At 45.8% G+C, this 140918-nt stretch overlaps 11 protein-coding genes, 1 long non-coding RNA gene and 1 other non-coding gene across 22 annotated transcripts in view; 7 read left to right on the forward strand and 6 right to left on the reverse strand.

Annotated features, from left to right (window-relative positions):
- The first annotated feature begins 6076 nt into the window (after positions 1-6076).
- Positions 6077-15687, forward strand: LOC112887916. Of its 5 annotated transcripts, none has more exons than XR_003227643.1 (3): positions 6077-6168; positions 7690-7749; positions 13205-15687. It is a non-coding gene; the product is annotated as an uncharacterized LOC112887916 (long non-coding RNA). The 5 variants fall into 5 exon arrangements; XR_003227646.1 differs by lacking the exons at positions 6077-6168; positions 7690-7749 and adding exons at positions 11038-11065; positions 11309-11447; XR_003227647.1 differs by lacking the exon at positions 7690-7749 and having other exon boundaries at positions 6102-6168.
- A 5384-nt stretch (positions 15688-21071) lies between these two features.
- On the forward strand, positions 21072-23762 carry LOC112886723 (ABC transporter G family member 23). The gene has a single exon (XM_025952699.1). It carries the CDS (start codon positions 21440-21442, stop codon positions 23519-23521), a length of 2082 nt encoding a protein of 693 aa, XP_025808484.1. The 5' UTR covers positions 21072-21439; the 3' UTR covers positions 23522-23762.
- A 2848-nt stretch (positions 23763-26610) lies between these two features.
- On the forward strand, positions 26611-28911 carry LOC112887543 (loricrin-like). The gene has a single exon (XM_025953734.1). The coding sequence runs from the start codon at positions 26883-26885 to the stop codon at positions 27480-27482; it is 600 nt and encodes a 199-aa protein (XP_025809519.1). The 5' UTR covers positions 26611-26882; the 3' UTR covers positions 27483-28911.
- Positions 28912-30628: 1717 nt separating this feature from the next.
- LOC112887541 (AP-3 complex subunit mu) lies at positions 30629-36766 on the forward strand. 5 transcript variants are annotated; one of them, XR_003227581.1, is made up of 9 exons: positions 30631-31264; positions 31361-31466; positions 31897-32007; positions 32818-32907; positions 33440-33687; positions 34300-34509; positions 34577-34784; positions 35030-35938; positions 36029-36766. XR_003227581.1 is itself a non-coding variant. In XM_025953731.1 (8 exons), exons 1-8 carry the CDS (start codon positions 31230-31232, stop codon positions 35273-35275), a joined length of 1245 nt encoding a protein of 414 aa, XP_025809516.1. In that variant the 5' UTR covers positions 30629-31229; the 3' UTR covers positions 35276-36766. The 5 variants fall into 5 exon arrangements, 3 of the variants coding, with proteins under 3 accessions (XP_025809516.1, XP_025809515.1, XP_025809517.1); XR_003227582.1 differs by having other exon boundaries at positions 35030-35845; XM_025953731.1 differs by having other exon boundaries at positions 30629-31264; positions 31906-32007; positions 35030-36766.
- A 324-nt stretch (positions 36767-37090) lies between these two features.
- On the forward strand, positions 37091-39959 carry LOC112887544 (mitochondrial fission 1 protein A-like). Its single transcript, XM_025953735.1, has 5 exons — positions 37091-37424; positions 38202-38331; positions 38463-38584; positions 39455-39518; positions 39698-39959. The coding sequence occupies exons 1-5, from the start codon at positions 37332-37334 to the stop codon at positions 39781-39783; spliced, it is 495 nt and encodes a 164-aa protein (XP_025809520.1). The 5' UTR covers positions 37091-37331; the 3' UTR covers positions 39784-39959.
- Positions 39960-39986: 27 nt separating this feature from the next.
- On the reverse strand, positions 39987-41920 carry LOC112887542 (annexin D3). The gene is made up of 5 exons (XM_025953733.1): positions 41586-41920; positions 41206-41351; positions 40861-41088; positions 40445-40750; positions 39987-40342 (listed from the first exon to the last, which is right to left on the reverse strand). The coding sequence occupies exons 1-5, from the start codon at positions 41776-41778 to the stop codon at positions 40142-40144; spliced, it is 1074 nt and encodes a 357-aa protein (XP_025809518.1). The 5' UTR covers positions 41779-41920; the 3' UTR covers positions 39987-40141.
- A 266-nt stretch (positions 41921-42186) lies between these two features.
- On the reverse strand, positions 42187-42259 carry TRNAR-CCU. The gene has a single exon. It is a non-coding gene; the product is annotated as a tRNA-Arg (tRNA).
- A 4550-nt stretch (positions 42260-46809) lies between these two features.
- LOC112883858 (annexin D4) lies at positions 46810-48507 on the forward strand. Its single transcript, XM_025949113.1, has 4 exons — positions 46810-47046; positions 47153-47556; positions 47669-47968; positions 48075-48507. The coding sequence occupies exons 1-4, from the start codon at positions 47007-47009 to the stop codon at positions 48288-48290; spliced, it is 960 nt and encodes a 319-aa protein (XP_025804898.1). The 5' UTR covers positions 46810-47006; the 3' UTR covers positions 48291-48507.
- A 10014-nt stretch (positions 48508-58521) lies between these two features.
- LOC112886369 (cytochrome P450 94B3-like) lies at positions 58522-61250 on the reverse strand. Its single transcript, XM_025952261.1, has one exon. It carries the CDS (start codon positions 60337-60339, stop codon positions 58768-58770), a length of 1572 nt encoding a protein of 523 aa, XP_025808046.1. The 5' UTR covers positions 60340-61250; the 3' UTR covers positions 58522-58767.
- A 2644-nt stretch (positions 61251-63894) lies between these two features.
- Positions 63895-68227, forward strand: LOC112884129 (cation/H(+) antiporter 20-like). Its single transcript, XM_025949469.1, has 3 exons — positions 63895-64234; positions 66392-67411; positions 67505-68227. Exons 1-3 carry the CDS (start codon positions 64043-64045, stop codon positions 67664-67666), a joined length of 1374 nt encoding a protein of 457 aa, XP_025805254.1. The 5' UTR covers positions 63895-64042; the 3' UTR covers positions 67667-68227.
- Positions 68228-68651: 424 nt separating this feature from the next.
- On the reverse strand, positions 68652-72529 carry LOC112884024 (probable ADP-ribosylation factor GTPase-activating protein AGD11). Its single transcript, XM_025949321.1, has 9 exons — positions 71749-72529; positions 71555-71613; positions 70966-71059; positions 70586-70661; positions 70080-70240; positions 69812-69992; positions 69598-69720; positions 69396-69491; positions 68652-69222 (listed from the first exon to the last, which is right to left on the reverse strand). The coding sequence occupies exons 1-9, from the start codon at positions 71817-71819 to the stop codon at positions 68935-68937; spliced, it is 1149 nt and encodes a 382-aa protein (XP_025805106.1). The 5' UTR covers positions 71820-72529; the 3' UTR covers positions 68652-68934.
- A 32776-nt stretch (positions 72530-105305) lies between these two features.
- Positions 105306-111915, reverse strand: LOC112887992 (formamidopyrimidine-DNA glycosylase-like). 2 transcript variants are annotated; one of them, XM_025954303.1, is made up of 10 exons: positions 111615-111915; positions 110653-110704; positions 109447-109504; positions 108887-108955; positions 108666-108791; positions 108283-108333; positions 106790-106867; positions 106315-106417; positions 106210-106232; positions 105306-106120 (listed from the first exon to the last, which is right to left on the reverse strand). In XM_025954303.1, exons 1-10 carry the CDS (start codon positions 111841-111843, stop codon positions 105572-105574), a joined length of 1338 nt encoding a protein of 445 aa, XP_025810088.1. In that variant the 5' UTR covers positions 111844-111915; the 3' UTR covers positions 105306-105571. The 2 variants fall into 2 exon arrangements, with proteins under 2 accessions (XP_025810088.1, XP_025810087.1); XM_025954302.1 differs by having other exon boundaries at positions 106198-106232.
- Positions 111916-140707: 28792 nt separating this feature from the next.
- Positions 140708-140918, reverse strand: part of LOC112884853 (calmodulin binding protein PICBP-like) — a 4816-nt gene continuing 4605 nt past the window's right edge. Inside the window, exon 3 of the mRNA XM_025950459.1 lies at positions 140708-140918. This exon is cut by the window's right edge and continues 206 nt beyond it. The gene's annotated coding sequence lies outside the window, so the exon portion shown is untranslated.

The raw sequence follows: 140918 nt of genomic DNA on the forward strand, positions 1-140918 counted from the left end.
AAAAGGCCGGGCCGTGCCGAGAAGACAGCCCGATGGGCGGCACGGCACGGCCCGGTTAATTGCGGCCCGTCACAGCCCGATAGGCGGCACGGCCCATTAAAAAGCACGGCCCATAAGGCACGGCCCAACCCAATAAACCCGTGTCGTATATAAACCCCGACCGGCGCCCCCCCACTCCCCCAAAACCCTAATCCTAACCTAATCCCGCCCCCCCTCACGGCCTCACCCCTGCCCCCCAGCCTGCAGCGGCGCACCGCGCACCCGCACGCCCGGCCACCTGCGCCCCCCCCCCCGGCCCCCAGCGGCCCCCCGCGCCCCCCTGGCGGCCCCCCGCGCCCCCCGGTGGCCCCCCGCGTCCCCCGAGTAATGGGCTAATGGGTCTAACGGGCTGTCGTGCTAAATGGGCTGGCACGGCCCGTTTAAGAGTGTACGGGCCGTGCCATGGGCCGAGAGGCCAGCCCGATGGGCAGCACGGCACGGCCCGTTAGTGTAAGCGTGCTGGACCGGGCTGTCATTTTATACATTGGCACAGCCCATGTAGGAGTCGGGCCAGGCCAGCCCGGCCCGATGTACAACTATACTAGTCCCTACCATGCCTTACTGGTTGGTATGTTTTAAGTTAGAAAATAAGTATTATTAGATTAATTATGTAATATATTTTTATATTAAATCTATTTAAAGATATAAATATTTTTAGTTTTTTATATAAATTTGATCAAATTTGAAATTGTTTGACCTCTCGAAAAGCAAAAAGTTAGTTCTTTCCGGGACGGAGGGAATATTACGCTTAAACAACGCATAGTGTTCGTAGAGACTGCAGTAGCAGTACTGGGTAACAGGCCTAGAGAATAGCGCAATGAAACTTAATGGGATAGTGACCAGAGAGTACAGCCTTAATAATACCATATAGTCTACGGTAGCAGTCCTAGAGACTAGCCAATAAAACTTAGGTGCTGTTTGGATCCAAGGGCAAATGGCAAAAGGGCAAATGGTAAAATTTTTGCTCCTGTCACATCAGATGTTTGGACGCTAATTAGAAGTATTAAATATAGTTTAATTAAAAAACTAATTATATAGATGAGGACTAAATGACGAGACGAATCTATTAAGCCTAATTAATCCATAATTAGCAAAATTACGGTAGCATTTGCCCTTTTGCACTTTGGGGTGTTTGGATCTAAAAGTGCAAAAAAAGTGCAAAAGAGCAAAAGTTTTGCACTTTCTCTTTCTCTTTCCATTGGATCCGAACAGGCCCTTAACGAGATAGATAGTGACTAGAGAGTAGAGTCCTAATAATACCATATAATTTTAAAAGCCACAGAAAACTTGTTGTATCCAAACAACGCCTTAAGCATTCCAAAAGCAAAGTTATTTGCAAAACTGTAGTATTTTCCAAAGAACTTAAACAAGGACTAAATGGGAAAGCGTTCCAAACATGATGCGAGGTGGAAAGATATTTTGTTACACATGCCATTAGTACAAAACAGACCTTTTATCCACCCCTTTAGTTCCGGCTGGGGTTGGACCCGGGACTATAGTTTTCCATCCGCCCCGAGGCCTGTGGGCCGGCCCATGGCCCGATTTTTTGGCCCGGCACGGAATTAATCGGGCCTGGGCCGGCCCGGCATGCGCCTCGTGCCGTGCCTAGGCTGACGCCTCGGCACGTGGGCCGGCCTGGCACGGCACGATTAGGCGTCGGCCCAACAAAGCACGTGGGCCGCCCCAGGCACGGAGGCCTACTAAAGCCCGAGAGCCCGACGCCTCCACATATATAACGCGAGGTGCCCGTCCCCCAAACCCTAGCCTCGCCTCTCCTCTCCAGCCCTCCCACTCGCCTCGCCAGCCGCCTCCTCGCCCCTCACGCTCCCCACGTGCGCCTCCCCCAAACCCTAGCATCTCCGCCATCGCCGGCGTAGATCCACCGCTCCCCTCGCCTCATCCGCCTCTCCTCGCTAGATCCGGTGTTCCCCCTCCCTTCTCCTCCCCTCTGCTCGCCGGATCTAGCTATTATGCGGTCCTCCTTGTCTCCCTAGAGCCTCTAGAGCAGTGGCTTGGCCAAATCCGACGCCTGCAACCGCTCACCTCCCTCCCCTTTCGCCGGTGATGGGGATTGAAGAATGGGAAGGCAGGGCCGTGGGGAAGGCCGAGCGGTGGCGGCGTGAGCCAGCGCCCAGCGGTGGCAGGGCTGGTTGCTTCTTCTACTCGCCGGCCTCCTCGGCTCCTTTGCTCGCTGGATTTAAATCCTCGGTGGTCCTCCTCGCCTCACGTGCTGCCAAATCCGATGCCGGCAGCCCTTCTCCTTCATCTCCTGTGGCCGGTGTCGAGGATTGAAGAAGGGGAAGGCGGGGAAGGCCGAGCGGCGGTGACGTGAGCCAGCAGTGCCATGTCTGGTTGCCTTCTCTGCTAGCTGGCCTCCGGTGCTCCTCTGCTCGCCATTAGATCTGCTCCTCCTCCCTTGTTTTGTTGCTTCTCAACCTTCTTCGCCTTCCTCTTCTCCAATCCCCCTCTCCCTTCCTAGTCTCCGGTGAGGTCATTGACGACAACTCCGATGCTCCGGCCAAAGGTAATTCCGGTGTCCTCCTCTGCTCGCCTTCCTCTTTTCTTTCCCTTTTTGTTACTAACTTGTTTCTTTCTCTGCTTCACTGGTTTCTTGCGCAGGCTGTGGAGGGACGGAGGCTGGCGATGGCCGATGGCGACGACCCTACGTCTCACAACTATAAGTTGCGGGTGATGGGTCTTCGCGGAGATGATGAGGATGACCTGGCTGTGGATGCAGAGTTGTTTGGCAGCAATGTGGCCATCGACCTCGACGCAGACGTCCAGTGACTTCCTCAGGGGCACGACGGGTCTTAGAGTGTGAGCACTGGCGCTGCTAGTGGCAGTGGCGCTTCCAGGAAGAGCAGCGCGTCCACCTCTAAGGTTTGGAAAGACTTCGAGGAGATCTATGAGGTAATCGACGGTAAGGAATGTCGAACTGGTGCTAAATGTAGGCACTGTAAGAAGGCTTTCATTGGTAAATTCACCCATAGTACTGGCCACTTGATTAGGCACATTTCTATACGCCATATTTTGAAACATCATTCTGCCATGGCTCAATCTCAGCTTAAGTTTAATCCTGATTGCTCTATTCACACTTGGGATTATAGCCCTGATGTTGCTCGTACTCAATTGTGTAGGTTCATTGCACGCCTTGACCTGCCTTTATATATTGGTGAAACTGATGCTTTTGAAGAGTGCAGTACTACTGCTCATAATCCTAGATTTTGTCATGTCTGCTTCTGAACTTTCTACATACCTAGATAGTGATACTGTTAACTAGTACGACGATGAATTCAACATTTTGAACTGGTGGCATGAGCATAAACTATCATATCTTGTTCTTTCAATTCTAGCTAGAGATTTTATGACTGTGCCTGTTTCTACAATATCACCAGAATATGCTTTTAGTACGACTCGCAAAATCATCGAGGAACGGCGACGGCGTTTGGGCTCTGAGATGGTGGAGATGCTGGCTCTGGTGAAGGATTGGGAGCTAGGAGATGCAAGACTTCAGCGTGTCGTGGAGGATTAAGAACTTGAAGACTCTTTTCAGAACCTGTTTCTTAATGAACAATCTGTGTAGTGTGGTGTGCTGGCATCATGTGGTCCAGAACTTGAACTTGAACTTGAACTTATGTAACTGAATAATTTAGAACTGGTTGTACTTTTTTTTCTTTGTAGGGTTTTGTCCTCACAAGGTGTGAGGTTTCACCTATAAAAGTTTTTAGTGAGGCAGCAAATAAAACAGCTCAAGTTAATATATGTTGTTCTTGTTAATGTGTATGTGTCAATGTTTGGATGTATATGTTTGAATGTTTGAATGTGTATGTTTCTATCTATGTGTATGTCAGCATGTGTATGTTTGAATGTGTTAATGTTTCAAATTTTTACTTGTGAAATTGGAAAAGTTGGTTAAATTCCGTGAAGATGAAGTGGTGGATAGGATGCCTGGCCCTAGGCCGGTACGCCCGACATGGATAACAGCTCTTCGTGCCATGCCTGGGCCGACGCCTTAGCACGTGGGCCGGCCCGGCCCGGTACGAATAAGTAATCGGGCCAATCGGGCCGGGCTGAGTCGGTCTTGTGCTGTGCCGTGCCGGGGTGGCCCGAACGGCCAACTATACCCAAGACTAATGAAAGCGTTAGTCCCGAATCCAACAATTAGGGAAGCGGAGGGACCTTCAGTCCCGGTTGGAGCCACCAACCGAGACTAAAAGTCCAACTTTAGTCTCAGATGGTGACACTAACTCTTTAGTCCCGGTTGGAGGGTCCGACCGGGACTAATGGATTATTTAGTCCCGGTTGGTAACCCCAACTGGGACTAAAGTGTTCTTCACGATTCAGTTTAAAAGCAAAGTCATATGCTGTGTAGATGAGGTGGTAAGGAAACTATACGCGAGCCATGATGTTTTGAGTCCCATTCCTGCGGACAGCAAGGATTGGTTGTACTTGCCAATTATTTCGGGTTTCCCAAACGAAACTAATATTGTGTTATGTAGTATTAGTGTGCGTCCGATCCAGTGGTCAGTGGTCACCCACAAACACAAGCGTAGTCCATCTTTCACTCTCTTTCTCTCTATTTTTTTGTTGATGATGGCCGGTTTTTGTTTGGCTTTGCCCCGGGTTCTCTATGGATGTGTTCGTTTCCTCCCCTCTAAAGTTTAGACCCGTCACATTAAAGAGAATCTTGCTATTTAGAAGTATTAAATAAAATCTGTTTATAAAACTTTTTGCACATATAGGTGCTAATTCGCGAGACAAATTTAATGAGCCTAATTAATCCATAATTTGCTACAGTGATGCTATAGTAATCATCCGCTAATCATGGACTAATATATCTCATTAGATTCGTCTCGCGAATTAGCCCTGAAGTTCTGCAATTAGTTTTGTAATAGACTTTATTTAATACTTCTAAATGATAAGATTCTCTTTGATGTGACACCTCTAAACTTTAGACCAGGAAACGAACACACCCTGTACCTATACAGTACACCCTATAGCTGCTTTTGGCTGTAGAAGCGGATTACAAGCGAACGCAGAGTTTGGCCCTGTTTAGTTTCCACCCCGTAAACGCAAAAAATCCGTAAACGCAAAATTTTCAAAGGAATCTTGCTAATTTGAAGTACTAAATAAAGTCTATTTATAAAACTTTTTTGCATGGATGAGCTGTAAATCGCGAGACGAATCTAATGAGCATACTTAATCTACGATTTGCAACAGTGATGCTACAGTAACCATCCGCTAATTATTGCTTAATTATGGATTAATTAGCATCATTAGATTCGTCTCGCGATTTACCACCCATCCATGCAAAAAGTTTTATAAATAGACTTTATTTAGTACTTCAAATTGGTAAGATTTCTTTGCAAAAAATATTTTTGCCTTTACACGTCCGGAACTAAACACGGCCTTTGTTAAAAATGCGTCTCATCGTCGTTCACCGCCGCCTGCTGCTGTCTCCTGTCGGTGCCAACTGACAAGCACAAGCAGTACTGGCAAGCACAAGCCCGTCAGCCTCGCCATCACGGAAGAGGCTTTGCCTCTGCACTCCACGGTGTCACGCGCCGCGCGTAGGCGGAAACAAACTGCCGCAACGGGCCAAAAAAGGCCACGAGATTGAAAGCCCCTCGCCTCCCCGCCCTCGCGGTCTCGCGGCTCCTCCCCCCTCCCTCCCTCCCCCCACCCCCTGCTCCTCCTCGTGTTCCTCTCGCTCGCTCGTTCGCCGCTCCGTCTCCAAATCCCTCTCCTCTTCCCTCTCCGCGCTAGGATCCCGCAACCCCGATCCACGCCACGCCGAAACCCCAGCCGCTCTCGGGCGGTGCGTGCCTCAGCCGCGGGACTCCGCGCCTCCTCCCCCCGCGTCGCCTGGCGACCCGGAGCCGCGCGCGCCCGGTGGGCAGTGTGGGTCGGAAGGCCTCCGTTGCGCGGTGGGATGACGGGGGCGGAAGGGCTCCGTCATCGCGCGGTGGGACGACGGGGACGGGGTTTGAATCGAGGCGACGGGGGGGGGGGGGTACCCCGCTTCCCCTGGCGCCATTGGTGCGTTGGGGGGGGGGGGGGGGGCGACGGCGATGCGGGGCGCGTGCCTCCGGATGGCCTTTCCTGCCCGTGGGGCGCGACGTCGAGCAGGTTTGCGTCCCCGATCCCATCCAACAAACCCCCCACCCCCCCGCGTCCAAATGCTGTGGAAATCTTCCTGGCGCGGCCTATACGCTCGTGCTTTGTTCTGTTCCGTGCTTGGGGTCTGGGGGAATCCAAAATCGATGGATGCTCGGGAATGTGTTTCTCCCCCCTGGCGCTGAATTCTGCTCTAGCGCTCTCTCGCGAGTAGGATACAGTTCAACTGTAATCTGTTGGGCTTTGGTCTCTGTTATGTTTCTCGCATGTCTTCCACGGGGAAAGCCGTAGGCTCGAATTGTTTACTGAACCGACGCTTCGCTCTGGTCTGGTCCGCATCATCGACCTGGTCTGGGGTTGTCATACATGATACATTGCGTAGGGTGAACGTTGTTTTTTTTTTGATACTTGGTGAACGTTGCTTTGAGAGGATCATCCAACAGGGTGCTGTTATTTCTCCATTTTATAGTTTTTTATATGCTTTACCGACGCAGTCACATTCAGTAATGGTTTTGTCGACAACCTATATGCTTTCTCGCTAGGGAACAACAGCCTATGTGCTATATTGCCAGAAAACACCCAGCTGCATATTTCTACCTGGATCTTGTTTTTTTTCCTTGTGGGCTATGCGACCTAAATTTCCATATTTTAAAAATTTTGAAAGTAATCTTGTCCAAAGTATTACCATGGTAGATGTTTTTCTAAAATTTAAACAAATAAAATGAGATAGCAAACCCTTCTAAGTCCAAAGAAGGCATCTCCCTTGTGATAAACTGGTAGATCTTTGTGTTCATGGTTCTAGGATTGAATCACATGTTTTTGTTTCTTGGCTATTTTGTTTATTTTTCCATATTTCTTCAATTTTCGAATGGGGACTGTTGTTGTAATAAGAAGCATATGGATACGGAGGTGACACTGAGGAGTGGAACCAGGGACCTCCCAAATATGATCTAGGTCGAGCTCTGCTTTGATAGTTGCTCAGTTGTGAGTTATAAGCAAATACCTAGTATCTACACTAAATCATAACTCTAAAATTCAGAATGTTCATTTAGCGAAATTTAAATTTCTCGATTTGGCAATAGGACGATTTAACTGAACTTCTAATTTGATAATGTTATGTGAACCTTGAAACTAATCTCTTTGTGGTGTTATAGAGAACATGCGATCTTTTTTCCACTTTTAACATTGCCTAGGAAATATGCTCATGCGTTGTTGCGGGTGAAACACACGTCTTTGTTCCATGGCATTTGCACCTTCGCATTTGATATCTGGAATATTGTTTTTATTTTCTTTAGAGTTTTAGTTGGACAGTATTGTGGTATTGTGGGACTAGCTACTGTGTTGTTGCTTGGTGAGGCCTATACACCATTGCTTGTGTGTTGAGGATGGCCACAATTTATTCATTTAGATAACTTTTTTGCATTTCTCCATCACATATTTGTGAAGCCTTACATATTCTCTCATCTTACGCATGAATCCCTTTGGTGTCATTCTTTTTCTTACTTCGGGTCTATCTATATTGATGGTTCTCAGGGAAAGAGGAGAAGCATAATATTATTCCATTTGTCCAGAGTAATTATTGGATAACACAATGTGAGTCAAGATCCTTCTTTTTGATAAAACTTATTTTTATTATTAATGTACCCAATCACATGATGCTAAAATGTTATTTACCATAAAATGATCAGTTAAATCATCTGCAAAATTCTCTTTGCTTGTTTGTATACACTCAAGGAATTTCCTTTAGCTTTCTTGTAGATATTATTTAGTTAAAAGAGATTGCTTTGTCCTTAGTGCTTCTAAGTTGATAATTTTCATTATGCTTGGTTCAACAACTTTACCATGATTCTCATTCTAGTTCTAGGTGTCACTACTGGTACTAGTACAATTAGAAAAACTTGGAAAAACTAACTTGTATTTTCATTGTAGTTGCTTACTTTTGATATTATAGCTACTTCAAATAATCTTTTTTGAAGCCAAAGTGAAAAAACAGTTACTAAAAGTTGGTCAATTGGATAAATACTCAGTTTTGTCATAACCATCTAAATCAGACACAATAAAGTGCGAAGAACCACGTTAAGGAACTGGCATTAGCATAGGTTGCAAGACTAGAGGACTACAATCAAATGAGCTAGGATTTTGGCTTTGAGTTATCTATGAGTTGCATTTGGTCTGAGAGTCAATTATTTAGTAGATTTTGGCTGAAGTTAGATAATTCTGCAGAGTTTTGAGTCAAACTCATAATAGAATTGGCTGGTGCTAGCATATCTTATTTATGTACTAGATCAATACGATCAAGAACAAGAAATAATAGTATATTTCTACATTCCTATTTTCGTTGCATCTGTCCCTCTAGTTAACTACTCTTGCCCCTGCTTCATGTATGTGCTGCTATCGCAAACTGTAGCATCGTTGAGCTATCCAAGTGAAGCTGGCACAGACTGCCCGTTCTTATGCAGGTGACCCCCAATAATGTTGTCGCTAAAAGTCTGCTCCCTCTGCCGTGAATGGAGCTCCTAGGCCTCATATTTCGAGCGGATAATACAGAATGATGTGTTGCTCCGCGAAAAGAAATCCAAACGGATCTCTCCAAAGTGGTGGTCACACAGAGGACCTTCTAGACGAGATTGAGCTTGGAAATCTCTCCGCAACGTCGTCACCATCGCACTTTGCCTTTGGGAACACAATAACCCCGTGACTTCCCTATGGGGGCACATGGTCGTACTTCATAGCACGGTGCATGTGGTTGCAAAGGTAGTAGGCAGGAGGATGATTGAATGTGGGAGTGGTAAGTAGCCAGCCATGACATTGGTGGAGCACTGACATCAACCATGGAGGAGCTCTCAAAGTGACTTGAAAGGAGGAAGGATAAGAAAGGGAAGAATGAGAGGGTAGGGGCATAAAAAGGGACATTTTTCCTTTAGCACAACGTCCGAAGTGGGCCTAAACAGTGTGCATGGCATGCTAGCTCAACAAAATGTCAATTTTTCAATAAATTATGGGCCCTGAATACCAGTTTTGTCCAAGGTTTTCGGAATGACAACATTTGAGAATGCACCCTCAGTAATAATGGAAAAAGGTTAATTGCCCCGGACCAAGCGTCAATGTCAATCTATCACAACCTTCGTTGATCCACTTGAAGGACCAATATTTCAGTTGGTAGAGTGTTGGACTCTTCAGTTCCGATGTTGACACCTATGTTCATATTTGTAAAGGAATAGGCATTTTGAAATAATCCATCTCATGATATTATTGCTACTGAAAGTCTATATTACACGCAAGTGGTACTTGCTAACTAGAACCATCGCTTTTCATGTCAATTTACACTTGCTATCAGTTTAAAGTTATGCAGTGTAAATATGCATGATCCATCATCAATTTGGCTCAGTCACAACATGGTTCAAATAGGTACAAAGTCGGATATAGCCAAGCTATCCTAGCTTCATATTGATCTTATCTGTGTATACAAAGACTTCCATTGATTAAATGGAAGGATTTTATTTTAGAGTAAAATATAGTGATGATCCCTAAACTCGCCTGACTATTTCACCTAGGTCCCTAAGACCAAAAGTTTAGTTTCTAGACCTCAAAAGTTTTTAAATGGTTCACATGAAGTCCAAGTCCAAATCTCCCGAATTAACTTCTAGTTACCTTTGGGACTAACTACTACACAATGTTGGCATTGCCACCCATCCAATTTGCGCCTCTATGTGAAACCTTGACAACCATATTGAACTTGTCTCATAGATCAAGCCATCCTTTTTCTCACCTAGGAGTTGAGCCCTGCCATGCTACTGCAATCAAACAAACTTGAGTAGTGTCATCTAGTCGGTGCCCCGGTGTCTGGACTCAATTTAACGATTTGAAAACATTGAACTTGACCACCGCTTCATGTCTCACCATGTCACTTGAAACCGCAACACTATCACTATGGAGCTTTATACGTTCGATGCTTTGGTCCTAGAGAACTAGGAAGAGGGGGCCAACATATTTAGGGAAAGAGTTGATGAATTTAGGAATAAGACAAACCGATTTGGTGAAGGCTTGATTTGGAAAATGAGTTGACTGATTCGGTGGAAGAAGCATGATTTCTGGTATGGATAGGGATGGTAATAGATCATGACCCTTATGCCCCCTTCACAATCCAACTCAACCTTTAATCATTCTTAGCTCAAAAACATATAGAATATGAGCCGAACCCTTTTTAATCCCGATCCTTAAAATTACAAGGTTAAATTTGTAGGCCCTTTACCACCGCTAGGTATGGAGTCTAATAGGTTTGGTGAAGTCGATTGGTTAGTTGGGGGATTTTTGTAGGTAGATGCCGAGTAGTACATACAATTGGATATTGAGCTGCAGAGCTAGCTGCCAAATGGGTTGAGGCAATTCTATGATATGTTAACACAACAGGTTACGTTGTTTGAAAATTTGCAAGCGGCCTCGATAAGCTCACTTCATGTAGGCCATTGTCATCATTCTTGGTATGAGCACACATGTGATCAGTTGGGCATGCTTGGTCCTAACTCCAACTCCCGTTAGCACATCCTGCGTGCTATTGTCAATCACATACAACTTGTTGGAGCTTGAATATGCACTTTTTGCATGTGGGTTTCAGTCCTTGGCATGGTTCTTCCAACTTTTAAGGATGCTCAAACATAGGTGCACTAGCAAGAGCATCTTTGGTAGCATGGCTCATGCTTTCAAACTATTACTGCCATTGTTGTACGCCATCAGTGCCCAGTCCAGTGCGAGCACCATGGTTTCTCCCTGAGGGCTTGTGAATTGAGTATTGAATTATGCATTTTTGTTATCTCCCTAATTTCTTCTTTTTGTAATATCCCTACTTTAAATGTGAAGAGATAACACACTCACTCACATACAGGAAATGTTGGAAAGGGAGGAGAATGAGGTAGGCAATTCGTTTATGACTTTTAAAGCATGCATGTTGGTTATCTCCCTAACCTTGGTCCTAGAATTTACAAGATAGATGCATTTTACTTAATTAAAAAAACTCATTTCATAGCCTCTCCCTCTCGCTCGTCAGTCTTCTACACTTTTCCATTTGCACATCTGATGTTTGACGTTGAAAGTGGATGCTCCAAATGGAGCACTTTGCAAATGTTGTTGCTCCTTATATTATTCCTATATTTAGGGATAAAAGATGAATATGCACGTGGACAGATCAGAAGAGGAGTTGGGGTTTCTATAAATAAGACAAGTATTGCTTCCTATAAGAGACAAACATAATCTCACACAAACATGGAAAGATTAGAAAACAGAAAATGAGGAAGGTAACTACTTTCTGACTTTTGAAGCAAGCAATTTTGGAATGCATATTTACTTCATTCCAAAATGGTCTCATTTTTCTAACTCATCTCTTTCCCGCACTGCCTACTGCTCTTTTTTGTGTGCAAGTGTGCTACTCTGTTTGACGCTAAAGGTGAATGCTCCAAATGAAACACTTTCCATGTATTGTTGCTTGCTTTTGTAGTATTCTGACCTCGAGCGTCAAGAGACGAACACACTCGCACACAGAAAAGCATGGGTGGGATTGTGGTTTAGGGAAGGGGATGGGGATTGTTAGGTGGTTTCAATGGATCGAACACATCATACTTTTGTAGTATTCCTGCCTGAAGCATTAAGAGACAGACACAATCACCCATAGATAGGGGAAGAGAAAGAAGGAAAGAGAAAATGAGCTAGGTAACCGCTTTCCGACTTTTGAAGCATGCATTTTTTATCTTCATGCTCGTTTGAAATGCAGAATATATAGGAAACATATTTTACCTCATTCTAAAAATTTCCCATTGTTTTAACTCCCGTCTTTGCTTGCTCTCCCCTACTCTCTTTCAGCACACAAGTGTTCCTCTATTGACACTAAAGGTGGATGCTCTCAATAAAAAACTCCTAATTGTTGTTGTTTCCTTTTGTAATATTTCTATCTTTAGCTTCAAGTGATGAACACACTCGCACGCAGACAATGAAGTAGGATGTCCAAAGAGCAAATGAGTTAGGAAACCACATACTGAGTATTGAAGCATGCATTTTGGATATCCTTCTACAGTTAATTAAATTGCAATTTTCATAGCACATATTATGGTTAAACTAAAAAACATTTTCTTTACACCAATCCCTTTCCCACTTACCATTTTCTATGTGAAAGTGTGTTCCTCTTTTTTATGCTTGTGGCGGCTGCTTTAGATTGAACACATCTGAAGTGTTGTTGCTTCCTTTTATAGCATTCCAGCTTTAAGTGTTAAGAGACAAACACAATCACACATATAAAGGGAAAGTGGCATTACAGAATGAAAATCAAAATGAGGTAACAAACTACTTGCTGACTTTTGGAGCATGTATTCTGGAACACATATTTACTTCATTCCAAAATATTTTTAACTCATCTCTGTTGCTCGTTACCCCTTACTTTTTTCCATGTGCAAGTGTGTTCCTCTGTTTGATGCTAAAGGTGGATGCTCTGAATGAAACACTTCCCAAGTGTTGTTGCTTCCTTTGTAGTATCACTACCTTTAGAGTCAGCAGACGAACACACTTGCGCATAGGGGGGGGGGGGGGGGTGTTCAGGAGGGGGTTGTTTGGGATCTATATAAAGAGCAAACAAGGGAAGCACTTATATTTACCCTATCCTTGATCCCATTTCTAAATTGAAAATACACATAGTTTCCTTCGGTTAAAAAGATTATAACATCATCGAATGCTTGAGGTGGCTTCATTGCATTGAATGCATCCAAATGTTGTTACATCCTTTTGTAGTGTTCGTGCCATAAGTATTAGATATAGACACAATCACTCATAGATAGGAGCTGCTTGCTGATTTTTGAAGTATGCATTTTGGATCTCCATGCTCGTTCCAATTGCATAATATAAAGGAAACCCATTTTACTTTATTCCAAAAATTTCTCGTTTTTTAACCCCTGTTTTTCGTTTGCTCCCTCTACTCTTTTTCCATGTGGAAGTGTGTTCCTTTATTTGATGCTAAATATGGATCTCTGAATGAAATACTTCTAATTGTTGTCGCTTCTTTTTGTAGTATTTCTATCTTTAGTATCAGGAGAGGAATACTTGTGCACAAGTATCTAAAGAGCAAATGAGGTGCAGACCACTCACCGAGTTTTGAAGCATGCATTTTGGTTATCCCTCCACAGTTGGTTAGGATTCAGGTTCTCATATCACATATCAAGCTTCAATTAAAATTCATTTTCTTCATGTCATTCCCTTTCCCTCTTACCCTTTTTTACGTGAGTGGCTTCTCTTTTTGATGCTTAAGATGGCTGCTTTGAGTGTTAAGAGACAAACACAACTAATCAACAATAATAAAAACTTCCATTAAGAAAGGAAATTGCAATGATTCTTTAACCTCTTGGAACCTGTAATAATATTGTATCCCATTTGTGAACCAGTATGATATACTTGTGGAGCATTCTAAGGAAAAATGGATATTTCTCGAACAGTTTCAGCGGATAATACACAGTTACAGCCTGGTTGTAGACAGGTATTTCTCCTTAGAATGTTTTTGGTGTTCAAACGATCATCAAGTAAAAGCCAAGCAAAGAACTTTAATTTGGGCACGCACTTGCTTTTTCAAATCCATTTCAAGGACAAAGGTGGATGTATAGCACTGAAATTGAATTTATACAATTTCTGATCAGCATATATTTAGGTGATCCCCATATGTAATTCCACGAATCATCAGGACCATATGTTCTCTGAGCCTGTCCAAATCTGCCTGCAGGTTGAGATATTCATTATATGCTTGTCATGTTGGAAAAGCTCTGCCAAGTTTAAAAGGCCTTATTTAAGGAATTATTGTAGCATGTTTCTAGACCTACTTGGTAGTGAACATATTGCCTCCGCTATGGATTATTCAGATAGTTATTTTAGCTATTCAAATTATGAATCTAAAAACAATAATCACATACAAGAGGCTATGATAAATAATAGGCATGTTTCAGATTTTAATGCCACTAGCAACATACAAAATGCACCTATGTATTTTCATATATTGCATTGCAACAAGCTATCCTGCTGTTGAACAATCAACAAGGCTGAACTGATGACTTTATCAATGCTAGTTATTCAGGAGGAAGAACGCTGCTGAGCTTATTCAACAATAGGTCGACGACAATAATAGCAAGCGGGGCAAACAGACCATATGGAATCCCGCCTTGTTAGATTGTTCTCTTGCAACATTAAATTCTGCAATCTCGTGTGATGGATGTCTCCATAGCTCTTCTTGATCTCTTTTCTCTATGGAGCTCTATCAGGTAGAGGGGCATGAGCCCCTCTATCTCCACGTTTGATCCTCCCCTTAAAGCTCTGGTGACTGCCAGATGTATCTAGACACATTCCAAGTTCGCCTTGATGAATCTTAAGAATAAATCAGGTACTGGAGGCTTGATGAATGGAACAAATCCTCTGGAATGTCTCCCTCTATTTTGATGGAGTTGAGATCCAAATATGCAGGTTGGGCATCATTCCGAACCCAGCCGGCATGGGATTAGAAACCAACAGCCGTCCAGTTTACATGGTAATAGAGCCGCTCTACAATCTCATATATGGCGAGCTCCTCTTCCAACCGAGCACTAGCCCTTGTGTCTCTACTTTCGGGCACCCAGTGACGGAGAAGCTCACCACAAATAACCACCTGCTTTTTTTACCAGCAGCACAATGGAGTTCAGACTTAGCCAACCATTGAAGTACACTACCATGTACTGACCTTTGACAACATGGTGTACTAATAATACTACACATTAAGCATCAGATTTGTTTTATAACAAGGATGCATATATAGATAGCAAGCGTGTTGCATTTGAAGTCTTGTTTGGGGATCTAAAATAGTCTAAAAGCCCAGTTTATTAGAGGCTATGATTGGGGTTATATAGGCGTGCCCCTTCCAGGCCTAAAATCATTCGCTCAAGGTTGGGTCCAGCCCAATTCATCTTTCTATCAGTTTGAAATGTTTTTGGGCTAATTTCTCATCCTGCTGGACGTCACATTGTAACAATGGAAAGCTTCATATATTTTCTTGTGATGCAGGGGCCAGGATAATTTTATTCCATTACTATCTTTTAACATTTTCTTTATGTGCAACTGAAAGCATAATTTCAACAAGAATGGAGAAGCTAGCAGAAGAATGGTGGCAAGAAAATTAGACAAGGTATATGCCCATATAAGGTTATTGTGGTCAACAAATCAAATGCGAATCTGTATACCATATATAAACGGAGCCCACTAAACCTCATTTATTGTTTCCACATTGAGCCACATCATCTACAAGATTATGTCCATCCAGTTTTAAGCCCAAGTTCAATCATGTTCGTTCATTCATTATCCGCGCTCAAGTCTTTCCATCTCCTGTACAGGCATCAGTCTGGCTGTAGGTTTTTTATTTGCCAACTTCTGTAAATTAAGAAAATTGGGTCACTAATTTTTGTATGCTTCCAAAATCTGCTATGTTTCCTTCCATAGGTCCACACTGAACAAATTAACTGGTAAGCTTTCCATCAATTTGCATCTCCTTTAGTTGTTTATCCAATGTTTGTCAATACTTTTGTTCTTTCTTAATTGAGTGCATCCGTAGTTCACAATGTTCAAACTTATAGTCAGCAGTAGTCTTCTGAGCACTAAAGTCATCCTTTGCTTCATTCCTTGGTGACCGCAGTTGAGATCTATATTTTTGCCTTTGCCAATGTGTTCACAGGTTTTGGTTCGAGCTTTTACGACCCAATAATCATGCATGGTTATCATCTCTAAAAGGTTGCTGTCGTTTCAATCTTAAACTAATCTTGGGTCCTTTTGTATTTTAATTCACGGTTGCTGAAAATAAGAGCTTTGGTTTTGACAATTTTGTTCACTGATGAAATTTAAGGCCTTTATTTACAGGATGCCTCTTCTTTGACCTGTGCAGTAGCAATTTTAGTTATAATTAGAGAAGACATTTGAGATTTGCAATATCTAATGATCCAAAATGCACTTTGCTCACAGTTTCTGACAATGTTCACCTAAACGGTAAACGCTAAACGGTCGGTGTGGATCTGTGTAGCGTGTAGATCATGTACATACTGTGTACACGGTATTACACGTTTTGTACTATATTAACAAATATAAGTATAGTAACATGTATATATGCTTAAAACTAACAATAATAATAACAAGTTAAAAAATAATTTGAAGTGAGAATGACTATTGTAGTGTTTTGCATTCACTTTAGCGTAAATTAAAATTGAATTTTTAAACAAAACCTTTAAGCGATGTGTTCTCTGTCCTAAATAGTACGCTACTTACCCGTTTAGAATGTTTTTTCTGTACCATGTAGCCCGTTTAGCCTGTATACACACCGTGCAACCCGTGTAATACCGTGTAACGTTTAATATACCGTTTATAGCCTAAACTGCACGTCTACCCATGGAGTGACGTTTACACGCCGTGTATGTAGCCTGTGTAGGCGAACACTGGTTTCTGATCATAAAACAATATGGTATATGATCTTGACATAATTCATAAAAAGTTTGCATCTCTGAAGTTATTCTGCGGCTTGACTACTAATAGTCTATTTCTTAATATATATCATATAGTAGCATCAGGTTGGAGCTCTATTGCGTGTGTCTTCTGCTCTGTGCTATCTATTATGCTCTTATCCAGGTTTCACTTAACGTCTTGGCTGCTTTCACAACAATTTATAGCTATCCAAGTGATAATTTATCCGATATGATCAAAACAGTATACTTTCACTTTTATCTAGTTTCAAAGACCCATATATGCAAAACCATCTTTGGAATTCCCGCAACAACATCCGGGGTACTCGCCTAATATTGATAATTAGACACCTAGTTGACATAAGGAATTGACTTGTTATGGTTGGTGGATGGCTTTATTTTTAGTTATATATGTGAGAAATAGGAGAGGCATGTTTGGGGCAAATGCACCCTGTAAATATATTTTTTTTGGACAAAACCATTCCATCCCATTATTACGTATGGTTTAGAGTATAAAATGAACTGCTTTTCTCTTCAGTTCCTCCCATACGTGTTGATTGGGGAGGGTATCCTGTTTCCACATGAGACCTAAGTAAGGTGCCAATGGACGAATCAAATGCAGACCATTATTTCTTCTATGATGTCACAAAGCTAGAGATGAAAATTAGCAAAGGTAGTTGGCGGGGTTAGTTGATTCGGTTTGTCTAAGAAAATAGAAATACATAATCAAGATGAGGCTATTGGCAAACTGGACGCAAATCCGTTGGTTAGATTTGTCATGGCGAAACAGGGGTTTGAGTCTCCAACTCAGTATGGATGTCTATACTTATGACTAATTGCTTTTAGTAGTAAGCAACATGTTCAAGGCATATGTGGTTGCTTTGTCAATCTTAAAATTTATTGGTCTGGTCTTCCATAGATGCTCATATATAGAGCTAATAAGGGTAGGGGTGGTAACGGATCGGCCCCTAATGCTCTCTTCACAATCCAACTTTGGTCCTTAATATTTTTAGCTTAAAATTGTATAAGATTAGAGCCCAGCCCTTTTTAGGGTCCAGCGCTTAGATTATCTAAGCTAAAAATTAAGGTTGAAAATAGCGGGCTATAATATTTAGCGACAGACTCCTCTAGAGGTTGTAGACAGCTCTAACGGGATACAGCGGCAGCTATTTCATTTAGCGGTTTTGCAGAAATATAAAAATTTTCAATTAATTATGGATGCAAACTTAGAATTAAGCAACTTTTAGGAATATATATTTTGGGCTTATAAGTATAAGTCTTCATGTCTCTTACTTAATAACCTGGAATATAGTTAGGACTTTAAGCGGGCAGCATCATATTTAATACACTAATATGCTTACGGGCCTTCCACGGAAGGAAATAATGTATCATCGCTATCCGTACTGGAAAATAAGATTAGCGGTTATAAAAAGATTTAGCGGCTATGCCAAATAGCGGTGTTTAGCGGTGCTAAAGCATGTTAGCAGCACTAGCAGAACAATTGGTGATATCATAGCGCCGTGCCTCTGAAAAAGCAATAGCGGAGGTATAGTAGAGCAATAGCCGGCTATTTACAACCTTGCTAAAAATTGAGGCACTTTACCATCACTAAATAAAAAGTGCACCGCATCTGTTTGTAAAGGTTGAGTCTGCTTTCATATACGTGAGTGATTGCATTTGCATCGTTTCTCGAAGAAAAAAATGATTTGCAGCAACACCTTCTTTTTTCTAGAGATGGATCAAAATATAATCCGTTCCTATAAAGTAAGCGGGGCTACCCTAGCAACCGACCCGCACCTAAAAATTGTCACCATTTTTAGGGACGGGTGAAGCCATCATCCGGCTCTAAAAATTAATTTTTAAGGGTGGGTGATGGGGGTCACTCGCCTATTTCTAGGGGCAGGTGATGATACGACCCGCCCGCCCCTACGAATGGTGTCACTTAAAAAAATTCATAACTTTTTCATATCATCTCGGATGAAGATAAACTTTATACCAAAATAGGAGCTTGATGACATCTACAATTTTGTAGTTGATAACATTTTCATTTAAGATCATTTAGTAGTCTAAAAAATTATTATAAGTTCTCTAGTTTCAAAATCTACTAGTTTTGATTTGTTTTCAAACAACCTCGTATATAGATTAGTTCCATATCAAAGTTGTAATAATAAGATCTAAATTTTTGTATTTTATACATTATTTATTTAATACTATTTAGGATCGCAAGATCATTACCAGTTGTGCTCTACATACGGGTGAGACTATATAGTATCTTATACAACTCAAGTTATATTTTTAAGTTCCAACAATCTTAACCCTTTATATACGTTGAAATATATTTGGCATTTTTCTTTCTGTATCTATAGTTCATAATAACTATAGTATAAAAGTTTCACTTTTTTAATTTGTTCTTTATATTTAAATATTTAAACGAATTTTTAGAATAAAATAGAAAAATATTTTTAAGGATAGGCAGTGGCGTCACCCACACTAAAAATTTATTTCTAGATCATTTCCAGGGGCGGGTGTGCCACCACCCGCCTTAAAAATCAGCCCCATCATGAGATCGCCCGTGCTTCTCGATCCGGTAGCATCCAGCGGCATCCATGTCACTAATCGGCGTCCTCTCAGCCTCCGCCAACCACGCGCCGTCGTAGCCACTGCATCACCCGGTTCCTTCTCTATCTCGGGTCCTTCCCTCTCCTCCCTGTTCCCTCCCCTCCTCTCCCGCTGCGTCACCCCTCCCTTCTCTCCCCCGTCGCCCTCCCTTATCTTCCCCCGCCGGCCTACTTGCTGCGCTTGCTGGCCGCGTCGGCCACCGCAAGCCACGCTGCCGGCACGCTTGCTGCGCCGCCGGCCGCCGCGGCCCCGCAAGCTGCGCAGATCTACACCCAGGCGCCAGTCGCCACGAGCCACCACGAGTCGCATCCCTGCCGCCCCCCACCTGCGCGTCCCGGCCCGCCGCCGAGCCGCCGCCCCGCTCCCCACACCGACTGCGGGGGAAGAGAAGGGAGGGCGGTGGGGGAAGAGAAGGAGCGACGCGTCCATGTTGCCGTCGTGGTCAGCGAGCATAATCTCCACAGCCTCCGCACGGACAGCCTCCGCCTTAGTGGCCGCCCAGCGTGGCCATCGCGCGAGAGGTGTTCGGGGAAACGCCGCGGCGAGGTGGGGGCCGGCGGAGCTCGGGGGTTCCGAGAGCTCCAGCGCGTGCCGCCCCTGCTCGGCATCCTCTGCAACTCGCCCAGGAGTGCGCTTCGTCCCTGCATCCATCTTCCGCCTGCCCAGGCTCCGTGCTAGCGTCCTCCTCTGCTGGGACCTAGCCCGCGACGCCGCCCCCAGGGCGGGCCCCGTGCTTGTGGGCGCCGTACCCGTACAGCTGGAACGCCGCGGACCGAGGTGCTCTTTTGCTTTTTTATTTTTAAAATCGATTTTCAGGGGTAGGTGAGGGGTGACCCGCCCCTGGAAATGAATTTCTAAGGGCGGGTGAGGGGGTGACCCGCCCTTAGAAATGGATTTTCAGGGACGGTCGCGTTATCCGCCTGCAAATAGCATTTGTAGCTGCGAGAACTAGGGGCGGGTAACGCACCCGTCGCTAAAAATACGTTTTTACCCGCCCCTAAAAACCGTTTTCGTAGTAGTGGGGGCTTGCATTTTTCCTTGTACAATTCTTTCCCCTTTCTTTCTCATGTGCAAAAAGATAAGTGTAGCGGCAGCTGGTTGATCTATCTTGCATATACGTTCACACAGCAAGCAAGGGATATCGTTTTCAGAATATGTTCCGCCTAGTGTTCCTAGCCAGGTCCAAAGATTCAAAGTGACCATTGCAAAAAGGATTTTGGCTGTCATTGTGTAGGTCGGGATGCAAAGTCGCCCTGCAGGATTTGGTGTTTTTATTCCGCTTGGCCGAGGTGTGCAGACCCTTTTTGCTGAGATCCTGCCAGCCTGCAACAAACATGAAACAACCTCTCTGACATGGGCAGAATGGAGGGCTGTTCCTGTGCTGCTGCTCCTGGGCCTCTTTACATGCGCCGGGTACGACACAAATTCTCACGGATTCAGAAATAGTCTGCTTGAGCGGAATTCAGTGCCGATGCCAGACCAGACGAACGACTATAAATGGATGCTGAATTGTACCACGACAAGTCGCCTGACGATTAAACTGAAGCTGTTGGTGAAATGCAGTCATCTCTCAAGCAGAAGGCAGAACGCCACTCGTGACTCGTGTAGCTCAAGCTCTCACCAACCGTTGCTACGCTCGGCTCGGGTGCCTGTGGTGTCCAACAGGAGGTAGATGCGCGGCGAGACCAGACCCCAACCACACGCCACGACACGCGAGGCCCGTGGCCGGGGTTTCGACCAGTTCAGCCAGGCCAGCCAGCACGCGCGCCGGCCGGTTGGTTAGGCCGGCGTGCTTAGGTCCAACGGCCACGACGGCATGGCCGTTAGGTCACAGAGTAGCTCGCGGGTCGCAACGGCCCCTCACCCAAACGACATGCACGAAACGAAACCGTTAACCTCACTCTTCTTCTTCTTCTTCTTCGCTCCCTGCTTCTCTCGCCCTTGGTACAAGTGCTGCGCCTACCCGACGAGGCTTTCCTTTTCTTCTCCCATTTGCTCACCCAAACCACGTACCCAAACGAGAGCTAGCTCTCCCTTCGCTCTGATTTGCGTGGTCCATGGAGCTGAGCAGGTCTAGAAGCTGGGCATCGGCGACAAGCTAATGGCGATTTCGTGCGTGCGTGCAATGGGTGCGTGACACGTTCAAGTAATCGAGCTGGATTAGTTTGCTCATGGAAGACGAAGGCAGCAGCGAGCTATATCTGCTGAGCCGCTTCGCGCCATCATCGTCGTCGTCGGGTCAGCTGAGGGGCAGAGAGAGGGCCATGGATCACCAGGACCTGTCGGCGGAGCTGGACCCGGCGCTGCTCATGTCCGCGTCCACGTCCTCCTCGTCGCCGCCGGACTCCGCTTCGCCCTCCTTCTCCTTCTCCCACCTGTCCCCGCCCCACTACACCCTCGCCGTCAGCAACCTCTCCTGCCCCGCGCCTCGCCGCCGCTCCTCCATCCTGCCGTCCTTCTTGCCCTCCTGCTTCTCCATCTCCCCGGCCACCGATGTCGGCGGCAGCGGCGAGGGGTTGCTGAAGTCCGTGTCCTTCACCGCCTCCAGCTCCAACATCCTCGCCGTGGTGGGCCCCAGCGGCGCCGGCAAGTCGACGCTGCTCCGCATCCTGTCCGGCCGCGGCACGGGGTCCGAGATCGCCAAGCCGGGGACGGTGTCGCTCAACGGCCACGCCGTCACCTCCCGCGCGCAGCTGCGGCGGCTGTGCGGGTTCGTCACGCAGGACGACAACCTGCTCCCGCTGCTCACCGTCCGGGAGACCATCCTCTTTGCCGCGCGGTTCAGGCTCCGCGCCGCCACCACCGCGCGGGAGCGCCTCGACCGCGTGGAGGCGCTGATGCAGGAGCTGGGCCTGTCCGAGGTAGCCGACAGCTACGTCGGCGGCGGGGACGGCTGCGGGGCGACGGCGGCCCGCGGCGTGTCTGGCGGCGAGCGGAAGCGGGTGTCAATCGCGGTGGACATCGTGCACGACCCGCCGGTGCTGCTGTTGGACGAGCCCACGTCGGGTCTGGACAGCCGGTCGGCCGTGGACGTGCTCGCGCTGCTGCACGAGGTGTCCCGCGCGCGGCGGCAGGTGGTGGTGCTCAGCATCCACCAGCCCAGCTACCGCATGCTCGGCTACATCTCCTCGCTGCTGCTCCTCTCCCGCGGCGCCGTCGCGCACTCCGGCACGCTCAAGTCGCTCGAGGACGCGCTGGCGCGGCTGGGCAACAAGATCCCCATGCAACTCAACCCGCTGGAGCTCGCCATGGAGGTCACCGGCGAGCTCGAGGAGGACCACCGCCGCGCCCGGTTCCCCGCGCTCGCCGCGCAGCACGGCGATCACCACGACGACGAGGATGCGATGAGCCTCCTCAACAGCAGCGCCCGGCTCGACGTCCCCGACCGTGGCTACTGCAGCCGCGTCACGGAGGTCTCGGCGCTGACCGTGCGCTGCTGGCGCACCATGTACCGCACGCGGGAGCTCTTCGCGGCGCGCGCCGCGCAGGCCGTGGTGGGCGGGCTCGGCCTCGGCAGCGTCTACTTCCGGCTCAGCCCCGACAACCCGGACGGCGTGGCGCTCCGGCTGGGCCTCTTCGCCTTCACCCTGTCCTTCCTCCTCTCCTCCACCGTGGAGGCCCTGCCCATCCTCCTCCACGAGCGCCGCGTGCTGATGCGGGAGGCCTCGCGCCGCGCCTACCGCCTCTCCTCCTACGTGGTGGCCAACGCGCTGGTCTTCGCGCCGTGCCTCCTCGCCGTGTCTCTCCTCTTCTCGGGGCCCCTCTACTGGCTGGCGGGCCTCCGCGCGGCGCCGCTCGGGGCCTTCGCCTTCTTCGTGCTCGCCGTCTGGCTCATCGTGCTGATGGCCAGCTCCCTGGTGCTCTTCCTCAGCGCCGTGTCGCCGGACTTCGTGCTGGGCAACGCCCTCATCTGCGTGTTCCTGGGCGTCTTCTTCCTCTTCTCCGGCTACTTCATTCCCAGGGGCAGCATCCCGAGGTACTGGGCGTTCATGTACTACGTGTCCATGTACAGGTACCCGCTGGACCTGCTGCTCATCAACGAGTACGGGGGCGGCGCGAGGGGCAGGTGCGTGGCGTGGGTGGGGGGGAACGGCGGCGTGTGCTTGCGGACCGGGGCCGACGTGCTCAGGGACAGGGGCATCGACGAGGGGATGAAGTGGGTCAACGTCGGGGTCATGCTGGGGTTCTTCCTGCTGTACAGGGTCATGTGCTGGGCCGTGCTCGTCAGGAGGGCCTCCAAGACCACCCTGTGATGTGATGGCATCGCTTCTCTTCAGGGTTTCGATGGTTCAGTCAGGGGAAGACCTGTACTCTGTTTCAGCAGGCATTGTCTTCTGTTTCGAGGTGACTAGCTGATTAAATGATATTGGTTCATGTAATATCCCTGTATTGTATTCCTCTTTTTTTATTATCTTTGGGTTATCTTTTGGAGTTGGTGTTAACTAAGAAATGTGATGTTAATCTTCGGTAATAAACCAGTTCATTTAGTGAAAAGATGCTCACCCTCGGCTAGTTAAGCTCGACAAGCACCTCGAGCTTGTTTACTGTAAACAAAGGACGGGGTCGAGCTAGATTCAAGTAGGTTGCTGAGCACGAGCTCGTTTGTTTGACCACAATTGGACGGAGTATCTTCGGCGTGGAAGTGCTCGGTGAACCAACTCAACAACAAACTGCACCTCTACTGACACGAGATGAGACTGGATACCCCGAGCCCTGAGGCTTGACAAAGTTGGTGGAACAAAATACTAAGGGTAACACATAGGGCTGGGTGCTGGCCCAGTGGTGAACAAGATAATGCGAGTACGGATAACAGAGTATTAAAGTCACCTTTTTTCTTGTTTTGTCATCCAGGATTGTTTCAGTTCTTTGTTCTTCATATGATTGCAGCTTCTCTCTTTCTAAACTAACCACTACATAAAATTTTCGCTACACTAATACAGTTGGTTGAAGCAAAGAAATTTGCAGACGAGCTTGGACACGTAAAGTCACTGTCAATTGGATTAGAGTAAAACACGCCGTCCTAGCTAAGACAATCCAAATATTTCATTTATAGAAAGATACAGTGTCTTTAGTTGAAACATTAGCTTGAAATATGCCAGCTCTGGTTTCAGCCCATCTATGTTGACTTAACATTAATAACCCAGGCATTGGTTTCCCAATTTTTATTCTACCTATTGCAATTTTTATGAATCTTTTAAATTTGTTTGCATTGTTAAGTTGAAACTTTACCACTTGTTGTGACTCAGATCCTAGACATTCTCTTTGGATTTTATTAAGAATCTATCTTCTAGTGCATATATTGCAGTCTTAGTTAATACAATGGCACAAATGGAGATTTTAATTAACTCGCACCACATTGTCCAAGATGTAGGACTTCCTCTATCAAAGAATAACAGGGAGTTAAGTTAATTTTTTCTAAAAAAATAGATGGACACAATTAAAGCATGAATGCATATATGTTTACTGTTTTAGTCAAAATATAATAATATCTGAAGTAGTGACTTATACCTTTGTCATGGAGTATTAATAAAATGTCATTGGTATGTGACTCATGAGAGAAACATCTTTCATGGTTGTCGAACACATATCTAGAAAATGATATGCTCATCAGTCCCACACTACCTACATGCATCTATACCTACAGTGACATATACTTTTATAACAAAACATGTTGATAATTTATATATATGTAGGGGTTACTTTAGGTTATTTTCCAAAAAAAAAAGTCAAAGACGGGTAATGTAGTAGAAAATGAGATCCAATGGCCACTTTTGCAACTATGATTGATTCTAAAAGTAGAAGGTGAGATGTTTGGAGTTTTTAGGATTTATCTTTTTTTTTCTAGCATATATCTAAGAATTAAGCTGAAGGCATGAAAAGGAGTATCAAACTATTAATAGTAAGATGGTCATATCTTTTACATGAGAAATAAGATGTGCATATATCTATAGGGATCCATTTCTTGTGTGGCCAACACCAACTTTCTTAGCTATTTAGTTTAGGATCCATTAATGGCCAAACACCTATCTAGAATTCTTGTCATTGTCAACACTAAGGCCTGCCAACACAGATCGAATAAGACTCTACCCCGCTATGCCATCCTTACTACGGGCTCTAGCCATCACCATCACAATACCATCGCCCCGTGGCAAGCCTACCAAAATAGTCATCGTGAGCCATCCCAGCCAGTGACACCACCACCATTAACCAGTTGGCTTACATTCACGACCTCCCTACGGCTCGACTGAACTTGGGTGACATAACCCACACCCTAATCCTCAACTCCAAAAACCATCTCAACAGAAGTGAAGGAATGAGTTGCCACATCCACAAATTGAGTGGGCCACCAAAGCATATAAAAGATTAAATTTCACAAACCTACTAATTTCTTTGGCTAATAGTCACAAACCTACCAAAATTTATGCTCATTGCACAAAAACACCAGTATTATAGGTTATCTTGTCATATAACTACAACTCTATGACTATTCTCATTTCATAACCGACCGGACCCCTATGTTAGCAACTTCTTATCAATCTAACATGTGGGTCCTGCTGGCTAGGAACATATGGTTACGTATAGATCCGACTGATTATGAAAGAATGATCATAAAATTGTAGTTCTATGAGAATGTAGCAAAAAAAGTGTTGGATTTGTGAAATATGCATAAAATTTTGTAGATTTGTCAATCGAACCGCTCAGCCCAAAATATTGATAGATATGTGAAGTTGTACTGTTATAAAAATATCGAGTGTGGATGGAAAAAAAATCAGCAGTCCGGTTGGTAAAACCATGGGCTAATAAAATGTTACTACACCCAGAAACAGGTAACGCAAGGTCAATGTTGCCGACCTACGCGAGTATGAAACGGAGCATCTTGTTTTGTTTAACAAAGCAAACTTACTTTAGACGTTGGTTGGAAATCCCAGCCACACCACACCATTAAAAAAAGGAAGAGAAGACAGTCCTCTAGAAACAGGAGATCCAAACCTGACATCATCACCTTCCAATCTAAACCCAAAAAAGTCCCAAACCCATCTCGCTCTTTCGCCCATTTCGATGGCATCCAAGAACATGTCTTGTGATATCCACCGTGGCGCGACGCAATCCAACTGGAACCTCGCTAGATCACCAGCAGTGGTTAAATTATTCATCTTTTTGTTCGCTATCGCATATGCCTTCCTCCATTAGAGGCCGATCCGTTCCTTTCAGCACGCCCGCGGGGCATTCTTGACGAGGCAAATCGGGTGGTTTCTTTCTCCTCCCCCGCGACCTGCACTTGGCGACGCGAAAGCGAAAGGGAAGCTGCCAAGTCCCAAGGCTGGCAGGCGGGGGTCGAGACAGGACGCCGTGCGCAGAGCTGTCCCGCCCAATAATAGCGCGGTTGGCGTTGCGTTGCGCTTCTCGCCCTCGCGCATCCGCCTCCTTCCCCCGCCCCTCCAATCCCCACCAAAACCACCCGCGCCGCTGACCGCGGCCAGGAGGGCCTCCATCGCCGGCGGCGGGCTGGGCGGCCGGGATCGCTGATCGATCGATTGGTTGATTGATCGATCGCGGCGAGGCCCGGGGGAGCCGTCCCCGGTGGCGGCCGCGCCGACGGTTCTTGGCGGTTGCATGTATGCGGGCGGGGAGAGCCGGCCCAATGGTGCGGGCGGGGGTGGAGGGGGAGACGCGCTGCGGTGGCGGAGGCAGCCCGGCACGTCCTCCTCGGCGGCGGCGGCGGCAGGCGCGTCGTCCTCTTCGTCCGGCAGGGGAGAGGAGGGAGGGGAGGAGCACCGGGGAGGCGGGAAGCAGGGCAGGCGCAAGAAGCAGGGGAGGCGCGAAGCGGTGGCCAGGGCGATCCGCGGCGGGCTGCCGGCCGCCGCGGTGTCCTGCTGGGGCGGCGGCGGCGGCGGCAGCGGCAGCGGTGGCGTCTCGATGGTTCAGGAGACCTGCGGGAGGAGAGCGGGGAGGAGGTCGAGCCGGCGGGAGCGGGCGCCAGCCGATGGCGATGCCGACGGTGGTTCTGACCCGGGCACGGCCACGGCAGGGCCACCGGCGGCGGCGTGGTGCTGCATGTGCCCTGGCGGGGACTGCTCGCTGGAGCCCAACCCGAGCGCCAACGGCAAGGAGGATCCCGGCCTCCGCTCTCTCCTGGAGCGCAACGACTTCTTCTCCGCGGACTGCAACCCGCACGCCGACGTCGCCCCCGTCGCCGACGCTTCCTCGCCGTAGCAGGCCCGGCGCCCACACCGGTTAGCCGCAGTCCATCCACCACCGCGCATTGCGGCGCACACAATTTTTACCGACAAAAAAGAGGAAAGTTCTCACTCCCCTGCGGGGTTCGATCGGGCCATTGATTGAGTCTTGCAATTCCTTTCGTGGCTTGTTCCTTGCCATGATCCATCTGTACATGTACTTGCCGCCGTGATTTCGAGCAACGGGAAGAAGTGGAGCCGAGTGATGGGCAGGCAGCCCGGCATCTCCATGCCGCCTTGTCCCGTTTGCTATTTGCTGCCTCTGTCTCCAGACCGCGTCTCGCTGCATTCGATTCGACCTCAGAATTGCTTCTGGCCTTGTGCCATCGCTGCTAGTGGACAAGCACAGCGCAGGAAGCTAGGCTGGAGGACCATCCCAATTCTCAGGTGTGGTGCCAAGTGCCAGTGGAGGCCGGGCTCACAGGTCAGAGCTCACGGCCTTAGCAATCAAACTGAAGGTCTCGTACGAGTTGAGAATTGCGACGATGAAGTTGTCCGAGACAATTGCCTAGCCAAGGGACGATGTTGCATTCTGAACCGCCTGTAATTTTACTGGAACTCCAGAGGATCAAAGGAATTTGTCTGCAACCAAAACATCAGAAAAGGAGAAACACTGCATGTTCGGACGACGAAGGGCAGAGCACCACCGCCGGCTGGCCGCATTTAGCACGGCGACCGGCGACGGCTTTGCTGCTCCACGTCCATGTCCCGTCGACGAGGACAGCACGCGAGAAGGAAAGGCCATGTCTTTTTTTCCCCCGTCACAGGAAAAACGATAGCAGGTGAGGGAAAGGTGCGTCGCGGTCGGCCGGCGATTGCGAGCACCGCCGGGCCGTTTGGCGCGGCCACTTGGATGGATTTGGATGGCACCCATGCCATGCGCATCCGCATCCACATCACCATGCTGCTGTAACAAGTAAACATGCCAGTGGAGACTTGGGCGCGGCAGGCGGCCGTTCCATCAGGGATGAGCTTTCCTTCTCGTGGAAGAGGCTAGAGCAAAAATCTTGGGCATGATCTGGTCAGGTTCTAATTGTCAAAAAGGGTCTGATGGTTCTGATGGCGTCCTGTGCCTTAGCTAATAAGCATGTGTAGCTAGCTCCTCGCGCACCGGTAGCCGCATGCAAGGTAAACTTGGTCGCTCGCCTCAGCTGGGATATCCGCCTCACACAATCCTAATGAAATGGGACTGTCACCGTCATACGCGATGGCGTCTCTATTGAGGAATGAGGAGTTGTTTACTCGAATCAAGCTGCTGTCGAGTTGAGACGAGCCATCTTCTGACCTGGCCTACGGTCATCTTCAACACCCTTATGTCTCATCCATCTTCTCCCTGTAACCCAGATGGGCTCCGCAAAACTACGTAGCAGTACTCTCTCCGTTCCGAATTATAGAGTATTTTAACATATCTAGGTATACAGATTTTGCTATATATTTAGAAATATTTATATATTTAGGTGCATAAATAAAAACAATACACCTAGAAACGTTAAAACGATCTATAATTTAATTTGGAACGGATGGAACAACACGGATCAATATACCATGAACGGTACGGTCTATACTGAATTACGCAGGATTAAATTTCCTTTGCGTTGGTCGTCAAACCAGAGACTTGGTGACACCGGATCAGGTCTACTGGCTTACTAGTTTAATTGGCCAGGCAGCGGGCACCTATATCTGAGCGCTGCGTGGCGTGATGGGTGGCATGTGGGCACGTGTCAAGCAAAGGTTGGCAGGCGGGAAGTTTAGAAGGTGGATTTGAAATTCCCAAACTTCACATCTGCTTTTTTCTAAGAATCGTGGTTCCTTTACAAAATAGGGTGAAGAATAACACTTTCACCATTTGTTTTTTTATGACTAGATATATAGAAAGCCTTTAACGATATATTTTGACAATCTGTCTCAATTGCTACAAAATCAATGGCATGTTAAAAGATCTTCAAAACATAAACATATTCATTTAACTTCAGCTCAGCTAGGTAACTAGAGTGTAATTTTGTTGCTCATGACTTAGCTCAGCTAGGTAGAAGGAATATCCATACAGCGGTATGGCTAGGTTGAGCACCTGCGCGCATTGAGGATACAATCATGAACATTGTAAACCTTCTCCCTAGCAATAAAGCTCTATGTTACTCGCAAAAAACCTTTATATAATTAATTATTGGTAAAAATTATGATATTTAAATTTTTAGAATCTTAGTATGCCTACTAATTTCAAATGGATGGGGTATAATTTAGAATTAATGCACAAACATGGGATCCAACATGAATATATTTCCTACTTTATTTTTAATCCAAAAATATGAATGTATTGTTTCAGTGATAGTCCCTATATTGATTAACAACTAGAGCATTGGAATATGCCATAGTACAACTTTTTCTTTGAACCAAAATTTTTCTTTGGTGCTTAGACCAATTTGTTTTTACTAGACCAATTTGTTTTTACTAGAATATTTGTCTTTGATTAAGACATTGCATTTTCATGAAACTTGTTATTGGTGCTTGTATCAATTTATAATTTTAATTGAACTATTTTTCCTTTGATCAATATATTTTTCTTTTCCCGGAACAATTTTCTAGGAGTTCACCTTTTCTCTTAGTTTTTGATCAAAATATTGTTTTTGGCGTTTCTTGAGACAAGTTTCTTTTGTCTCAGAAGAATGTTGATCATATTAATCACAAAGGATTAGAAGAGAAAGAAATGAGAAATTAGACTAACTTGGGTCAACCTCCCCCGTGTGCTAGGTTGAATTGGGCATCCTACCGACGTCGACCATTGTTGGGATTTGCAATATTGAGCTGAACTAATGATTTGACATTTGTGGTAAGTTCGGTAGAGGTAGATACTAGAAAAGGAAGGTAAATACAATTCACCGAATCATTTATTAGTATACTTGAAGGATTATGAGATATTTTAGCGTTTTAGAGGGTGTTATACTAGCCATCTTTGTAAAATGTTATAGATTATACCATGTTTTCAATGAGTTGATGACAGAATCATGAACCGATAATTTAAAATAATTTGTCTCTGTGCAAATTTATCTCTGTATTTGGTATGAAAAATATGGGTTGACTATGAAATTGATTTTTTCCATCCAAAGTTCTGCACTACTCATCCTTATTTGAATTAGACAAATGTAGTATTTATGTAATTTATTGCTGTAATTGATGGGAATTTTCATATAGTCTTTACCATGGATCATTTAGCTTACTTCATTTATGTGCATACAAAGTTTGAGCTGAGCAGAAGCTCGTACAAGGAGGGAAAAAGATAGACAAACCACCACTTGAATAGTTTCAATGTAACTATTTATATGTGATCCAGAAACCCGCTTGTATGCATTTGCTGATTTATCTTTGTTATTTCTTTTTGCGCAAAATTTTATTAATGCTCAAATTTCATAAATTTCACACGTACATAGATGTTTTCGCTTTGTACAAAATTTTGTAAAAGCTCAAATTTCATAAATTTCATATGTACATAGATGATTTCGTACTTTATTCATTCAAATTTTGTTGGGATTTCTCGACCTGACCCTGATCCTTTCCATGTCCGGTTCAATCCCGAGTTCCCTTCCCCTTTCTGCAGCTTCAAGCCTTCGGCGAGCTGCAACCAAACAGTTGACGCTTTAACAGCCCCCTCTCCCCGTTGATCCACTTCTGCCAGATTTGCCCATCTTGGTCTCCCAATCCTCGTCGGGCGGCGAAGGGCGGCAAAAAAATGCTGCAGTGCATCTTCCTCCTCTCCGATTCCGGGTAATCGGCTGATTCCTCGGTCTCCTCTTTGGATCCGCCCAAACCTTTTCGCGGGACTGGCGCTGAACTTGATGTGATCCGGGATGGGTTTGGCAGGGAGGTGATGGTGGAGAAGCAGATGGTGGGGCACCGCGTGGACCGCGCCATCTGCGGCTGGTTCTGGGACTACGTCCTCGCCCACGCGGCCGGCGACCCGTCCAAAGTAACACCTTTGCTCCTAATTCAGAGTTTTCCCCACCTTTGCTTATTGCTTCTTAGGAGAACCGTACTTCTTGGTCTTGAAGCTCTTGTTGTGTGCAGTTGGCTAAATTTTAGGGATTCTAGGACTAGTCCTATACTCCTGTATTGTTTTTGTTGCTGATGCTATTGTGGAGAAGTTTAGCTACTGCCTGTCAGTTTCGAGCAATGGTGGATGCAATGCAAGTGGGTCGACCAAAAACTCACTCTGCTTTCTACTTGATTGATGTACTCATTTTGTGTATATAATTAATATAAATCAAATGAACAAGGATGAGTCAATGGGTCTAAACCGACCAAATATCTTGCATCCCTAATTATGGCATTGGATTCATATTTGGCATCTGTTTGATTTGGCTGAATATTCACTTATCAGGCTTCTTGTGCTTTGGAAGATCTTGCAGGTTGTGGTGTCACCAACACATTACTTGTTTCAAATATATCGCAATGGTGTAACGTTCTTGGCATGCACCCAAGTGGAGATGCCCCCACTGATGGCTATTGAGGTGTGGACATTTGTGATCTTTTTCCTTCTCACTTAGTTGCTACTTATTTGCTTTGAAGTCTTGTAAGTCTGTAGCTACAACAAATTTGTTCAACAAGGGCAACTAATTTGTTGGAGGTGAAGATTGCTTGTTCTTTGGTACAGAGCATGGTGGGTGCTTCGGAATAATGGTGTAATTCACATATAAGTTAGAAATACTCAATGGAAACTAAACTAGAGCCTCTTACACACTGATGTGCCATTATATGTTATGCATAAAAGGAATTCATGTTTCTGCAACTTGCTATTGAAATATAGTAGTGACATCCAAGAGTCTAATATGATGAATTTCTCAAAACTGTAGAGCCAGATAGATTTCAACTATGGTGTCTGTTTGGGCAGAAAATGAAATGATAGAATCATCAAGTATTGTGCAGATTTAAACCATGTATTGAAACCAGAACACGTGAAGAAGAATTGTACAGATTTTGAGGCTAAGGAATAGTAGATACTTCATGGTAACCTCATTACACCGTAGCTCACTTTTGGTGTTTCGTAGTGTTACTTGGCAGTTGCGTTTGAAAAGTTTCCTGAATGTTACAGTGTACAGTTCAGATTTTCAAGTACTCTTATGGTTTTTAGGAAAGCTTTCAGTAAAATCTTGCGAATTCTTCCAGAAAAGTTGCTACCCGTAGTTCTGTCCTATCCTAAGATGCACATCTTGCATTATCCTTCCAATTTTATTTATCTGAAATAACAGATAGTGCAATTCACTATAAATGATAACTTTTGGCCATTTTATGTATGTGCTCATATGATTTGCGTTTTCCAGTTTCTCTCTCGTGTAGCTGATGTCTTGACAGATTATCTTGGAGATCTGAATGAAGACATAATCAAGGACAACTTTGTAATTGTATATCAGGTGTATTTTCTTAGTCTCTGCTACATCACTATATAAATCTGTAGCTGTTGCCTTTTATTGCTATGTGGCTGTTATATTATTCTGAACGAGTAGTGCAAACATTATGATGAATAAGTGTCACTTTATTTCATCACAGGATGATCTGTTTTTGCAAACATGACACTGAAACTATTTTTTCTAATTTATTTAGCAAACATTCATCTCAACCTTGCATTGTTATATTAAGTTTTGGTATTAAGACATTGTTTCATAACATTATTTCTAATAGTTGCACATTAGAACTATAAAGCTCATAGAATTTTAAAATTTACATAAACATCCAACTTATTTCTTTTAGTAGAATTGTTCAATTTTGAGGTACATTAGAAGATCAAATTAGATTATTGGCATGTTGTCAAATTCAATGATTCTGTTAAATATTTCCTAGTCTGCATGCTCCAGTTTCAAAGCAAGTTTAGTTGCTTGTGGAGTCATAGTTGCCGGTACAGTCCCTCTGAAATTTCTCTAAACCCATATTGCTTATTGAGTGCAGGTTTTAGATGAGATGATGGACAATGGTTTTCCACTTACAACTGAGCCAAACATCTTGAAAGAGATGATTGCCCCACCTAATATTGTGAACAAAATGTTGAATGTTGTGACTGGTAAAAGTTCTACTCTTGGCAGCAAACTTCCAGATGCAGCTGCTTCTTTTGTACCTTGGCGATCAACAGTAGTCAAGGATGCGAGCAATGAAGTCTACGTTAACATAGTTGAGGAACTTGATGCATGTGTAAACAGGTATTTTAGTTTTTCCCCTTTATATTGTTCTAAGTTATTCACCAATTATGTCAATCTGGCTTTTAAGGTCACAGTACTTGGTCAAATATCTGCTTGAAGCTACTGAACTTTTAGCATATCCATAATAACTCTTGATATTGTGTTCCAATCCATTGTTGGTACAGTGATCCCGATTTGGCACATCTTGGATACCTCCATTTTATGAATGCACTACACTTCAGCAAATGCTACTCCCTCCGTTTCAAAATCTAGGGCGTATTCGTACAAGTCAAACTTTACAGATTTAACCAACAGTTGGATAAATTATGTGCATGATTAGCATATAAAAGATATACAAACAGATCCATGTTTGTAATATAATATATTATAAGAGAAATTAATGGTCAAAGTATATTTTGAAAAACTTCCTCAAATCCAAATGGCCTATTAAAAGAAATGGAGGGAGTACGAAATTATAGAAAAAAGAGAATCATAAGAAAGGCAATTTGTCCTGCTAAGTAGTGGTATAGCACAATAGCAGATCAAACTATCTGACTTTTTTTTTAAAAAAATTCCTTATGTGATTGAGAATTCTTGGTCATTTGACATCCTTATTTGTTGATTGGTGTGCAGACAGGGGGTTCTAGTGAAATGTGAAGCATATGGTGAAGTTCAAGTAAACTGCAGCCTCCCAGGTGTACCAGAATTGACTATGTCATTTGCAAACCCTACAATTATCAATGATGTTACTTTCCACCCCTGTGTCCGATTCAGGCCTTGGGAGTCAAATCAGGTCCTATCATTTGTTCCCCCCGATGGGAAGTTCAAGCTCATGAGTTACAGGTACATATTTACAAGCTATGTTTTCTTCTGTGCCTTCTGTTTGCTCATTGTTTGATGAAACGAGCAGGGTTAAGAAATTGAAGAAGACACCCATTTATGTGAAACCACAGCTGACATCAGATTCTGGGAATTGCCGTGTTAGTGTGATGGTGGGGATCCGAAATGATCCTGGGAAACCCATTGATTCTATAACAGTCCAGTTTCAATTGCCCCCTCTTATAGTTTCTGCAGATTTGACTGCAAACCATGGCACAGTTGACATCCTTGCTGACAAGGTCAGTGTACTGTCTACCATTAGTTCCATAGTAACTACATTCATGTCTAATTTTCCCCCCATAGTCACATCTCAAGCCTCAAGTTAAGGGGTATAATGCTCTGGCACCTAGTTTCTGAAAAAGCTAGGAGCTAGAAACTGAAATGTGCATTGCTGAATGTCAATACACTGGATATGGCATCTTTTTCCTTGAGGGCTCTACTTGTACCTTGAAGTGCTTGTCTAACGCTACTCTTCTTTATGCAGACTTGTCTCTGGACAATTGGGCAGATACCAAAAGATAGAGCACCAGTGCTCTCTGGAAATTTACGTCTAGAAGAAGGACTTGCTCAGTTGCATACACTGCCAACATTTCAGGTGAAGTTTAAGATTATGGGAGTTGCTCTATCTGGTCTTCAAATTGATAAGCTGGAGGTGAAAAGCACGCCTAGTGCTCCATACAAAGGTTTTAGAGCCCAGACCCAAGCTGGAAAATATGAGGTCAGATCATAGGTGCTTTCAGAGGGCATCTGTTAGTTTTGCCCTCAAAGCAAATGATACCGTGGGCCTGGTGCATGGGCTGTCAACGCATTTTTGGTTATCTTTTGATGATCAATACTCCCATAGCCAGCTTGATTGCGTCACTTTAACCTGTGCTGGGCCCATCACTGCATTTCAAGGAGCCTGCCATTCTTCCGATCAATAGATGTCCTGTGCCTGAATCAGATTCTCCTGCCTAGTGGGAGAGCAACAAAATATTGCCACTCTGGCTTGTGTAGACAAAAATGCTGCCAAATGAATGCCTACTGGCTGAGATCAAGGTTTTGAATTGTGGCACATTGTCATGTTTGCTTCAGTATGCAATTATGTATGGAATCCTTGTTTTGCCCAAGGAATATCCAGAAGAAATGCTGTGTTACTTTTTCTGTGAGTCTATTACCCCCCCGAAGCAACAATCAGGGCCGTGTATATCAATTGCAAGCAATTGTTGAAAACAAGGATTTGGTTTGGATGCAATTTTCATAAGCAAGTTATAGCCAATCAATGATACATCAGCTCGGTCTCTCATATGTACTCATAGAGGTACGTTGTGTGACCGAGTGTGTATTTGAATATTGTACCGTGTTTAAAAAAATCGATGCAGTTGTCTGAATTCGAGTCTTTGAGAGGAGAATGGTGGGTTTTTTTCCCTTTGATAAACAGAGGTTTTATTTATTGCTTAAATGCAAGTAACATCGATGAGGCTGAAATTGCCCCACTGTACAGATTGCAGTGCCAATCTAACTGGACTCTCTGAAGTATGGCCTATATGAACGCAAGAGAACAAGCAGGTGGAGTTTTGTGGATGATGCCAAGCCTCCTTTGCTAGTCTTTGTGCTGTTGGTTGGGCGAGCGTGGAATCTTCAGACATTTGAAAGTTCTTCCCTGATTATTGTTCATGAAATCTGTTATCAGGGGGTCTTGTACGCCAGTCTGCTGCTTGAGATATTGGATCATTGCATATCAGGTTGGCAACCAAAGTCTGCTTGTCGATGACGTAGTTGATGCAGTCCAAATTTAGTTCCTTGATTATCTTGGAAGCGAGGACCTGTGCTTCAGCTTCAAACACTGAAGTTGCAAGTCTTCATCGCGCTCTAATCAGGATGCCATTCTGGAGAGCAGAGGTGGCATCGTGAATGAAAATGCCCAATCCTGCCTGCCTTGGGTGCCTTCCCTGTTCCTCTGGTGCAATTGCTGCATCTGTGTAGCAGCGTGGACCTGCAAGAGGAGCTTGTGTAGTGGCATGTGTAGTATTAGAAGCAATGGGGTTCCATTGCTTGTTTTGAGTCTATCTCCTCCCTTCCATAGGAAAGTAGAGCAGCCATTTCCCCTTTTGTTGCGTAGTGCACTTGGTTTACGGACCATGTTTTGTTGTTGAATCTGTGATCATTCCTTGCTTTTCCAGAGGTACCACAAAGTGGTAAGCACTTTTTGAATTTCCTGCTGATCTGGTGCAGGATATATGTTACCTGTGTTTTTATACCTTGATCCCCCGTTGGTAACAACGATGCAAGTTATATATATATATATATATATATATATATATATATATATATATATTAGGTCATTGGATCAATCCAAAAATAATAAAATAAATTAGAATGATATTCTACGTAAATAATTGCTATCGTAATTAATTATTTAATTAAAAATACTATTAGATACTCACTTAATTGGCAGTCATGTGAGATTCTCACTCTATTTCAGTTCAAGAAGAAAAATGATTCTCACTCTGTCACTCAGCATCGAGTCAGCGACGGGAACCGCTGAGTCGAACCCGAGCGGCGTGGGACCCACGCGTCAGCCAGACGGGTGGAGTCGTCGGCCACGCCGTCGTTCTCTTCTTGTCTTCCTTAACGCCGAAGACACGCGGATCCCACCGCGTGCCGTGCGCATCGATCTAGCGCCTCTTCTCCAAATCCAACCCCGCCCTTGCTCACGAAGGCTACTAGAAGCCTAGAAGAACCCCTCCTCTCCGGCGCCGCCATCTCCTCGGATCCCAACTGACTCCGCCGACCAACCAGGATCGATGGAGGCGAAGATGGGGCGCTTCTTCGAGTCCGTGGGCAACTTCTTCACCGGCGGCGACAACATCCCCTGGTGCGACCGCGACATCATCGCTGTGAGAACTCCGGAACTCCCTCCCTTCTCTGCCTCCATCCGAATCCTTACGGTCTTGATGTCTTGCTGCGGATTCCCGCCGCGGGTTGGTGTGGGATTAGGGTCAAATCCTACCCTGTGCTAGCAGCCTAAGCACACTGAGGTCGGGCTTGCGTGGGAGGGGAGGAACTGGGGTGCGATGGAGCGTAGGGCGTGGGTGCCTGTGCCTTTTTGCAGTTTTGCGTGAGCCCCTTAGTACCTTGAAGATACTTTGATAGTTTGATATGAGTAAAGATTATTTCTGCAATGTGTGCCCTTGCTGATGTCCTGGTAGGAATAGGATTAGGTTTAGTATAGGTGGCATGACAGGCTACCCGTCCAGCACCCTGTATGTCTGTTAATTCGCGTTGGAATTTTGAGCGGCTTGTTGTACCTATGTCATGTGACTCTGTGGATGTGGCATGGATTAACCAAGTTGAATGGCCATCTACTGTTGTAGTATGGAGAGTATCAAGCTACGGGATGCCAGGATGCACGACTCCCTTCGCAATATCTATTATCGGATCAAGGGTTCTGTTAGCCTTGTATTTATTTATTTATTTTTTTTGGGGGGGGGGGTGGGGTTGGGGTGGGGGGTTATTGCTTGCTAACACGAAGTGTCAAAGTTGATCTTGTTGCTATTGCTGGATCTTCGTCACTCTTCACTTTCTTGATATTGCATTGTGTTTGTGAGATTCTGCGAATAGATGGAAATGGAAACTTAAAGAGTCATTCATGATTTACGTTTTTATGTCCTCAGGGATGTGAAAGGGAGCTTGCCGATGCTGCAACTGAAGAGCAGAGGAATGATAGCCTTATGAGGCTTTCTTGGGCCCTTGTGCACTCCAGGCAGACGGACGATGTAAACCGTGGAATTATCATGCTTGAAGGTTGATATCTTATTTTTTTTGTGCAGAACTAGCACTTGCTCATTGCAACCAAGTGATTAGCTTTTATTGATTATATTTCCTTTCGTCATTAGTTCTCATCCATGTTTTGATCGGCCTGTTTGGTTATGCAGCTTCTTTGGATAATTCAGGCAGTCCTCTGCAGACTAGGGAAAAGCTGTACTTGTTGGCTGTTGGGCACTACAGGAATGGTGACTACTCAAAAAGCCGGCAACTTGTGGAACGCTGTTTGCAGGTACACATGGCAGATTAATTAGCATCTGGAATGCCAAATATAGTTTATGATTCCTTGCCTTGTCAATCTCTGTAATGCCAAAATGTAATGTAGTCAAGAACAGATGCATCTTCAAGGTTATAACTTACAACTAAATAATATGTTCCTTCTACTGCTAAACTGCAGCTGATCCAACAAGTATGTTCATAGTGAGCACATGTGGGCATTGACAACCCATTTTCATACTGTAACTAGAATTACTCTTTTGCCATTTTTTTTTTGCATCTAACCTATCTTTCCTCAGGTTGCAATTCTTAAACAGGAAATTTTATGTATATTGATAGATGCCATCCTATTGATAATACTTGGCTATATATATAAAAGCTTGTGTTTCCTTATTTACATTTATGTTAGCAGTTGAGTTATTGGTTTCCTGATGAGTTTCTATTAATTCCATCCGTAGACCTGTTGTCATCTCATGAGTTGAAAGAAATGACTATGGTTGATTCCCCTGTCTGCTATGGTATTAAGTCCTCAATTGTTCCTATGGTGAAGTCCAATTTGGCATTTGGGTTGAGAACAACAGAAAGTTTAAATGTTAGCATGCTACATGTGCTACATTTTTGTAGAGGCAAGAGCATGGTTTTGTTGGTTGCTTCCTTTTCTTTGGAATGTTCACTAGGCCTAATTTGGTTTTCTTTCCTGACCTACCTGTACACTAGTTTGAGCATGCATGAAATTTTATAGGATGATTATCTAGAGATCATTTTTCTCGTTGTAGGATCTGTTGCCAGCTGAATATTCAAGATTTTATTAGAATGACCAACTATTCAAGGATATTGTTGCCTGGGTATTCTCAAATTCTAACATATATTCCTTACTGCCCTGTAGATTCAACCTGATTGGAGGCAGGCTATTTCTCTGAAGAAAGCAATAGAAGATAAAATTGCCAAAGGTGAGATAAATTGATCAGCGGTCCTCTATTTCGATTGGCTTGAATGGAATTCTTTCTCAAAGCAATCGCTTTTATCCTTCCATGTTTCATCGGGATTAACATATATATCAGTACATCTGTTGAAGTGATTTTGTATATTGTCATGGTGTAGATCTAATGGTATTTTTGTCATGGTGCAGATGGTCTTATTGGAATAGGAATTGCGACAACTGCTGTAGGACTTCTGGTTGGTGGAATTGCAGCTGCTGTTGCCAGAAAGAAGTAAGATGAATAGATGGTATCTCTGCTCACCGATGAGCAAGGAGACGCTTTCAGCTGTTCTGGTGTTAAGCTGGTGATACTCGAGTCGAATTGAAATGGATTTTGTTTGTACAAAGTGAGTAGATGATGATAATACTATTGAGGCAATGTAGCCTCTATTCTGTTTTTTTTTTTTGCCCATGGATCTAGCGTTTTATTCTCACCAAATGAATCATCACAAATATCACCATTTCACTCAGCAGTTTTGCATCACTACAAGAACACGCGCAACATGACAGTTTTACGTTGTTCAATCATATCCAAAACAAGAACAGCTACGTATCAATCTGTCCTCCAACCTATAGAAGTCCATCCATGGCCATTTACTCGGGCCCCACTAGGGTGAGCAGGATGCCATTGTAGTAGCCGGACGTGTCGCCGTTGACATCGCCGGTGACCGTCTTGCGGTACCTCACCTTGTACTCCTCCTTCACCTTCTTCATGTCGACCTCAGCACGCGAGACGATCGCCCTCGTCAGCGACTCCTCGTCGGTGCCGAGCCCGACAATGGAGCTCCGGATCACCTGGAACACGAAGAAGGGTATTGGAAGTGAGCTAGTCCATTTTCGTTCCGGGAGTAACATTTCTTCAACGAGTTCCTGCTGAATGGCGTGAAAAAAGTTTACCTCTGCGAAATGCTTCTCGGGTGATGCCAAGCACCACACCGCGGTCTTCAGCATCGCCGCGAGCTGGTCGCTGCGGAGTTCCTCGAGGACGTCGTCGATGGCCTTGCCGTGCTCCTGCCTGAACCGCTCGAACGTCGCCTTCAGCTGCGGCTTGCTCCTCGAGCTGACGATGCGCACGACGTCGCCGTGCAGCGTCTGCTTCCTGGCCACCACCGCGTCGTGCAGCTCCGCGGCCTCCGCCCTCGCCAGCTCGTCGTCGACGAGCTCGCCGGAGTACCGGTAGGAGCTCACGAGCCGCACCAAGAACTGCGCCACAGCAGACACCGTCGCAAGTGAGCGACAGCAGCCAAGATCGCGAGAAAAGAAATGTCAGGATCGATCTGCCCTGCGCACGCTGATGGAACCGGCGGGCTTGCCTGCTTGAGGGGGTCCTTGTAGAGCGGGCACGCGGCGACGTCCTCCTCGAGGGACGCCGAGTAGGCGGCGCAGTAGGCCTTCCTGACGGCGACGAGGTGGTCCGGCGACGACGCGCAGGCAACCTCGATGAGCACCCACACGTGCCGGTCGCCCTTCTTCTTCAGGGCCTTGTGGGCGAGCTTGGCGTCACGCGCCGCCGGGTCCATGGTCCACAGCATCATCGCGCTCTGGCCGGAGACGCCGCCGGCGACGAGGAGACAGGAGGGACCGCCACTTCGTCAGCTCGGCAATCCAAGCCACCGAATCGTTGCGAGAAAAATCCTGGAACGCGGTGGGAGATTTACCCGGAAGTCGCCGGAGAGCTCGGAGTGGAGCCGGTCGAGGAGCGTCTCGTTGTAGAGGCCCTCGTAGGCCAAGGCGATCTCCGCGCGCTGCGCCGCCGTCCGGCGGCCCAGTATATCGATCAGCGCCTTCTCGTCCGTGCCCCATCCTGTCCCCAAATCAGTCCATCATCACAAGATTATTTCCCATGTCTCGAGCTCTGTTCTTGAACAGGGAATGAACAGAGATGATTCCTCGAACTCTGTTCTTGATCGATCAAAGCAAGAGCATTCTAATTCCTTGAACAATAGCTTGGAAACAGCATCCGATTGACGAAGAATGGTGTGTTTATAGAAACAAAATAGATGACACAGCATTTGCAGAGTCCAGCAGCTCGAGATACCTTGCACCGCTTTCCTAATGTTCTCGGCGTCTTCTGTCGCGGGAGGGACCGGGTTGGGAACCGAGATGGAGGCCATGGAGACGGCTGCACCTTCTTCCCCGGCTGGGAGAGCTCGGTCGGAGAAGTGGGGGAAGAGGAGGTTGAGGGGAGGGATGTTATGGATGCACTCCAGGCAGGAGCACCAGCAACACATGGCACAGGCCCGGAGACCCTAACAGAGCTCCACCTAGGATGAGCTCTGCAAAAATTTCATGGTGGGTTCTGCTCCTCTGACATCTCTGACGATGCTGTTTTGATTTTTGGATCGTGTTTTAGGTTGATTTTGATAGGAGATTTTGTGTGATTCTAGCTGTGTTCTGTATTGCGTACAGCGCACTCCAGGGGTATTTTGGGGTTTGCAGAAGGTTAATTATTTGCTGATTAGTGATAGATACCGTCTTTAATGCTTGCTGGTGCTGGACCTGTGATTCATACTTGTTCAAACCTATTGAAACATGTGAGAATATTGATCTACACTCTACAGCAACCACCAGTTGTTGGAATTTCTGCAGAACTTTTTATCACTCAAGCGAAAAAATAAAAATGAAGTTAGAAAAACATACGCGCCAGGTAGGGGTCGAACCTACGGCCTTCTGCTTAGGAAACAGACGCTCTATCCACTGAGCTACAGGCGCCTTGTGTGTGAACGTTTTGATGCCAGAATCTGTAATTTCTTTCACATTCGCTTATCTTTCATTACACGGAGCAAAAAGTTACCTTCTTCATTTTCAGGATAGGAAATGCAGAAAACGATACGCAGTAGCAGCAGGGAAATGGTGAAAGCTTTGAGAACATGGATCGTTACTTAGCCTATAAGGTTTCTTCATCAAAATAAAAAGGACTGCCTCCTCTGCAAAGAAAAGCTGAGAAAAGGTAACCCTGTAAAGATTATGTATTTAATCTCTTTTAGCTCATCGAATATATGAAGGAATATTATGGGCTTCAAAACAAACAATATTAAGGTTTAAGAACCTTTCCAATATCTGCCCGGCCTGGCTTACTTGCACGTTCCATACCACTGTTCTGTCAGCACGGCATATTTTTTGATCTGCACGTGACTTGTTCCCTCTCACTTTCAAAGTTCTTTTCCAACAGGGGCTGCATGCACGAATTAGGAATCTTAGCGGCAAAGCAATTAGCTCGGTTCAACCAAAAACAAATGGATCGTACAGTTGGCGATGTTGGAGTTGACAATAGGATTTCCTGCTCACCATATCCTAAAAAAATAATGTTCTTGCGGATCACACGCATCTGGCTAGTGTTTTTCAACTCAAAAGCTGCAGACGAAGACAAATAATTTGGTTGCCAACACATAGCCAAGCCATTAGCAAAACGATTGAACGAATGATCAAGCAAGCATTACTAAACTGCACAGGCGAAGAAGCTATGGGGCACATGGGCATCGTTTTCTTGTGCAAAGAGATCAACAGCTGAGATCTGCTCTGGCATTATTGGTGATCTGGTCGCTCGATTGTCATTAACCCCAGCGGCCATTGCTCTCTCCTCCATGACTGAAGAAGGCGACCCACTGATGAACTCATTTGGCCCACAATTTGGAGGAGACATTATCCCCAGTTGGCAGCCGTACCCCAGGAAGGTGATGATGGGGTGCTTGCTTGGTTTTCCATGGCAGCGCTACATGTTTCTCACGTTGGCCAAATGTTCTTGTGGTTCTGAGACGGCCAGTGCCAGAAGCTTCTGGCAAGAGTGTCCCTTTTGCTTTCAAAGGCGTCAATAATGTGAACGACGAAGACCACACGGAATCAGTTCTAGCATGATGTTATGAGAAATTGGGTTCAGTTAAATCTTGTATCTCAGGCCAAAATGAAGTTATTGCTGAGCTGGTAGTCATTGACCTTGCAACAGACAAATAATTGAAACACAAGATAGATGTTTCTTGGCTTTTTGTAAACTTCCCTAGCTAGAAAACAACCCTTCATATGGGGCATATGTTAGCTACGTGAATACGACGCAAACCAACAATTATTTGATGAAAATGAATCATGGACATGCCATGCTGGTGTGTGATGATAAGGATGACAAGCTGGACTGCAGTAGTCTGTACCGCCTGACTTAGCAATTTATTAGCTTTTGCTTATTCTTTGATGGAAATAAATTAATACATGATCAAAATTTCTCATGTTCTTCTTCTTAGTTTTTTCCCCCAATGTTAGAGAGTCTCAAATTATAAATATAGAACGCTAGCTATAAGGTTGTTCATGTTAGTAATAGATAGCATAAGAGCAACTCCAACAGTGAAGTTTAGCTTGCTGACTATAAGATTATCCATGTCAACAATATATAGATCGATAGCATAGTAGATAGCTCCAACGACAGTAGGTTCCTCAAAACGAATGGATACATATGTAATAGGGATGTTAAATACTCCATGTGTATTGAAATAAGTTATAGACTATCTGCCAACAAGTAGCTAGCACTTTTAGCTCTTCATTTATTCTCTTCGCCACCAAGGACAAATTACTAATGTCGGCACCCTATATCTAGTTGACTTAATATGTGTCCACATGTAATATGTAAAATGTTGCATGCCTATTGGAATATGTTATAGGCTGGCTACTAACTAACAGCAGCTAGCTTTTATTTCTCTTCTTATTCTCTTCGCCATGAAAGCAAAACTTTGATTTTGGTTTCTTTGTAACTAGCTGATATGCCATTATTGGAGACGCCTTAGGGTCCCCAATCCACTTAATTCCACTTGTAGTTGTAAAATCAACCAACTTATTATATATACCATTCCTTTTTTATATAGATTTTCCTACTTTTTTCTAATAGAAGAGCAAAGTCAAGAGCCCAATTTCATTTGCATTCAAAACGAGCTAGGAGATAGAGTCATTAAGTAAATCAGAAATTTCAATGTTCCCAACCGAATGGAATAATGATGACAAAAGATCAAAACGACTGCACACAAATGGGTTGCATGATAACGATGGAATTGACACCTGGAACTGAAATGGTGGTACAGATTGATTTCTCTCCAATGATTCGTACAGTTTCACATTATTTTGTCGACATACTTGTCCGGCTCATGTGATGTGCTCCTGCATATCCATGGTAATGATGGGGCCTTCAGATGATTTTCAGATCTGCTGCAAGTTCAGCATTGTAATAAATATGATCCTATTAGATTATAATTGTGATTTTGGTGATTGTGTGATAATATAGTCAATACAACTAATAAGTTTGTAAGATAACATTTGTAGGATTTTTAGATCCATGGATAGAGTCCAATTCATATACAAGACAGTCCAAATCGCTGTCAAGGTATCCAAATGACAGCTGAGATGATTTGGACAAGGTGCAGCAGGAATCAATCGACCGGTTAATTTGAACTAACCGGTGCATTGGAAATTGCAACGGTGATCAAGTGTTGGAAAAATCAGTACTACCGTTAAACCGACGCTATGGACAATAAGCGTCGGTGCAATGTTAGATTGCTCTGGTGATATGCATAGAAGCTCCAGAAGGGTTTGAGCAAAAGTGCATTCAGCACCGGTTGAACCGACGGTAAAAAAGAAAACGTCGGTGCATTGGTACTTCAATGTTGCAGAACGGTTTTTAGAGTTGGAGATGGCTGCTTTAGTAAAAGTCATCCTCACCGGTTGAACTGACGGTGCGTCAGTGCAATGACGCAAGCAAAAGAAGACATGGCAGAAATGAGATCGACGACTAGCATGCAACTTCAGAATGGCCGGTTAAACCGACGCATGTGACCGGTTTAACCGACCCTTACTTTTCATGAAAAAAGCATGCAATGGTTAGGAGTGGATCGCTAGCCTATATAAGGTCTCACCCCAGATCATTTAAGGCTGCTGGACTCTAGAAAAATTTTCCAACCCTCCCAAGTGCTTATTGATCAAACCCTTAGCCTTTCGCACATGCCATAATATTGTTAGTGCTAGGTTAGCTCTACAAAGAGTGAGAGAGCAAGATGTTGCCTTGTGCATGGTTCTAAAGTGAACCACCGTTGTAATCTTGGTGTACCGGCCTCTTGGAGTCTCTGTGGCTCGTCGGTAAGTCTTCGACCCTCCGGCTTGGTGTGGAGTAGCGACGACAGGTTTGTGCGGGGGACGAGGAGACCCTCCTTCGTGGGAAGCTCTGTAGTGAAGGCGGCATCAAGGTGATCGGGAAACTTAACGTGAGTTTTAGTGGCCAAGGCTCTGTGGCAAGTCAAGGGGAGCCTCGGAAGAGACTTGGTGACCGGGAAGCAATACTCTTTGTGAGTGCTTCAATAACATGGATTAGGGATGGCCTTATGGCCTTATGCATACTGATACCACGAGATAAATCCTTGCATCAACAGTTTGCTTTCTCTCATCACCTCCTTTACATTTCCGCATTTATCTTGCAACTTGTGTGCCTTTACTTTTATAGTGCAGTATCTTATTAGGATTGGTTATAGATTGCAAAACTTATTTTGGGATGAGAGCTTCACAATAGATGAACCGTAGTTGCACATTTAGATAGCATATTCTAGATTATATTTTGTGCAATTTAGTTTGAGCCATAGGTTAAGAAAGTTTGCCTAATTTACCCTCTCCCCCTCTTAGACTACGAGCACCGATCCCTTCCATGCATTCGATGTATATCTTCTTGCTATGGCTTATCTGGACATTATGACTCACCATGTATTTACGTTTGATCTAAGCATTTCTTAGCTGAAAATGTTAGGTGAACTATGACATCTTGTTCATATGAAAAAACATTCTATAGAGGCAGCGTACTAGAACCCTCGATGAGTAGCAAACCTTACAATCTCCGGATCATCTTTGTAGCTAGATAGCTGTTAAGTTCCAAGCTGGAACTATACAATATAAATGCAGTAATAAACTTTTTGAAAAAATCTTGCTAAATCCTAAGAGTTCAGCATGATGGTGACTGCAGCCTGCTAGTAAACATGAGAGATCACCTACACTGGCATTGCATTATTGCAGTCATCATCTCGCACAGTCACACGTCCCCCCGTGTTGCACGATGCCCGTGGGCAATGGCACGGCAACAACCCTTCGATCACTTCCTGAGCTGTCAACTGGATCCCTCTTCTTTTTTTTCTGCTCCTTTCCATGTCAAGTAGATTAATGCTTAAGCACATACCACCTACACATGTGTATACTATTGACGAACCTTTTCATAACTAGCTGCAGAGATTATTATATATCTAAACAAAAAAGTATTGAATTGCCAGCATTGCCCTTGTATAATTATTGTCTTCCAAAACACACACTTTAATTTGCAGTATAAAGATCATCGGCAAGAACTCGAGATGCAAGCCGGCCAGAGCTCACAGCAATCCTCTGTTCCTCCCTCATCGTCTCCGTTCCTCTGATCGATCTTGGCTGGTTTTTCTGCCGGGGAACTAGCAAAATGGGCGACGAAGTTCAGCAACTCACCAGGGCCTTCTCAGGTTCGCACTATCCATTCATCCTGCTGTGATCTCTGTGCCGTCGTCGAGCGTCGTGGTTGTCTTGGTTGCTCAGAATTTCTGTCGATTTCTTGAAACCAAAATGAAGGCCTGGGCGGGCTCGGCGTGGACGAGCCGGCGATGGTCTCGGCGCTGGCGCGGTGGCGCAGGCAGCCGGAGAAGCGGTCGGGCTTCCGGAAGGGCTTCCCGGGCTTCTTCACGAGCCACGGCGAGATGGACCGGTGCGAGGAGGAGTACATGCTGCACCTGGCCGCCGAGTTCGCGCGGTTCAAGAACCTGATGGTGCTGTGGGCGATGCACCCGTGGGAGCGCGACGCGCGGCTGGCGCACCACGTCCTCCACCAGCACCACCCCGCCGCCATCGTCGTGGAGGTCGCCTGCACGCGCTCCGCCGACGAGCTCCTCGGCGCGCGCCGCGCGTACCAGGCGCTCTACCACCACTCCCTCGAGGAGGACGTGGCCTACCGCGCCAGGGACAAGCCCTACTGCAACGTGCGTGAGCGCCCCCTCCCCTCCACTCCCGGAGCTCCGGCGGCTCCGGCGACGAATTGAGCTCCTGACTCACTGAACCGATCCCAATTCCCAAATGATGTTTGCGCTGCAGCTGCTGGTGGGGCTTGTGAGCGCGTACCGGTACGAGGGGCCCCGGGTGAACGAGGAGGTGGCGCGGGCGGAGGCCAAGGCGCTGGGCGCGGCGGTGAAGAGCGCCGGCGGGAGGCTGGCGGAGAACGACGACGTGGTCCGGATCCTGAGCACCAGGAGCAAGCCCCACCTGGTGGAGACCTTCAGGTACTACAAGGAGATCCACGGCAGGCGCATCGAGGAGGATCTCAGCCACGGCAAGGAGGAGACCCTGCTGGAGGCCGTGCTGTGCCTCGCCGCGCCGGCCAAGTACTTCAGCCAGGTATATATGCGTACCACCATTGGAAGCTTAAAGCTGATGATTCGTGGTCGGAGAATCGACGGCAAACTAAAATTGAACATGGAATGATCGATCGATCGATGGGCAGGTGGTGGAGGTGGCGCTGAGGGACGGGGCGGACCACCACGAGAAGGATGCCCTGACGCGGGTGGCGGTGACGCGGTCGGACCACGACATGGACGAGATCAGGGCGGCCTACCAGGAGCAGTTCGGGGCCAAGCTGGAGGACGCCATCGCGGCCAAGGCGCACGGCCACTACAGGGACGCGCTGCTCTCGCTGGTGGGCGCGCACCACCAGCAGTGAAACGTGAACCAGCTAGCTGCCGCTGGTTTCTCTTCTCTTCGTCCGGTCGTCTGCCCGTGTCCGTCCGTCCGTCCGTCTTCGTGGTGCCTGTGTGTGTCGTGTAGGTGCCAACGTCGGTCTGTTTCCTAGCGAGACTGTAACATTTTCCTGCTGAGTCTGTAGTGTGTTGCTGGTGAAGATGCCAAATAAGATCTGCATGCAATCGTTCTCTTCATCACGATCGAGTTGTATCTCACTCTCACCCTCGATGATCCATTTCCGTGATGTTTACTCTGAAGAAACTTCTGTCCTGATTGTTTTCATCTGGCGATCGAGGAGTGTCCATGGGCTAAGCTCAACACGTTTCGATCGAGTGACTACGGCATTGGCATCCGGTACAAACAACTAGTTGGCTAGTTGCCAATGTTGGTCTGTTTCCAATCGAGACTCTAATATTTTCCTGCTGAGCCTGTAGTGTGTCGCTGAAGATGACAAATAAGATCGGGCGGATCCAACGTGGGGCAGGGGGGCTCGAGCCCCCCTACCCCCTGCGCAGCACCGCGTGCGAGCCCCCTCCATTTTTGCGCCATGGGAAGCAGCTGGAGGTTGAAGAAGCAGCTGGGAGCCCCTCTATTTTCATTTTCTGAATCCGCCCTTGCATGCAATCGTTTCTTCATCATGATCGAGTTGTAACTCACTCTAACCCTCGAGGATACATCTCCTTGCTGTTTACTCTGAAGAAACTCCTGTCCAGATGGTTATTGGTTCGTTTTCATCTGGAGATAATCGAGGAGTGTTCATGGGCTCGAGCTCAACACGTTTCGATCGAGTGGCTACTGGCTACAGCACTGGGGCACTGGCATCCGGTACAGACAACTAGTACCATGCCTGTATCGCGCTACCTCGGATGCCGGATCGGCCAACGCGATCGACGCCGGTAAGAGGTCCCGCCGGTCATGGTCACGGCGCGGTGCGGGCGTGCGGCGGCGCCGGATCGGATGGTTCCCGTCTCAGACCGGGTCCGGCGTGCTCTGGCTTCGGCAGCCGGCATCGCGTGCGGGATCGAGTTCGTTGCGGGCCGCCAAGTGGATCCGTTGGTGAACTTGGGCCAACGCGCGCCCGGTCCCTCTTTTTTTTTGAGAAAGGGTCAACCCTGCTTTTATAGAAAGCATAAACAGTTTTTTCGGTATAACGCGGCTGGGGTTACCAGCAAACATTTGAGCACAGATGATAGAAATGAAAACAAAACAGCGTGTTTCTACTCTCCAGCTCTAAGCAACTACAGAGAAACTAGAAACGGTATCAAAGGAAATCCTCCACCGGCTCCCTCGGTCTCTTGACGAAAGACTCCACCCAAGCAGCGACCTGAGTCTTCTGTTCTTCCGGTGTCTTCTGATCAGCAGCTCGAAGCAACGCTCCATCTGTAGGCATGATAGTATTCGAAAAATTAGTTCAGCCGGATTACGCACAAACACCCCCTCAATCCTCATTTTGTTTCTGGATTTCCAAAGCACCTAAAATACAGTGGCATAAAGGAACAGCTTAAACTTATATCTCGATGTACCCAAAGGAAGCCAATTTTCCAGAAAGTCTTTCATCCCCACCGAGATCCTATCCCAGCCCAGTGCCTCCTTAAAGCAAACCCAAACAAAACGCGCCATGCAGCAATGAAAGAAAATGTGGTCAATCGTTTCCACCACCCGGCACAAGTCACACCTACCATCTCCCTTTCCATTTTCTACGCTTAAGGGCTGGGCAGCCCCCGATGGTAGCCTATTTTGGAAACCCAACCAGAGGAAAACTTTTATTTTCATGGGTAACTTGCTCTCCCACACGAGCTGCATGCGTTTGTTTATAACCCCCCTAAAAGACAGACTTCTGTACAGTGATCTGGTGGAGAAAACCCCAGTTTTTTCCAGCACCCAAATGGCTCGATCAGGTGAGTCACTGAAGTTGAAGTCCTGAAGAAGAGACAAGAGCTCCTCCCATTCCTTCAGTTCATCAGGCCCAAAGGTTCTGCAGAAATCAAAGTCCCAAGAACTCGACGCCCAACAGTCCCTCACAATGGCATTCTTGTCCCTACAGCATCCGTAAACTCTAGGGAATTTAAGTCTAAGAGGGACCTCTGCAGCCCAGATATCATCCCAAAAAAGAGTATTTTTCACATCATGGACCTTCATAGTAGCTCCCCATTTAAATTTCTGCTTGATTTTCTGAACCCCTTTCCAGGATTGAGAGCCTACCTTCTCTTGCTCTTCGCAAAGGGCACATTGGAGAGATATTTTGCTCTCAACAAGTCAATGCAAGGATCCCCCGCATTAGAATTGTATATCTTCCCCACCCACTTGGCCATGAAAGCTTCATTCATTGTTCTCGTGTTAATTATTCCCAAACCCCCGAAGTCCTTGGGGATGCACATATTCTCCCATTTTGTCATATGATATCTGAACTTGTTCTCACCTCCCCTCCAAAAGAATTTGGATCTGATGGAATCCATTTGCTGGTGTGTGCTCTCATGAAGTAGAAACATCCCCATCATATTGATGGAATAAATAAGAGTTTCAGTTTTAAATTAATCTGAAGATAAAATATGACCATGACGAAAAGTGCATACAGAAAACAAATATATGTAAACATGCTGATCAAGCGATTCAAGATAAAATATTGCAGCAGCAAGATCAACCCTAACCAGATCATACTAGGTATGAAAGACGTAGTTAGGGATAGAAAACCGTACGTCTCTAGGCTGACCGGAATAACCGGGTAAAGAAGATGACGGCGACGATTAGCACCTCCGCGCGCTTGACGACGCCGAGTCACGCCCCACTGACGAGGAGGAAGACGAGCCGTGGCGACAAGGACGTAGAGGACGGCGATGTGGAAGCGTTCGAGCAATCGTGCAGAGCGCTTCCCAAAAACCTTATTCGCCCTCTCCCAGTGCAGGATCGCTGAGGACGAGGTTCTGGAGACCTGCTCTCCCGATCGCCGGTGCACACCGACAAACGGGATGAAGTAGCATACGCGGCGGCGCAGCAGGCAGGGTGAGGCGTGAGGCGCGTTGTGCATTCCATCTATTCTGTATCCGGCACCCGTGCGTATTTATTGGAAGGAACCGCTAGGGTTTTTGGCATCTCAAAAACCAAGTCGGTTACCAGTCCCAAAATTTCACGCGTGATATCCGTAACAGATTCGAAGTGGCAAAACAAATCTGCAAAAGGAAGCTGCGTTCCCGCAAAGATTGGACCGGATTTTTGGCGGACCATTCACGCGCACTTTGCGTGCGCGCGCCCTTAGCCCGGCTCGGCGAGGCGAGCGAGCGCGCGCGTGTGGTCTTCCTTCTTCCTCTCACCCACACTTGTAAGAGCATTGAGAGCATCCAACTATTTAAGTTGGATTTCCTCCACCTCCACTAGCAAGGTGGGACTAAATTGTTGCCATACACTTTTGCACTAATGGGCCTTTGAGATTTTTATTGGAATTATTTTGATTTACATGGTGGGCCTTTGCACTATTGGGCCCAAATATTCCATCAATCCCCCACCAGATCTCAAAGTCTCATTATGATTTTGCCTCAACCCACTGTTGTTTGATATACCAGTGTTTCAATGGAGACTGCTAAATTGAACTTCCATTTAGAACAGCAAGTTACACTCCTTTACAACTTGAACAATGGACTAAGCCTTGAATTGCAAGTTTTGTGCAAATGAGTTTCACTTACAGTCAAACTGATACTTAACCTCAAGTAGGCTACTTCGCGGTTGGAGCATATAGGTCGTACTCCCTGGTCTCTTCATGAGCTTAATAGAGATCACCCGAATCTCACATACTGCGACCGTCCAATAGTCGGGCTCACATAGGTGTATTCTTTCAAGAACGTTCTGCAGGATAACGTCTTTGCTAATTAAACCCAACAGAATACATTAAGGCCAATGCCAACCTGCCATGCAGTAATCGAGAGTATTGCATCCTTCTCGAGTGAGTATTAAAAGTTATTCTCATGCTAACCTCTAGCTTGTTCTTTTCAGATCCTAATTCACGGGATCTCCGAACATATAGGTTGAGTTACCACTAGGGAATAGCTTATACGGGTCTCAAACCAATCTCCTTGGATGCATTGTCTATCACATTGCGTGACAGCCCCTTGGTGAATGGATCAGCCATATTTTTCTCAGTGTGGACATAACCCACAATGATAACTCCGGAGTTTCTCATTTTTCTGACTGATTTTAACCGTCTCTTGATATGTCTTGAAGACTTCATATTATTCTTCGAACTGTCTACTTTGGCAATCACCGTTTGATTGTCACAATTCATCATTATTGTCGGCAATAGTTTCTAGACAATAGACAAGTCCATCAAGAGCTCACGAAGCCAATCGGCTTTCACTGTAGCTGTATCTAGTGCTGTGAGTTCTGCCTTCATAGTAGATCTCGTCAGTATTGTCTGTTTGCATGATCTTCATGAAACAGCAACACCGCCAAGAGTGAAAACGTATCCACTAGTGGCATACAGCTCATCTCGATTCGATATCCAATTAACATCACTGTATCCTTCCAGTACTGCAGGAAAACCGGAATAGTGAATCCCGTATTCCATAGTACCCACCAAGTAGTGCATTACGTGCTCAAGCGCACGCCAATGATCATCTCCCGGATTACTAGTAAACCGGCTCAACTTGCTAACAGTAAAAGAGATGTCAGGCCTCGTTGCACTCGCAAGATACATGAGTGAGCCAATCATCTGTGAATATCTCAATTGGTCTCTGCCAATTCTTCTGTTCTTTCGAAGGGTCAAGCTTGGATCATAGGGAGTTGGACTAGATTTGCTATCCTTATAGTCAAACCGATTCAACATTTTCTCCATATAATGGGATTGCGAAAGAGTAATCCCATTTTCTCCCTTGATTAGCTTGATGTTGAGAATAATATCAGCCTCACCAAGATCTTTCATATCAAAGATTTAACGCAAGAATATCTTCACCTCGTTGATTACATTAAGACTAGTGCCAAAGATCAGTATGTCATCGACGTACAAACACAATATAACTCCTTGGCCCCCACCATAGGTAATACACACATCGATCAGCCTCATTGACACTAAAGCCTGCTGATATGAGTGTCGAGTTGAATTTCTCATGCCATTGCTTAGGTGCTTGCTTCAGGCCATACAAAGATTTATACAACTTGCACACCTTGTCCTCATAACCATCTACTACAAAACCATCAGGCTGTGTCATATAGATTTCCTCTTCTAGCTCTCCATTGAGGAAAGCTGTCTTAACATCCATCTAATGGATGAGAAGACCATGCGAGGCAGTCACGCCTTCTTTCTGGGTGTAACCCTTAGCCACAAGACGAGCCTTATACTTGTTAATAGTACCATCAAGCTTAAGCTTCTTCTTGAACACCCACTTGCAACCCACAGGTTTGCTACCATACGGCCTTTCGACCAGCTCCTAAGTTCCATTGGAGAGAATGGAGTCCATCTCGCTACGGACAGTTTCTTTCCAATCATCCGCATCAGGAGATGAGAATGCCTCAGTGATTGTTTTAGGAGAATCATCTATGAGATAAACAGTGAAATCATCACAAAAAACTTTGCAGTCTTTTGCCTCTTGCTCCTCCTAGGAGCACCACTGTGAATCTCCTCATGATTTGATTTAAGTGTGTGTTCATCATGCTTAGAAAATTCAACAGATTTAGAAGTTGTATTCACTGTTTCATTCAGAGGTAATGAAGATATAACATGCGAGTCTTTCATAGGAAAAATATTCTCAAAAAAAGTAGCATCACGAGACTCAAGCAGTGAATTTACATGCATATCAGGCACCTCAGATTTAACTACTAGAAATCTATAAGCAATGCTATGATGTGCATAACCTAAAAAGATACAATCCACAGTTTTAGGTCCCAACTTGCGCTTCTTGTTGAGTGGCACATTAACCTTGGTCAAACAACCCTATGTGCGCAATTAAGAGAGTGAAGGTCTTCTCTCAATCCACTCCTCGTAAGGAGTCTTTTCCTTATTCTTCATGGGAACTCTATTCAGGACATGATATGTAGTCAATACTGCCTCCCCCCACCATACCTTAGATAATCCAGCGGTGTCTAACATGGCGTTAACCAAGTCAGACAACGTGTGATTCTTCCTTTCGGCAACCCCGTTTGATTCGGGTGAATAGTGAGGCGTCCTCTCATGTATAATGCCATGTTCCGCACAGAATAAGTCAAAATTGTTAAAGAAATATTCACCTCCTCGATCGGACCTAAGTCGTTTGATCTTTTTCTCAAGTTGGATTTCTACTTCAGCCTTATAGATTTTAAAGCAGTTAAGAGCCTCATCTTTCATTTTCAACAAGTACACATAGCAAAATCTAGTTGCATCGTCAATCAAGGTCATGAAGTATCTTTTTCCACCTTCTATTAACACGCCATTCATCTCACAGATATCTGAATGGACGAGTTCTACAGGTGCCAAATGTCTCTTCTCTGCCACCTTGTGATGTTTCGAGGTTGCTTAGATTGAACACAACTATGGCACTTAGAACCTTTGATTATGGAAAAATTCAGAATTAAACTCATGGTGGAAAGTCGAAACATAGAGCCAAAATTCAGATGACATAAACGCGAGTGCCAAACGGATGCATCACTCTCATTTATACCATCAGAAATTAAGTTCATGTACTTATTACAATAATCTGAAACTGAAAAATGAAACAAGACTCCGCACTCATAGCCTTTACCGATAAATTGTCCACACTTAGATACGACAAATTTATTGGACTCAATCACTAGTTTAAAACTATCCCTACACAAAAGGGAGCCGCTAACTAGATTCTTGCCGATAGTAGGGACATGCTAGGGACATGCTGCACGTTCTTCAGCTGCATGATCTTTTTCAAAGTAAGTTTCAGATCGACTGTGCCAACACCACGAATAGTAGCATGCGACCCATTGACCATGATCACTGTAGAATCTCGAGTGGTCTGGTAAGAAAAAAATAAGGTAGCATCAGAACACACATGAATATTTGCACCAGTATCAAGCCACCAACTAGTAGATTGAAATACAGAAAAAAACCGAAGGTAAAGAATTATACCCACTGGTTTCCACTCCAGTCATGGTGACCGTGTTCGTAGTTTTCTGCCTAGGTGAAGGCTTCCTTCCTTTACGGTGTGGGCACTTCTTCGCCCAATGATCGGTAGATCCACACACAAAACAGCCTTAACCTTCCTTGAACTTCTTCTTCTTGAAAGTAGTGGTAGGCTGCGGCTTGGTCTTTTTTCCCTTGCCCTTGCCTTTGCTGTGAGACTTCTGCACCATGTTGGCACTAGTCTGGCCCTCAGCAGCCTTAGATCGTCCATCCTTGACCCGAGCTTTTTCCTCAACATCAAGAGATACTATCAGATCAGACACTGATATCTCCATCCTCTTGTGTTTGAGAGTAGTGGTGAAATCCCTCCATGAAGGAGGCCACTTGGCAGTGATGCCACCAGCCATAAACTTATCGGGTAGGTTGATCTTGAGGTGCTCAAGCTCCTTGGCCACACACTATATCTCATGAGCCTGCTCGACTACAGATTTCCCATCGGTCATCTTGTAGTTATGGTATTGCTCCATGATGTACAGCTCAGCGTCAACATCTATGTCACCAGAGTCGGCCTCCAGGGCGTCCCACAACTTTTTAGCATCTGTATGATGAAGGTACACATCCTGTAGACGATCTATAAGTGTACCGATCACAGCGCTCACAAAAAAAGTGTTGGCCTCGGTAAAGGCCTTCTCCTGCTCAGGGGTAAGAGACCCCTTAGGTTTGCCCTTAGACACCCACAGCACGTTCATGGCAGAGAGCCACAGTATCACTCTCATTTGCCATCTCTTAAAGTGCTCGCCAGAGAACTTCTCGGACCTCAGAGCATCAACAAATCCAGCCATGATAATAAGGTTTTTGAATTGATGGAATAAATAAGAGTTTCAGTTTTAAATTAATCCGAAGATAAAATATGACCATGACGAAAAGTGCGTACAGAAAACGAACATATGTAAACATGCTGATCAAGCGATTCAAGATAAAATATTGTAGCAGCAAGATCAACCCTAACCAGATCATACTAGGTATGAAAGACGTAGTTAGGGACAGAAAACCGTACGTCTCTAGGCTGACTGGAATAACCGAGTAAAGAAGATGACGGCGACGATCAGCACCTCTGTGCGCTTGACGACGCCGAGTCGTGCCCCACTGACGAGGAGGAAGACGAGCCGTGGCGACGAGGACATAGAGGACGGCGATGTGGAAGCGTTCGAGCAGTCGCGCATAGCGCTTTCCAAAAACCTTATTCGCCCTCTCCCGGTGCAGGATCGCTGAGGACGAGGTTCTGGAGATCTACTCTCCCGAATGCCGGTGCATGCCGACGAAACAAATCTGCAAAAGGAAGCTGCGTTCTTGCAAGGATTGGATCGGATTTTTGGCGGATCATTCACGCGCACGTCGCGTGCGCGCGCCCTTAGCCCGGTGAGGTGAGCGAGCGCGCGCGTGTTTTTCCTTCTTTGTCTCCCCCACACTTGCAAGAGTATGGAGAGCATCCAACTATTTAAGTTGGATTTCCTCCACCTCCACTAGCAAGGTGGGACTAAATTGTTGCCATGCACCTTTGCACTAATGGGGCTTTAAAATTTTTATTGGAATTATTTGGATTTACATAGTGGACCTTTGCACTATTAGATCTAAATATTCCAACACATGTAAGTAGGTATGCTGCTAAGGGACGAGCTTGTTAGCACCGGCCTTCCCCTGTAAGATAGATGCTTGCCCTTCCAGGGTTGCAATTTGTTTCTCATTTTTCCCACCATTTCAGAAGAAGAGCTGACCCCAAGACTTATATTGCTGATGGGGAATCCCAAATATTTCATTGGGAGCACCCTAACTTTACAATTCAGCATGTTAGCAATTCTCCATTGCTCTTCATCGCTGACCCCAAAGACCACCACCTCGCTTTTATAATAGTTGATCTTAAGCCCCGACATCCACTCGAAGCAATACAACAGAAATTTCATATCTCTGATGGTTGCATCCTCACAATCCATAAGAATAACCGCATCATCCGCATATTGTAGATGCGTAAGCCCCCCTTGAAAGATGTGAGGCACCACCCCTCTCACAAACCCCGCATCTCCAGCTTTTTTTTGAGAATGTGATCAAGGGCCCGGTCCCTCTGGTGGTGGGCTTAGGAGAGGTTAGCATGTGTGGACGGAGGAATTCAGCCCTGTCTCTCTCTGCTCTCTGGTACTGATCGATCGGTACTTCCTGACCAAATAAAAAAGAAGGCCGTCAATGTCTTAAGTTTATCTAGTTGATTTCGGAGAGCTCTCATGGCCGTTTTTTTAGGAATAGCTCTCATGGCCGTGAAAATCTGAATCGCTGAGAGTCTCCCCCTAACTAAGCCAGGGCAAGTCTTTAACAAGCTCACCAGAGACTACAATCACGGCTTTCCATGGAGGGTAAATGACTTTTATTTCCCAGCACATACGTGTACAAAAGCACAGGGTAAATGATGACATAAGGCTCCTCTGTCGTACGAAAAGCAAAGTCAATAGCTCAATCGGACGATGGAGGAACCCAAACCGCAGAGTGCTCGCTCACTCTCTCACTCGCCGGTCCGTCCGACGACTTTACATCAAAGAAGCCTCCAACTACACGCTCTTCATTCAGAGCGGCAAGGACTTGGCAAAGGTCCTACAGCATCTCCAACAGTTTTCTAATAAATATCTCCTAATAATAAGATAGTATTAGAATATTCTAATACCACTTTCATAGATTATTAGAAGATATATTTTTACAGTCCTTAATAATCTCATTCCGATACAACTAACATATTAGGAGAGCCAAAATCCTCCCTTCATTTGAGGGGAAGGGAGTTGGAGGTGAAATATTGGGATAGCTTAATAATTATTGGAAAAAGGAAGATATTTTGGAAAACTGCTGGAGTATATTTATTTTTCCATATTATCAGTTTATTGGAAAAAAGGAAGATTGCTAGAAATACTCGGGAGATAGGTTACCACAATAGTCGTCATGGATTAGAGACATCAGACGACAAAAATCCTACAACGATTTTACAACGGTCTTGACAAAGATACGGTACCAACTTAGCACAATGGTGGTCGGGGATCAAATAGCAGGAGACATCGGAGACAAGAGGGTCAGGGCGAGCAAAAAAAGTTAAAATAAAAAAATTATAGCATGCTGGCAAAAATTTGAAACAAAAATAGTATTATTATATTCATATATAGAAATACATATGGTTATAACTTTTACAATATAAGTACAACATTAGTGGAGTAATTTTCGGTTAAAGTATTGTGCTAATGAAGCGAAATTTGTGCGTGGGAACGGAGGGAGGGATTATATATAATTGCTGGAGTATGTCATCCAACGAGAACCGGGTGTCCGGGTCCTTGTGTTGTGTCCTGAGCTGACTTGCAGTCAAAGTCTCCTCTCGTCACTCAGCTGGCTCTTCCCGCCTGCAGAGCCGCACCCACAGCCCGTCCTTCATCTTCATCGTCGCCGTCATCTCGTAGGCCGGCGGAGCCTCCATGCTGGCCACCGGCGCCACCACTTCCACCCTAAACCTCCGGAGCACGGCCGCCGCGACCGTCTTCATCTGCACGTACGCCATCTCCTTCCCGAGGCACACCCGCGGGCCGGCGTGGAACACCGGGTACCGCGCCGCGTCGGCGGGCACGAACTCGCCGCCGTCGCCGAGCCACCGCTCCGGCACGAACTCCATGCAATCCTTGCCCCACAGCGCCCTCATCCGCCCCATCGCGTACGCCGAGTAGTTCGCGTGCCACCCCGCGCGCACCGTCGCGCCGCTCGGCAGCTCGTCATCGCGCGCCGCGACCCGCCCGTTGAACGGCACCGGCGGGTACAGCCGCATCGCCTCGGTGATGGCGGCGTGCAGGTAGTGCATCCCCTTCACGCCGCCGCCGCTGTCCGTCGTGGCCTCCTCGCGGGCGCGCCGCTCGCAGCGCGGGTTCGCTGCGAGGAGCCAGAAGAACCAGGTCAGCGCCGACGACGTCGTGTCCTTCCCGGCGAGGACGAAGGTGACCACCACGTCCCGCAGGAACCGGCGCTTGGCCGCCGGCGTGGGGAACATGGCGCCGAGCTCGCCGCCGTCCTCCCCGTCCATGGCCGCCATGAACCGCGACAGCAGGTCGGCGTCCCCGTCGTCAAGGCCGCCGCTCCTCCGGCGCGCCTCCTTCGACTCGACGACGGACATGGCGTACCCGTCGATGAGGCCGACGGCCTCCCTGAGCCGCCGCGACCTGCCGACATCGAGGAGCTTCGTGAGGCGCCGCACCCACGTGGCCGGCGTGAGCGCGCGGCGGAAAGAGATCTCGAGGGCGGCGTCGAACGCCGCGAAGAGCGCCTCCTGCCTCGGGTCGCCGTCCCCGTCCGCAACCTCGATGCCAAACGCGACGTGGCAGATGGTGCCGAACCCGAACCGGCGCAGCGCGGCCTGCAGGTCGACGGCCCGCCCCGCCGCGGCGGCGGCGTCCAGGGACGGCAGGAGCCCGCGCCGCAGGTGGACCGCGAGGACGCCGTCGGCGAAGCGGCGGAGCGAGCGGGACGAGAAGGCGTGCGACGCCAGCTTCCGCTGCAGGCTCCAGAGCCGGCCGTCGGCGGCGAAGAGCCCGTCGCCGATGAGGTCTGCGGTGGCCTCGCGGAAGCGCGCGCCTTTAACGTAGCCCGCGAATCCCGCGCGCAGGAGGTGGTCGACGTCGGCCGGGCTCGCGGCGGTCACGGCGCGGCCCGAGCCTAAGGGCCCCCACGCCTCGATGGCGCCGGAGGGCGCCGCGCGGAGCAGGTCCGCGTACCAGTCGAAGAAGCGGCGGCGGTTGCGGATGAAGTCGAGGGTGTTGCCCAGGACCGGGTTCGGGTACGGGCAGTGGGCCGTCGTCGCCCTCGCTGGCTGCCTGGCCGGAGAGGCCCCGCGGCGCCGGAGGCGGAGGACGAAGAAGACGGCGAGGAGGACGAAGACGAGCACGTAGGCGAGGTGGATGGCCTCCATTGTTGCGCAGAGGTTCTCGATCCGTCTTCAACCCGGGAAGTCAAGTCAGTCACGTATGGATTGCTCATGTATGCAGCCAATTCGATCGATGCTTCGGAGGTGCAAAAGTCCATAGCCTCCACATTTTTCTTGCATAATGTTGGTCAAGGAAATTTCGCGTTTGCTGATTTCTTCATGTGGTGACAGGTGATGCGCTGGAGGTACCACTAGTCGGCTGGATCTGGAAGGAGAAAAGCCTTTGCTTTGCTTGGCACCCGACCCGCACGCTGTTCTAGGCTTGACTGTGCGGAGACTAGCAGCTTGCGGTGCTGGATCAGGTGAGGTCCGGAGGGTAGAGAGACCTTTACAAGCTCTGCTCAAGCTCGGTGTCACCGGTCTCAGGCCTAGTTGCCTAGTTGGCCAGGAGCAGAAGCAGGGGAAGCTCGTGGGCCACCGGCCACTTTGCTTCCTCTTCAACAGCGCCGAGGAATCTGATCTGATCTGATGATTCCTGAGAGGGAAGCAGCTGCAGGCTGCAGCGGACGGAATTTTTTTCCACGGAAGCTGGGCATCAAAAACCGAGTCATCAGAATCGCGTGGGCACGACGGCAAGCGAAAACTGGTGGGCTGGGAGGCTTTGGGCCTGAGTGTTAGAAGGGAAGGAAGCGGGCTGGCGCACTGGGCCGGGGAACCATAATGGATTTGAAGAAATGTCACCATCACTGATTTTCTTTTGATAAGCGATCACTCATGTCATCGTGCTATACGCCTATACCAAGTTATTTTTGCTGAATTTTACCTTTTCAATTGATCTAGTCAAATATTACTTGTATTTATAAAATTTGGTGGTTTTCACTTTTTGCATCCCGGAGCGGCCTACACCTATCAATATTGAATCATGGGAAAGAGCTCCAAGAATAGTATGTGCTTCTCGTACCATCATCACCAGCAATTTTGGATGTGTCATATTACATAAATAAATTACTATGGCAGATAATTTTAAAATGAGCATGAGTTCAGTAATTCTGTAGTGCCCAATAATTAATCTCAATCGCCCTATTTTTGTTTCATTTAAGCAAAAAAAAAAGATGACGAGTTAAGGAAGAAGAGTAGCAATTCCCTAAATCCACATCCATTTCCTGTACCCACTGGTTAATTGACAAGTCGGATTGAGGTGGCAGACTACACCAAGTAGACTGTCCAATCCAGCAGTGACAGGTCAGACCACCAAACCCCTCTCACACAGCACATCTGACCGTAGCATGATCAGTGCTGCAACCCTTTCTACTCATCATGCGTATTTCCAATTAACAATCAAAGTGATAGATTCCTGGAAGTACTTTAATCCTTCCTGGTTCCCTCTCTATCCAATAGCAACATTAAACAAAACCCTAATGGGTCAGGGAGTTGCAGGCTGAGCGCACTAAGCAGCCGCGCGAATCAGGCTGTTCCAACCAGTGGCCTCATCAATCATCATCGTCTTCCCCGGTCATGTCGACGGCACAGATATGCGATATCCTGCTGCGTCTCCTTTTCCAGCAGTGACTAATTAACCGACGGCGGAGAGAGAAAAGGGATCAATTCATGGATAGGATAAGTTTTATTTAATTTGTCTCGAAATAAAAGATCAACCGACGTGCGGGGATTGACTTGTAACATTCAGATTGTATCGACCATAAGCTGGGTGAAGGGTTAGCTAGGGTTCTGGAACGTTTGAGAGAGCCAGCCGAGTTACTACCACATGAGATGCTACCTGCGTGGCGCGCGTTGTTTGCTGCTGAAAGCTACTTTGGTAGGGCTACCACTCACCAAGCAACCTGCAGCATTAGTTAGTGGGGGCCGGTGTAGGATGCTTCTCCAGCATCCATGCTAACCTTGCCTCTATGTATGAACAGTATGTCAAAAGGTTTCTTGACTTCTTCAGCTATCTGATAGGTCGTGCATCCATGATTTGTGTGAACATTATGCCATGCATATATCTGCGATGTATATGCATGTATCAGTTTGTGGCTGCAATTTATGTGGTTACGTGTGTCTTGCTCTTAATTAGAGAGATAAGGTTCTTAATGGTCTGAGAAGTAGTTCCATGCAGTCAGTCAAAGATGGAAAAATGAAAATCTGGTTATTTGCAGTGTAATACACATTAATGTGAACCAGAAGCATCACATATGTAATCTGGTTATTTATTAATAATTTATCCTCACTTATTGAATCCAAGAAAAGAATCGTTATCCTAAATCAACGCGCTGCAGCATGCCTATCATTGCAGGCAAACTGTAAATTGCACAACTATAATTGTCAGTGAGGAGAACGGGGATGAAAGGTGGAACAGGGTGGCATCTAGTTCCCCAACCCTGAACCCTAATCCTTCTCGGTTCTTTCCTCCCAATAGGGATATGGGCCTGCAACGATCATCGGTTCTGTAGTAGTGTAGAATATATCAAATTCTAGCAAATTTTAAGAAACACATCAAATTGTATCCACACAGCTTTGATATGTGTAGACATATTCAAGTGTAATAATATCCAAAATTAAGATTTGGTTTGTTCAACATAACGTCAAAGCACTTTAATTTTGAGACAGTTCTGTCTAGGTAATTTAGTGCTCCCTTTGCTAAGTGTTTGCATCTGTATTATGTTTAGTAAAAGAAAAAAAAGGTAACGTGTGGTGTGATCCATCTTTGTTCTTCATTTCCTTTTTAAAGAAAGGACAGGAGAGCTACCTCAATATCAATATGTTGAAGGTTACAAGAGCTTCCTAGCTCGTATAGGAACAAGAATACAAAAGAAAACAATAACTATACCTACTAGAATTACAACATGTCTGAAAAAAAAGAGGCCTGTAAAACATACATGCCAATCAATCTTCATTGTTGAAATTATTTCACTGTTTCTCCTTTCAGATACCCCACCATTCATTCATTTCTCATATTTTGCTCAAGGCTGCTTCGATCTAATTTGCATAATCATTTGATGAAAAATAAACTATGCATATATTTGAATTGCTGCAGGACATTATTATTGTGACCTGCAGCAATATTAACATTTTTTTATTCCAGCAAAAGTCATAAAGTCAGGTTGTCCTATGGCAAAATTTCCATCTTTGTATATACTCTAGAACCGTGAAATTAGGTTGTCCTAACGTATTATATTTAAGAATGAAGATGAAGTGATAGCACGATAATTATTATTTGTGATCAGCTTTATGGAGCAGAGATTGCTGTTAGAGTTGACTGTACGTGGTTGCAGAGGTCGGAAACCTATCCGTTTCTAAAAAAATGCGAGGTGAATATTATGACGAGAGAATGATCCATGACAAAAAGCTGGAGTAGGAAGCCTGTGCATACTATTACCCTCGATTGCCCACCGAGCTGCAAGGCGCAGAAGATCACGCGTATCCACATTTCTCCCCCATCATGTCCGTCCAAATCTCTCTAATAACCCTCCTCTCCCCAAATGATGGAGAAGTAGATAGGGTGACCACCGAGTCGAGCACCAACGTATCATCAGGTGCACCAGCCTCCCAGCCAGGTCGCATCCCACGCCTATAAATCCGGAACCCCCGGCCCGGCCTGCCCAGCATCATGCATGCACTGCTGGTAGCAGTAACAGCAGCAGCGGCGGCTCGAGACATTGGCTTGCTGCAGCCACACACAAACACATCCGATCGAGAGGTGGTAGCTGCTGTTGCGTGAACGGCGGTCATCCGATCAGCGGATAACGCAATGGCGCCGGCGAGCTCGTCGTCCCCGGCGGCCGTGAAGATGGCGTCGGACGGGGTGTGGCAGGGCGAGAACCCTCTGGACTTCGCGCTGCCGCTGCTCGCCGTGCAGATCGCCGTCGTGCTCGCGGTCACGCACGGCCTCGCGCTCGCGCTCAGGCCGCTGCGCCAGCCGAAAGTCGTCGCCGAGATCCTGGTATATATATTAATTGTTTTCATCTACGCGTGATGTTATTCTTTGGAGGTGCCGATCGAGCTAGATAATTGGCTACCAAGATTATTGGAACCTAATAATAAATCTCACGACCCTGGTGATTATTTCTTCCACTACGAAGTGACAAATAAATGCGCACACAACCTAAATCTATCTCACACATCTACAAATATAACCACTAGAATTATTTTCAAAACGAATCGAGCAAGAGATCTGCCAACGAATCAAGGAAGAGTGCTGCCGATTATATTAACTGTTACACGAGGCAAAATTGTAGCTATACAGTTTAGCATGATGTGACCAAAAGTACATGATCATTTCCACACCCACAAATATTCTGATCACCAGATCTTCAGAAAACGATGGCCCACAAAGCTAACCAGTGATGAACCACAAGGTCACATCTCTAACCATTCACAGGTAGAGGAGGGTATGCTTTTGTTTTCCTCCATCTAGTATGCTCTCGTGTTGACCATATATAAGGGAGATATCGATCTGATGTGGTGAGGTGCATTCGCGTCCTAAACCAGAACAAGTCAGCTAGCATTTTCTAGACAACGGTGTGTGCAAGTCAGGTCATGTCAACAACCAACTCCTGTTAGCATCGTGTTGAACCCCACCTTGAACTTGCACAGTTACGTTGGCCACTCAGGTCAAGTGTGCATGGCACGTGGTCTAAATGTCTTTTCACAATCTAACCCAGCTCTTAATTATTTTTAGCATGGAAAGATTTTAAGTACAAATTTAGCATGACTATTTTTGAGTTATGTTTTCTAAAAAAAATTAGGCTAAATATTTGGACCATTTTTTTGGAAAACATATTTGGACGATTTTAGCGCCCGTGATGCCACCAGTCGCCCTGCTAGCTTTAGGGTGTGTTTGGATCAGGGACTAATTTTTAGTCCGAGTCATGTCAGATATTTGATACCAAATAGAAAGATTAAAAATGAGCTATCTATAATAATTGCTTAAGTTGGTGCAATTCACAAGACGAATCTATTAAGCCTAATTAATCCATCATTAGTACATATTTACTGTAGCATAATATGATTAAATCATAAACTAATTAGGCTTAATGGATTTGTCTCGCGAATCAGCATCCATTTATGCAATTGATTTTTTAATTATACTATATTTAATACTTATAATTGGTATCCAAATATCCGATATGATGGTGCTAAAGTTTAGTCCTGGAGAACCAAACATGCACTTAATTTTCTGAACTAGCTAGCTGGAATAAATTAAAGAGTAAATTGCATCCGGAATACAACAAATAGGCACGTGCGTGCAAATTGGTCCATGAACTTGTAATATGCTTCATCGGATAGGCGAACTTGACACTTTAGTGCGTCTACGGTTCAAATCTCACCAAGTCACGTATTTGCCTACAGTGGGCATGAGATAGCAAGGGGAACGGCTCAGCTCATCGTGCTGGGGTTGCCTCAGCTCATCGCAGGTGCTATGTGTGGCTCACAACTGAATCCACATCAATCTAAAAAACAAATCCGCACACACGCTCAGCTCGCAATTTAATCTAAAAGGTTTGTACAAGCATCGATCAATTATATTTCTCCCAAAATTGTACAAGAAAAATCCTTCATAATGTATCTCCACACTAAAGTAATCGTCATGAATATCTGCATTAGATAACATATCTTACATGAGTCAGGAAAACAGTGAACATGAAACACTACAAACTAATGCTCCAACTGTGCTAACTTTCTTCCAGAAATTAATTAAATGGATACATTAACTGAAGGAATAAGTGTAGGTATCATTTGGATGGGGGCATGTATGTGCAGCTAAGCAAGACACTAAGCTATAGAAATAGACCTAGTAGAGCCAGGTTGCAACGACTGACCTAGCTACCTCACAGGCCACGAATACGTGATGTTGTGGGATTTGGACCGTATACATATCAAAGTGTCAAGTTCGTATATCGGATTAACCAGATTACAAGTTCTCGGATCAATTTACACGTAGGTGCCTGGTTGTTGTATTCTGGATACAATTTACTCTAAATTAAACGATCACCAGCACGAGCTACTAGCTATGCAGGTGGCAACAAAACATGGGGAGTGTACTAGCGTGTGCTCCGCTTATAAAATATGATCGGTGTGTTTGCTTCCTAATATTCAGGGTGGCATCTTGCTGGGGCCGTCGGCGCTGGGCCGGTGGGGCGCCTTCCGCCGCACCATCTTCCCGGAGTGGAGCGCCGCGGCGCTGGACACCGTGTCGGGCCTCGGCCTGCTGCTCTTCCTCTTCCTGGTCGGCCTCGAGCTCGACTTCCGCGCCGTGCGCCGCGCGGGGCCGCGCAGCGTGGCGGTCGCCGTGGCGGGCATCGTGCCGCCGTTCCTCAGCGCGCCGGGCCTCGCGGCGCTGCTGAGGCTCGCCGTCCCAGCCTCAGCCCACGCCGCGTTCCTCACGCTCTGCGTGTTCGTCGGCGCCGCGCTGTCGGTGACGGCGCTGCCCGTGCTCGCCTGCATCCTCAAGGAGCTCGGCCTCCTCGGCGCGCCGCTCGGCGAGACCGCCATGGCCGCCGCCGCGGTGAACGACGTCTTCGCGTGGGCGCTCCTCGCGCTCGCGGTCGCCGTCTCCGGCGGCGGAGGCGGGGCCAGGGGCTCCCCGCTCGCGCCTGTCTACATCCTCGCCTCGGGGTCAGCCTTCGTGGCGTTCATGCTGTGCGCGCTCCGCCCGCTGATGGCGCGCCTGGCGCGCCGCGCGGGCCCCGACCGCGGCGCGGCGCTGGCCTCCTCGGGCGCCGTTGTGGCGTGCGCCCTGCTGGCTGGCGCGGCGACCGACGCCATCGGCGTGCATCCCGTGTTCGGCGCGTTCGTGTTCGGGCTGTCCGTGCCGCGGGAGGGCGGCCTCGCGGAGCGCGCGGGCGAGAAGGTGGCGCCGCTGGTGTCCGGGCTGATGCTGCCGCTCTACTTCGCCACCAGCGGGCTGCACACCGACATCGACACCGTCCGCGGCGCCGCCGCCTGGGGCATGGTCGCGCTTGTCGTGGCCGTGGCCTTCCTGGGGAAGTTCGGCGGCACGTTCGCGGTGGCCGCCTGGACCGGCATGGCCAGGCGCGAGGCCGCCACGCTCGGCGTGGCCATGAGCGCCAAGGGGCTCGTCGAGCTCATCGTGCTCAACATCGGCAAGGAGAGGAAGGTCTGTCACAAATACATGCAAGTGTGGCGGTTGGCACTCAGTCATGAACGTGCGTTTGCTTAACATACCTGGTATGGGCGTATGTGGGTGCAGGTGCTGGATGACGCAACGTTCGCCATCTTCGTGATCATGGCGCTGACAACGACGGTGCTCGCGACGCCGTTCATGACTGCTCTGTACCGCAGCACGCCGACGGCGACCACACCGGAGAGCGACGGGACCGAGCTCAAGGGCGGCGACGCCTGCCCGGCTTAGCTACCTCAAGCCGCGAGAAATTCAGAGTGATCGCTCTTTGCTGTATATGCATAGTATATTGCTATATTAGTATGCTGACCGATCGCTGTTCAGGGGCAGGGTTGCATATGTGTAATATCCGAACTTAATAACTGTTGTCGTGTGGAACATTAGTACTATGTGTGTTTGCTATAACCGCAGGAGATAAACCTCACTGCCTCACTTGGTTCATGTCAAATCTCTCAAGTTTCTAGCTCCCCAGACAGCAGGCTATGAATCCGGAGATCCAAACAAAGATGTTAGGGTGCAAATTAGTGACCTTTAGGTGCATTTTTAACACTCTTTAGTTCAAATATCTGTGCTAATTTTCTAAAATAGGACACCATTTTGGAGAAATAGCATAAATATTATATTTGAACTAAAGAGGGTGTACACCTAAGGGTCACCAATTTGCACCCTACAGAGATCCATGGAGAAGGTTTAGCTTAATGTGATTTAAGATTTTACTAGCATTGTGTATCTATTGTAGTATGTAAACAATTTTTCTTTTCAAATAAGTCATATTTTTTGGCTCTTGAGTAATTATTGCCAAAGTCTTATTATAGCTTCTGAACTTCAAAACCATGGCTTTGGTCCTTGAGCTCATTTGAAGCTGGTTTAGATAACATAGCGTCCACATGCATTGCAGCGACCTACAGCCTCCATAACATCTCACATTTCTCTCTCTCATGTTAGAACCATGCTTGTCATTTCCAAAAAAAAAAAATCAAAAAATCCTCCAATGGTAGAGGAAAGTAAGAAATTCTATGGACATTTTCCAAGCAACCATAGCACTAGGAAAAATCATATAGGAATCAAACTATACAAATTATCCGACAATCTTTGGTCCCAATTCTCTAAGATCCTTGACATTTGAGATTTATTTTAGAATGCTCTCTGCATTGTAGTACCACCTCGTCTTTCACCCTTGCTGCATTCCCCATGGTAGCATTTCGCAAACCAATTGTTGGATATGGGCAAAAGATGAGCTCTTTTCACCATCCTGGTACCAAGCTATCACTGGGGTCTGGGGAACTACTAAAAACAGTTCGAAATATATGCCTGAAAAGAACCAATCCAAACAAACAATTTAAGCCTAAAATCAAAGTTGCATAGATGACATTTTCCCTCTGCCTATCTACCATACAACATATCTCACACATGTACACTACAATAGAGGCACGCAGCAAACACACAAGTGAAGCTTGAACACAAGTAAGCTAAACAGTGCCCGTCGCATTATGAAGCTGCTACTGGCTGAGTGGCACACACTCGATCTCAATCTCGAGCTCCCCGCGCTCGACGTTCTGGAGCTTCAGAGTGATCTCCTGCTTCACCTTGCCATTAGCAATGGAGATCACGCTGTCCTTGGCAAGCACACCGTTGCTGTCTTCACTGGCCGACCATCTGTAAAGCTCCGTCAATTCGGTGATGGTTGAGTTCTCATGCTCCTTCGTTGCTGCAATCAGTGGCCGGATGTCCACGTCGGCCTCCCCCATCCGGTCATCGGAGCTGAATGTGTCCTTGTCAAATACTTGCTGTTAGACGTGAAAAGAAAAACAAGAACGTCAATCAGTGCAGAGTTTGAACAAAACATTTCACCTGGAGTGAGAATTTACTGGGAAAAACTGAGTCGCTAGATAGAGAAATGAGGTAAACGATTGGAGGATTAATTACGACCTCTTAAAAGTCGATACAAATGAATACATACCAGTTTAAGAGGCGGAATTGGGTCAGGAATCGAAAGCATTAGTCTTTCGTTCCAGATAGGATTCAGGGTGTTCTTTATCACCTTAGTTTTCATGGACTGAAAAATATGAATGTGTTAGCTGGAAGTCTCAAAGGAACTGAAAAGGAGAACAGACATCTTTGCAATAGTAAGCTGCCATTTATGCCAAAAAAATTGTGCTTACCTGATGCCCTAGATTAATCATGACATATGGATCACTTGACATCACATCACGAACAGCTAAATCTGTGCCTTTTACGATATTGACCTTGATTAATCCAACAAATTCTATCATTCCCACATCCGACTGAAACAGAAAAAGCACACCATTAATGTAAAAGTAACATATCAAGTGCCCTACACATGAACAAAATTTAGCATTAGTGAGTTCATCACACCATTTTCTTTAGTCCTTTGCTATCTGAATCCTTTTTCCTCCAGCTATTCCTGAAAGCATGACCAAAACCATGTTTGTTGCTATTGTGCTGCTGGTGTTTATCTTGTGCATGCTTCTTATTAAGTGGTAAAGGGCATGAAAATTGTGGATCACACACAAACTGCTGAAACTGGTATTTTTTCCTGCATACATATAGACACCGGGGGAAAACAAAATATCATGAAATAGAGTTAGGACAAGTACTGATAATCAACTAACTCAATGTGTACCTAATGAAATCATTACGCTCCTCAGTTGAGCAATCTTGTTTTATTTTCTTGTTTTCGGGTAAAAAAGCCTCATATCTTGTGTTAACAACAGAATTTCCTCCTGATTCAGCTAAACAGTGGACTTCTTCATCTGTCCACTCATCCAGATTCACCGAAATCACCTATATTCAATTCAAAACGAATATTTGGTAAGTTCGGTATAAGGTCTGTGACAGTAAAATGGAGTAGCATTGCTATTATGAATTAACCGTTAATCATTGCATACAGTAATTAATAGAGTCATGCGCCTTGCTTTTGACAAGAAAAATAATGAGTGATTGCAGCGCACAACTATTGGTCACGGAGGCAATATCATTTTTAAGAGAAATCGAATTTTGAAGCCTTGCTTTCTAGAACAGCTCCAACCATAGAAATGGAAGTTTGGTATAAGCAGATCTGTGGTGGAACTGAAAATGTAAAAAATGGCAGAACTACGAAAAGAACAAAGAGGAAAGTCCATTGCACACCTTTGATATATGTACTCCAAGACTTCTATGAGTTCCAGAGCACTTAATGCAAATGAATGCCCCAAAAGGCAAGGCCCTGCAAGTGCAAAAGTAGTTAAATGTCACTAATGCCCAGTTTGGATAAGCAGTACAATATTATTGGTCAGAAAACCAGATGCTTGACAAATCAATCAGATCTAACATTACTTACTCAAGCTATAAAAAGCAATATTAGACTTCTTTAGTGTTTGTGTAAATTGACCAAAGAGTGAAAATTTGCGGTTAATCCAAGAAGCAACAGAATAAAATACGTCATTTAGAAATTAAGTGTGACAACTCTAGCAATTTCTTGATAAGCCAAATTGAATGTTCAGGATAAATGTTGCTTTACGGAGACTTACGCCCATTTTGGATCAGGAATGCCACAGTCTGCGCAGAATTTGTTTGCTGGTTGGTTCAACAGACACTCCAACAATTCCCTCGCATTAGCTGGATCTGTATCCGAATCATCGCAAGTAATCATATGGAGCACAAAAGCCATTTCCAGAAAGAAGAACACATGAATCAAGCATTGGCAGTTAAACAACAAAGAAAATTGAACCACCAACTCCATCTATAAATCATTTATCACATAAGATTATTTAGTTTAATTTCTCTCACAACATGCGAGCTTTTAGTTTCAGAAATCGAATGGCACTGGCATGACATGAATTCATCAGATACACGGTGCAAGTGAATAATACATTGAAATCAATGGATACAGCAAAATGGGGGGGAAAAAAGGACGGTGATGTTCAGTAAAACACTGGTACCCTCCAGCAGAATGTAACGACAAATTTCACAAATTCAGGATCAATTGAGCATGTATGCTTTATAACCTGAATCCGTATCATTTCCACAAACTATTAACATTGAAACGTTCCCGATGAATACACAAAACATTCAAGAATGCAAAAGGGGAAGAGGAAGATATCAAGGAAAAATACAAACCTGATGCATCAGAGCGATCATCCCCATCATTTTCGGCTTCAAATCGTCCATCGCAGTTCCTTCAAGAGAAAGAGAGGCGAAACATCAAATTGCATATCCCATGGAAACATACATGCCACAGAATGAGAAATGCGCAATATAACACGCGAGATTGAATGAACCAAATCACAGATCGGAAGGTAGAAAACGCATACAGTCTGTAATGCGCGCTTGGGGTATCAAGAAAATGCAGAAGATTGTTGCCCTCCATCCCGTCTCTCTCCATCTATCTTCTTCCTCCTGCTTCCCTACCTCCTGAACTCGTGGAAGAGAAGAAGAACGAGGTGGGCCGCCATCCACCACACACCCGAGGATTAAATCAAGAACTCTGGTCCGGTGCGCTGCCCTGATCGAATCGGGTGGCAAAACGAACAGGGCAGGGGAATGGGAGTTGAACACCGGGAGAATCCGCCGATTTCCTGTTTTCTTCCCCCTTCGTCTTTGGCTTCCCCCTCTTGTTGGTGCTGGATGCGGGACGCGGTATGGCCGAGAATAGGCGGTGACGGCAATTCATCTGTTTTTGTGGGCAGAGTTTGGAGTCCTCCGCGCTGGAGGATGGCGGAATATGCCGCGTCGCCAGCAAGAACCGAAGGCGGGCTTGTCACCCTGGAGGCCGAGCTGTACGCGGAAAAACACACGGCACGGCCATGGCAGGCAAACTAGAAACCTAGCGAATCTTGCGCTTTTCGAATGCGATAGAACTAAAAACACACGGCACGGCCATGGCATCACACGAGACGGGCACGACGAGCGGGAAGCTAACTAAGCGAGGCCGGCCGGCGGCGGATCCACCGCGCCCTTCGCCGCCTCCTCCGCTGCTGTCTTCATCTTCTCCCTCTCCAGCTCAACCCTCTGAGACGTCATCTGCTTGTAGAAGTACCCCAGCGCCGTCATCACCGCGGCGTCGGCGGACCCGGCCGCGGCCAAGGTCGCCACGGCCGCGTCGCCACCGCGTTGCTCGTCCGCAGCACCGCGGAGCGCCTTCGCCCGCCGCACCAGCTCCCCTCGAAAGCATGCTCCCCCGGAAAGCATGCTCGGGGGAGCTGAAGGCGAAGTGGAAAAAATCTACCGCGCACCAATGCAACAGGTTTTGCATATATATATATATATATATATATATATATATATATATATATATATATATATATATATATATATATATAGAGTTAGGGCAATTCCAACACATATGTTACATATACACTATACGTAGAAACTAGAGCAAATCCCTTCATTGCCGTCAACAAAACTTCCAATCCCATGCAAACCACCGAGAAAACTCATTTTCCGTAGATGCCATCAGCAAACCATTGTTGACCATCCTGCTGTAACTTCGCGCTAACGGATATTAAACCTGACCGTCTAGCCCCTCCATCCACCTCCAGCCGCCGCCATGTAAAACGGCGACTCCCTGGCACCGCCGCATGGCCCCGCGAGGCCCGGGTCCGCGGCGGTGAGCGCGCGCGACGCGACCTCATGGCCGCCTCACAAGGTGTCGTGCAGCGACGTATCCCCACACCTGTTTGTGGCTCAGGTCAGGGAGCGTAGGGAGGGCGCGGAGGAGGTCGAGGTGGAGGAGGCGACGAGAAGCACAATGACCTTGTGGGCCTCAGCGCGGGCAGCGAGGTGGAGCTGTGTGTCAAGCGCGGCGTTGCGCATGCCCGGTCGCGGCCGCCACATGGAGGAGCGTGTTTCCACTGGTCGTGGCGGCGGAATCGAGGTCCGGGGCTGCCAGGGTCGCGCACGGGGACGCGGTGGTGGTGGGAGTGGACGGCGGCGAGGCCATCATGCGAGCGGGCGTAGGTGGTGGAGCAGGGGGAGGGGGTGGGCATTCATCAGCTCCACTGGTTTGCTTACCGTGTTCCGCACCACCACCGTCGTCGCCATGCTCACCGGGCCCTGGACGGTCCACTTGGCCCCGTCGAGCGGTGACGCGAACGAGGACACTCGGGCCAGTACAAACTCCTCCTGCCCCGGGCCGGTGCGGGCGTACTCCGGCAACATCGGTGAGGAGAACGAGCAGCTGCGGCGCTAGAACGCTCGGCTCACGCGCGGGCTACTATGCCCGGGGCCGGCGCGGGCGTACTCCGGCGAGTCGTTCCAAGAGGTAGTCCCAGCTCCCAGGTAGGTAAAGGGAAGATTTCCTGTCTGGCAGCCTATGAGATCTGAGAGTTGAACCAGCTTTTCTTCAGAAATGTTGAGAGGAACCAGGACAGACTTTTTGTAGTTGACTCTTAGCCCTGTGGATTGAGCAAAAGTGCTTAAAAGATCTTTTAGCACAGTCAGCTGGGCGGGGCAGGCTTGTAAAATCAATAGTTCGCCATCAGCATACTGGATCACAGGGAAATCGGAGCTGGCATCTGTCAGAATTGGCAGGTTCAAAAGCCCTTGGTTCTTAGCATCATTGATAACCGACTAACAAATCTGCAGCAAGGACAAAGAGGAGGGGTGACAATGGGTCACCTTGCCTTAGCCTTCTCCTGCGGTGGAAAGTTTTGCCTGGTACCCCATTCAGCAGCACAGCAGAAGTACCAGAGCTAAGAATATCCTTGATCTACCCTATCCATTTCTCTCCAAAACCTTTGTGCTTGTTCAATCCTGTCAAAAGCCTTTTCAAAGTCCAGTTTGAGGATGACCAATTCTTTCTTAGATTGCTTGCATATATGCAGATATTCAAAAGCCCAAGCAAGACAATCCTGCATTGTCCTTGATTTGATGAAGCCATACTGGTTCTGGTGAATTAGTCTCATGATCACTTTCTGCAGTCTTTCTGCTAAAATTTTTGTGATTAATTTGATTGTGGAGTTTAGCAGAGAGATAGATCACTATGTAACATTAACTTGCATATATTTGACAAAATTGGGTCAATATGATAAGTAACGTGAGCTTGATGTTGTCTGCTGTAACCTTGGATACAGAAAGCCTAAAATATGGTACGCTTTTCTCAAAATTGTTATGTTAAACTGACAGAAACTGAGACTTAGAAGGCCGAAAATCTTCTTGAAGCTTGGAAGGTTGAAAATTGGCAGAAAAGCCTAGTTGAAAACTTCATTTTTTTTAGCATTGAAATGTTTCCTGAGTCTGCAGCCTTGCCGGGGTTCTTAGAGACTCTCGGTAGACTATCTTGTTGCTATGAGGATGATGTGAGAAATTGAGCTTCCCCTGCCATAGTCTGAGCCTTCTCGCAATCATTAGTGGACAATGAAGCAATGCATTGATAGTCGACATGTAAAAAATTTTATGCTAAAAGCCTAAAAGGTTTGGAGCGGGCACATAGCTACGGTTATTCTCTATGATTTGTATAGTACAATTTCAATTTGTTAATTTTTACAGAACACTAAGAGACAATGAATTATACAAGAGGGTACACAGTGGTGGAGCCTGAATTAGAGCACAAGTGCTGTGGTTGGCAAGGTTCTGTGGTGTCGAACTGTGCTAGGCAGGGTGCTGAGCCTTGGTTTTGGTCTATGACTTAGGGTTACCGGGGATTTTCTGAGCTGAACTGGTGTTACATCCCCTGAGGCTACAATTTGATATGGTAATTGAACATGGATATGAAATTAAATTAAATGACCTTTACAATCAAGATATTTGAAATGTAATTTGCTTCTTGTTACTCCAGTGGAGCAAGAATCCTTGCAATTTAATTTCTTCAGTAAACATGCATAGAACACCTTTCAAGAGTTTTTCTGCTGCCATTCACATGCTTTGGTTTAAGTGCCCACAAGCTGTTGCTTTTTTTACTCTCACTGTGGTCACTTAAGTGATCTGCAGATTACAAGGCAGCAGTTATCTGGGTTATGCGAAAGGTATATGGCATTTCTATGGACTGTGTAGTAGTATATAGAGTTCACTGTCCATGAGAAACTCTTATTGGCCACATTTACATATAAGCAACTTTCTTTTAAAGAAACACATAAGCAACTAATAAATGTTAGTTATGAATGCAGGCTAGGGGATTACATGTCCTCAAGATTCCGCGCAGGTGGGAACGAACAGACAGCAAAACTGCTAGAAGATATTATTTATCCTGAAGAAGTAACACATTGCGCTGCTTGTGTTAGATGGTTCAGATACCTGTGCCTGAGGCCCTGCATTGATGATCCGATATCATATTCAGTTCCTCAATCTGAACCCCAATCCCCTGGGCTACCAGGAGATGGTACTGCTGATGAAAAGACAGTTCGGGAGGTGAGAAATGAACCAACATCGGTCCAACAGGTAGAAGATGAAGTGACGTCCGAGGTTTCACAAGACTTCAACAGGCGTGATAATAGGACCCAACAGGTCGAAGATGGCTTGGCAAAGTGCAAACTAGGCGACGGCGTAGACAAAGATATGAAGCAGCAGTCATTCAGATTTTCCATAGGATTGTTGGTATGAACCCCTGGCAGTGAAGGAGGTACATGTTGAGGGAGATACAAACAACTGAATGATGCATTGTGGTGTTTTTCTGGTATTTGTGCTATGTTTTAGCAGGCTAGAGGGCACACATAGATACGTTGGTGACCTTTATGATCGTTTTGTTTACTAAGGACATACTTACTGATCTCTAGAATAGTGGAATATTACAAACCAAGCTGAAGAATATTTTCTTGTTGTTCCATCAAGTGAATTCTGTTGTACTCATGATTGCTTAAGTGATTTTTTCTCGAATACGTAGGAGAGCTGTGTATCGTTGCATTAAGAAAGAAGTAGAAAGGCTAAAATAGCCATACAAACACACATGCACCCCCCCCCCCCCCCCCACACACACCCTGGGGTTAAAATACAAATGTGCTCGTATCAAACATGAGTCGACCACAACTACCACCACACTCTGCTAACCACCAGGTCGAGCAGCGACCAGACCAGACAATCCTTTGGCGCCCGCTAGCATCCAGAGATCAGCCTCGTTCTATGCAGGAGAAGGGCGCGACCAATCCTTGGCGAGGGGCCATTAAACACTATATCATTCCTCAACTTCCAAAGGACCCAAGCTCCTAGTACGACCAGTGAATTAAAACCTCGTCGGGTTTCTTTGTTCAGTGTCTCCGGCTTGCTGCCACCACTCGAACAGACTAACCAAGACCGATTGGGGAGCCAGGTCAGGAAGGACGAACCGGCGCAGCAGCTGTTGCCAAAATTGCCTGGAAAAACGCAGCTACGCAACAAATGGTGGATCGTATCCTCCTGATCGCAAGCGGTCAGGATGAGGAAGGCCGCGCCCAGAGAGCCTGTCTGCGGTCCAGTTTCCGATTAGTATTCTAGATACCGGTCTCGTTCCCATCTTTCAGTAACATTCAGACTACTAGCTTTCGACCAGTATTCTACGTTACTAAAGAGGTATTGTTCCCATACTTCCAGTACTGCTCTGTTTATACTTGTTCACGACTGGTATTTTATGCAAGTTTACCAAAGGGATCTTGCTCCCATACTTTCAGTACTACTCCGTTTACTGGTTCACGACTGGTACTATGTGCAACTTTATTGAAGGGATATCGCTCCTATAGTACTGGTTCATGACTGGTACTACGTGCAAGTTTATTGAAGGGACCTCGCTCGCTCCCATACTTCCAGTAACGTTCAGATTACTTGTTTCTGACTAGTATTCTACGTTACTGAAGGAGTCTCGCTCCCGTACTTTCAATAACGCCAAGACTACTAGTTTTCGACTAGTATTCTATGTTACTGAAGGGGCCTCGCTCCCATACTTCCAGTACTGCCCAGAGTACTAGTTTCCGACTCGTTCTATGTTATCGAAAGAGCCTCACTCCTATATTTCCAGTAATGCTCAGACTACTAGTTTCCAACTAGTATTCTATGTTACTGGAGGGGTCTCGCTTCCACACTTCCGGTACTACTCCGTTTTACTGGTTCACGACTGGTGCTACATGCAAGTTTACTGAAGGGGTCTCGCTCCTATATTTCCAGTAACGCTCAGATTACTAGTTCTTGACTAATAATCTATGTTACTGAAGAGGCTTCGCTCCCTTACTTCCAATACTACTCCGTTTACCAGTTGTCAACTAGTTATACATGGAGTTTACTGCAAGGGCATTGCTCCCATACATTGCGTTTACTAGTTCCTAACTAGTTTTACACATCGTCAGCTACTTGAACTACTCGTCTCGCCTACAAATCTGGACGGAATCGACTTCGACTAGTCGGCTCGACTAGTCGGCTTCATCGACAGTTCAAAATCCAGTGGTAACTTGGCCAATGCCTAGGCTCGAGGGCTGTGCCACCGACTACTAGATGTATCACGTGTGTCTCATCTAGCTCCCAGGCTCGGGGGCTGGATGCGACACGACACTCAGATAATAAGGTTCGATTTGAGTGGTAATTTAGGGTGATTTTTGGAGAAGTTATTTGTTTAACCATTTTTTCAGTGAATTCATACTGAAAAAAGCGATTTTCAAACTTTTAACCAATTTGCCAATCTTAACCATTCAAATCTTTACCGTCATATATTGCATGCTACGATTCTTTGGATCCTTTATTCCAAAACTTGGAGATTTGGATTCAAGGCTCAGAGGCTGCGGGACACGTGTCAGCAGCCACTTATTTTCCAAATTTGCTAGAAGATAAGGACAGAAGACTCAAGATTATATTGACCCTCAGCCTAATTTTACGAGTCAACCTAAGACTCGGGGGCTACTCCACATGGAGTGCGAGTTCAATCGCACTCATATAAAAGAAGACTTGGCAACTATTCGGGGCATGAGCGCCTCATAGCCTCCAGGCAGGCAAAGAAGCACTCAGAAGACACCTTCAAGATGGAGTTCGGGAGGACTTGAAGACACCTTCAGAAGTACTCGGAAGCCTGCAGTACTCGACTACGAAGAGTTCGGGGGCTTATCAGACCCGGGCCCACAGGACTGTGCATATGGCGTACATCTTATAGGATAAGGGGTGTGACATAGCCCACGTCCTACACTGGTCATAACTACTCGTATCATAGTAGAACTACTCATACTGTAGTAGAACTAGTAAAAAACGGTAGGAAACTACCCAAAAGTACTCGGCTAGGTGTCAGACCCAGACACACGGGACTGTATACGTGGCACACTTTTCCTTGGATAGGGATGCAACATGGCCCACGCCCTACATCTGTTGTAACTACTCGTAATGCAGTAGGATTACTCGTACAGTAGTTAGACTAGTCGAACACGGTAGGAAACTACCCGAGAAATACTCGGGTAGGACTCCTGGGCTTGTACCCGACTAGAACTTCCATGTAAACATGTCCCCCAGACTATATAAGGATGGACATGACCCCCTCGAGGACAATCATCATCAAAGGCAATACGAACCACACAGAACCTAGGGTATTACGCTCTCGGCGGCCCAAACTTGTCTAAACCTTATGTTCCTTTACACCTTCGAGTTCCTGATCTCGGCGATACCCTACCTACAAACTCACCACCTCGGGGTATCACTCGGTGGGCGTGGTGGTAAAACACCGATAGCTGGCGCGCCAAGTAGGGGGCTCATTGAAGATCCACCGGAGAACTCGATGGCATCGTTCAGCTTCACCAGCGCTGTGCTCGATGAGGGCACGACTTTCATCTTCGGCTCCTGGATCTACGTGGTCAATGGTTTGGGTGGCTTCAACAGCCACCTAACGAACCCCAAGGAGCCGAAGGCTTCTTCATTGACCTCAAGCAGCGTTCTAGTCGACTTCATCGACAATCTCGACGACATGCTGCTTTCTGATCTGGCCCAGCAGATCAAAAAGATGTTCATTTTCAATACGATTTCCACTCATGATGCAATAGATCTGGTCGACTCGGATTCAAACCGATCTGAAAAGATCTCACGATCTAAGTCCCACTCCAACTTGGAGGAGGATTTGGATCTGCTGCTCAAGTTCAAGGACGTGAGTGCCACCGCTTGCCGGGAGACCCCCATTGTCGACATCCACTCGGATTTCAACGGAGAGTATTCCCCGTGCACTACACCTTCGAGCCGGATTCGAAAAGGACTCGGAGATGCGGCAGTCACCGCTTGTCGGGCGGCTTCCACCCTTAAAAACCACTCACAACCCGACGGCCACACCGAATCTTTTTTGGGTAGCATTCTGGGTTTAACCATCACTTCAACGCCGCAAGGGCATTTCGTGTACTGGAAGGGCTTTGAGCCCTCCGAACTACTTGATTACGAGTCTCATCTTGTGGCCTTCACACAGGAACTACCCTTTCAAGAGGGTATACCTCTTCCTCCTATGGCTGAAGAAGGAGAGAGTAGCACAGAGCTACTCGAGTACAGCCTTAGGGCTAACCACTTGCCGAACCGCCAAGTCTGCATGGCCTCCCTTCGCACCGTGGAGGAAGACGAGCTGGGCACCCAGTACGACAACGAACAACTCACGGACGTATCAGCTGACGAGCCCACAACAGACGCTTCCCAAGATGAAGGCGAGGAGCACCGAAGGATCCGGTGGGCGAAGAACGCCAAGCGCGCTCAACGCAGGCGTAATGCGCAGAACCACGCCCGCAAACAAAGGGATCTCAACAATGCCTTTGCAGCAGTCGCGGATTGCAAGTACCGTACGCTGATGGACGCCATCGCAGAAGCAGCACTCTTAGCACAACAACTCCCATCTAATCCTCAGATACAAAGGCTGCAGTACTTGACCCAGCGCGCGCTTGTGCTACTCGATGGGCAACATCCAGTATCTTCCATTCGGAATCAGCTCTCGAGGTCTGAGCAATATGGTGATACCACGCTGGTCAGTCGCACCCCTGGAGGAGGCCACAGGAGTCTGAGGAACGACAATCGCCAGCGCAATGAGGGCCACCCGTCCACGCGTGGCAACAATGAACATGAAGTACAACAACCCCCTCGCAACCAGCGAGGGGCAAGGCACCACGGCCAAGACCCAGTCGAGGCCAACGTCCATGATGCTCCCATGATCGACCTCAGGAAAAAAATCAACGAGGGCCGCGACGCGCGGCTTGTTATTGAAGCAAGGAGAAGGAACCGTCCTGGCCGGTACCATGACAACGATGACAGCGACCGCTTCCCTACCTTCACCGCCAGCATCACTGACAAGTCCTATCCCAAGGACTTCAAACCAGTTGGAATCGCCAAGTATGACGGTAAGCAGGACCCACGCCAGTGGCTCCGTTGCTACTCCATTGCCATTGAAGTTTCAGGGGGATCCAACTCTACAAAAGCTCTCTACTTCACGGTGGCTCTAGAGCCCGCACCCCTCACGTGGCTTGAAAGCCTCAAGCCAAACTCCACCGCGGGCCTTCATTGACAACTTCCAGGGATCCATAATCAGGGCGGGCACTCGCCATGACTTGTCCCAGGTGAAGCAGGAGATGAACGAGACCCTGAGGTCTTACACACGGTGTTTCTTTGAGACGCGCGCCACCATCACCAACATCACCGATGAGGATGTCATCCGTTGTTTCCAACATGGCCTCTTCTCGAAGAACACGTACCACGACTTCAGGTGCAACCGCCCGACTACTACCGTGGAGCTGCGTGACATGATGGCCAGGTTGGCTGACCAGGAGGATGAGGAAAACGATCGCTTTCCCAAGCGCAACCACGACAAACAAGGCAACGGCAATGGCCACATCGATAAAAGCCAGCGGAACTACTCGGGGAACCCCTGAAAGCGCAAGCCAGACCATGAAGTCGCGGCTGTCGAGCGAAACCCCCGTGGCAAGAAGTTAGGGAACAACCACTCAGACTACGAGCAAGTCATGCATAAACAATGCCCGATACATCAGAAGTTGCGGCATACGCTCTTCGAGTGCATCACCATCCGAAAATCACGCAATGCTCCACCCCTCCCCCAAGCAAGAAAGTGAAAGGACAAGGAGGATGATGAAGAAGGAGGTGACAAGTCGGAGGCTCAAGACTTCCAGGATCCAAAAAATGTCATCAACATCATCTTCGGTGGAGGCGGCGGATTCCTCTCCAAGCCGCGCAGAAGCTAACCCTACGCGAAATACTCTTTGTGGAGCCAGCCACGACAAGGCCTCTGAGATATAGCGAGGTCCCAATCTCCTTTTCAGGGATGATCAATGGACCAGCTTCTTCAAGCCGAAAAAATTCCCGCTCGTCCTAGACCGTGTCATGGTGGGCTCATAGCTCACCCGAGTACTCATCAATGGTGGAAGCGGCCTCAACCTGCTCTTCGCGAATACTCTCAAGAAGATGGGACTGAACATCTCCAAGATGTTTACTCCCAGCAAAGCTCCCTTTTACGGCATCATCCCGAGTAACATAGCTACACCACTCGGGTCAGTGGTCCTACTAGTCACCTTCGGGACAAAAGACAACTATCACATCGAGTACATCAAGTTCGAGGTGGTGGATTTCGACTTGCCTTACCATGCCATTCTTTGCAGGCTGGTACTAGCCAAATTCATGGCCGTGCCCTATTATGTCTACCTGCTACTCAAGATGCCAGGCAAGACAGGTGTACTCACACTCCATGGCGACCTGAAGAAGTCGTACGACTGCAACCAGGAGGTGATCGAGTAAGCCATGACTTCACGCGTGCTAGAACCATCTGCAGAAGTACTCGCGGTCGCGCTGAAGCTGACCAGCATGGAGATGGAGATCTCCAACCAATGGCCAAGCCAGTTGAGGGTTAAACCTAACCCCAGCGATGTTGGCATCAAGACCATCCAGCTGCAAGAAGGCGACCCATCCAAGACTGCCCTGATTGGAGGCGGCTTAGGCGACAAATAGGAAAGCGCGCTCGTCAGCTTCCTTTGGGCCAACCGTGACATATTCGTATGGAAACCAGCAGATATGCCAGGGTGCCCATGGAGTTGATCGAGCATTGCCTAAAAGTCAATCCTAAAGCCACTCCAAAGAAGCAACGACTATGACGTTTCACCACCGACAAGACGGAGGCCATCAAGAAAGAGCTAGCGAAACTATTCGCGGCTAGTTTTATTAAAAAAGTATACCACCCCGAGTGGTTAGCTAACCCTGTACTTGTACTATAAAATAATAATAATGAATGGATGATGTGTGTGGGTTATAGTGATCTCAATAAACACTGCCCGAAGGACCCCTTCGCATAAAATAATAATAATGAATGGATGATGTGTGTGGATTATAGTGATCTCAATAAACACTGCCCGAAGGACCCCTTCGCGCTCCCACGCATCGATCAAGTCATCGACTCCACGACTGGCTGTGTCTTGCTCTCCTTCCTCGACTGCTACTCGGACTATCATCAGATAGCTCTCAAGGAGGAAGACCAGATCAAAACGGCGTTCATCACCCCCTTTGGAGCATATGATTATACCTTAATGTCTTTCGGGTTGAAGAATGCAGGAGCCACCTATCAACGGGCTATCCAACTGTGCCTTGCGGACCAACTACACCGCAACGTTGAAACTTACGTGGATGATGTGGTCATCAAGATCAGATCCCACGATGAGTTCATCACTGATCTCGAGGAGACTTTCAACAACTTGCGACAGTTTTGATGGAAGCTTAACCCGACAAAATGTGTCTTTGGCGTCTCCCAAGGCAAACTACTTGGGTTCATTATCAGTCACCACGGGACCAAAGCAAATTTAGTCAAGGCAAACTACTTGGGTTCATTATCAGTCACCGCGGGATCAATGCCATTACAGCCATGGATGCTCCAAAGATGATAAAGGACGTCCAAAAGCTCAATGTCTGCATGGCAGCTTTGAACCGATTCATCTCCTAACTTGGAGAAAGGGGACTACTGTCGGTGTTTTACCGCCTGCCTACCGAGGGGTATACCCGAGGTGGTGAGTTTTAGGTAGGGTGTCACCGAGATCAGGAACACGAAGGTGCAAGCAACACGAGGTTTAGACAGGTTCGGGCCGCGACGTGCGTAATACCCTACATCCTGTTTGGTGGTTTGTATTGCCTTGGGTGTTGATGTGTTTTGAGGAGGTCCGTGCCCACCTTTATATTTCCGGGAGGACATGGTTACATGAATCCTAATCCGACACTAGCTTAGGAATCGTACTCGAGTACAACTCGAGTAGCTTCCTTCTGTATCGACTAGTTCTACTTCGCATGCGAGTAGAGTACAACACAGGTAAGGTATATGACATGTTCTATCCCCTATTCCTATATGAACTCCGTTATGTACACAGTCCCGTAGTCCCGGGTCTGACAAGCCCCTGAGCTCTTCGTAGCTGAGTACTGCAGGCTCCTCGAGTACTTCCGAAGTAGTCTTCAGTTTCTTTTGAAGCTCCGTCTTGAGGTTCTTCTTCGAGTACTTCCTTGACTGCATCGAAGCTATGAGGTGCTCATGCTCCGAATTACTTCTTTGGTATGGGGTGCGATGGAAAATCGCACTCCATGTGGAGTAGCCCCCGAGCCTTAGGTTGAATCGAAGAATCAGGCTGAGAGTCACATTAGTCTTGAATCTTCCTTGCTTACTCTTCGAATATATTCGAAAAATAAGTAGTCGATGCCACGTATCCCGCAGCCCCCGAGCCTTGAATCCAAATCTATCAGGCTTGGAAAAAAGGATCCAATGGTCGTGGCATGCAGTGAAAAAATGTTCCCTTAGGAAATAATTGATGTGATGGTACAGATGATAGAAGTTAGATTTGGAATTCAAAAAACCCTTTTTTCGGGACAATTAACCCTGAAAAAATGGTTAATCAAATAGTTTATCTAAAAATCTACCAAATAACCCCTCATCTACCGTATATTCCCTATGACGACTCTTCAACTTTGGAATAGTAAACCTGTATCCGGCCGCTGGTTATTTAACCCCGTGGTAACTTAGGGTAAAACCCGTGCTTCCAATCTTCAATCCACCGAGTAATTTCCGAGCCACAATCAGATCCGTGCTCCGCCTTCACCTCCTTTGAAAAACCCCAAGCTAGCCGAATCTCTCCACCCCTTCTCTGCTGCCCCCCGAGTGCATGCGAGTAAAGCGGCTCGTGACAAACAGATCTGAAATGGTGCCCGAGAGATCCAACAAGAAGGATGGGAAGGGGAAGGAATCGCAGCCGCCTTCCGGGGAGTGGACTTACAGTAAGTGTTCCAATAACGACCTCCTGAATCTTGTTTCTGAGGGTTTGGTTCCGGGGAAAGATCTCGTCAACTGGCGCCCTTCTTTTCACCAATCTCTTCCCGTGGAGAATGTAGACGAAATCGTCTCATTCTACCATTTTGCTGAACAGGGTTTGGCCCTCCCCACCTGTTCCTTCTTCCGTTGCCTTCTTTATTTCTACAGGCTTGAGTTCCATCATCTCAACCCAAACTCAATCTGCCGCATTGCTATTTTCATCCACTTTTGTGAAGCTTTCCTTGGAATTGAACCCCATTGGGATCTTTTCCGCTCTCTCTTCCGTGTAAAACCGCAACCTACCTCCAAAAATCCATCCATTGTAGGGGGCGCTGGCATTCAGCTTAGCCAACATGCCTATGACAAATATCTTTCCTACAAATTCTCCTCCAACATCCCTGGATGGAAAAACCATTGGTTCTACATCAGAAACCGTGCCCCTCAACTCCCTGAAAGATCGGGTAAGCCTCCTGTCCTACGACCGGAGTGGAACACCAAGCCCTCTAAGGGGGACATGGACCAAGTCGATAAGCTGCTAGCTCTCATAGCAGCCCATAAGGAAATGGGGGTGACCGGCGCGTCTGTAATGTTGTCATTTTTCAAACGCCGAATCCAACCCGTCCAGCAACGCCATACGTTAGGCTTCGAGTACATGGGTGCTGAAGACCCATCTCAGATGTGCGCAGAGGAATTGACCGACGATGCTGCACTCGTCCAGGTCAAGCGTGTGCTGCTGGATGTGAACATGGTTCCCTACATCCCGGAGCTGTTCTCCGCACAAAATCCTCTAGAGCCGGTAAGCTTTTGACTACTTGGAATACTTTCTGTTGTTCTGGAACTACCGCTAACTGAGAATCCTCTGCAGGGACACACGGCGTTGTTTTGGAGTTATCCGCCACAATCCGACATCCCCCGACCGTACCACCTTCTCCCTAGCACCGCAGCCGAAGCGAAAAGGGCTCCATCATCTGATGATCTGCCCAATGGCGAGACAACCGAGAGCGAGATCCCCCTGGCGGAGAAGGTAGGTGAAGGGAAGGCAAACAAGAACAACTCACCCGGATCATCCGTGGAGTTGGTAGAAACCTTGCCATCGGTCCCTCGGGGTCGTCGGGTGGTATGCAAGCACAAAGCGAACGTAGTGGAATCCACCAGGTATGGGACCGCTGTCTTGTGGAATTGTGAAGTCTTGTGGTTGTTGGATGCTTACTTTGTCTGTGTTGCAGTCCTTCTTCTTCTCCTCCCGACCCCAAATGCTGAAAAGTGGTCGGGACCGTATTTGCTAGGGATAATGTTCCAGCAGGTGGTTCTGCAGAAACTGCTGGGACGGACCCATCAACTACTTCTGCAGGGGTCGTGACCGTTACTGTGCCGGGTACCTCGCCGGGGCATCTTGTGCCCTCGGTTGGTGTGACCCCGCCACCGGTAATGAGTACCGTGGTTGTAAAACCATGGGTGCTGAGGCTTAAGAAGCCTGCCATGAAGAAATCCTCTCTGTGAGTGCAGCTCCTTGTTCATAATGTATCTTCTGCTCTTTCGACTTGTTTGATGATATATCTAATTCTGCTTTATTAGGACTTCGTCTGCTTTGGGGTTGGATGAGCCAGAGCCTATCTGGGCTACTCCAGCCCCTGAGCCACCAGTCAGACAACCTGAAGTGGAAAGCGCACAACTGCTGCTACCCTAGAATGAGGACGCGACTCTGCCCGACCCACCACCTCCCGAGCCCCAGCAAATCGAATCCAGTGCTGGTGGTGGTGAGCAAGTCGAGGCCACCAATGCCGCTCCTGTGGAAGGCACAGGTAAGTGTCTGACCCCCTGTGGCTAACTGTTTAGATCGTAGGCTTCGTTTATTGAACGCTTTTCGACTTGCAGGTGCCACGCAGCCATCAACTGAAGAGGCTACGGGTACTTCTGGCAACTCTGGAACTCTATTGATGCCTGGGAGAGGACTCGAGAACACTGTCACCAACGATCTGTTCAATGATCCTCTCCTCTCGATCGACAACATGAGGTATTTCTAGAAGATCTCCAAGGAGATGTATAGGTCTACCCTGGTAAGGCATGACTGCTCTTCTGCCATTATGCTTTACTGAGTTGTTTTATCTTCTCAGTCTTCCCCCTTATACAGGATGTGGCCAGACGCTCTCAAGAAAAATCTGAGAAGCTGAAGGCAGTCGAGAGTGCCCTCCGGGAGCTCCAAACGAAGGATCGATGCATCGAGGAAGAAATCCAAAAGAACATCAATCTTCGCAAGGAGCTCGACAAGCTGAAGCAGGAGCAGACACGAGAAACATGGCTGCTCAAGAACGACATCCGTAATCTTGAGAAGTCCAACTCCGAGCTCCAAGAACAGCTCAAGGAGCAGAAAAAAGCGCACCAAGGCAAGTTCTTTCCTTGCTCGAGTACTTTCTCTAGCAGTTGGTCTTGTGTTCTGAAACGATGTCTTCACCGCAGAGCTTAAGAAACTCTTAGCTTATAAAGAAGAGTTACATAATGACATGAAGAATATGCTATATCATCATACATATGATGTCGAGAAGCTGCAGAAGGTGTTCGCCGATACTGAGAAGCAGTTCGTCGATTGCCTTCAGTAGATCAAGATGCTGGGCGAAGAGAAGGAACAACACCAGAAAGAGCTGGAGGACCTAAGGGTGGCCGCCCGACAGCTGGTTGAAGTGGTGGATTTGCTGGAAGACGGTGCAGCAGAAGGGCGATCCTTGCTGGAGCGACTTCGCGGAGCTCCGCAGAAAGTCCACAGCTTCGTCGCCGAGGCCTCCACAACATATGTTAGCTATGCCTTAGGCCTTGTAAAGTCATTTTGGCCTAAGGCTCGACTAGAGGTACTCACATAGGGTGTAGCTATGGACTATTCTAAAGAGTAGTTCAGCGAGTACCTTCTAGAGGCCAGGCCTATAGCTGAAAAAATAGTAGAGAGTAGAGTATAGAACAGGATTGAGTTATTGTAAAGACAAGTACTCTTCTTCTTGTAATATATCTGTCAGTGCTGTCTATACTATCATTGCCTTGTGATTTTTTGGATTACCATCCACGTTCATAGGCTAAGTAGTAGACACTACCCAGGGTGCAGCGACTCTAGGAGTAGTCGATATAGCTCCTCAAGTGAGCCCGTCAAACAAGTTAGATTGAATCCGATCGAGCAGATCTAACCTGTTCGGATTACGCGATCCTCATCATGACGACTATCATGCTCGTAGCAAGTAGTCAATACTACCCCGAGTGCAGCGACTCTGGGAGTAGTCGATATAGCTCCTCAAGTGAGCCTGTCAAACAAGTTAGATTGAATCCGATCGAGCGGATCTAACCTGTTCGGAGTACGTGATCCTCATCGTGATGACTATCATGCTCGTAGCAAGTAGTCAATACTACCCCGAGTGCAGCGACTCTGGGAGTAGTCGATATAGCTCCTCAAGTGAGCCCATCAAATAAGTTAGATTGAATCCGATCGAGCGGATCTAACCTGTTCGGAGTATGTGATCCTCATCGCGACGACTATCATGCTCGTAGCAAGTAGTCAATACTACCCCGAGTGCAGCGACTCTGGGAGTAGTCGATATAGCTCCTCAAGTGAGCTTGTCAAACAAGTTAGATTGAATCCGATCGAGCGGATCTAACCTGTTCAGAGTACGCGATCCTCATCGCGATGACTATCATGCTCATAGCAAGTAGTCGATTTTATATGAAACTTGAACGTGGCTATAGCCTCCTAATTTTAATAGAGAATTTACATTCCTGATTCTGTGGCACATGGCCTCCAAATTGAATCGGAAGGAAACCATCTTGGCGCTCGAAGAACAACTATCACTGCGTGCCTTCTTATGGGTAAAACTTTCGTAGGTTCTGTACGTTCCAGGAATTTGGGACGTCTTGGCTCTCGGGGTATTGTAGTCAATAAGACCCCGGTCTTATAATCTGCTTGATGATGAACGATCCTTCCCATCTCGAATTGAGCTTGTGTAATCCTGACTCATCTTGGATGCGGCGTAGGACCAAATCGCCTATACTGAACGACCGTTCTCTGATGTTGCGGTCGTGATATCGTCGGATCCCCTGTAGGTATCGAGCTGACTGAACGAGAGCAGTGCAGCGAGCCTCTTCGATAGAGTCTAGCTCTAGCTGCCTTGCTTCGTCCGCCTCGCCTTCGTTGTACATTTCAACCCTTGGGGATTTCCACATGATGTCAGCCGGTAAAATTATTTCGGAGCCGTGGACAAGAAAAAATGGTGTTTATCCTGTGGCTTTGGACGACTGAGTCCTAAGCCCCCAGATGACATGTGGCAACTCGTGTATCCACTTTCCGCCTTTCTTGCTGTTTTCATCATAGAGTATTTTCTTGAGACCCTCGATTATCATGCCATTCGCCCTCTCGACTTGACCGTTAGCTCTTGGGTGTGCAACGGAGACGTATTTGACTTTGATGCACGTATTTTCATAGAACTCCATGAGCTGGTTAGCTATGAAGTTTTATCCCAGGTCCGTGATGATGGTGTTCGGGAATCCGAAGCGATGCAGAATGTCGGAGATGAAATCAATGACTCAGTCTGGTGTGAGCTTGGTTATCGGCTTGTACTCGATCCACTTGGTAAACTTGTCGATTGCTACCAATGTGTGGGTAAAACTGCCTGGCGCCGTTGTAAATGGCCGAATCATATCAAGGCTCCAGTAGGCAAACGACCAGGATGGTGGTATGCTGATAAGATTGTGTGCTGGGACGCGAGATTGCTTGCCAAAGTATTGGCAGTTTTGGCATCTCAGCACCAGTCTTCAGCATCTGACACTGCGGTGGGCCACCAAAAACTAGCTCTGTATGCTTTCCCGACTAGCGTTCTTGAAGCTGCGTGGTTGCCGCATACTCCCTCATGTATCTCCCGCATTATGTCATAGCCGTTTTCTCCCGTGACGCATTTCATGAGTACACCTCATCGTGCGCCACGTCGGTAGAGTTTATTGTTGACTAGGACAAAACCTTTGCTTCTGCGCATGACCCGAGCTGCCGCTGCGGTTTTTGCGTACGTCCCCGTTGGTAGTCTTTGGTCCCGGATGAAGTCGATGTAAGTTTCTCTCCAGTCCTCCCCGAGCGTCATAACCTCCCGATCGGGCTTCTGAGGGTCAGTATCAGTGGTTATCTGAGGTGAGGACTTGATGGATGGTTGCATCAGCTCCTGGATGAAAACTCCCGCTGGGACTTGTGCATGGGTGGATCCTAGCTTGGATAGTATATCTGCGCCGATGTTGTGTTCCCGTATCACGTGATGAACCTCCAGTCCAGAAAAATTATTTTCCAGCTTGCGCACTTCTTGTACGTAGGCGTCCATTGTTTCCTTATTGCAGTCCCACTCTTTGTTGACTTGCAGAACAACCAGAAGTGAATCACTACATATAAGTAGTCTCTTGATGCCTAGTGATCTCGTCAAACATAGCCCATGAAGCAAGGCTTCATACTCAGCTTCATTATTGGATACCTCCCAAAGGATCTAGAGGACATACTTCAGTTGTTCGCCTTTCAGGGAGATAAATAGGACTCCAGCACCTTCGCCACCGAGCTTAAGAGATCCATCAAAATACATGGTCCAGTGCTCTAGCTTGTCGACTGGAGTTGGAATTTGGTTCTCTCTCCATTCGGCTATAAAATCGATTAGATCTTGAGACTTAATTACAGTGTACGGCGTGAAGTCGATTGACAGAGCCTCCAGTTCCACTGCCCACTTTGATATACATCCCATCGCATCCTGATTGTGTAGAATATCCGCCAACGAAAAATCCGTAATCACAGTGATCTTGTACTCGTTAAAGTAATGGCGTAGCTTTCTTGATGTGATCAGTATTGCATATAGAAGTTTCTGAACTGCCGGATATCGTACCTTAGATTCGAAGAGTACCTCACTAATGAAGTACACGGGCCTCTGCACTCCAAATGCATGGCCCTCCTTGCTGCGCTCGACGATGATGGCACTGCTGATGACATGAGTTGTCGCCACAATATAGAGTAGTAGATTTTCTCCCGGCAGTGGTGCTGTGAGGACCGGGGGTGACTGTAGGTGTTGTTTCAGATCCTGCAGGGTCCGCTCGGCCTCTTTCGTCCACTGGAACTTGTCTTGGTGCTTCAAGAGTTTGAAGAAGGGTAGTCCTTTCTCCCCGAGTCGGGAGATGAACCTGTTCAAGGCTGCCATACATCCTTTAGTTTCTGCACATCCTTGATTATGGCCGGAGCCACCAGGTCAGTGATGGCCGTGATCTTTTCAGGATTGGCATCCATTCCCCGGTTGCTGACGATGATCCCGAGCAATTTCCCTGATGGTACTCCGAATACGCACTTTGTTGGATTGAGCTTCCATCAAAACTTTCGTAAGCTGTTGAACGTTTCTTCCAAGTCTGCGATCAGGTCCTCGGATTCCTGGTGTTGATGACCACATCATCCACGTAGGCCTCAACATTTCGATGCAGCTGATCGGCGAAGCATATTTGAATTGCACGTTGATAGGTTGCTCCTACGTTTTCAGCCCGAAAGACATAGTTTTGTAGGCATATGTCCCGAACAGGGTGATAAACGCGGTCTTTATTTGATCTTCTTCCTTGAGCGCAATCTGGTGGTACCCCGAATAGCAGTCAAGGAAACAGAGGAGCCCACAACCCGCCGTTGAGTCGACGACTTGATCGATGCGCGGTAACCCAAAGTGGTCCTTTGGGCAATGCTTATTGAGGTCGGTGTAGTCAACGCACATTCTCCATTCATTGTTCTTTTTCTTTACAAGGATAGGATTAGCTACCCACTCTGGATGGATTCCTTCTTTAATGAAGCCAGCCACGAGGAGTTTAGTTAGTTCCCTTTTGATTGCCTCTCGTTTGTCTTGAGCAAACCTACGAAGGCGTTGCTTTTTGGGCACATCTTGTGCGTGTACATTTAGGCTATGCTCGATCAGTTTCTTGGGCACCCCTAGCATATCCGCCGGTTTCTTCATGAATATGTCTCGGTTAGCGATTTCCTATTTCTCACCTAAGCCTGCACCGATGACAGTGGTCTTAGATGAGTCGCCCTGCTGGAGCTGGATCGTCTTGAGGGCCACGTCGCCGGTTGACTGGATGCTCGACTGGCTTGCCTTCCTTGTTGGGATTTCCAGCCCAGCTTGGGAGAGTTGTTGCGCGGCCGCGAGTACTTCCTCTGAAGCATCTGGTACACGCATAGTCAAAGCGTACTGGATGGCCTCCTGGTTGCAGTCATACGACTTCTTCAAGTCACCTCGGAGAGTGAGTACCCCACTTCATCCTGGGATCATGAGAAGTAGATAAACATAGTGCGGCACTGCCATGAATTTGGCCAGTGCCGGCCTGCCCAGTATGGCGTGATATGAAGATTCGAAGTTGGCAACTTCGAACTTGATGAACTCGGTACGGTAGTTTTCCCTCATGTCGAAGGTGACTGGAAGGACTACCGTGCCAAGTGGATGTGCTGCGTTGCCTGGGACAATGCCGTAGAAGGGAGACTTGCTTGGGACGAGCATGTCCGTTTAGTCTAAGCCCATCTTTCTCAATGTGCTGGCGAAGATGAGGTTGAACCCGCTTCCGCCGTCGATGAGTACTCTAGTGAGCTTGACCTCTGTCACCACCGGGCCCAGGACCAGGGGAATTTGTCGGGCTCCGAGAAGCTGGTCCATTGATCGTCTCGTGAAAACGAGATGGGGACCTCCGACCATCGGAGTGGTCGTGGTACCGCCGGCTTGACGGATATGATTTCTCGGAGTAGTAGTTTTTGTTCCCTCCTGGAACTGAACTCTTCGTCACCTCCGAAGATGACATTGATGGTTTTTGAGGCATCTTGGAACTTCGCGTTGTGCGATTTGTCCCCTTGGTCGTCCTCTTCAGGCTCTTTATCCGTTGACTTGTTCTTCTTGTCATTGCTGGGATTGCTGAATGTCCTCCGGAGGTTATAGCAATCGATTGCCGCATGATTGGCACCTGGATGCCATGGGCATTTCTGCTGCAAGAGCTTTTTGAATTGCGCCTGCGTCTTTGTCCTCCTGCCTCGCGGAGGACGATCCACAGCCGTGACGAGGTCATTTGGCTTGCGCTTTCGGGATGAACCCGAGTAGTCCCGCTAGCTCTTGTCCTTACGGTTGTCATTTGTGCGCCTCGGGTTGTTGTCGTTGCGCCTCAAGAACCGTTCACGCATCTTCTCCTCTTGCTCGGACCAATCGTGCATCATGTCACGAAGTCCTGCAACATTTTTTGGTTTGTTCCGCCCAAAGTCTCTATAGATGCTTGGGTCGGTGAGGCCATTGTAGAAGCAGTCGATGATATCCTCTTCTGAGATGTTCACAATGGTGGCTCGTACGACGAAGAAATGGCATGTGTATGATCGTAGGAGCTTGTTGCATTCCTGTTTACACTGAGCAAGATCATGACGAGTACCTGCGCGGGTGATCGCCCCCTGGAAGTTGTCGATGAAGACTTTCTTGAGCCCCTCCCAGGAGTCGATCGAGTTGTTGCTGAGGTTTTACAGCCATATGAGCGGTGCAGGGTCCAAAGCCATCGAGAAGTAGACAACCTTGGTGGTGTTGGAGCCTCCTGCGACTTTTAAGGCGGTAGAGTAACATCGTAGCCATTGCTGAGGAGCTTGTTTGCCGCCGTACTTGGTGATCCCAATTGGCTTGAAGCCCTCAGGATACTTGTAACTGTTGAACCATGCTGTGAATGCTGGAAAGTGATCTCTGCAGTCGGTACCTTCTGGATCGGCTACTTCACGCTCCCTACGTATGGAATCAATTATGGATCGCGCATCGCGTCCTTCATTGATTTTCTGGCGTAGGACTTCAATGGGTAAGTCTTGAGGATTCCGATGATTGGGATGATTAGGTTGTCGCGGGTTGCGTCCTGGAGGTGGCTGCAGCCTCTCGCCAGTGGCCTGACTTCCACGAGCGCTGTCATTGTTATTGCTTCGTTGATGTTGAGGACGGCAGGCTGCCGTTCGACTGTTAGCCTAGCTGCGGCTTTCGCCCATGTGTTCTTCTCCGATGGCTGACGTCGGATTTTGTCGATCGAGCTGGATCCATGCTCTCTGCGCGTAGCGAAGTGCTTGGCGTAGGTTTGGATCGTTGCTGCGTTCGAGTATGGCGGTTACCCTAGCGATGTTAGCCACGGGGGTTCTGAAACCACGCTCACTCATGACGGCAAATTTGGTGTCCAGTTCACGATGCATAGATGGTATGCGCTCGTTGACCCTCCTTCACCGGGCTATGCGGGCTCTGTTCCTAGCCCTTCGTGCCTCACGCTCGGTGTCATTTTCATCGCCGGTGTTGGCTGTGGCCTCATCTTCGGATATCATGTCAAGTGTTTCGTTGGGTGAGAGGCTATCGTCCTCCCCCTCTTCTGCCATCAACACTTGGCGTGATATGAGTTCGTCGGAACTCGCTTCGACTAGCTTGGTCGATTCTTCTGCCGTGGTGGCTAATGGCTTGCCCTCCTGAAAAGGCAAGGGCTCGAGGTGTGCCACGAGTCGGTCTTCATCTTCGAGTAGATCGGAGAGTTTCATGCCCTTCCAATGCACGAAATGACCTGCTAGGGTGGAGGTGATCATCAGACCATCGTCCCCAAGGCGACCCACAGCCCCCCGATGTGCCGTGGCTTCAGGTTTCCCGATTTGGAGTAGAAAGTCCAAGTCCTTTTCCAATGCGGAGAGGGACTCGGAATTGTTGGCCTCCTGAGGTTCAATGGCCGAATTGTGTGGACCGAGTACGGCTACGCAAGTCCTCAGATTGGAGTGAGTCCGATCCGAGCATGGTCGTTGCAGCACGGGGTGGAGTCGCGTTGAAAACAGACTCCTCCTCGATCTTCCTGGCGGAGCCATGGGTCAACAAGTCATCGAGATTGTCGACAAACTCATCGAGCTCGCTGTGAAAACTTGCTGTGAGAGTTTTCGGCTTCATGACGTCGATGGTGAGTCGACGGAAATTGCCCGCGCTGTCTGCGATGCAGACCCATGAGCCAACAACGAGCGTCGTGCTCTCGGGGAGCATGGCACTGGTGAACTTGAATGATGCCATCGAGTTCACCGGTGCATCTTCGATGCGCTCCCCTACCTGGCGTGCCAGCTGTCGGTGTTTTACCGCCTGCCCACCGAGGGGTATACCCGAGATGGTGAGTTTTAGGTAGGGTGTCGCCGAGATCAGGAACTCGAAGGTGCAAGCAACATGAGGTTTAGATAGGTTCGGGCTGCGACCTGCGTAATACCCTACGTCCTATTTGGTGGTTTGTATTTCCTTAGGTGTTGATGTGTTTTGAGAGGGTCCGTGCCCGCCCTTATATATATGGGAGGATAGGGTTACATGAATCCTAGTCCGACACTAGCTTAGGAATCGTACTCGAGTACAACTCGAGTAGCTTCCTTCTGTATCGACTAGTTCTACTTCGCATGCGAGTAGAGTACAACACAGATAAGGTATAGGACATGTCCTATCCCCTATTCCTATATGAACTACGTTATGTACACAGTTCGTAGTCCCGGGTCTGACAACTACCCTTCTTCAAGTTGGTCAAGCACCACGACAAGTTCAAGTGGACCGAGGAGGCACACCAGGCGCTTCAAGACCTCAAACATCACCTGCAGTCGCCACCCATCCTGACGGCTCCCTAACCAGGCGAGAACCTGCTGCTCTACATCACCGCGACTACTCACGTCGTCAGCACGGCAATCATGGTGGAACGACAGGAAGAAGGCCACGCCTGAATGTAAGTTTCGTTACCCGACGATTCAAAAAATACGTTACGGTATACTCATCACTTCCAGGAAGCTTCACCACTACTTCGATGCACACTATATCCTGGTGGTCTCCAAATTCCAGTTGGCGGATATCCTCCACAATCAGAATGCTACCAGGCGCATCTCCAATTGGGCGGTGGAGCTGGGAGCCCTTACACTCAACTTCAAGCCCCGGACAGCCATCAAGTCGCAAGCACTAGTCGATTTCATGGTGGAGTGGCGAGAAAACCAAGCGGAAGCCCCAACCAACCAGCCGGAGCATTGGGTCATGTAATTTGATGGTTCACTCAAGCTTGGTGGCGGTGGTGCGGGAGTACTTTTCATCAGCCTGAGAGGAGAACAGCTCAAGTACGTGTTTCAAATACTGTTCGAGGTCTCCAACAACAAGGCCAAGTATGAGGCATTGTTGCGTGGGCTACACCTAGCAATCTCCCTGGGCATCAAGCGACTAGTCTATGGCGACTCCTTACTGGGGGTTCAACAAGTCAACAAGGAGTGGGACATCAATAAGGACACTATGGACGCCTACGTCATGGAAATTCACAAGCTCGAGAAAAGTTCTCGAGCCTGGATATTCACTATGTGGTTCGCGATAACAACATGGGCGCGGACGTGCTCTCCAAGCTGGGTTCTGATCGAGTAACATCCCACCAGGAGTCTTCATTCACGAGTTGCATCATCCTTCCATAAGGGAACCAGACTCAAGCTCCATTGCTCAGGGTCCTAAGGAACCCGATCGAGAGGTCTTGATGATCGAGATCGACTGGAGGGTGGTCTTCATCGACTACATCCAGGAGCACAAATTGCCCCCTGGCGTCAACCCAAAAAGTGCTGAAGCTACTCGCACCCTACGGTGCAGCAAAGGGTATGTTCTAGTCGGGGGCAATCTGTACAAGCGTGGATCGGCATCAGGCATACTCATGAAATGTGTCAGCACGGAAGAGGGCAAAGAAATACTCCAAGGGAACCATTCAGCTTCACGCACACTAGTCGGCAAGGCGTTTCAGTCTGGTTTCTATGCCGAAGCACTCATTCGCCGGTGCACCAACTGCCAATTCTTTGCATTCGTCTCTGGCATTAGTACCGATTGCACTTTGAGCCGGTACTAACGCGTGAATTTAGTACCGGATCTTAAGAACAGTGCTCGGGGAAGCCATTTTGTACCGGCTAAAGGTACAAACTGGTACTAACATAGGTCCGCCGACAACGGTTAGATTCTCTGGAGGCAACTTAGTACCGGTTGGTGGCTCCCATTGGTACTAAATCGCATAGATTGAACTTAGTACTGGCTGGTGGCTCCATCCGGTACTAAATTGCATCATCTAGTACTGGCTGGAAATACCAACCGGTACTAAAAAGGCCATAGCCTGTTCCTCTCCAAGCCCGAGCAGCTCATTTGTCTCACCAGCTCTTTGTTCATTCATGGCGCTGTAGGGGGGTGCCGACGGATTTCTCCAATTTTTCCTAGAGATTTCACTCATCAAAGTATTCTCAAGGTTAGCAACTTCATTCTCCCTTCTCTCATTGTTAGTATGCTATGTTTTATGCTTTGTAGGTAGAGAAATTTGTGATTTCTTAGAATGAAGGAGAATGGAGAGATTTTGTATTTATACATGTATTATAGATAGAATTTTAGAAAGGATATTTTTGGATAGATTGCCACATCCAACATTTCAACCTTTATTTATGGTTAGTTTTAATATGTATTCAAATATGTGTGAAGTATGTATTCAAATTTGTGTGATGACTAATTAATGTATACTTGGTATTTATTTTGTATTATGAATGAATTATTTTGACACTCTAATGATGTATTCATTCAGGCTCACATTGAAACCATCGAGAAGTAAAAAAAATCTTTATTTCGGAACATGTATCTGTCGTCAGCCTTGACCATGCAGTGATGACACTGTTATTCGGGGCCAACATGATATTCGCGACACGGTGTGATATAAGAATGTGATGAAGGAGTACGACCTTGGTCCCATTGAAGAAATCCTCACCTTTGAGCGAGGTGAGGATGCCACCATTCGGACCACGGCCGTACTCCTTCATCACGTCCTTGTACCGCACCGTGTCGCGGATATCAATGTTGGCCTCGAATGGTAGTGTCATCACCGTAGGGTCAAGGTTAACAACAGATACATGTTCCGAAATAAACATTTTTCTTCTTCTCGATGGTTTTTGCATATAAAGCCTGAATAAATATTTTGAACCTTGATTGCATCTCATATGCCATGGGACGATGAGTGTTTGCCTCAAACTGAAGAGTGTCAAAATAATTAGGGTTTAGAAATAGTAAATGTGAAATGTCAAGTTGAATGTGAATGCAAAGATGTAATTTGAATATAGCCAGTGAGTATGAGTATAATTTTATTGTAATTCTAAGATTTATTCTATTTTTTACATTTATTTGATAAGTTAGTGAAATTAGTTTTACTTTTGAAAGTACTGTAGTTTAGCGCTTCACCCAACATGATGAGCAATTGACTGATGAGTAATTAATAGTTAATTCATAGAAATGGCTTTGTAACATGATGCATTGGAGCGTCGTGCTTTCGCTCGGGCATCGGTACGCAATCATTTGAGGCGCACTGGCCACTCCCGTGAGTTCCGCCCTGAAGAGTGTCTTGGACTTGTTAGCGGTCGTATTCGTCGTTGGATTAAGAAAGCATTTGATTGCCTCGCGCTATGTAATGCAAGGCGCAAAGTTGAGCGTGAATTAGATGTCGAGTTGCATGGTTCGGATGATGGACGCGAGTTGATTGGTCGATGTAATGCAAGGCGCGAAACGTCGGGGATGGCACAAATTGACTGTTCGGTGTTGAGAGTTCGCGAGGCGGTTCACGAGGCATCGGTCAATAGGTCTCATGAGTAGTTTGTACTAGCATGTAGCTTATTCTGAATTTTGGACCTTTTAATTTATCATGTTGTGTAATGGATAATGTGGAATGATAATGTAGATCTTTTAATTAGTCATGGTGTGTGATGGATATTTGGGCCTTCTAATATTGGACCTCTTAATTTATTATTCATGTTGTGTGATGGGTATTTCAGACCTTTTAATTATTCATGTTATTGTAATAGTAAAAAATGCGCATCTTTGATTATAGTTTCTCATTAAAATTAGTGTGACCGGTGCACCATGGCGTGGACAATATGATTGCAGATGGACCGACAATGGATGTAAGGCGACCGGTGCACCATGGCATGTATTAATGGCCTAGCGTCTTTTCTCGATGCGGCTGAGGCCCACATGTCATCGAAAGGTTTCATGTGCTGTCCATGCCGCATTTGCAGAAATAATAAGGAATTCTCTAGAAGAAGCACTCTACACGTCCACCTTATTGAAAGGGGTTTCATGGATAACTATACTCTTTGGACCAAGCGCGGTGAAACTGGAGTTTCCAAACTGGAGTTTTTGATGGAAAACAATGAAGATGCTAATGATGATTACAACATTCCAGACTTGGCTTACTTATATGAAGTGGGTGCCTTTGATGATGAACCAATGTACGAGGCTGAAGAAAATGCTGTAGAAGAGCAACCACATGATGAACTAGGTCAGGTATTGCTAGATGCATAGAAAGACAATGAAAGTGTGAAGGAGTCAAAAAAGTTTGAGAAGATGTTGGAGGATCACAAAAAGTTGTTGTATCTAGATTGCAAACAGGGTCACAAAAAGTTAGGTATCACACTGGAATTGCTGCAGTGGAAGGCAACAAATGGTATTACCGATAAGGGATTTGAGGAGCTACCGGGAATCGTAAAGAACATGCTTCTCGAGACTACAAACTGCCCTCAACAACATACAAAGCAAAAAAGGTTGTTTGCCCTCTTGGATTGGAAGTACAGAAGATTCACGCTTGTTCTAATGACTGTATCCTCTATGCAGCGACAAATGAGAAACTAGATGTTTGTCCTATTTGCGGCGCAAAGCGGTATAAGATCAGGCAAAATGATACTAGTGATGTCGACGGGGAGCGTGCCAAGAAAAAAAAATACCCGCTAAGGTTATGTGGTATTTCCCTATAATACCATGTTTGAAGCGTTTGTTCAAAAACAAGGCACACGCTAAGTTGATGTGGTGGCACAAAGAAGAGCGTAAGCAGGATCAGATGCTGAGACACCCCGCAGATGGGTCGCAGTGGAGAAATGTGGATAGAGAATTCATAGATTTTGATAAGGACGCAAGGACATAAGGTTTGGTTTAAGTACGGACGGAATGAATCCATTTGACGAGTGGGCCAGCAGTCACAGTACATGGCCTGTGACTATGTATGTTCAACCTTCCTTCCTGGCTATGTATGAACCGGAAGTACATCATGATGCCGGTACTTATCCAAAGCCCAAAAAAACCTGGCAACGATATTGACGTGTACCTAAGATAGTTGGTTGATGAACTGTTACTGTTGTGGAAGGAAGAAGGTGTACGTGTCTAGGATAAGTACAGACAGAAGACTTTCAACCTCCAAGCATTGCTTTTTGTAACCATCAATGATTGGCCTGCACTTGGCAACCTGTCAGGACAGACGGACAAGGGATATCAGGCATGCACCCACTGTCTAGAAGAAACAAACAACTTTTATTTGAAAAATTATCGGAAGGTCGTGTATATGGGCCATCGCCGTCACCACCCGCACAAAAAGACCCCAGCATGGATCCGCAGTCACCACCCGCTCCAAGGGACCCTGTTGGGGTGGCACCCCGAATAGACGAGAGGTGAGATAGAGTGAGAAGGAGAGCGTGCCATGTGTGGAAGTGAGCAAATGGGTAAAAGTCCTCTCCTCCAAGCCAGTTATTTATATTTATTCCATTGGTGGGGGCAAATATTACAAGTAGATCTCTAGGATTTATGAAGGAGTCCCTTGAGCTTACAAACATGTCCCTAAACGCTGCAACTAAGTCCCCAGACCTCATAAACAAGCCTTTAGACCCCATAACTTAGACTCTTTTACACAAAGGGGGTCCCTAGCCTTTGGTGATGGCTTAAGACGCACCCCCAACAAACTCCAGCATGAGTCCGCCGCCTCCTAAGATGAAGAAGAATGCAAAGGCTTGGGTCCCGCCTCCGCCACCTCTTAAGGCGAAGAAGAACCCAACTAAAAAGAAAGAGAAGCCTTCACCTCCAAAGTTATCATATGAAATGACTAACGAGGAATTGAATGCACACATGAAAAAGGTGGTTACCGATCACTTCGCGCCAAAGAAGCCTGAGCTGAAGAAACCAGTGGATCCAACTGAGCAGATGTTCTTCGTAACCATGTGCCAACCAAGGGAGAAAGAAACACTGTCGGACTACGATCACTCAATCATAAAGTGAAAGATATCTAGGCCCCTTAGTGGGTTTTGGTGGTAGATGACAAAGCACATGTATATCTAATCATGTTATCGAGCATGTGTGCAGGGGCTAAGAGTGATGAAGCAAAGCGTATTACAAAACATGACCTCTAAAAGGGGAAATGAAAAGCGGTGGTTCAAATTTACTTGAAGGATTAGATTTTATTTTGAAATTGACTATAGGAACAATGTACTATCAAGAGGGACTTTGATCCACAGGTGTTGACGTGGTAGTTGTGCTCAAAAGAACCTATAAAAGCTATAAGAATCAAACCTACTACTAAAAACAGCCTTCTTGTGAAATTCCCTGTTATATCCGGAGTCTTCGGTTCATAGTCCGAAATATCTAGACATAGAGTTCCGGAGTATCTGGACAAACACCCGGAGTTTTCGGGTAACTATTCCTCATCCGTAGTTTCATTGAGACCGGAGTCTCCGGACCCCAGTGTCCGGAGTATCCGGACATATACCCGGAGTATCCGGGTATCCTTTACCCAACGGCTAGTTTTCTGTGAGAGGGGGTATAAATACCTCCCATACCCCTTCATTCAACTTGCTCTTGCTCATTTCAACCAGAAAACACCTGCAAGCAAAAGAAGAGCTCTCTCACTTCCTTTCTTTCATTCTTGAGTGATTTTCTTTGGGGATTCAAGAGAGATTGTTGCAAGAGTAAAGATTCGTGCTAGTAAGCTTCCATTCCATCTCTTGAGCACAACACCCTTGTCTAGCCGATGGATTCAAGTTTATTACTGTTAGAGCTTCAAGCTTCTAGACGGCTAGGTGTCGCTTGTGAGTGTTCAAGCAAGTTGTGAGCACCACAAGAAGTTTGTAATCATCATTCCTCTTGAAGGAACACATAGTAAGTAACCTTAGGTTTGAGCGTTGGTCTCACCCTTGGAATAGGAGCATAAGGGTTCTTGAGCACCGTCTCTTGAATCCTTACTCAACGGAGACGTAGCTCCTTTGGGAGTGAACTTTGAGAAACAAATTCTGTCTCCTTTTTATGCTCCTTACTAGTTTTATTAGGTATTTGCTTGTGAGACTAAATTTCTAGGGTTTGAGGCCGATCTACAATTATACTAGTCTCTAGAGCAAGACAACTGGTAAGAAACGCTCTTAAGGTACTACTGGCTTGTCTAAATTTACTCGATCTAAATTGCATCATCAATATCTTATTAGTGTGTATATTATTTCATACCCGGACTCTCTGGACAAAATTTTCAGAAACTCCGGACACAAAACCCGGAGTATCCGGATATCTGTGTTACTGACAGCGTTTAAAGTATTTTAAGTTTCAGATTAGCCTATTCACCCCCCCTTAGGCATCTTGAGATCCTTTCATAAAGTCTTATCAGAAGAAGAGTAATCATGAGGGCAAAAATATTCCCCAACTCGGAGAACAACCCCAACAATTGATACCTCCACTCAAAGTGCTTTCAAAAGAGAATGAAGCTACGGCCGAGCTTGTAGCGGAAATGAAACTCACAAAAGCTCAACTCCAAGCGAAGGATCCAATCCCGATTCACCCAGGGGCAGGAAGAAAACCATTTGTAATGGGGGAACCTCTTAAGTGACCTGAGTTTCTCGAGATGCTACTAACGAGAATGCGTGAGTTGCATGAATGGTACACGAGGGCCTCTGCAGATGTAGACGTAATATTCGCAGCTCGGGTTAAAGATAGCAATTTACATCGGGGGCTAGCTGACGTATGAATCGATTTTGAGAGTCTTTGGTTTCTATACCATCAAGACGCCCTGGACAAATCCCTCGTCAGTGCATTTGTTACGTAAGTGTTTCCTCTCATTTCTATATTATAGCTCAACTTCTACTTATGTGCTTTCTCATCCCCTCTTTTATTTTGTATCGTGTAGGATGAAGGTGAAAGAATGCCGAAGAAGGAGGTACTATCACATCGGCTTCATGGACCCGGATATTATAAACGCGAATAGTGTAATCAAATGGCCAAATCGGACTGAGAACAATGTATCCAGGGCCTTGGATAGGCAGCGTACTTGTACATTCATTCTGTTGTTGTACAACTTTAAGTGAGTACTTCGACTCTGTTTTCATTCCTTCAATTTGATAATAAGTATAACCAATATTTAATCTGTATATGTGTATCAACAGCTTTCACTAGATCTTGCTCAATATCGAGATTGATTGAGCCCAAGTTGTGGTGTTTGACGGAAAGAGGATGACAATAACACAATATCAAAACTTCATGGACATCCTCTAGAAGGCATGGGTTCGCTTCATCAGAAAGCACGTAGGAGTCATAGACAAGCCGTGTGATCTTTATATCAAGACAGAATTTCGGTATGAATACAATTCGCACACCTAGTGTCATTTCTTTAAACACCATGAATATTTCACAACCCATCTATATATATATAGTGTACGAGACAGGCGGAAGGAAACAACTTATGTGGCTATTACATATGTGAGTGGATCCACGACTTTACCGGTCCAAAGAAAATAACGCAGAAAGATTTCGATGTACATATCAAATTAATAATAATTTTTTGCATTTAATTACGTATGTAGATGTATAAATTTAAAATAATAATGTTTGTACGTGACAGCTTTGGAAAATGAAAGAAGATCTTATCAAACCGGAAAGAGTCATGGCAATTTAAGAATCACTCTGTGGATTCCTGCTGGATGAGGTCATAAATCCCGCTGTTGAATTTTATGCCGGTCATAGGATAAGCGTGGGTCTAATCGATGAAATCGAGGACGATGATGAACAACATTAATATTTGAAGTACTTGTAATGAAACAACTTATATGGCTACTTGTAATATTTGATCCCAAGTGTAATATTTGAAGTGTATATAAACTGTATATATAATTAATATATATATAGTCTGTGCTATGCGAGATACGAATATGAATATGAATGATAGCTATACGCAAACAAATACGGATAGATTACGAATATGAATACCAATTAAAACTAAAAGCAGAAAAGGAAAGAAAATAAGCAAATAATAAAAAAAGAACTTAGTACCGGCTGGTGTTACCAGCCGATACTAAACTGCCGCAACAGCCACCCTGCGTGGCGAGCAGTTTAGTACTAAATGCACGATTTAGTACCGGGCAACACGACCGTACCAATTTAGTACCGACGGGTCGGTATCGGGCGGAAAACTGGTACTAGCCGGGTTTTCCGCCCGGTACCACTGCTCATGTCTATAGCAGTGAGCGGAGCAAAAAATATTTTGTGACTGAGCTAAATAGTGGTGTTTAGCGGAGCTAAAGCGTTGTTCACGATAATAGCAGAATAATTGACAAAAGTGTAACGGCAGACCTTAAAAAAAACAGTGTTATAGCAGGCTATTTAAAACCACGTGCCTCAGATAAACCGCTATAAGGTAGATGGCTAAAAATGTTTTTCTAGTTGATCCGCACTTGATGGCCGAACACCGAGTCCGCTGTGTCAGCTTCGGCATCGTGCTCATGGAGAACGCCACGGGACACCAGCGGACCCAATCGAACAAGGTCATCCCACTGCTGAGGTGGGTATGCTCTTCTAGAGGCGATGGACGAGATGAGGCTTCCTGGTGGGTGGTGGCGACATGCTCGGCGACGACTGATGCGACTGGCAGCTATACGACGGGGGTGCTTGTCGTGGGTCTCTGGTGCATGCACCCAACCGGATCAGAACGTGCGGCCGTCCATTGCGCACCCATAAACGTCCTCCAGTCCGAGGATATACGACATGCAAATCGAATGATCTCAATGTCCAACGCATTTTGATACTATACATACACCGATTTAAGAAAAAATAATATATGTATTTTGTATATCTATAATGCATCAGGATGTATTTTGTATATAGTGTGCACCCACCCAAGTTGCAACTGGATTCGTCTCAGAGCTGCAACTTGTCTAGTTGCAGCCGGCCGTAACTGAACGCGAACCAGCTGCAAGTGAATCGGTTACAGTTGCAACTGGATCTGTGCTAGTTGCAATTGGTTTGATCCTGGTTGCAATAAATTCAAACCAGTTGCAATTGGTTCTATCTCAAGGTTGCAACTGTGATGGTACGTGCATTTTGAATAGAAAATACAACTTGTTGCATTTTAACCTTGCCGTATATATATATTTGTATATATAATCCTATCCATACCAACTCGAGAAAAAAATAAGTATATATCAGGGAAAAAATTCTCCGCCAAAAAAGTTAGAAAATCGATAAACGTGTTTATTGGTGGTGCTTAGTTTTTTCCTTATCGTCTAAAATTCGTTTTAAATTTGTGCCCAAAGGATACTAGCCCGGCAAAAGTTAGCACACCCCTCTTCCTCCTAGGCCATATATCTTCTCATTTCTATGCATTATGATGTCTTATTTTTTATATTAGATTGTTTGGAGATAATCTAGATTATTTTGTATACATATTGAGGGATTTCTCTAAATTTTATCTGAAAGAAAAATGGTAAAACCAATAAATTTCTGAGAAATGCAATAAACATGTTTATCGGAGACCTCCAGTTTTTTCCTCTTACCGGTAAGATTAACCCTAGTATATATAATCATACCTGTTTTCATCCCAAGGTACAACCATAGTCAATACGGCGAACAACACGACAGATGCTTAAGGCATAAGGCAACGTCATGCGACCTTAACGATGTTTGGCATTGCTTAAAACTGCAGTGAGATGTCTCAAACTGCCCTCTGGCCAGATACTAGGACCGAGATCAAGTGCGGTTCGTCCATGTTCTGCGGTAGCAAGAGCTGATGCAGTGATGTAGTATCATGCACCACACCCAAGTTAACTAAAGCTAAAGTCAGCTCAAAATCTAACTGCAAAATACATTGTTTAATCCCATGCAGGCTCAAGTCTGCCGCGCTTTCCTCTGCGGCCTCCTTGCCGGGCCAGCACCTTGAACTTTCTTAGGCAAGCTGCTCTTCGCCTCTGTTGGTTGCGTCTTCTGCCCCCTCCTCTTCCCTGGTTTTACCTCCATCTTATCATCTGCTTCTTCGTCACTGCCCTTCGCGCTCTTTTCTATTTGCTTCCTTCCCCTCTTTGCTGGTTCCGCATCTTCATCAGCCTCTTGATCTTCATCAGTAGCTTCATCGCCATGAGTACTGCCAGCATTTTTCGTAGAGACATTAGCTGTCCTTGCTGATTGCTTCCTTCCCCGCTTTGCTGGTTTTGCCTCTTCCTCTTCATAATCCTCCTCATCGCCATCATCACTAGTATTACCAGCTTTGTTTGACGAGCCTTTGGCCGTCTTTACTCGTGCCTTTGCTGGTTTTGGGGCATTTATACCTTTTCTCGACTTTTTATCATCGTCATTCTCCTTGTCTACGCTTTTCTTAGATCTACTTGTCTCCGCATCTGCTGCATCTAACTTCTGTAACTCAGGCACATATGCTGAAGTCTGAACAAGATACAAACACAATGAGAGTAAGAGCAGAATCAAACAAAACACAGTCAACTTGATACAAAAGAACTTACTCTACCACCTACTGCAATGAAGTCAATTTTCTTCCCTGAAAACAACAAATGCAGCCTTCAATGTTTACAGTAACCTGAGAACCCCATGTATACCAGAAAAAGAAATGATGCTCATACCATCCACAAAGGCTTTGCCAGGTTTCTTCTCCCTGGAATGAAATATCCAGTTATCAGGAAACTGACTGCTATCGGCACCAACTTCTAAGGACTTATCAATAACCTGGGTAAAGGTAAAAAAGGGTTATCGCAGATAAAATCATCACCCTAATGACATGCACAAGGAATGGCTACAATATCATTTCGCCACTAACGTCACTCTCTTCATTACCCTAACTCATAAAGTCTTACTTCAATGCATAATTCTATTCTTGTCAGTGAACGCTCAAGTTCTTGTATCCTGTATCAGCCAAATATCAGTCTCCAATGACTATTGGAGATATAAATTTTACCTTTTATATTAACTATTTGAGTGGTTGAATCAATAGTAAACTAATCATGCAAAATTCCAAGAGATCCATGTCAAGTTTTTGAACCTACAATCTATTTACAACAAGACAGAACCTGGATGCCTGCCATTGAGGCATGGACTGACCTCTTTAATGCACAGATGGAGTGTAGCACACTTGTCTTTTGATATCTTCGATGCAGTTTGCATAGGATGAATCCTCGCCTATATGTGAAGCATGCAGCATAGTTGGAAGTAGCAAACAAGTTCTATAAAACTACAAGTATCCAAATCAATCCAAACACGCAACAAGCTTAAGGGTGCATTTTGAAACTAACAGAATGCTTATTGCAAACATACATGCGCGTGTTTAAAAAATGCACACAGTAAATTATCAAGCAGAGAGTATTGCACGCAGTCCTGCAGAAAAGTTCGGCAGCTAGTCCTGTTCTGGAAGTTTACACACAAACATGTACGCATCACTTACCCTTTTCAGATTGCAACCAAAGGTTACCACGCCTAAATTAGTGTTGCCATAATTTTATTAGTTAGCGTTTTGATGCTGTCACAGCTTTAGCTTTACCCATTTGTTAAATACAGTTTTTCACCAAAGTTTGACTAAGTTCAGGTGACCAACTTCTTGCAAAAAATGTGTAGCAAGACTAACATTAGGCAAGAAAATGTGGCAAAGTTAGTTATGGACCAAGCATGCTAAGCACCAAGCACATTACAATTGCAATAATTGGTCCAACTCAGGCCAAGAAAACTTAATAACAAACACTTCATTTCTTTCACGTGCTGCAGCAAAATCTTGGCTAAGATTATGGATCTCCTGTGGATAGGTTTATATTTGGAATCACTCACCTCAGGTGGCAACACACAGTTTTCCTGTGAGGATGCGACTGCTGATGGCCATGGCAGTGCCATCTGGGCTACCATTATGCAGTTGCCTCCCATAACGCTAGAGATGAATATTACTTGCGCTGGGGTATACAATGTACTAGCGAGCCCAAAGTTTGGCTAGAAAATATAATCAGTGGCCATTTTACTCAAAAAAGCAAGGGATGCCAAATTGCCTATTTCATTAAACAATAATGTTTAACATCTTTGTTGTGCAACTTTAAAAGTCAACAAAAATGTCAAATTATAATCTTTTTTTTGCACAATTGATGCTACAGAAAATATGAGTTCATTTCGCAAAGCTACAAATATTTGTGACACTATAAAGGAAGTACAACTTGTGGTGTTTGTGTGGTGTGAATTGTAACAGGGTTCTCATCCCTTTTTCTTCTTAATATAGTGAAGCGCGGTTCTCCTGCGTTTTTGAGAAAAAGTACAACTTCTGGTGATCATTTCACAAACCTGCAACTTCAGCCACATGTAATAAGGAACTACATTTTTTTTCTAAAAACTGGTCGTGGGGCCACTTGACATCCAAATAGGCATGGATTATTTTCTATATGGATAACAGGTGGTCCCACAACCAGTTTTTGAAAGTTGTAGTTCCTTGTTACTAGGGGTCAAAATTGTGTATTTTTGAAAGTTGCAGACCCTTGTTACAGTGTCAAAAATAGTTGTAATTTTCTGAAATTAACTCAAAAAAATGCAAATCAGCAGAAGCAAATGTCTGTGGAACTGACCTGATAAAGCACTTCATCTGCCATCCAGTTGCCAATTCCTGATATAAAGCTCTGAAAAAGAAGGGGGTATGAGAAAACATCGACACCTGTTATTAGCGTTTTATAATGAGAAAATACTTTTTCTGCTGTTATTGAAGAGAGGTATGAGGACCCTAAACCACATTTTTTTTAAAACAATTGATTGAAATATTTATTCAGGACTCTTAAAGGTCTACAAAACAATTGCATTTTTAGCAAGAAAATTCTTAATTGTCTAACAACGCTTGGATTTAGCTAAAGCAAAATGAGTTAATAATGAGATATGATAGTAGGATAAGCAAAACTTAAATCCTAAATTTTGGGTTCAGGCTGTTTGAGCACAGCACCAAGTTAAAAATTCACACCTGATCAAGTAAAAGGGATTTTATGGGCACATTCTTTCGACCTAATGATTTCACAAATTCATCAAGCTTCATTGGCTCAAATAAGGCATCAGGTCCAAGCTCGGAAATTGGAGGGACAGCTTCTGGCTATTAGAACATACAAACAAGATTAGATTAGACATGAAACATAACAGCAAAATGAAAGAGTAAACATTATTCTAATGATCACTGTAGAGTATTACATTGTCGACCAATCGTATTTTTGCAAAACGCCTCTTATCAGTAAAGGAAAACTCCAAGCCATCATCCATCTGCAACAGTATCACGAGTAAATAACTAACACAAATAACAGTCCAATATCCTTTTACAGTGCAGAAAGTAGGAAACCCAAATTAGAGTGTAAAAGAAAAGGAAGGTACACAATACATAAATAATTACAATATTTCAATTTGTTTTATCAACTTGTGCAGTATTATTGCTTTTCTTATGAAATAACCGTGATCTGACTACCATGGACGTTACCATTACCTCATAAGACTTCAATTTGCCTAGATCAGAAGTAAGGCCATATTTAGAATTGCAATAAAAAATAAAGTCATTGTCACGAAACTCTAAATCAATAGCCCCCCTATAAGATATTTCAGGTTCATCTGAGAAATCAGTGGACTTTATAATGAACGCAATAAAAAACACGGCATTGTGTATACTGAAATTTGCCAGCAGAAACACAAATACTTCCGAAGCATTACACCCCAAAGAAAAATGAAACACTGTAATAAGATTGTAGGATTAGAATCCTTACTTGAACAAAAAGCTTGGAGTACTTCGAGGGCCACTCCTCAGTTGAGCTGACTGCAGACCTACATGAAATGCAAATAAGATGAGCTGAATTATTTTAACTGTCTTTTCAGCATTCATGCTAATCTTCAACTTCAATATTATACGATTTCTATATCAGCCTTTACAAGGTATCACCATCCATCTGACCAAACTACGCAAATTATTTTCCTGGTAATAACCTAACTGGAAATGACTATTGGAAGATGTCAAAAATCTGTTGAACACAGGTAGCTTCTTCAAATTTTTATAGCATTAGGAGAACTGTAGAAGGGAACCTAACTGACCTGCCACCAAAGCATGCCGTTTTGGACATCAATACACTATTTTGATCACTAGTATAAAATGTATGAAAAATATAGCAAAGATCTAGTGTTTGGAACTTTTCCAGAAAATTCTAGCTATATCATTTCCAAAGGTTCAATTAGTATACTCAGAAAAACATGTTGACTGCATGCAAAGCAAAATGGAACTCTTTTGTGGCTGGAAGTAGTATATTAATAATATAAGTCATATACATGGTCTGTAAGATCAAGATATCTTACTGATTTTGGTAGGTCCTTGATGGCAGGTTTAACATATACACAAGGTCATCGCTACTGAATTTGGTATATCTTTGATGACAGGTTTAACAAATACACAAGGTTTGTCAATTGCCACACCAAGAGATTTTCGTTACTGACTTCTGTAGATCCTTGATAGCGGGTTTAATGTATTTATAATAAAAGCCAACATGATAGAATCAACAAGTGTAACTTACAGCGTAATCTGACTACGTGTATAGCGGATGCATCTCCATGCAGATTTTATAAAACTGGAGCAAGCATCCAGCCATCCACAAGACATAATGCCAAAAATTATTAAACTAGAATTACAGCTTGTCAATGTACAGATAAGGTTTTATTGACTGCAGCTCGATCTTATTGTCTGTGCTCATACTTAAACTTTGCATAACATCAAGGGCCTCAGGTAATACAAAATACCACAACGATAATTGCATGTATCTGCTACCACAGCATAGCATGCAAAATGAAGTTGATGCAAAATAAATAAGCTATATTTCAACCATCCATTCTGTTTCTATGTAGCTAACTCTTTTGTGAGAGGTGGTAGGGCAGCTTCTGCAAGCTAGAACAAACATTAAACAATGAAATATGTCAAAAGGAGAAACCTTTTATATTTGCTCAGCTCCACACCTTTGATGTAAATAGCTCCAGCCATCCCTGTAGCAAAGAGGAACAACACAAGAGTCCATCTTTTTAAGACATATACTTGCAACTTAAAAGGGAAAAAAAGAGGGAGAGAGAATTTCTGGTACAGTTTGCTAGAAGGAAAAACTGCACCAGCCCAAAAGGAGCCATTATTATTCTATTTATTATGTTGACCCACCTCACCTCAATTTTGTCTACTCAACCTCTACATTATTCGCTTTTGTCAATTCAAACTCCATAGATAGTCTGTAACTAGTTTGAGTTCAAACCCCCTTACTGTTATGCATTTGTAGTTATGATTCCTCTAATTTGCACGCAAAGCATTATCAGTTGTTTTAAGTAACACAACAATAGATAGGATCCAGATTACTTTTACAACAAGAACTCCACAGTGTCGCTACCCATTCAACAAATCTTCATAATCAAATGCTCAAGCCAGTACAAATAGCTCCTAAACTAGTAAGTTAGGACATCAAACTTCCAGGAGGTTACAGTGCTGGTTATCAACAACCATTGTTTACTTTTCGGTGCTTAGTCTGATACACTGAATACACAGCAATGTTTGCTTATTCAATTAAATGTGATTAATTGCAAATTGTGTAAAAACAAAATGTTGCAGATTCGACATGTGCACTACTCTTCTGGAAAATAAAACTAGGCTCATGGAACCCCGTAAAGCTGCCTCAATGTAGCATGGAAAGCACCCAAGAACAGCCTGGGCACAAGAACTCGAACTGATAAAAGGGAAACGAAAAGGTAATCTGAAACCTGAAATCACTAAAGAGAGCCTGTGAGCTCTTAATCTTCAAGCTAAAAAATAAAATAAAAACCTGAAGAACCAAGAAACGGTCCAATGCAGTAAGGAAGGCAAACGAAACCCAACAGAAGCAATTTGGCGGTAGGGAAGAGGGCAGAGACGGACCAAATTGGAAGGTGGGATGCGGCGGGGAATCGAGCGCGAGCCATAAGTTCTTGCCCTTGCGCCGCGCGGCGGCGATGGTCCTCCCAACCAGCGCTGCCTCCAGCCGGTCCGGGGTGACGCCGTCGATGACCTTGGTGTCGTCCGCGGAGGCGCACTTCACGATCCGCTTCCCAACGCAGTGCTCCTGCAGCGCCTGCCGCGCCGCCTCCACTTCCGGAAGCTCCGGCATCTCTCTCCCCCGCCCTGTTCGAGGCTTGGGGCTTTTCCCCTCTTTTACCTTTTTTTTCCCCTCCGACGATGGAAGGTGTGGAACTGTGGACTCGTATGCAAGCTGATATTTGAACTATTATGGAAAATTTGTGCGTGCCACACCGTGAAACTGTGATTTTATGCGACACACATCGTAAAAGTTAATTTAGTTTTCAACACATACTGAAAAGTAGTTTGGTCTGCAACACACCGTACTGAATAAACTGCCCATTTTCGGTTGAAAGGAGGGCAAACATACTGATTTACCCCAAACTCACTTATCACCTTCTCCCTCTCATTTCAATCAATTTGGAAATAAGATGGCAACTGAACTGAGGGTACGGTATAAGAGCTTTTTCGATATGCGGTGTTGTTGCTCATAGCTAGTATAGCTGGCCATTCACTACCTGGGCTCTCAGTGTTGTGGCCCTTCTTTGCTGCTTGCCTGCTTCTGCACTCCCGCACCGCCGCACGAGCCAATACCGGCCACCTGGGCACCGACAGCACGGCACATAGCACAGCAGCGGCAAAGCGTGCGACTGCAGCTCCAGCCTCCACGCGCAGCTCCGATCCTGCACTCCTGCCCAATGCACAACTGCACGCTCGGCCTCCAGGTTCCGAGCTTTCCAAACCGGAGGGGCTACGAGCTGCCAATGTTCGCGAGTGGGAGGCATCGTGGAGAGAGGCAGAGAGGGAGTGCGACTGTGCGAGAGCGTTGGGTGAGTTTTTGATAGGCATGCAGAAGCAGAGCAGAGCCGGACGGAGAGAAGAGAATATGAAAGAGAGCAGAAGAAGAATATGATAAAGATGATAGGTGGACCTAAGGGCAAAATGGTCTTTTTATACCTTCTCTTTGCTGAAAATGATTTGCTTATTTGGTGTAGTGTGTTGTAGACCAAACTGCGTTTTTTGTGGTGTGATGTAAACTAAATTCTCTTTGGTGATGTGTGTAGCATAGAACCAAATTTTCACAGTGTGCCACAGATTAAAGGGCTGCCGTCTAAAACCATCAACGATATTGATACCTTCCTTCCATAGAGTTTTCATCTCTTGCATAAGAGGCTCAAGAAAATATCAATATTGATGCCAAGATGCTTGAGGCCTTGTACAAGGATCAATAGCAAAAGATACTTTCTCTTCTGGCACAACCATGTAGGTAAGTTATACATCGTCAAAATCACTGGCCATATGTTGTGAGTGCTAATCCTATCACCGAACGGATTCATTCCATCCGTGCTCAAAGCAAACTGAACATTCCTTGGATCAGTTCCAAATTCCAGATAATACTGCTCATCGAACTTCTTCCATTGGCGAGCATCAGCTGGATGTCAGAGCTTTCTGCCGTCCTTTTTCCACTTATCTGAATCCCACCACCGCATCAGTTCAGCATCCTTTGGGTTGGAGAAGAATCGCCTCAGGCAGTCGGCAACCGGAAGGTACCACATAATCATGGAAGGAATTCTGATCTGCTTATCAGAAATGCCTAAATTAGTGTCTGCTGGCTCAACTAAGGCAATCCTATTCCTTGCACCCTTCCTATTCCTTTTATTCCCATCACCTGACCCTTGAATGTTGCCACCATAATAACCGGCATTGTTTTTGTATTGACTAGCAGAACAAACGGGGCATTTGTCCAAGTCTTCGAAAATATTCCCACGATACAAAATTGTTGTCGGTCAAAACCCACCGGCGAGCAGCGACAAGCAACACGAGGAGCCGGGAGGCTTCCGAGACGGCTGGTGGGTCCCGGTCCCTCAGTCAACGGCCCAGAAGTCCGGCACACGTCCTGGCTTGGTGAAGTGCTAGGCGTGCCACCTGACCTATACCTGATCAGGAAGGTGTAGAAGTCGTTATCAGTTATTTTCCTGCACGCACAACCATGTCAAACATTAGTCCGAGCCACGATCGACTCTTAAAACGACTCCCGAGGTCAGCTAGAAAAGCCGATGGCACCTCTGTACTAGGTCGGACCTATTCTTGTACTAGGTCGGATCCCCGGGTAACCCTCAAAATCGGCTGAAAGAAGCCGATTGTACTCGTTTAACAGATCGGATCTACTAATATTCAAATATCTTGTACGAATCCGATAGAAAAGATAAAAGCATGCTCTGTAATCACCAAGCTAATCCAATTTACGACAGTAAAAGTCTTCACTGTGTAACCGGAACATCCTACGCGTGGTTAAGCCTAATGAACATAAAAGATAACAAGACGCTAACACAAAAAGAGGCCTAAAAACCAACTGACAAGCCGATTCCCGGAACAATCCCTCCTTAGATTACCATAAAGCACCAGACATGCAGCCGAAACATTCAACCCGTTTGAAGGGCCTAATCATACGGATATTAAACCAAATTCTTGTAGTACAAAGAACTACCATAACAGATTAGATCTACTAAGCAAGAACAGAGCAAGGTGCTGCCCTTGCACCTGGGATCACGTACAAGGGCAGCTAAACGATTACGAACAGCAAGTAGAGCATAGATATACTATTCAGAACTAATGCAGTATCATAATCGCTTAAGATAACTAGTGTCACTCGCCATCAACAACGCTTCAGCACGAGAAACATAAAGATAAATAGATAAACACGACGCTGCTGCGACCATGCGGAGCATGATCGGAGCAGCATGCCGATTACCTGGAGAAACCCTTGGAAAAAGGGGTAGCGACGCGCCGAGAGTTTGTTGTGAATGTTGGATTCTTTATTGAAGCTCACGATACATATTTATAGTCCGGAGACTTGATCTTTTTAACTACAAATATGAAGCAAGACCTACTCCCTCCCATCCCAGGAATAATTGAAGAAAGTTATCTCCAGTCACCAACATTAGCATAAAAAAAGTAAAAATGGATAAATAACACATAAATCGAGGGCTATGCGGATCCTCAGACATATATGAAATGGAATAAAGATGGACCAAGCTACTTATGAATGTAACCACAATTAACATCACTACGGTCAGGCTATCGAACACGGAGTCAAAAGTGAGACCGAAGAAGGAACAATTGTCTTGAATGCTACGCTGGGATCAGCAGCTTCCAGTGAAGACAAAATGAGTCGGGCAGGAAGAGGAAGATCGTGCGGGGAAAACGGGGTTCGAACCCGCGACTTCTGCGTAGCTGATTACAATACAATCTCTAACTTACTATATTTAAACTATCCTTACTAGATACACGGCCATCCCGGCCCTGAGTACGCTCGCACAAAAGCCGATTCGCAATCCGTCACGATGATCTCCTTCAGCCCATATTGCTCTCGGCCCATCCTTTGGCCCAGTCAAATTATGGTGATAACACATGCCCCCTGGTTTTGGCAATGATAATTCTAAAACCATCGCATCTTCGACTTCTAAGACTTGTACACGCACATGCCGCTCCCAATGCCATTGGACGCGACCCCTCGGCTTCCAGAGCCTGTACGCGCGCGCTGCCTCCCAATGCCATCGGACACGACCCTTCGACTTCTCCCTCGGAAATCATCATAGCGCCGCTTCGCCTTCCATCTCTGCCCTTATAAACTGGCATCGGCGGATCTACCTCTATTCATCTCCTTCCTTCGTGTATTAACCGCACCAACATCTTCTGCATCCCCCGGCGATGGCTTCCTTTTCCTCTGCCTCCTCCAATTTCTCTTCCTCTTCTTCCATAATCTCCATCACCTCTCCTGACTCTGAAACCTCCAGGGAGGCGACGCCGAAGTTTGATCTAGTAGCTTCATACGAGGCTCTCGCTCCTCTGCATTGGGACGCAGAGGAGTGGGACTTCAGCATTTGGTCAGAGGATGATGAGTCCCCGACCGACGATGAGGACCTCCAGATTCTCCTTCATGGGGATCTGGATGAAGGCGACGAAGATTCCTGGGATGACGACTTCCTCTTTTCCTCAAAAGAAGATACTAAGGACACTTCAACCGGCGAGGACTCGGGAGCAGGAGGGTTCCTGCGCGGCGGATCGTCGACTTCAGAAGACGACGGGGACGCCAGCGACAACGCCGGTCATAGCAGCGATGATGGCGACAACAGCAGCAGCAACGGCGGCGGCGGCGATGGCAGCAGCGACGATGACACCAGTGCGTCTCCCCCATACAAGCGCCGCAAGTCCTTAGGGACTTACTGGTGGTAGTTCGTAGGGTCTTCCGCCATTATGCACAGAGCCGGTAGATCGGCTTCTTTTGTAATAATTTCTCGTAGATGAACCCTTTCATTTCAGTAATCCAATGTCTGAAAATCCAATCTTCTAAAGTCCGATGGCATCGCATCGGCCTTTCTCCTTGAATTGTTCGATCCAATCCCAAGTTTTTCCTTTATTCCGGATCAGATATCTCAGAGATCTTCGAGAACTCGAGTACCCTTAAAATGATTTCGCCAATAGCAAGAGTACTCTGTCAAGATCCGTCCCTACTTTTCTTTCGCCATCTAGCTGTATGCCAAGGCAACTTTTCGCCATCTAGCTGTATGCCAAGGCAACTCGTCTGACTCTTCCTTGAAACCGGCTTTCAGACGTGCTCCTGTTGTTACTGCTTCCCCCCGAGCCCAAATCAAGTCGAAAAATATGATTACCAAGAAAGACACGCAAAGAAGTCGAACCTTTTTCTTTTAAGATCAAGAGACCCTTGTAGTTTGCCTGATTTGAGTCGCGCTGCAGAATCCATTCTACCGACCTTGATAAGACACCTGCAATCAACTTCTTTGCTTTCTATCAAAGCCCGGGACTTGCAGGTTCTGTTTACTGCTTCTAAAGTCGATGGCTTAACATCGGCTATTCAATCTTTAGCTCCTTGCGCGGACCTGCACTGTTCTTTCTTTACAGATCTGACTTGTTCATCTCGTTCTACCTTACAGCCTGATGCACTGCACCGGCTTTTAAAGTACCCGATGGATACCGACCTGCAGCCTGATGTACCACAAAGTACCCGATCATGTCGGCTTGCAGCCCGATGTATCACATTGGCTTTCCTCACAGATACCCTGATTGTGTTGGTCCATAGCCTGATGCATTACATCGGCATCATCACTCGTCTTCCCACATGCTCGGGAAATATTTCTTGAGGTGTTGACCATTGATGGCTATCGGAAATTTAACTCCATCCAATTCTTCAAGCATGTACGCATTCCCTGGTAGAACTTGATCAACTCTATAAGGCCCATGCCAATTTGGAGACCATTTACCATATGTCGCATCCTTAGTCCCCAATGGTAGCACTGCTTCCCATACTAAATCTCCAACTTGGAATTCCTTTGGTTTAACCTTCTTATTGTATGCGCGGGCTACCTTGGCCTTATTTTCCTTGATCTTTTCCAGCGACCAAAGCCTGAGTTCCATAATGTCTTCAACATTATCGCTCATTAGAGCGGCATATTCTTCAGCAGTCAAATCATTCTGAAACTCTATCCGTCTCGAACCGGCCATAATTTCACATGGTAATACGGCCTCCTGCCCATACACCAAATGATATGGTGAAGTTCTTGTTGCCCCGTGGCATGAAACACGATAAGCCCATAATGCTTCTGATAATACTTCATGCCAACGCCGTGGGTATTCATCAATCTTCCTTTTGATCAGCTTGATCAAGCTCTAATTGGACGCTTCGGCTTGTCCGTTTGCTTGAGCGTAGTACGGAGATGACCTGATCAATTTAATCCCCATGTAGGCAGCAAACTTTTTGAATTCATCAGATATAAACACCGACCCTCCATCTGTTGTAATAGTATGAGGAATCCCAAACCTATGAATAACGTGTTCTTTGACGAAATTGATGACGTCCCTCGATGTTACTGACTTCATAGGAACAGCCTCTACCCACTTGGTGAAATAATCTATGACGGCCAAAATAAACTGATGGCCTTTACTCGATGGAGGATTAATCTTACCGATCATATCCATGCCCCAGTCTCTGAACGGCCAAGGTTTGATGATAGGATTCATTGCTGATGCTGGTACTATTTGTATTTTCCCAAACCTTTGACAGGCCTGGTATCCTTTATAATACTTGAAGCAATCTTCCAGCATATCAGGCCAATAATATCTCGAGCGTCTAATCAACCACTTCATCTTGTGGGCTGATTGATGAGTACCACACGTACCTTCATGGACTTCATGTAAAAGCCGATTGGATTCAATCGGCCCCAAGCACTTAAGCAGTAGCCCTTCCAGAGTCCTGTAGAACAAGTCATCCCCTATCAAGACGTACTTCATGGCTTTTTAATGTGTCTTCTTAGGTGCCCCCCGAGCCGGATCCTTCAAGTAATTGAAGATATCGGCTCTCCAATCCCCCTGATCCAGCAGGTTTATTGGGAAATCAGCTCTATCCGCCGTATCCTTGTAACCTGAAGCCATCTGGGCAAGGTCATTAGCCTCCGAATTTTGTACTCTTGGTATCCAATAGAAATTTATATATCTAAACCAAACCATTAGCTCCTGACATTGTCTCCACAAGGGAAACAACAATTCACTCTCACATCGGTACGTTTCCGTGAGCTGAGAGATGACCAGTTTTGAATCCCCAAAAACTTCTACAGCTTCTGCTCCGGCCTCAAGAAGTAATTCCATACCTTTGTGCACCGCTTCATACTCGGCTAGATTATTGGTGCAAGGTATTGGCAATCTGATTGAAAAGGAATATGTTGCCCCCCGAGGCGAAACGAGCAAGATACCTATGCTAGAACCATCTCCACAGACCGATCCATCAAAATACATTGCCCATGCGCGGATGGAAAGCACTGCTATGTCTGAGCTGGTCCTTTCTGCAATGAGGTCAGCCAGCGCCTGCCCTTTGACTGCCTTCGCAGGCTGGTACCGGATATCAAACTCTGACAAAGCAAACATCCACTTACCAAGTTGGCCTTTCAACACCGGAGCTGACAACATATGCTTGATAACATCAGATTTGCAGATGACAATCGTCTCGGTGAAAAGCAGGATGTGGTGGAGTGTCGTACAGGTAAAGAATAGACAAAGGCATAATTTCTCAATTTCGGGGTACCTGGTCTCTGCATCTAACATCCTTCTGCTGAGGTAAAAAACAACTCTCTCCTTGCCATCGTGTACTTGTACAATGACCGAAGCAATGGAAGTGTCACCTACTGACAGATAAACATGGAATGGCTTACCCTGCTGGGGTGGGACTAACACAGGCGGTTTGGATAAATATTCTTTGATATCTTCAAACGCCTGTTGTTGCTCTACCCCCCAACACAACTCGTCATTGGCTTTAATTTTTACCAACTCCATAATTGGCTCGATTCTTCCTGACAGATTGGAAATAAATCTCTTGACAAAATTGATCTTGCCAATGAGTTGTTCGAGTTCCTTCTTTGTAGTAGGTGGCACCATTGTTCTTACAGCTTCTTGACTTTTTAGACCGATCTCAATCCTCATTCATGAACTCGAAAACCCAGGAACTGACCAGCCGATACACCAAAGGCGCACTTCTTTGGATTCATTCTAAGCCCGAACTTATATATCCGAGAGGCCAGGGTTACAAGGATACTAACCAACGCTAGCTAAGGAATCGTACCAGAACATATCTCGAGTAGATTCCTCCTGTATCGGTTAGCTTTATCTCCTACTTAAACGGGATAAATAAGAGATAAACAAGATGAATAAGAGATAAGACGGACTTAATCTCTTAAACCTCTTTAAACTATATTATGTACACAGTCCCGTGGCCCTGGGTCTGACAAGCCCCTGAGCTCTTCGTAGCTGAGTACTGCAGGCTTATCGAGTACTTTCGAAGTAGTCTTCATCTTCTTTTAAAGCTCCATCTTGAAGTCCTTCTTCGAGTACTTACTTGGCTGCATCGAGGCTATGAGGTGCTCATGCCCCGAATTATATTTTTAATATGGTGTGCGATTGAAAAATCGCACTCCATATGGAGTAGCCCCCAAGCCTTAGGTTGAATCGGAGAATAAGGCTGAGGGTCACATTAATCTTGAATCCTCCTTACTTACTTTTTCAATTAAATTTGAAAAAATAAGTAGTCGATGCCATGTACCCCGCAGCCCCCGAGCCTTGAATCCAAATCTGTCAAAATTGGAGATAAGGATCCAAAAGTCGTGGCATGCAGTGTTACTCTGGAATTCTGAGAAAAACTCTTCACCTTCTGCATAGTGAAATTGAGCGTCCCGCTGGTTTATTTAACCGCGCGGTGACTTAGGGTTTCTTCTGCACTCTCAGTCTTCATATGAGTCGTCTTCAAGTAGTTTTGCGGCGTCCAGCCCCCGAGCTTACGAGCCAGGAGAGCCGAAGGAGCCATGTCGAGTAATGTGCATCGCCCAGCCCCCGAGCCTGGGAACTAGCGGAACTGTGATGGCACGCCGTGCTGCCTGGAGGGTTGTTGACGAAGCTTGATCTGAAAAAAGATAATACATACATTATGTAGCATAATGCGAAGATACCGAATAATACTCAGTAATAATGTGAAGACACCAAAATGTATTCGGTGTAAAAATTGCTGTGTCGAGCTCTTTTTTAGGCCATCTAAATCTCCCGAGCAGTCCGCCTGTTATGTTTAAGCACCTGGTCCTGTTTTAGACGTTGCTCATAGCGTGTATAAAATCTTTATCTTGTGTACGCGTAGAGGCGTTAGGCGTGACAAAAGAGCCGAGGTTTAACGGATTAAGGCATGTGCTACCTGAGTAGATTAGCGACCGTTAAGAGGAGACACGCGCAGAAAGTAGTCATCATGCGACAAAGAGGATGCGCAATGCGCAAAGGTAGTCGGCGAAGTGTAGCTCTGGAAGGTTTCATGCCCATCGAGAGTCGTACACGGATAAGCAGTCGATCATGGAGTAGCCCCCGAGGGTTTCATGCCCGTCGAGAGGCGTACCCAAAAAGGTAGCTGATCCTGTGAAGAATAAGTCGGAAAAGGTATAAGTCACTTAGCTTGATTCGTGGACGAATGTCAACGAAGCCGTGGAGCTTGTTGATTCCAACTAGTTTTCAAGTCGAGGCGAGTGGTCGAAGTAGTCATCGGCGGGCCGCCGATCGTCCTCGCGAAGTCGAAGTAGTCGAACTCGTCGCTGCTGGTGAACAGGAAAGTTGCCATCGAGCTCGCCGGTGGATCTTCGACGCGCTCCCCTACCTGGCACGCCAGCTGTCGGTGTTTAACCGGCTGCCCACCGAGGGATATACCCAAGGTGGTAAGTTTTGGGTGAGGAGACGCCGAGATCAGGAACTCGAAGGTGCAAGGAACACAAAGCTTAGACAGGTTCGGGCCGCAAGATGCGTAATACCCTACGTCCTGTATGGTGATTTGTATTGCCTTAGGTGTAGAATGATCTGGAGATCTTGTTTTGAGAGGGGTCCCTGTCCTCCCTTTTATATCCGAGAGGCCAAGGTTACAAGGATACTAACCAACGCCAGCTAAGAAATCGTACCAAAACATATCTCGAGTAGATTCCTCCTGTATCGGTTAGCTTTATCTCCTACTTAAACGGGATAAATAAGAGATAAACAAGATGAATAAGAGAAAAGACGGACTTAATCTCTTAAACCTCTTTAAACTACGTTATGTACACAGTCCCGTGGCCCCGGGTCTGACAACCACATACTCGAATAATCCCACTGCACCTAGTACTCTGAATGCGGTCTCATGGATATCCTCTGGAGCCATAAAAATTTGGTTATAACCAGCATTGCCATCCATAAAACTCAACATCTTATGACCAGCGGCTGCATTAATCAACGTCTCCGCAACTGGCATCGGGTACTCATCCTTTGGTGTAGCTCTGTTGAGATCTCTGAAATCCACGCAGACCCGCCATCGGCCATCCTTCTTCTGTACAGGCACAACACTGGAAATCCATTCAGCATACCTGCATGGCCTGATGAAGCCTGCTACTAACATCTTTTCGCCTTCTTTCTTGACTTCTTCTAGGACTTCGGCCTTCATTTGCCGTGCTCGTTGCTGGAATGGCCGAAATTCTGGCTTAAGAGGGAGCCGATGTTCAACAATACTTCTATCCAACCCGGGCATCTTTGTGTAATCCCAGGCAAAATAGTTCGCATATTCATTCAGCAGCACTATCATCGGCTCTCGCAACTCTGGATTCAACTTCTTGCTGATAAATTTTGGCCGTGGCTTATCCCCAGTACCAATGTCGATTTCTTCCAGCTCGTCAGCAGATGTAAACCCGTATCCTAGTTTCCTTTCATCCATTAAGTCGACACTGCAAATAAACGATGAATATGATGTAAAAGGATTCGGCCGATCGCAGAGACCGGCCGGCTTGTTCTTTTCATTAATTTGTGCCACTTTACAATCAACACATGGCCGGCTGCTCGAGCGGGCCTCTTTCTGATCATCATAATGATGTAACATGGATGACAAAAACAATTCAATTCTTATTTTTTGGGGCCGGTCGCAGGGATTGGCCTCTCCTGTTACCTTGGTACAAACTAAATTTGGCACCCCGTCTACTCCGTAAGGCCAGTGGATAAGACCAGCCTCACCCCGTTTTTTGTAGCTTCCACGCGGTCGCAACCTTCCAAGCTAATCCTTGAGATCAGCTCCTGGTCCTCCGCGTCCCAGACACTCATGGTGGCATGTGAAACTTCAACAGAATCGTCCGCATGGACTACTTCTACTTCATCTCCATCCCATTCAATCAGACACTGATGCATTGTAGAAAAGATACAGCAATTGGCATGGATCCAATCTCTCCCAAGTAGGACGGTGTACGAGCCCTTGCTGTTAATAACAAAAAATGAAGTAGGGACCGTCTTGCCTCCTACCGTCAAATCCACGCTGAGGACTCCTTGCGCCTCCGAAGTTTGTCCGTTGAAGTCACTTAACGTGATGTTGGTTTTAATCAGATCCCCAACAGAATGCCCCAACCGGCGCATCACTGAGTACGGCACTATGTTAACCGCTGCTCCTGTGTCGACTAGCATTCTGCTGACAGGCTGGCCGTTTATGTAACCCTTGAGATATAAAGCCTTCAGGTGCCTGTAATTCCTCTCTCGGGGCTTCTCAAATATGACTGTCCGTGGCCCCAAATCAAGCTGAGCCACTGGCACCTCCTCATGGCCTGGTGCATGAAACTCTGTAGGAAGAACAAACACCATGTGTGCATCAGCCGATGTCTTTACATTGGCTTTCGACTTCTTGGGACGCCACACCTTCTTGGAAGAACTTGCCTCTGCTTTTTGGGGGCGGTGAACTTTCTCCGCCAAATCCTGTCGCGCCTTCCTCAGCGTTTCCAAATATTGAGCCTCGGCTTCTTCTAGGCTGCGCAACCGCTGCACCCTCCACTTCTAGGACCGGTTAAGTCCATCAGGACACCAGCGTGGTCGGTGACATTTGTCTTCCTCACCTTCTAAGTTCCCCCCTATGCGTGATGACTCGGCTTGTCCATGGCGGGGCTGCACTGGTCCTAAATGCTGAAAAACTGAGGCACTTCTTGCATATTGCTTCTGAGACTTGCATTCTGGGCAATCCTCAAGAGTGGGTAATCGTTTCATACCAGAATCCCAACAGTACTTGAAGAACGGGCAATGCCAATGATCTCACGTATCCTCTCGCTTCCTGAGGCGTTTCTCAGTGCACCGCTCGTATTCTTCTTCTTCAGTCTCGCGTTGGAGACGCTGTTGATACTGATACTGGTATTTTCTCAGAAGATGAGAGGAAACCGGTCGTTGATTCCTGACGTGCCTCACCTGCTCTTCGGTGATATAGTCCCTCTCTTCTTTTTGGGGCTGATCGCGAGAATCGGCCTCCTGCTGTCGTGATGTGTATCCTGCCATGTTAATCCCGAACGTAAAATCCAGCTGACGACATGTTGACCGGTCGTACCCTTCCACCATGTTTACATTCATGAATGGTTGAGTATCAACCTTCATGGCGTACTGCCCCAAGATTAATCGGCCTTGCTCAATAGCCGATTGTATCTGTCGCCGGAGTTTCTTGCAGTCACCGGTACCGTGAGTGAAAGAGTTATACCACTTGTAGTATGATCTCTCCTGGAGCTCCTGAGCTGTTGGGATCTTGCGACCTTCAGGGAACTTCAACTGCTTCTCCTTCAAAAGTAAGTCAAATATTTGTTCGTCCTTGCTCACGTCAAAATCAAATCCTTTCGAAGGTCCTTGTTGTTTCACCCACTTGCAGGACACAGGTTTTGCCCCCCGTGCCCACTCTACAACTGCTATCTCTTGGTCATCCCCAGAATCTTCGGAGTCTTCAGCGTCAACCATCACTACTTGATGTTTGAACTTGTCTTGGTATAATTCTGGGTGGCTTTGCTCGTATACTGTCATCTTTTGTACCAGATGTGCCAAAGAGTTGAACTCCAGCTGGAAAACCAGATCTCTGATCGGTTTTACCAATCCCAAAGATGCCAATTCAACTGCCTCTTTTTCTAAAATCCGAGTCGAGTAGCACCGGTTCTTAACTTCTCTGAAACACTAGATGTATTTCGCCACAGTTTCTCCCCGCTTCTGGCGGACCTGTGCCAAATCAGCAATCCCAGCCTCTGCAGCCTCTGAATGATATTATTTATGGAACTGTTCCTCTAGCTGCTTCTAGGTGCGGATAGAATCAGGACCCAATGATGTGTACAATCCAAAAGCCGGCCCTGTGAGAGACTGCGAGAAAAACCTCACTCGCAATGGATCCGACACCGAAATCATCCCTAGCTGTGCCAGATATCGGCTCACGTGCTCTATGGAGCTGGATCCTTCCGGTCCGCTGAACTTGGTGAACTCAGGCAGCCGATACTTGGGCGGCAGGGGAATCAAGTCGTACTCGCTTGGATACGGCTTGGTGTAGCCGATCGCTCGTCTTCTTAGGAGAATGCCAAATTGATCTCTCAAAATGGCACTAATCTGATCCACTGTATGAACTCCTGGGGCTGAGTGCGTACCTTCATGACTCGGCCTTGTCGCGTAAGTAGCCAGCCATGTGTTTGTCGGCATCGACTACAGATGTTCCCCCAGTTGTTCTCTGCGTGGGTTGCGCCGGGTTACCGCCATCCGGTATATACGCACAAACATACCCATGCTGTACCTCCTTGGGGGGTTCATTAAAGAATTGGTGATCAGCAGGGTCACCTCCCACCTTGTATATGACGTATGCTGGAGAATTATGTTGCTCTGGAGCTGCAAATGTGTAAGGCACTGGTGGCCTGGCTTGAGAAGGCAACTCCCCTTTGTGACTCCCTAAAGCAGGTCCTGTTGGAGAGTACTGGTGTTTCATAATCTCCTGCACCACATGTACCGCGACGCGCTCAAGGGTGTTCACCAAACTCTCAGAATGTCGATGTAACGAATGAGCCACCATGTAGTTGACTTCCTGGCGGAGAGCTCGCGTGCGTTCTTCCGTAGGAGTAGACAGATCCACTTCGTCGAGTGCACCTTCAGATGAAAACCCCTTCCATCTGATGCCGTGGTGACGGGTCCTTTCAAATGAGCTGATGAGATCAGCTTCAAAAGCAGCATTTATTTCATTATACTTCTGCTTGTGCTCATCAGAAAACTCTTCATAAGTAATTGGGTTCTCGTTCGGCATCTTGACAACGGAAGTCGATGTAGCCGAAGAAGATGATGGAGTCGATTGTAGTCGATGTAGTCAAAGGAAGTAGCCGATGAAGTCGATGAAGTAGTCGATGTAGTCGATGAAGTAGTCGATGAAGTCGATTAAGTAGTCGATGTAGTCGATGAAGTAGTCGATGAGGTCCCACCGGGCGTGCCAGAACGTGTTGTCAGTCAAAACCCACCGGCGAGCAGCGACAGGCAACACGAGGAGCCGGGAGGCTTCCGAGACGGCTGGTGGGTCCCGGTCCCTCGGTCAACGGCCCAGAAGTCCGGCACATGTCCTGGCTTGGTGAAGTGCTAGGCGTGCCACCTGACCTATACCTGATCAGGAAGGTGTAGAAGTCGTTATCAGTTATTTCCCTGCACGCACAGCCATGTCAAATATTAGTCCAAGCCGCGATCGGCTCTTAAAACGACTCCCGAGGTCAGCTAGAAAAGTCGATGGTACCTCTGTACTGGGTCAGACCTATTCTTGTACTAGGTCGGATCCCCGGGTAACCCTCAAAATCGGCTGAAAGAAGCCGATTGTACTCGTTTAACAGATCGGATCTACTAATATTCAAATATCTTGTACGAATCCGATAGAAAAGATAAAATCATGCTCTGTAATCACCAAGCTAATCCAATCTACGACAGTAAAAGACTTCACTGTGTAACCGGAACATCCTACGCGTGGTTAAGCCTAACGAACATGAAAGATAACAAGACGCTAACCCAAAAAGAGGCCTAAAAACCAACTAACAAGCCGATCCCCGGAACAATCCCTCCTTAGAGCATGTTCAGACATGCAGCCGGAACATTCAACCCGTTTGAAGAGCCTAATCATACTGATATTTAACCAAATCCTTGTAGTACAAAGAACTACCATAACAGATTGGATCTACTAAGCAAGAACAGAGCAAGATGCTGCCCTTGCACCTGGGATCACGCACAAGGGCAGCTAAACGATTACGAACAGCAAGCAGAGCATAGATATACTATTCAGAACTAATGCAATATCATAATCACTTAAGATAACTAGTGTCACTCGCCATCAACAACGCTTCAGCATGAGAAACACAAAGATAAACAGATAAACACGACGCTGCTCCGACCATGTGGAGCATGATCGGAGCACCATGCCGATTACCTGGAGAAACCCTTGGAAAAAGGGGTAGCGATGCGCCAAGAGTTTGTTGTGAATGTTGGAAACCCTTGGAAAAAGGGGTAGCGATGCGCCGAGAGTTTGTTGTGAATGTTGGATCCTTTATTAAATCTCACGATACATATTTATAGTCCAGAAACTTGATCTTTTAACTAATCCTAACTGATTACAATACAATCTCTAACTTACTATGTTTAAACTATCCTTACTAGATACACGGCCATCCCGGCCCTTAGTACGCTCGCACAAAAGCCGATTCGCAATCTGTCACGATGATCTCCTTCAGCCCATGTTGCTCTCGGCCCATCCTTTGACCCAGTCAAATTATAGCAATAACAAAAATACAATAATTTGGACATGCATGAATTCTTTCCACACCCATCGTAAACAGACTGACAAGGTTCTTTGCTCGAAAGGTGTTGGCGAGCACTTTATTTGGCTTTAGAAGCAACCAAGCCAATATATGCTAGAGATCATTGAAACTAGTGTCTGACCAACTGTGCTTAGCCTTTCTAGTTGTGTCGCTGAATACTCTCGTATTCTTGCATGTTTTGCACGGGCAAGGTATCCTCTGTGTCTTCTTATTTTTTACGTGGTTTTCCGCAGTTTTAATGAAGTTATTAAGTTCTCCACGGAAATAGACATCCGTCCTTCATGCTTTGTACATCCATATTCTATCTATCTCTGAACATCAACAAATATATACCTTTATATACGCCTAGATATGCATATGTGCAAATATAGTTCTCTTGCTAAAATAACATAACTTCATCCAAAATTTTGAGGCAAATAGAGCCCCAAATAGCCATAAATATATATTTTTATATATGCGTAGATATTGGAAAAAAAGGTCAATTTAACATGTAAAAACTATAAAAAATTCAAAACTCAACCTATTATTGAACAACTAAATTTTGTTGGAAATAACTATCATGCGTTTGTGTAAATATAAAATAACAAAGCTTCTTCTCTCTCCTCCATGGATCTAGAAATCTGTTTACTTAGGAATAAAGCTAAAACATAAAGATTGGGCTCAAATAATTATATAATCTTGTTCTATTAATAAAATAACCTAACTTCATCCAAAAATTTGAGGTAAATGGAGCCTAAAATGGTAAATCCACACCATGGAGATCTACATCTAACTAGAGGTAATAGAGCTCCATTTGAGCCTTAAAACTATCCAAAAAGTTTAGAAAAGATGGGATGAGCATCAACTTACCTCTTAGAGTCCCCAAGTTGAAAGAAATCAAGTTTAAAATCTTCCCTCCCTTTTTTCCTATTTTTGAATTTTCGGGCAGCACCTCCACTGAGCAAACAGTGTGCTATCGGAGGAGGAAGAAGGGCACCCAGAATTTTATGGGTATTTTAAGGGGCGGGTGATGGCACCATTACCCGTCCCCTAAAGATCCATTTACAAGGGCAAGTGGCGCCATTACTCGCCCCTGAAAAGAGGCCTCTTTTTAGGGAAGGGTGATGGCGCCACCCGCTTCTTGAAATACAATCTTTAAGGGCGGGTGACGCTATCACCCGTCCCCTGAAAATGGGCATTTTCAGGGGCGGGTGACGATCGTCCCTAAAGATTCATTTCCAAGGGTGGGTCAGCTGCTCCCAATGGTGTCATCATCCGATTATCCTGGAATCGGATTGTGCTCGGGTGATTCAGGCGATGTCGTGTACACGACATGATAGATCAGAGATCGGCTTCATCATAGCTGAGGGCAAAGAACTATCTTAGCTTCTGCAGGAACTGAAGATAGTGAAGGTCAAGAGAGATTGTAACAAAGTCGCAAATGAATTGCTGCATTAGCTAGGCCCAATAATAACAAAAAAGGGATTTATTTAGAAACCCAACATGGTTTCTAGCTCTATTTATTAGGGGATATGAGGGTTTTCCAACTTGAGGTACAAACACCTTAAGACCCCTCGAAACATGCGATAGAGAGCTTGCTAGAGCATGGCCTTTTTCATGCGGTTTAACCGTTGTGAAAATCCATTTGACCGAGAACTGGCAGTGGATATCCAGAAAAGTGGATCATTCAGCGGTGTGGTTAGACAAGACTACTGCGTGTGAGTGGATATCCAGAAAAGTGGATCATTCAGCGGTGTGGTTAGACAAGACTACTGCGTGTGCCGTGGACCTCATCAACGCCGATTGTAACTAGGACCCTGCCTAGTTAATAAAACTCTCTCTTTACCCGCAAAAAAAAATTCTATTGCCCATCCATTTAATTAATTTCTGGGAGAAAGTTAGCACGTACAGTTGGAGCATTGGTTTGTAGTGTTTTGATGTTCACTGTTTTAGAATAGAGTTCCTTTCAGATTCTAATGCATATTGATGCTTGTACAAACCTTTAATTGCGAGCTGAGCGTGTGTGTGCGGATTTATTTTTTAGATTGATGTGGATTCGGTTGTGAGCCACGCATAGCACTTACGATGAGCTGAGGCAACCCAACACGGCGAGCTGAGCCGTTCCCTTTGCTATCTCATGCCCACCGTAGACAAATACGCGACATGGTGGAATTTTGACCGTAGATGCACCAAAGTGTAAGGTTCGCATATCGGATTAAGCAGATTAAAGTTCCTGGACCAAATTGCACTCTTAAATTTATTGAGAGCCTTGCTCGGTGGTTTTGTGGATAGTACATCCTCGCGTCCGATGGTCACATGGCTCGTGCACATGACGAAGTATTCCCTTCCTTTGCAAAATGTATTAGCTTTTGAAGAAGTCTTTAGAAACAAATTTTGACCAGTAGTTTCTGTTATAACAAATATTATCAATTGTTATATGATCAATATTATATTGAAGTCATGTAAAATATCAATATATTGGTACAACTTTCAGACAGTAAACTTTCATATGGTTTAATTAATTGTTGATCAAAACGTATAAGATTTGAATTTTTAAAACCCTGTATGCCCTTACAAAAACAAAAGGAGGAGTACCTTCTAAAGCAGGATTAGAAAAGGAAAAAAATAAAGTATTTAACTTGTTGCAAGCTAGCAGTGGTGCTACAGATGCATCTATGAAACACGGTACACCACCTTTTGTTACGCCCCAAACTGCGCCACACAAGTGCACCACAATGTCCTCCAGCTTGAATCATCTTCAGAGATCATCTCTCATACAGTTGTGCACACCATCTTGGCGTGTTCAATTTTGTTGAGTCCCTCTCTTTGTGATTTCTGGTGTAGTGGTATGTATGCTTCGTCATGCCTAGATGACTTCCTTCTCCAGTGAGATAGAATAAAAAGGAATAGAAGCTTTTAAGAAACTATTTTGCTGCAAATACTACTAGTGCTCCAAATGCAACTATTCTTAGGCACACCTACCACGCCCTGCATGAACTGTATGGTCGTTTTATGAGTACATTAGGAAGGCAACCATATCTTGAATTTCACTAGTAAGAGGACCTTATCTTGAATTTCCAGTTTTACCGTAACTTTTCTTGTTAGTTCCATCGAAAGCTGCGAGAAGGGGTGCATCGTTTCAGAAAGTGCAAGTATTGAATCGAGAAAAGGAGTGATAATTTTGATTGCCAGATCTGGTCATGTCAATACGTGCATTGTGAGCACCGCACATAAAACTGCTTGCGCCCACACAGGTTGGAGGAAATTAATACTTGGAGAGAGAGATTTCAGGTCGAAATTGCTCTTCAGAAAGGGCACGCACATGGTTACAGGTACTGTCTTTGCAGCCTGTCTGCAGGCAACTCGCCGAAGTTCCAATCGATCGAGCAACATGAACGTCCAAGCACGGAAATTATGCAACACATGTTGATTATTTGCGATTAAAAATGATACCGCACGTCATTTCCTCTTTTTCAACTTTATTTTAAAGAAGATATGTCAGGTTGATACAACTGTGTTCAGATGGTCTTGCCATTGTAACGGACATGACTTTCTGTCTACAAAATCTGGCCGAGCATCGGTTGTAGATGAGAATTAAGCAAAAATGCAGCGAGCCAAAGCAGCAGGTAAGGTATGTACGACGTACTCCCTTCGTGGCTGATCGAATGCTCAGCACGGACGTCTCCTGGCCGGCAGCGCTGGGGACGGGCGTGCATGGCCACAGCAACTGGAGGTCGCCTAGGTCCTCTTCAGTCAGTGTGCCGGAAGCTCATATGGCTGAGCTGGATGCCGTAGTAGCTGAACAGGAGGAAATCCACTGCTAGCCACCTCTCAGGGTGCTCCAGAGTGCTCTCTTCACAACAACAGCCTGAAGTCGGATGGATTGATGGGCCGGGCAGCCAGAGTGCGCGGGCATGGATGTGCCAGAAATGGTTCAATTCATCAGCAAGTGTTCCGAGTCATAAGGCGACGAAGTAGTTGAAAGCGACTAACCGCGAAGTTCCCGATGCTTCCCAGGCCCAGGGCGAGACGGTTCTGTATCCTCACTTGAAGTAATGAAATCTCATCGTCGGGGCATCGTCCCTCACCCTGCACGAATCCATCTTTCTAGTGCCTGGCACTAGACAGCATAGACTACTTGATAAATGTGTGGTACAGTGTTTTCTGTTCCGTATGTAGTTCCTTCAGCAAAAAATGGCTCATGCCTAGCATTAGAGTAAGTCCTTTAAATACCCCCCCTTTCCAAAAGAAAAAACAGAGGGGAAAAAAGTATCCACTGCTAGCAGTATGCAAGTGCCATGTGAATGCAATCATGCAAACACCTACCAAATCTTCCCATGTTGCTTTGTACTCGGTCATCAAGAAAGTCATTGCTTTTCTGTTTCTACTGGCTTTATGTTATTTTTTTTTTCTTTCTTTGCATCGAGAAAAAACAAACTCATAAGGAGTTGTACTGAAGCACCAGAATGAGAGATGAGGTGGTTTTTAGTTATTGGTCCCTAGGCGCGGAGTCTCTTGATACCTGCAAAATCCCTAATTAAATGGGACAATTAGTTGAGCCAGCTACTTGCATTTGTCCACCATTTGGAAAAACAGAATTTCATATGTTTCAGTGGCAATTAGAGGTGGTAATTTTAAATAAAATACAACAGATACGAGCTATTATTGCTAATGACTGCTAGAATCTACCAAATTTATTGGCGGATGTTTATGTTTTTTTTCAGGATTTTCAGTATTTTTTTTCTAGGGTGTCTCATAATGATCAATGTGAATGCTCCAAAAAGGAGCCTATAGGAGACGTGTGAGTTGATCCTGGGAGGTATGCTACAAAGTCATTGATAGAGGCATGGCTTTGAATGTCTAGTGGTTGCAAGAAATGGAATTATTTATTCATTTTGGAGCCCTCGTGTGTGATTGGATCGACAATGTTCATAGAGGGATAATCTCCTACACGTACCATTCGTGCGTACTGACATGTTAAATTTATTGAAAGCCTTTCTTGGTGGTTTTGGGGATAGCACTTGCTTGTCCGATGACCACATGGCTCAAGCACATGACGAAGTACTTCCTTCTTTTGCGAAAATGTATTAGCGGCATTTGAAGAAGTCTTTAGAAACAAATTTTGACCATTAGTTTATGTTATAACAAACATTATCAATTGTTACAAGATCAATATTATATTGAAGACAGGTAAAATATCAATCAATTGGTACAACTTTTAGGCACTAAACTTGCATATGGTTTAATTAGTTGTTGATCAAAATATATAAGGTTTGAATTTTTAAAACCCTAATATGCCCTCACAAAAACAAAAGGAGTACCTTCTAAAGCGGGATTAGAAGGGGGGGGAATTAAGAGTTTAATTTGTTGCAAGTTAGCAGTGGTGCTACATCAGATGCAGCTACGCAACATAGTACACCTACGCCCTCTGCTATCTTATCCAGATAAGAGTTTCGATCAACAAAAGATCTTGAGAAACATTCATTTGACACGGCGTCGCATAAGTTCAATGTACAATTCTATGGTTTTGTCTCCGTCGTTTTGTTTACACGAAACAACAGACTACAGGAAAAGTAAAGAAAAAGGTTCTTGGAAATATTTATAAATAGTCGAACATTGACACGGCGAAGAAAGAACAGCAGCTTTTGATGAATCATGTATACAATGGCTGCCGACTTTATGTGATGTGTCCAATTATCTGAGCCGTGCAACCGTGCACCCATACGCAGTTTATGTAGACGGATTCAAATTAAGCTAACTGTGATGAGCCCAGCATCATGAGTTACTTAGGTAGGTCGCTGGTGATGGCCTAATGCAGTGCTGCTCCAGATTAAAACTCCTTTGCAATCTCGCATGTCAGAGGGATAATTTAGAAACCTACCAGCCGTAAAATTCTCGATGCCTCCTAGGCCTACACTGCCTTATTAGTGATTGCCGCTGCTGCGTATATGTCGTTGTATCGGATGATATAGATTACAGAGCAGCTGCCACAGTGCAGTCCAAACTTTCGAGGTGTTGAGACTATCTCAGGGCATTTGATGTTGCAGGGCACATAGCTGAATCCCCCTATTTCAGTGCAGTAGAAAATTTTGGCTTTGAGCATAGAAACAGATCAGTAAGATGGGAGTCCTTTTATATCCATTTGGTGGAAAAAGAAATGGTCCGCTGCGAGTAGTAATGCAGATCAGGCATACGCACGCATCTACCATATCGGCTCATGTACTTCTTTGTTGCTCCATATATCAAGAAAATAACCGGCAGTTCTTCTACCGATTCGTTTCAGAAAAAAGTTATCAAGAAAACTACCATTATACTGCATCCGTCCTCAAATATATGATGTTTTGGACAAGTAAATTAGTTCATTTTTCAACTAAATATTTGCTTGCCCTAAACGTAACAAAGGTAGTACTTCTCTTGTGGGGAGCGGTCATGCATGAATTTTTCAAACTTTTCATTCTTGATCGGAAGATCCAATATAGCCTTTTGAAAAAAAGAAGAAGAAGAAGGTCGGGTACTGATCTGCATATTAAAGCAATGGACTGAGAAATGTCTATTGCATTTCAATGCACTGGTTTAAAGATGGAGCTGTCTTGCTATCTACTTTGCTTATGAAATGAAAGCCCGTTTAGTTGATACAAAGTTCACAGAGTTTTTGCCTAAGCAGCATGCTCCAAGAGTGCCCTAGGTCGGCCACCATATTCTTCGTGTTTTTTCTTTGGTTGCTGCCGATGCACTTCGAAACTTGTGATATTTGTTCCACAAGAGAAAAAAGGAAGGGGAGAGATGGTTTCTGATTTTTGCTATGTTAACTAAAGAAGGTGCACAAGTTCCAATAATTTTTGTTACCTTGCTTGCACCAATCGAAACACACCGGCCGGTGCCGATTATCATCATGTGCATGCACCCGACCTCCCCAACATTAAGTTGCTCGCACCGCTTCCAAACAGAACACGCTACAACTAACAGTGCACGTTCCTGTTGTCCACCGTCATCGTGAAAAAAAAACAAAAACTAGTGCGACTCGTTTTGCCTTAATTTGAAGCCACTTATTTTATTGAAAATACGAGTGGTATTTCTGCATGGCAAATTCACTACTGCAAAACTAACTCATCCCAAACGTCTCGTAACTACCGGTTCAAATGGAGGAAATAGTATATCACCGCCGGTTCCAAATAGAACAGACAGTAATAGTAGGTATCACCGTTAATTTCTAATACGATCCGGCGGTGATAAGTCCAAAACGTATCACCGCCGGATCATAATACGAAGCGGCGGTGACATTTGGATATCACTACCGGATCGTCTCATGATCCAAGAGTGATTAACATACCTTTTTTTCTCATGTCCTTTCTACTCCCGTCCCCCTTGTCCACTCGTCTCCCCTTCTTTCTCTCCACCTACCATCTCTGTCCTCCCCCTGTCTCTTCCTCTCACACATCTCGCTCTCTCACCCGAGTTCCGTCTCCTTCTCTCTCCCTCACTGGATCTACCGTCGCCCCCTCCCCTCCTTTCCTCTATCGCCGGCACCATCCCGCCCCTACCTTCTTCCTCCGCCACCCCGTCCCCTCCATTCTTCCTCGCGCACGGGAGCAGCGCCATGGAGCAGCTGCGGTGCTTGCCTCCCCGCCGCCCCTCGCCCTTCCCCTGCCGCGGCAATGCGAGGAGAGGCGACAGGCGGGGTGGCGGCGAGCGGCGCGAGGAGCCATTGGACGGCAACCTCCAGCACGGTTCAGCAGCGTGCAGCGCGGGACGGCGGCCTACGGCGCGGTGGGGCGCGGCCTGCCGCGTGTCGTGGCGGCCTACGGCGCGGCGGGGAGCGGCAGCGTGGCGGCGTGGGGCGGCGGATGAGCCGAGGAGTCGGGGTACAGTGCGAGCAGCGTGCGTAGTTTTTTTTAACGGGCATCACCGCCAGTTCTAAAGCCGGCGGTAACAGCCTACCTCATCATCGTCGATCCTGATCCAACGGGGATCAAAACCGGCGGTGATGAGCTGTATTGTAGTAGTGATTCTACAAGAGAACAAGGCTCCTTTAGCAAAATTACCATGGTCTGGGTTCGATTACGAGTAAAGTCCATGGAAGCATGATGGTCTTTTTGTTAAGTAGTAACTATTATGCATGGATTACGGTTTGATTGTAGATAAGCTAAGGGTATCTGTGCAATATTGATGAAATGTATTAGCTCAATCTTAGTCTCACAAGACACCGCCGAGTGTGCAACAATCCGCAATTGTTACAAGCATACTTAAACTTTAAACCATAGTGTGTTTAACATCATTGACCAGTACGTAAAATGAAAAGTCAGCTGTGGGATGTGAAGAACTGTATAGCGCCTCGACTAATCGCTCTATTCGGTTGTCAATATGCTGCAACTGAACCCAGCAGAATCGAAGCCAATGTGTCACCCTGAAGAGCACCTGACTTTTCGGTCTGCAATTGTTAAACAAAGTATCGTTCCTCATGAGCTAACTGCTCAACAAATAGTTGTAGCTCCTGCCCATAATAATAAATTGTGCTTTTGGGTCTCCTATTTAGACCAGCTGTTAAACATGTGTTTTGTGTTCACTGGTGGAGATATCCCTAGCACAACATGAATTGCATGCCAAAGAAACTTTACGTAATGACACTTAAAAAAAGAGGTAATGGGTAGTTTCTGGCTTACTATAAAAACAACAAGCTTTACTTCCATTCCAATTCCTTCTAGCTAATTTATTTTTAGTAAGGATCGTCCCCTCTTGAGATACCACATAAAAATTTTGATTTTAAGAGGAATCTTCATATGCCGAACTAGGTGCATGTACATTAAATTAACTGTGACATTCACATTTTTCTATAGGTTCCACAAAAATAAATCCAACCCTCATCTCTATCTCTACTATTTCTAAAGCAAGCAATCATTCATTGGTCCCTCAATCGGAATCCTAATCGGAACTCGGACAAATCAATTAGAATCCTAATTAATCGGAACTTGGACAAATCAATTAGAATTCTAATCCGAACCCGAACAAATCAATCGAAAATTCCAATCGGAATCCGGACACTCAATACCTCGCACGGTCATGGCACGGTCTGTACACGAAGTGGAAGAGCAAAAAGTTGGTAGTCTCATGTAGATCCAGGTAAAAATTTATATTACCTGTAGCAACGCATAGGCACCATTCTAGTTTAAATTAATGTTTACAAGTCTCTCAACTAGAATATGCCACTCAGTTAATTTATCCCCAACTAAAACTCTCTGAAAGAATCCATTAAGTGGAGCCGAAATGAGCATCTCTGCTACAGTTGCATGTTTTCTTTGAACTATATTAAACAAATTGGGATATTGGACTTTCACCTTTTGTCTAACCATTTATCTTCCAAAAATCTGATTTGCTTTCCGCTAACTATCTTAAACCTTCCTAGATTTAGGAATTGGTCTTTTACTCCCATCAAGCTTGACAAAAAATGTGAATCTCTTTTGCTTACTTGGCTCAAAGTTCAATTTTTCATATACTTGTTTCCAAGTAAATCCTGACATAAGCCTTCTTCATTACATAATTTCAAAGGCCATTTTCTCAGATATTTGTTTTGCATGTCTAAATCATGTACCCTAATCCACCTTGTTCTTTATGTTGGCAGCTAACAAGTAGAAAACACTCTTAACCACGGCACCCCGAGCGTCTGAATCATAGTAATAGGAAGTAGTTTAAGCTAATTCTGAAGGAATAGTTGAGAAAGCAGCTAACCGTTAAATCCTCGATGCCTCCCAGGCCTGCAATACTGCTATTAATTACTGTACTCTTGTTATAAAGCGCGCGCTCTCACGTATCCATGCACAGTATTGTCCATTCAAACTATCAAAAGGAGATTACTACAGAGCCTTGGCTCTAGTGCTGGCTTGAGCCTAGTTTCCGAGTCCTTTTATATCCTTTTGGGGAAAAAATGAACTGCAAAAATGATCCGCTGCATGTAACGCAAATGCGGACCAACGCACAAAACCACCACGTCTTCGCGCGTATTGCCTTGTTCATTTATGGGTAAAGTTACTGTAGCTTAGCTTCCTTGCTGCTGGGTGGCTATCGTCGTTCGTGTGCTTCTTACCTAATGTTTGCTTCCCCTAGGAAGTCATCCATGGATCGCATCATCCTGTATCTGACAGCGTTCTCGCGTTTGGTTTTTGGATCAGACCAACTCGTCCAGGATAGCATCATCGTGGAATATTCTACTCGGATGCTGTACCATACCGTACGGGAAAAATGACCGAACGATTTCATCCTGGACGAATGGATCGCGTTTCCTTCATCGCGCGTGACTCATTTCCTCTGCTTTACCTCCTCTCCAGTACAACACATTCACTCTCTCTCTCCTGCTCAGGCACCTCCTCTCCTCTACCTCCTGCTCACTCATCTCCTCTCCCCTACCTCAGTTGGGTATTGCCGGCGGCGAGCAGGAGCAGCCATTGGTACGTGAGGAGTTCTCCCTCCCCTCCCCTGTCCTCCCCTTCGTTCCATTCATATTCCTAGCATCTTCCCCTAGACGAAGAACAATCTCTTCCTTTTTTTTGCAGCACTAAAGGGGATTTTGGTGCTTGGATCTGTTCTCTCCCTCAAATCAAGGTATAGATCCGAAATCCCTCTTTGTTACAGCATATGGATTGATGATGGATATAGATTGCTACAAATACTTGTAGATCTAGCTGTCATGTGTTACTGTTTTTGCAAAAATCGGTAGGTAAGATATGGTTTATGCCTATGCGTGCCTCTTTTTCTTGCCTGTATACGCCGTACATGCCTGGAGCACCTATTTTTCTTGCCAAAAATCAGATTGCTCACTCTACCAGATTAGCTTGCATTTCTTTTGTTTTGTTTCTGAAATTTTCACACACGTTCGTGCTTCCCGTTGGTCATGTAGATGGACAAGAGGAAGATTAAAAGCAGAAAATTAGCTCTGATGCTCATTGTTAGCTGCGCCACATATGTAACTTGTTGTATGGTGGTTCTATTTGTGATGTCTAGAGTACAAAGTAAAAGAAAGCGTATTACCTATGGACCAATGGAGGAGAGGGATAAATTTAGTATCGACTATCTCAATATAAAAATTTATAAGGATGATACAGTCTCAACTAAAATGATAAGGTTTAAGAGAAAATCTTTCTTTCGATTGTGTCAACTTTTGAGGGAACGAACTTTACTCCGTGACACTGTACATGTATGCATCGAGGAGCAGCTTGCTATTTTCTTGAATACAGTTGGACACAACCTGAAGAATAGGGTAGTTGGTACAAATTTCATGCACCAGACTCTATTTTTTTTTCTTTTTTCATGCACCAGACTCGGGGATGTTAAAGGCATGCGAAAACTGAGACCCGTTCATGAATCATGACATACTCTTTATTCTAAATATAAGCCATTTTTAGTTTTGTGTTGACTCAAACTAATAAGATTGGTCAAGTTTATACGGAAGAGTGTAATTGTTTAGGCATCTATCAAATCAAAGGAATACACTAGGAAAATATGTTTCATAATAGATAAAATAATACTAATTTGATATCTTAACTGTTTTTCAAGGCATTTTTTTCAAAGAAAATATCTCAATTTTCATTATTATTCTTTTCATTGAGTTTAGATATTTTGGCTTAAGACAAAACTAAAAATGATTATATTTCAGGATGGAGACAGAAAGTTTGGAACTCTCGCATGATAACTATGCATGTACCCCATGCTAATACGATTTTATGTTCGTAGCATGCTTCTCACGAAAATATTTATACAAATCTAATTTCTGCTTGATTTCGTGGTATTCTTACGTGAAATATAAAATGTGAAACGCTCCGCCGCACCCCCCCCCCCCCCCCGCCCCGGCGGCAGAGGGCTGTACAGAGATCGGCCAGGTCCGTGCGCGCGTCCCCACGCACAGACCGTGCTCAGATATACTTGCGGTGTTTGAACTGCTGCTGCCGATGCTAACTTGAATAGCAGCGTGAGCAATTTGATGGTGTTGTGTGCCATTCTATCCGCGTTCAGTGTATGGTTCTTGTTCTGAAAATCGGCGTGCTTATCCTGTTCTCTGAAACTCTGAGTGACTGTCTGACTCTGAGGTGGAGGAACTGAGCAAGGATGCGTGTGACCAACTGCAAAGCTATCCTGCTAATCTATTCTGGTAATCTGGTATTGCCAGGTAATCTCTTCCGTTTCTATGCTTCTAGGTGCAGGTTGCCTGCAAGGCTATGGTTCCAGTTTATTGCTGTCCGAACATTGCGCTAACCAGCCTTGCTGAGAGCTCGAGGGAAAAGTTGATGTCTGCTGATACCCAGTGCAAAGGGAAACTACAGGATATGATCTGCACAACTCGCTCCAAGACATCTCTACAGATGACGCACCTCAGCTATCCCAGAAGATCATTGCCGACAACTCCTGTCAGGGGGAGGAACAACTGATGACGTCAGAGGTGGGCAGAGCTTCGGATTCTGTCAGACAAGACGAGTTGTGGAAAGATCTCAGGACGGTATTGAGTATTGACTATGCGAGGAGAACTGTTTGCGATATTGTTAGTTGTTGGACCGTTGAACCCTGGTGCATACTTGCATAGTTTGTAATCCTGAATGCAACTCTCCCAAGTTTTGTAGCTCAGCCTGAAAAGGCCTGGAGGAAATAATGTCATATACACTGAAAACAGGTCTGCAGCTTGTGTAGTATGAAGAGTTACTGCAAATGTATACTAGTCTTCTATTACTTCATTTTGCCTTCTTCGTATCCTTCCTCAGTAATATAAGTAATTAGTGTTTGTCCATGATTTCAGCCCCAGGACGCTGATCCCCAAAGGCCCAAACAAGAACGAATCCTGTGCTTTTTTTCACATGCACTAATCCATGTACTCCAGGACACTGATCCCAAAAGTCCGAATCAAGTACGAAGCACTCTGGCATTGACTTTGCCTTTCTGAACGAAATTCATAGTTCACTCTGAGACGCACATCTCTGCATTGGCATTGCATCAGACTGAATGACCAACCATGCTATTTTCCAACTGGAAGCTAAAGGTGGTGAGGTGGATGTCCATATTGCTGCCGCTGAACGTCCTCGGTGTTGTGTGAGCCTTTCACTCGTGCAAATTCCACTGAAATAATGCAAAGCTGGATTTATAAGTCCTACAAATACTCAAATGCTGATACCAGGGGTGTACTCATGCAAAACTAGACTGCAAAACTATTGTACTAAGCACGACTTTCACTGAAAATTTGTCCAAATTTGCCAATGAATAGCAGAATACAGATGCAAGAATACACATGAATTACATGCCACGTACAGTCTTTGAGAAAGCGACCAAATTAATTCGATCAAATTGAAAGCATATCTACTCATGTGCACACGAAGATCAGGCCGCAGCAGAAGCGACGTCGAGGATGCCGATTGTTCAGCTCGCACGTCACATCGGAAGATCCATGGTCGGCTGTCGTCTGCGTGTGCGTGTCAATCTCGTCCGTTGGGACCTGGGACCCGTGACTCCAGCCAATCTGTTCCTGCGTCAACGTAGATGGAGACTACTTTGGACGTCTCCCGTTCTGGTGGCACCAAGTGCCGGCATACAGCCAAACACTGTTCTAAGACTGAAAACAGTTTAGCACTTACTTCAGATCCGTTGACGTGTTCATCTTCGAGTACAACGACCTTATGATCTTCAGAAGATTCAGTAACTGACCATTTACTGCACCAACTGTATTCGCGAGAAATCATATGCTTGTGGAGTTACAAAGACGCACGGCTCTCAAGATTTGCTGCTATATTACAATTTACAAATGCAAACATGTTATATGGGTTGCAATTGATACACAAAATCATATTCAGTAAAAAACAGTTGTGCACTCAAGATGAGTTTTATTTGATCTTTGCCAAAGGGCAAATGCACCTCATCGCCCTTGACAGTTTTCAAGCCTCACAGAGCCGTCAGTACAATATCAGACGACATTAGCACACGAGACATATACACACTTAAATTACATAACTCAAGCTGGTGAGCTTCCCTTTGCCACTCAGCAACTGGATAGGAATTT

This window comes from Panicum hallii, chromosome 3, assembly GCF_002211085.1.
Source record: "Panicum hallii strain FIL2 chromosome 3, PHallii_v3.1, whole genome shotgun sequence".
Taxonomy (NCBI): domain Eukaryota; kingdom Viridiplantae; phylum Streptophyta; class Magnoliopsida; order Poales; family Poaceae; genus Panicum; species Panicum hallii.

What these genes read in the sequence shown, in the direction of transcription:
- LOC112886723 (XM_025952699.1), top strand. Translation starts at nt 21,440, where the DNA reads ATGGAAGACGAAGGCAGCAGCGAGCTATATCTGCTGAGCCGCTTCGCG.
- LOC112887543 (XM_025953734.1), top strand. Translation starts at nt 26,883, where the DNA reads ATGTATGCGGGCGGGGAGAGCCGGCCCAATGGTGCGGGCGGGGGTGGA.
- LOC112887541 (XM_025953730.1), top strand. Translation starts at nt 31,230, where the DNA reads ATGCTGCAGTGCATCTTCCTCCTCTCCGATTCCGG. An exon ending in TTCCTCCTCTCCGATTCCGG is followed by an intron (nt 31,265 to 31,360) that starts GTAATCGGCTGA and finishes TGGGTTTGGCAG; the next exon opens with GGAGGTGATGGTGGAGAAGC. An exon ending in CGGCCGGCGACCCGTCCAAA is followed by an intron (nt 31,467 to 31,896) that starts GTAACACCTTTG and finishes GTGCTTTGGAAG; the next exon opens with ATCTTGCAGGTTGTGGTGTC.
- LOC112887544 (XM_025953735.1), top strand. Translation starts at nt 37,332, where the DNA reads ATGGAGGCGAAGATGGGGCGCTTCTTCGAGTCCGTGGGCAACTTCTTC. An exon ending in GCGACCGCGACATCATCGCT is followed by an intron (nt 37,425 to 38,201) that starts GTGAGAACTCCG and finishes TTATGTCCTCAG; the next exon opens with GGATGTGAAAGGGAGCTTGC. An exon ending in TGGAATTATCATGCTTGAAG is followed by an intron (nt 38,332 to 38,462) that starts GTTGATATCTTA and finishes TTGGTTATGCAG; the next exon opens with CTTCTTTGGATAATTCAGGC.
- LOC112887542 (XM_025953733.1), bottom strand. Translation starts at nt 41,778, where the DNA reads ATGTGTTGCTGGTGCTCCTGCCTGGAGTGCATCCATAACATCCCTCCC. An exon ending in ACAAGGACCCCCTCAAGCAG is followed by an intron (nt 40,751 to 40,860) that starts GCAAGCCCGCCG and finishes GCTGTGGCGCAG; the next exon opens with TTCTTGGTGCGGCTCGTGAG. An exon ending in CCGAGAAGCATTTCGCAGAG is followed by an intron (nt 40,343 to 40,444) that starts GTAAACTTTTTT and finishes TTCGTGTTCCAG; the next exon opens with GTGATCCGGAGCTCCATTGT.
- LOC112883858 (XM_025949113.1), top strand. Translation starts at nt 47,007, where the DNA reads ATGGGCGACGAAGTTCAGCAACTCACCAGGGCCTTCTCAG. An exon ending in ACTCACCAGGGCCTTCTCAG is followed by an intron (nt 47,047 to 47,152) that starts GTTCGCACTATC and finishes ACCAAAATGAAG; the next exon opens with GCCTGGGCGGGCTCGGCGTG. An exon ending in GGGACAAGCCCTACTGCAAC is followed by an intron (nt 47,557 to 47,668) that starts GTGCGTGAGCGC and finishes TTTGCGCTGCAG; the next exon opens with CTGCTGGTGGGGCTTGTGAG.
- LOC112886369 (XM_025952261.1), bottom strand. Translation starts at nt 60,339, where the DNA reads ATGGAGGCCATCCACCTCGCCTACGTGCTCGTCTTCGTCCTCCTCGCC.
- LOC112884129 (XM_025949469.1), top strand. Translation starts at nt 64,043, where the DNA reads ATGGCGCCGGCGAGCTCGTCGTCCCCGGCGGCCGTGAAGATGGCGTCG. An exon ending in AAGTCGTCGCCGAGATCCTG is followed by an intron (nt 64,235 to 66,391) that starts GTATATATATTA and finishes CCTAATATTCAG; the next exon opens with GGTGGCATCTTGCTGGGGCC. An exon ending in ACATCGGCAAGGAGAGGAAG is followed by an intron (nt 67,412 to 67,504) that starts GTCTGTCACAAA and finishes ATGTGGGTGCAG; the next exon opens with GTGCTGGATGACGCAACGTT.
- LOC112884024 (XM_025949321.1), bottom strand. Translation starts at nt 71,819, where the DNA reads ATGGAGAGAGACGGGATGGAGGGCAACAATCTTCTGCATTTTCTTGAT. An exon ending in CCAAGCGCGCATTACAGACT is followed by an intron (nt 71,614 to 71,748) that starts GTATGCGTTTTC and finishes TTTCTCTTGAAG; the next exon opens with GAACTGCGATGGACGATTTG. An exon ending in ATTCCTGATCCAAAATGGGC is followed by an intron (nt 70,662 to 70,965) that starts GTAAGTCTCCGT and finishes TTGCACTTGCAG; the next exon opens with GGCCTTGCCTTTTGGGGCAT.
- LOC112887992 (XM_025954302.1), bottom strand. Translation starts at nt 111,843, where the DNA reads ATGCCGGAGCTTCCGGAAGTGGAGGCGGCGCGGCAGGCGCTGCAGGAG. An exon ending in ACTCCAAGCTTTTTGTTCAA is followed by an intron (nt 108,956 to 109,446) that starts GTAAGGATTCTA and finishes ATACTGTTGCAG; the next exon opens with ATGGATGATGGCTTGGAGTT. An exon ending in TCCATCTGTGCATTAAAGAG is followed by an intron (nt 106,418 to 106,789) that starts GTCAGTCCATGC and finishes ACCTTTACCCAG; the next exon opens with GTTATTGATAAGTCCTTAGA.